Consider the following 126,149-nt stretch of genomic DNA (forward strand, 5'->3'; position numbering starts at 1 on the left):
TTTGGTTTTGGTACAATGATGACAGGGGCTGCCCACGGGCTGACGGATTTCCTAATGACATTAGAATTAATCATTTTATCCATTTCTTTATCGATTTCTTGCCGCTGTTTTGGGGATACTCTGTAGGCTTTTTTTCGAATGGGTGTAGCGCGTCCAATATTTATTAGGTAAGTATATCCTAACATATTTTGTGAATTTATAAATATATCACAGTGCCTTTCTACTAGTTCCGAAATATTTCTGAATTGTTTCTCAATTAAGGTTAAATGACCTGACCTGTGCAGTTGTAGGGAATAATTGTCTTGTAAGATAAAATTAATAAAATGATGTGGGTTTTTCTCTTCTACATTATGTTCATCTGAAGACACTATATATATTACCTAAAACTGTATCTGTTTCTAATTCAAAAGATTCGTTAGTGGGGTTTGAAACCATTGCAGTTACGGCTCTGTTGTCTCCTGATAATAGTGTGGGCTACAGCACTATGTTTTTTTTAAAGAAAAGTTCTTTATTTGGCTCAAAGCAGTAATCGTCATTCGTTGAAAAGTCATATGGAGCGTTTAGGATTGTTGTTGAAGGGGGTTGCAATAATTTCCTTTTGGTTGTAAGGATCTCGTTATATTCGTCCGTTTCTTCCTCACTACTGAGCTGATCTGTTTTATTCGAGCTTATGTTTTGTTCCAGTGTTAAATTTTTGTTTTTGAAATCAATTACCCCGTTATATTCGATGAGAAAAACTTTTCCTTTAAATTACATCACAGTTTAAATTATCTATAACATATGTTTTAAATGTGTAAACTATCTGTCGTATCTCAAAGTTAAGCGTTAGCATTCCTCGTATTAATAGTGTATCTCCGTTGGCGAATGTGACTTGTTGCAGGTCACTTGGGTGTAACGCGCGACATTTCTTCTTGTTTTGAAGTGAGTAGTGTAAAATAAAAGTTGTAGCTTGTGGCCTTTATTGCAGCGATCAGTGGAAGAAGTTACTAGTGGACACTGGTCCATTAGTAATTTCTTCCACTGATCGTCTACTTTTCCCCATATGCTTAAATTAGATGGCTGTGATATGTCTTGGTTGTCTTGTATTTGATTGATAATTTGATTCGATGCTGGAGCTTGAGGCAATTCTATGGGAATGAGGGGGTTTATCTATCATACTCTTGATAGAGTATGATAGATAAACCCCCTCATTCCCATAGAATAGTTTGGTTTATTTGAATATTTCCTTCTATTTGTATTGTAGTTGGTGAAGGCTCACTATTATTGCAAATTAAGACATTCCTCTTCTCAGGACCTAATGGGTGTCTATTTGTAACCATTTGTGAATCTTTTTGATCATTTCCAGGGAAGCTAATTGGGTTAGTTTTATTCTTTAGAAGTCCTTGGATTGGGTTTGAAGTTTTTATAGGAATATCGTTAGTTAACTTGCAATCATTATCGTGGACTGTTATAGAAACGACTTGTGAGTTTGGCATTGGGTTAGCATCCTTTTCTCTCAAGGTAAATGTGCTATCGGGGCAGCTGAAATTCATAGGTTTTTTTTAGGACTTATGATGTTTTGACTATCTAAATTTTCATCACATGAAGCGTTTTGGTTGAACTTTAATTCTAAAACGTTTGAAGGTGGGTGGTGTCTAGGATTTTTGTTAAACTGCTGGGTTTTGTTTGGGATCTGTCAATGTTGTTATTCGGGTTCTGGTCATATCTTCTATCATTATATCGTCTGTCATCATATTGCAAATTATTTTCCGCTAGGTGGTTCCGTGGGTTTCTATCGTAGTTTTTTTGAGGTGTGGACCTTTTGGAGTTATAGTTATTTTTGCTGTTTCTCCAAGAAGGCCCATGGTTAGAAAATTCACGCGGTAAGTTATTGGATAGAGGAATCCGGGGATCACGGAAGACTTGGTCGCAGGATCTGGCTATATGACCTACAATATGACACTTGTAGCAGGTGGGTTGGTTTTGTGGTTATGAGTAGTGGTTTTGTGGTTGTGAGTAGTGGTTTTGTGGCATTGCGTGGTTTTCAGTTTGTCGTTTTGAGAGCCGTAATTTTAATTGTTTTAGTTCTTGTCCTAATCTAGCGACTTCTCTAATTGCACTTTCAGGGTTTGCTAAGTTGGCGGGTGTCGTATTGTATGCGTTTAGTAGGGGTGTATCATTTTCCGCAAAAGTTACCGTGTTGGTTTTCGAGGGTTTAGTTTGTAGTTTGGTCATCGCTTTCACTATAGTTTCAACTATTCTCTTACCATCGCCGTTGATAACGGAGTTGTTGACTCGTGCTATCCTAACTGCTTTCGTGTAGGTTGCTAGTTGACTTAAGAGGAGTCTCTGTTTAAGGTTAGGATTCACGCCTTGTATAAATAAGTCTAATTTAGTCTCTTCATTAACGTTTAATTCTTGGCACAATTTCTCGATATTGGCTATGAACTTCTCTAGACCGCTATGCCCTTCTTTAAGGGTGTATAGCTGCGTCTTCTTTATCCACACACGCTCTGGGGGTTCATACTCATTTTGAAAAGCCTGTATGAGTGAGTCAATGTGCTGTTTTTTTTTTCTGGTAGGGACTCGTAGTATGTGGAAGCGGAAAACACGCAAAGTTGATCATGGCTATTCCAATTATTGAAGGTGGCTACTCTTTTAAACTGAAGGTATTTTGACGTCTTCGGGGGTTCCATTAAATTTTGGGAGGTTGGATCTATCTCTTGAGGGTCTCACAGAGAGTGTTAACTTTTCAAGCGGAGCTGTCAAAAGAGTATCATTATTGCGTTTCTCTGGGGTATTCTTTATTACTTGTCTGTCATTTGTTTCCGTAAGGCTTTCTAAAATTCTTTCTAGTCGTCTGTTTTTTAAATCGTCGCTTTCTATAGAGTCTCTATCATAGTTGTCTTGTGGAGGTATCTGAACTTCGGGGGAATTAACATTTATAGAAGCAGGTGTGGTAGAGAAAAATATTGGCACGGAGCACAGTGGAAAATTGTAGAGCAACAGCATATCATAAATGTTTTTTACTAATGTCGCTACTATCATTATATTTCAATTTTATTTAATAGTTTAATAGTCCATCATTACTATAATGCAGGAATTTCACATAATTTTATGTAAAAATAAAAGATTTGAAGCCCTACTGTTTATTACTTTTGCGGATGTTCATTTCAAACCTGTTCGCTTCATCACTTTAAAAGTTAATTTTCTATAAAACTTTCTAGGAATAAGTATAAAGTATTATACATTTTTGAAAAGCTCATGTTATGGAGATTTTAAGAAAATTATACATTTTTACTTATATGGTTCAGTTTAGGAGTAATTATTTGAACAATAAAATAAATGAAAAAAAATATTATTCTTCAAGTTCACTGAGACTTTTGGTAGTTACCCACGCTTCCCCACGCTTTACATTTAATGTAGTATTATAGCCTAGGTGTTTGTTAAAAACATGTATAAGAATGAGTTGCAGAAACGTGCGGTTTCCGAAATTATCGAGAAAAGAGTGATAAAAGTAAAAAAACAGAAAACCGCTTTTTATCGTGGTTTCAAATTTTGTTCATCTATAACAATAGCTTGGTATATGTTTTTTAATTTATTATCAATTTTTTATTGATACCATGGCATTCTTTTATTTTTGCTCTCCTTTTGTGGTGAATGTACACTCCCAATATATAAAGAGTTGAAACATTTATATCAGTATAAGAAACTCACAGTGGAAATTAAGCCGACTCGTTTGACTATTGAATATTACTTAAGTTACTTTTGTGACTTGTTAAAATGACAACTTTTAAGTGTTTGAAATGTAAATTATTGCTTTCCTATATTGATGGAGGAATGACAGTTGAGGCACTGTCAACAATTTTAAAAGAAAATTATCAACTTTCTGAGGACAACTTGTGTTTCATCATTAGTGGTATTTAAAGGCACATTATTCCGTCTTTTAATAAACGATGGAGCATATCTTTAATACATATCTTCAGGCGTTGCATTCAATAGGAGAAGAAGCAGAAGCAAAACTTGTGGAATTATTAAGGATTGCTGATAAAGACAAAAAAAAATTAATATCGAGTTTTATGGAAAACCAAGCCAGAAAAATATGCTAACTGATGAAGAAGCACTCAGCGTGTTTATTGATTTAGATTTAACAAAAGCACAATATTTGTACATGAGGAAGGTGACAAATGAACGAAACTGTTCCATATTTCCACCATATTGTAAAATTCAAGAAATTAAACAGACCTGCTATCCACCATCTTCTGCAATAGAAATTACGAACACACATCCAAAAATTCTGGAACTGCAAGATTTATTGGATCACACTGTAGCTAGAATTTTGACCATAGATTCCGTGTACAGTATTGAATTCAAGCATTTACTTTCATATAGTAAATGGGGCTGTGATGGTTCCTCTGGCCAAAGCCAATACAAGTAGAAACTTCCAGAGAAATCTGAACTTATTTCTTATGCAAATTTGTTTACTAGTTCTTTGGTGCCTATCAAACTAATTGATAAAGTAACTGTTGCAGTTGTTTGGCGAAATCCGGCACCTTCATATGTTCGTTTTTGTCGACCTATATGCATAGAATTCTGCAAAGAGACTTCCAAGAAAACTAAAGCCGTTGTAGATGAAGTAAAGAGCCAAATAAACTCTTTGCGTGAAATGTGCAAGAACTTGATGAAGATACTCTGCAGCTTTTGAAAGTCAACGAACTGATTTCAGGAACTGAAAGTCCCTATGTAGTTATGATATAGTACCTTTAAGGTGGTACCAGGGTAAAAAACGGCTATTTTTGATAAAATTTTGAAAAATACCAAAATTAATGTTTTGAATTCTTAAATCTACCTATTTCAATATGCGTTTTGCAAAAAGTAAAAAATCTTCTTAATTTTAATCAAATTTGGCCTTTTTTTAAAGAGCAGTTTGGTTCTTGCTTCATAACAACGACCTTAGAAACGCTTTTTTTCTCGCTAAATCTCAATTTTTCAGAAAAAATAACTTTTCATAGAAAATAGATAATTGGCTGAAATTTTGCAGGTTTAAAGATGAACATATTACGAAGGTTGTCTGTGAAGCAAATTTTTGTTATTTTTTATTTAAAACTCATTTTTATCATGCTTTGGTCCCAAACTACCCTTAATTTTATATCTTAAAGTTCAAATGTCAACCTGGTAAAGTTAAAAATGTTTTAAAAAATTCTGTTTCATAGACAACATTCTTAATACATTAAAAAATTCATGTTCAAATTTTCAAGCAGTTTTGACTCTTTTTGAGTTAGTTATATTAGATGAAAGAATAAGAAGGTTTGGGGGTAAAATAACACTAATTATGCGCATAATTAATGACGTTATCACTAAAATTTTTTTATTTGGCTACTGTTTTATATATTTTTTTTGTTCATTAATAGAAAAGAGCTAAAGTCGATTAATAGTTTTCAATTTCTTGTTAAAAAGTTACCTTTACCCTGGTACCTGATGATGTGTATACAGAGTATGAAAACGTGCACTTGAGGCGGTCCCTGCATTCTGATTGGTTCAAATTCATCACGTGATCATGACGTTCCAATCACAGCATTGATGACGTCATCATGTCGTCACGTGTCGTCATGAATTTCACCAATCACGTTGTGTCGTCGTGCAAGCACGACTTCTCACGACATTGCGCGTTTTGTCAAGTCGAAAAACAATGGAAAAAAGAAAAAAAAGAAACGCTTTTACAACTCGCAAACGATAAATTAAACGATTGGTTAGAAAATCACGAATGTTTTGCAGATTTTTACATTAAAAAGAAAACGTTCCTCGACGAATTGTTTGCTAAATACGACGTTTATGTTGTAGATAAAACGTCTTTATCTTATTGTAAAAATCACGCTCGTACAATAATTCAAAACGAAGAAGGAAAATCGATGATTATTGACGACAATCCTTGTTTGTGTAAATTTTTATCTTGATTTTATATTGTTTTGTTTGTTTGTTTTTTTAGCATCATAATAATAATGGTACGCATTCTTCATTTATCAAAAAGTGAGTTGTGAAAACCGAGGTTAACCAACGTGAGAAAAATACCAAAGATGGAAGAATATCTCGTTTTATCTCCTCATCATACCGCTTTATACGCAATCAAACCTTTTCCTTATCCGAGAAATGCTCACGTGAAAGAATATCCGCTCCTTAGATGGATCAGAGGAGATATTTACATTATTCAAAATGACGATGAAGGAAACACTGTCGATATCGATAACGATATTATAAAACGTTTGCCCGAAATAATGAAGAGCGATGAAAAGAAACGAAAAGAAATGTGCGACTCTTTGTTGAAAGAGGGTGTAAAATTAATTATATAAAAATATATATTGTTTTTTTTGTTTTTAATTTTTAGTTATTAAAAAAAATGAAATATCGAGAATTTGTTAATTTTGTATCGTTACGCATTGGAATTGATTGGAAAAAAATGGGAAGAGAATTGAACATTAGTCACTACAATTTGGACACGATCGATTACGATTACGATCGAGAAAAGTCATACGAAAAATCACACGAAACTGTACGAAGGTGGATGCGAATGAAAGGGTATTCCATGGAAGATGAAATATCAAAACATGAACGCCTTTATTGGAATCACATATTTACCACAATAGATCGAAAAGATTTAATGTTTATTTAATTTCTGTCATTTTTGTAATCTGTAATTTTTTTTAGATTAAAATATAATTACAATGGAACAAAAAACGTTGAGCAAGGAAATAAACGACGCCTTTGAAAAAGTTATGTTGTTTGGTCAACTAAAAATCGAAATCGATAAAAACGAAGAACATCAATCGTTGCGCTGTTGCAAATGTTGTTGCAACGAATTTTGGAAAATATATTGGAAAGAATATTTCGAAAAAATTATTTTTAACGTTGTTATGAAAAAATAACTTTTATTTTACAAATATATATATTCTCTTTTCTTTAGTACATACATAACAATGCAAAATACAAAAGAAGAAAAAATTCTTGATCTAATGTCAAACGTCGAATGTAAAATTAGACTTGTAACGGACGAAAACGAAGATGAAGATTATAAAACGAATGTCGAACAAAAATCAAAAATCGCACTTGATACGTTTTACAAATTAAGCAGAAAGATTCGTCACTATATCGAATCGCGAAAAAATGAAAACAATTTAAATGAATCATTACAGAAAAGCAACAAAATAGCCTTGATCTATTTAAAAAAATGGAAAAAAATGAAAAAAAGATTGCACGAATATTACGCTCACCAAAAAAGCGGTTTTACAATTTGTTTTGTTTGTGAAATATATATGGATAAAACTTCTATATACTCTACAAAATGCAAGACCTGTCATATCTCTTTATGCTTCAGTTGTCTACGCAAACATCGAGAAATTCACCAAAACAAAGATGCTGATGATCCGATGATCAATTTATCACAATTCAATTCGCATTTATTAAGCTCGTTTCATTGTTAAAACAACAACGTCGATAAAACACTGTTTTTTTTGTTGTAAATAATGTAGGTTTTACACGATTATTGTTATTGGTAAAATTAGGTGAGACTGTAGCAATCCAATCGATAGCTAATTGAAGCTGTTGCGCTTTTTCTTTTCCAAAATATAAAGCAAAAAATACAATAATAATTATCAAAATCAAACTTGATATTTTATTTTGTTTTATTATATCCATTATTTGCTTAATACAACTTTTTTTCTCGCTATTATTCTCCATTTTTTTATTATTAATTCCTTTTTTTAGCTTATACCAATATATATATTTGTTTTTATTCGTATTTAAACGGTTTTAATTATTATATTTAGATGAACTGTAATAAAAAATGCAACCACTGCTATGCTCGATTTAATCCTTACATTGTCAACGAATGGGAAGACATATGGAAATACAAGCATCATTATATGTTTCTCCTTTCGCTCGACAAAGAAAATCTAATACCGCTCAAGGAAATAACTAAACTTTTAGACGATACAAACAACGATCGAAACACAAACATCGGCGAAAGAGAAATCGAAAGCGCTATCGCTGTTTTTCTTCAAACAGCTGTAAACATTACCGATTTTGTCGATCGATTGAGATGTTGCGCATATCTATGGGGTGTATCAGAACAAATTGAAAATAAATTTAATTCTATCACAAATTCGACAGCATTTAAACGATAACAAAAAATACGATTTTAATATACATTGTAAATATTTATTCTTTTATAAACCAATATTCGTAATGAACAGGTTTTATTCTATTTATTCGTTTTTTCTCTTTCATCTTTTTCCACCATCTTCTTAATCTTTTAAATGGATTTTTAATCGTCATATCTCGATGTATTGATCGATGAAACGTTTGTTGATGTTGTAGAACTTGGTATCACTACAAACTTTTTTTTACTAGGTGATAATTTGTCTAAAGCTTTCTTCACCAAATATCTACTAGCACTTTCGGTAAACGCCAATGGAAGAGGAGATAATATTTCAACAGCTTTGTCGGTTAATTCACCTCCTCCTCTCTGTCTTTTTCTTTTTGTCGCTTTTTTTTTTAATCCGTTTCCACGATAAGGATAAGGAGGCATGTATCTTCTTCCGCTCATTTTTTTTTTTCAAAATTTATTCTATTAACTAATATATATTATAACTTTGTTTATTATTTAGCATCATTATTTTATCTATTTTAAACGGTGTTTTTTTTGTTCAATTAGAGCGCTCAAATTAATTTATTTAATACCTTCTTTTTATATATAGACTTTTTTTAAAAAAAAATAAAAATATGGTTCTTGTTATCTATTTCTCAAAAGATCGAACAAACTGCAAACCGACGATTCTCGATATTACTCGAATTCCAAATGAATATGAATTAGATCGGCATTGGTTAACAGATAATTACGCTATTTCGTTTTCACCCACCGCTTTAGTTGAAAACTATTACAGAGCCGATGGCAAACGAACCTTGTTTATCATTTGTTCAAGAAACGAACACGTTTATGTTACAAAACATAACAATCTTCATCACCTTATCCCTGTTGATGAAAAATATTTAGATAAAAGTTTTGAATTCAACGAATACGGAGCGGAAGAATATGTATTTATCTCTATGGACATATGTGTAACAATTGAATAATAATTTATTCATTACACCCGTCTTCTTTTCTATTTTACCCCCGGTTTTTCTTTTGTTTACTTTTCTCTGCAATCTGATTGGTCGATTTTTCTTTTGTTTACTTTTCTCTGCAATCTGATTGGTCGATTGGTTTTTTTGTTTACTTTTCTCTGCAATCTGATTGGTCGATTTGGGACCCCCCGCAACGTTTTGTTTACTTAAGGGCCGTCGTTTGTTTACTTAAGGGTCGTTTTCTCTATATATACCGGTGCGAACGTTAATCTGTCATTTGGGCGAAAGCCCCAAAGGAGATCGGACGGCGAAGCTCTACTCAAATTTTTTCCAAAATGGCGTCGAAGGAAGGTAACTTTGTTGTTCATTTTATTTTTTCTTTATTTGTAAAAATGCGCGGTTTAGTGTCTTTGGGGACTGGAAACTAGTAATTTCTCAGGGAATTTCCCTAGTAAAAGTGTGCATTTTTTAGTATATTTTAACGGTGTTTTTTTCATTATTTTACACGGTGTTTTTTACATTATTTTACACGGTATTTATTACGTTTTTAAACGGTGTTTTTTTATTATATATTTTATACATATATTTGTTAAATGCATATTTTATTCATTTTTTTTCATTTTTCTATAATGGAAGCTGTTTCTGATGTATTTTTATTTTTCAGCTATTCTCTATTCATACATTTGTATACAGAGGATGAAAATGTGCAGTTGAGGCGGTCCCTGCATTCTGATTGGTTCAAATTCATCACGTGATCATGACGTTCCAATCACAGCATCGATGACGTCATCATGTCGTCACGTTCATGAATTTCACCAATCACGTTGAGAAGTCGTGCTTGCACGACAACACCCAGTTCATTAATTTTTGATTATTTTTCCCACCCACCCCAAGCTTATTAAGACCCCCCCCCCCCCGTTTATTAATTTTTACTTATTATCAAAGTTAAATTTATATCTTAGATTTAAAAAAAAAACTCTGAAAATCGGCCTAAAAATTAAAAAATAATTATATCAGTCACAAATAAAAACAAAAAGTTCAGTGAAAACAAGCTTTAAAAATCGTTGAACTTAGTTTATTTCTCACCAAAGTAAAAGCAAATTAAATTGTATTGAAATTATAATGAAACGGCTTATAGAAAATGTGCATTTGACAGCAAGCCGCGCTAGAATTAAAAAGTTTTATTCGTGTTTTGTAAAAAACTTATTTATTTGAATTTATAAATTAAAATTTTTTAAAAAAAATCTCCCCCTCCCCCTTTTTATTAACCCCCCCCCCACCCCCAACCGAATAGTCGGTTAACCGCAAAATGATGGGAACTGTTATCCGGTTTTTGAAACGGTTAACCGGCGAAATCACTAATTTTGGGTGTTTTGATTGTTATGAATTTGGTTAATTAGATTTAGCTTCCTCACAATATGATGAGCTATTAATCTCTCATCATAATTTATAATGAACCATTAATAGATGATTATATACATGATAAACATTTATCTTTTATTAAGTTATAATGAAAGATAAATGGCTTATTATATTTATACATAGAAGTCATATTAAGCCATATTATTATGTCTTAATAATAATTTTTGTTGTCCACTATTGCTAGGGATTGCAATCCCGGGATCCCGGACGTTTTTGGGTCCCGAAAATCCCGGGATTCTAAACACAAAGTCCCGGGATTTTCGGGATTTAAGCAGGATTGAATTAATTAAATTATTTTGTAAAACAAAATGTTCAAAGTTGGTAACTATACTGAATTATAACGAGTTATATAATGCTGCTTTGCAGGTTAATCCTGTTTATGCTTTATCCTTACGATAAATGGAACAATTTTTTGAACAAACCATAGAGTTCGGGAGTTTATCATTGAAAAAAGTTTCACAAACACAAATTTAGGCAGGTTTGTTTGACTTAACGTATAAAAAACAATCGTTAAGTTTGTTGGCAAGACTTCAAGCGTTAAAAAGATAAGCTGTAAAGTTGTTGAGCGAATTTGTGGTTAAGTGATTGCTTGAGTTTATTAAGTCGCTTGAACGTTTTGAACTGATAACACTGTGAGCCAGAGAGACCGCCAGGTTTTATGTCGTGTCACTCAGCCAAAACCGTTTTTATTAGTTTAGTATTAGTTTATATTGATCATTAAAAATGTTTTTTAAATCAAAATCGCGTGTTAATATTGTAAAAATGATAATTAAAAGCCTTGAATAAATGCTTAAAAAAGCTACTAAAAAATCGGTTAAAAAAAGTCGTCGTAATGACGACATAAATTGTGGGTAATGAAAAGCGTAAATCTTATGCAAGAATTAAAAAAAAAAACGCGTGTCTTCTATCAAGCGATACAATTAACTTTTACATATACTCATTTAAGAATCAGATACTGTGAAATCAATTTAAAAAAAAAATCAAAAAAAAGTTTATAATAACTTTTTTCAAAAATTGCATTTTAAGTTACATTTTTCTCAAAATTACATATTTTTTATAAAACCATGTCATTTGAAACAAGACACCCGTGTTATTTTTTGGATTTAATGTTTTTAATCATTAGCTTGCAGCAGCCATTTTCATTTATTAAATTTTATTTAATAAACGAAAATTTTTAAAATTTAATAAACGAAAACATTTATTAAATTTTATTAAATAAACGAAAATGGCTGTTACTAGCTCATCGACTGCTGTCTTTGTACGAAATGACTTTTGCTGCTGCTGCTGGGAATTTCTTGGAGTGAGGACCAAGTCTTTATACCCTGTAAATTCAACAATAGAAGATCTGATGAAGCTGTATATATATCCTGGGTATTCCCTTGAGATTTGTAATTACCCAACTGTAGTATGCTCTAGTTGTAGAAGAAACCTTTACTTGATGAAGTCGGGAAATACACCCAAAGGCTCGTGGGGAGAGAGAGAATCAAAGGTAATTCTCATATTTAAAAAATAAAAATATTTTTTAAACTCATTAATTTTTTAAAGTGTTATTATAAAGTAAGCCTATTAATCTCTAAAAAGTTTCATGTTTTATTTAAAAAACCATACCACTATTTATATTAAATCATTCATTGTAATGAAGCATTTATCTTTATATAATAATTATGTATCTAAATACCACTTTTGAAGGTTGAGTGGAAAATGCTGACCAGGAATTCAGCTTCAATGTTCCAAAGTAGTGAAACAGAACCAATCATATCTTCTTCACTAGATAACTTAAAGCTCTGTGGAAAATGTTTCTCAATGTTATCACCTAAACACACCCACAACTGTTCTTCTTCAGTTGCTGTAACAAACTTGATCTCTCTTGCCAAGAGTTTGGGATGCATTCAAGCTGAACAAGTTGCTTCAGGCTTATTAAAAGTTAAGATGAAAGCTGACTGCATTCCAAAAGGAGCAACTTTTTCTTTATCAACTGGTGGAAACCCATTGGTTGTAACTGTTGGATGTCCTGCCAACAAGGTAAATCGAAGAACAGTAAAACAAGTATCTTTACAGGTTATAAAAGAACTTCAAGTAATATTGGAACTTTCTATTAACGACACCAAACAGTTAATATCTTCTCTTCGGAAAGGATTAGGGAATAAGACTGCTGTAGAACCTAATATTTTTGGCAAATTGAATGATCTTAAAGAATCCATATCACATTTTTATAATGTAGAAAAGGTAATTTATAAGTATTAATCACAAAAGTGCACTTTCAGAATGTTCTAACATTTTGTATGAATATGTTTTATATGTAGAGAGAAAGAGATCCTCCACCATGAATTTGTGATGGCTACACATACAAATATTGTAACTATATAATGTGTAACCATTATAATTTAAGTCGTTTTTTTTGTAAAATTAAGTGCAGCTAATATTAAATTGACTTATATATAAATTAGAAATTATTGTTTTCTTTTTTGTGTAATATACATTTAATTGTTTTATGTTAAAGCTTTAATCCCTAAATTTTCCCAATCTGGAGATGCTTCAACAAGTCGTTGAATGTGAAGGCTATTTTTTAGTGTATAAATAAATAATGACATTATTTAAATATTTTTACAGATAGGTTTTCCTAGACAGTGAAGATCGAAAAGTTTCAAAGGATCTTGTGTATGTTCAAGAGACATCATCTTTCATACTGGATTTGATAAATCAACGTGCTCTAGACCTTCATTCAGCATTTGTACGAATTTCTATGGATGGTGGAGGATCTTTTTTGAAAGTTATAATTAATGTCTTTGATGCAAATGAAAGAACAAAGTATGCAATTTACATGAATAGTGGTGTTCAGCGTTGTCTAATTCTTGCAATAGTTGAAGATATTCCTGATACAAACCATAACTTAAGAAAAATATTAGAAAAACTCAATTTGCAAGATTTTTGCAAGATCAAGTTTTTTGCAGCATTTGATTTAAAGTGTACCAATGCTGTGTTTGGTCTGTCAGGCCATACAGGAAAAAGAGCTTGCCTGTGGTGTGAAGGGTTGAGAAATGAAGAATGTGAAAAACTAAGAACTCTCGGAGTCTAGATTACTGGTTTGAAAAATATGTTGTGGAAAATAACTCCAAGAAATCTAACATGCAACATTATATGAATGTGATATATCCAAGGATTCTCTACCTAGAGGAGAATCCAGATACTCTAATTCAGCACTTAGTACCACCTCCTGAATTGCATCTTTTGATTGGAGTTGTATCTACTTTAGGATGTCTGCTTATGAATACCTGGCATGAATTTGATGACTGGGTGAAAACTAAAAATGTTCTTCAGAGAGGGTACCAAGGTAGAGGTTGGGATGGAAATAATTCCAACAAGATCTTGAAAAACCTGGATGTGTCAGATTATAAGTTAGCATTTGCTCATTTAAAAAACTCCTTCCTATCTACCCAAGATCTTGCACAGGTTCTATGGAAAAAAATTTCAGTAAGTTGGAAGTTTCACATTTTGCTGTGTCATGTTCAGCCCTTTGTTGAATACCGTAACTGTGGCCTATCCAAGTTTGCTGAACAGTGTGGAGAAGCCATTCATTCTAAATTTAAGCCTACATGGAGTAAATTTAAACGTAAAGAAGAGCATACTCGACATGGAGAGCAACTACTATCCTCTGTAGTTGATTTTAATGGAAGAAGAATTTAACATTAACTTTGATATGCAGCCCTAGAAACAAAAAAAAGTCAACAAGTCTAGGATAGTGACTATAATCCTGTCAAAACGGCTATTTTCATAGCCACAAAATTTGTTTAAAAACATTACAAATGGCTTGTTTTGTAATATCTCAAGAGCTCTAATTCACAAGAACTACTTTCATTTTAGGCATGTATGTTTTTATAGTGTGCCACAAGATTCAGCAAAAAGTTAGGGGAGCGGGGAAAAAAAAATTAATTTGCTCCTATTACATGTTTGAAAAGCTTTTTCAAATACAATTGAAAAGGTTGCTAATAGTAATACCTACAATAGAATCTTGAAATAGTTTAGGAATCAACAAATGATTTTAATGGAAGAAGTGTTTAACTTGGTTATGATAATTATACGTGATAAATACATGTAGAAACTTAAAAATTGATTTTTCCAACCTTGGCACGTAAACGAGATTTTAAAAATATTTTTAATTAACCATATACATTAATACTAAACTAATAAAAAAGATTTTGGTTGAGTGACACGACATAAAACCTGGCGGTCTCTTTGGCTCACAGTGATAACCTATTTAATACTTTTGTTGTTTACCGCAATAATACGTTGTTTACTAATGCTTGAGGCATGATTTTTTTGCAATGACTTTGGAATAACTGAAGAAATTAATTTTAATATAACGCTGCTTTGCAGAAATAATAGAAGTACTTGCACCTGTCAAATTAGCAGTAGATGCATTATGCAGACGAGATGCTAATATATGCACTGCAGATGCAGTACTCATATTTTTATTCCAGCAGATTGTTCAAAAACAATCTCTTTTTGCTAATAAAATATTCCAAGCTATAAAAACAAGAATGGAAAAAAGACGATGTGAAGAAATTTCTGGTATTTTAAAATACCTTCAAAATCCAAAATATGATGCTGTGAATGATGAAACAAAAGTCTGCAGAATTTTTGGAATTCCTCCTCAAACCCTTATTAGGAAGCAGATAAAAAAAACTTATTGAGAGACTAGCTGTTTTTAAAAATGATAATTTAGAAAAATCAAGTATTGATGTTGATGAAAATATAATGGCTGTCGTTAGAAATGAAGAATCGCAAGTTCCAGCCTCCTAGTCTTTAATAGAAAAGTTACAAGAACAAATTGCACAAAGCATGAAAGCCATTAAACCAGAAACACAAACTTCAAATTTAATGTCAATTATAAAGAAAGAAATGCATCTGTTTGAAAATGGTGGAAACCGGGGGCATAATTTGGAATTAGTATACCAGTATTTGTTATCTATTCCACCGACGAGCATCGAACTGAGCGAGCATTTTTTGCAGCTGGGTATTTGGGAAGTAAAATAAGGAGTAAGCTAAATGACCAAACCTTAAATGCTCTACTATTCCTCCGGGCATATTTTCAGACAAAAAAAGAAAGTTTGTAAATAAAATATGAGTTTAATATGAATTGTTTTTTTTGTTTTACATTTATTATTTAGCTAACATTTATTTATAAATATAAAAGAGAGATTTTCTTTAATTTTTGTTACTTAATATTAATAAACAACTTATTTTGTTATTTTTAACAAAGTAGCTTGTTGCTACAGCTGCTACATCGGTAGCCAAGTTTAAAAAAATTTATGTTCACAAATTTATTTTGAAATTTTGATTGTTTAGTGACTTTAGTCAAATACACTTTAAATGTTCAAATGTTGTTTACATATCCAATTATTTGATGAAGGTTATTCTGTAAAGTCTATAATCTTAAAACATAATATGGAAGGTACCGTATATATATTTCTGTTAATTTAAGTTATTAAGGCATAATGAAATTAAATAAAAAATTGATAACATCAAAAAGTATTTTCATTTAGGGTAAAGTGAGGTTAACTGGGTACAGGTGTTAACTGGGCCACTGGCTGTTCATACTTCTGCAGTTTGAATACACCGCTTTTATTGATGTTTCCCAAACGATCCACTAGGTGGCACTACTTGCTGCTGATTTTGAATGCAAATGGCAGCCATTTTAAAATTTTATTAAGCATTTGTTGTTCTTGGAAGTCACATGTATTGATTTACTGCAGCGTTAGAAAGTTGATAGAATCTGTGTTTATCAAGTTTTGTGAGTTTTAATAACTGATTTCTGAACTTTAATATAGTGCCTATTTGAATAATTATCACAAATTACGCAAATATTTAAAATACTGGTAAGTTTTTGTAAAAATATGAATTTTGATATAGTGGGGTTGAGTGGGCCGGCTATTCATGTGGTTATATGGGACGGCCCACTTAACCCCACCAATAAAAAATTAATTTAATATAATCATTTAATTAACATTTATATCAACTAATTATGTTTTTTTTTTATTCCAGTTTATAAATAAATTAAATTAAAATGCCCCGTCAACGTCAACGTACCACAACGCACAGATCGTATTCCATTGATGCTTTAAAAACGGCAACTGAAAAAATTATAAAAGGAGAACTATCGATAAGAAAAGCAGCGGCCAGTCATCAGATACCAAAAAATACATTAGCCAGGTATGTGCTCAAAGTTAAAAATACACCTGATGGAGTTAAGGTTAATTTTCGACCATCAAATGAACATTTACTCGTTTTCAACTCAAGTGAAGAATTGCTATTGAAAAAATATATTCAAGATGCAGTCAACATGCACCATGGACTTTCATTTACCCAAGTTCGTCGCTTAGCTTTTGAGTTTGCTATAGCAAATAACAAAAACGTGAAATGTAATTGGACAGAAGAAAAAATGGCTGGAATAGAATGGCTGCATTCATTTATGAGACGACAGAGTTTGGCGCTAAGAACCCCCGAACAAACTAGTCTTAGCCGTTGCACTAGTTTCAATAAAACTAATGTTGGAGCATTTTTTTCAAATTTAGAAGGTGTTATTAACCGATTTAATCTACAAGCACAAGACATTTTTAACTTAGATGAGACTGGTCTCACAAGTGTACATAAACCAGTAAAAGTTTTGGCTTTAAAGGGGCAAAAGCAAGTTGGCCAGGCATCATCAGCTGAACGAGGTGTCTTGGTTACAGCATGTTGTATTGTTGGAGCTACAGGAACTGCAATACCTCCATATTTGCTGTTTCCCAGAGTGTTTTTTAAGGAACACATGATTAAAGGCGCACCTGTTGGAACAAAAGGTGCAGCAACAAAATCTGGATGGATGATTTCAGATATTTTTATTGATGTCCTCAAACATTTTGTCGATCACGTAAGACCTACAACAGACAGTCCAAAGTTGATATTATTAGACAACCACGAGAGCCACTTAAGTATTGCTGCGTTAAATTATGCAAAGACTAATGGCATAATGTTGCTGACCTTCCCTCCGCACTGCAGCCATAAGTTGCAGCCTCTGGATGTGAGCGTATTCGGTCCCTTAAAAAAACACTACAACAGAGCCTGCAATGATTGGATGACAAACCATCCTGCGACTCTAATCACAATTTATGACATAGGAGAATTACTGGGGACTGCTTTTCCGTTAGCATTTACGCCAAGGAATATTTCCCAAGGGTTCAAAGCAGCAGGAATCTATCCATTTGATTCCCAAATATTTACAGAGGAAGATTTTTTAGCTGCAACAGTTACAGATAGACCAGATCCAACTGTTTCAGATACAACCATTGAATCGACAACATTACCCTCAACATCAGTATCAACCACTATAGAAATACCAACCTCACTAACTGACTGTCAACTTATTTCTCCGGAACAAATACGACCATTTCCTAAAGCCGGAATGCGTAAAAATAACAGAAAACCAAAGCAGAAAAGAAAGTCTGCTGTTTTAACGGATACTCCAGTCAAACGGCAATTGGAAGAAGCTGCACAAATGCGTGCAAATAAATCTAAGCCTAAGTCCATTGCCCCAAGAAAAGAAAAGCGTAAAATATTAATAGAGTCCAGTGATGAAGGATCATCAGAAGTAGAGTATGCCGATTCTTCATCGGATATTTCAGAATTATCTTCTGGAGAAGATACGGATGATTTTAACCAGCCCATAACCGTCGATGATTTCGTGCTTGCTATGGTGCACGGAGCTAAGAAAAAGTCTAGCAGGCACTATATTGCCAAAATAATTTCGAAAACGCAAGATGGTTTTAGCGTTAAGTGGCTGAAAAATCAAAATAGGACAACAAAATTTTATATTACAGATGAGGAGCTGACCTTCGTTCCTGCATCCGATATTGTTCGAAAATTGCCAACTCCTCTATTTCACGGAGAAACGGGACGATTCGCCAATTTATATTCCTTTCAATTCGATTTTTCCAATTATTCCATTGTTATGTAAACATAGTGTTTTATTAATGTTTAATAGTTGAAATATTCATACAATTTTTTCACATCGAAGGTGTATTTTTTCACTAATTTGTGTTTTTTTTATTGTATAATTTTATTGTTATCACGTTTATTTTGTTTATTAATTCTATCTTTCTTAACTAAATATATTATCAAAATAAAAACTAATATTATTGTAGTTTCACTAGTATGTACCCAGTCAACCCCATAGGGTGGCCCAGTTAAACCCGTCACTGTGGTTAACTGGGCCACGGGACACATGTCTAAAAAATGCAATATTTACAAGGCCACAGCATATATTAATTAATTCATTTGAATTTATTAGATGGAATATTAATATTCTCATAGTTATAAACAGAAAAAATATTGAAAAGCAGTAATTTGTTACAATTACATCACCCAAAAAAAAACTGCACCCAGTTAACCTCACTTTACCCTATGCAGTATTAACTTCTGTTTTTTAGCAAATACCTCACATTATATACAATCCCGGGATCCCGGGATTTTATTTCCCTCAATCCCTCAATCCCGGTATCGTAAATCAAGCCCGGGATTGCAGTCCCTAACTATTACTATTTTTATTTTGGATTTCTGCAATTTTGGCTAATATTGATTGATCCTAGCATATTTGATTTATGCTGATATTTGTTTAAAATGTTTTAATTGATATTTATATATAAATGTTATTTGTTATTTTAAACTTAAATGTTCTTTTTTCTTGATAAGAAAGTAAACATAATACTATATAGAATGTGTCATAGATTAGAACCACATCCATTATGTTTGCCATTATATTACTAAATGTTATTACTAATATGTTGCTATAAATCATTCTTTTGCTATATGTTACTTTTTGATAAACATGCAAAAAAAGTATTTTTATTTATCAACTATATTTTATCTTACAGATTTCCAAAAGACTTATTGTTACGAAATAAATGGATTGCTGTCATGGGTAGAGAAAATTTTATTCCAACAAAAAGTTCAAAAATTTGTTCTGAGCATTTTACACCGGATTCATATGTTGTTAGCGGTTCGAGTTCAAAAAAGCAACTTAAAAAGGAAGCTATACCAACTGTTTTTAATTTTCCAAGTAATTTGGTGAAGAAAATTCACCCTAGAAAACCTCCAGCTAAAAGAAAAATTTTAAATAAGAGTGAAATTAATATCAAAACAATAAAAGATGATACTTCATTTGAAACGACCCTTGAAACAGCCTCCTTAGACAGAGCTAAAAGACAGAGCTGCAATACCTTTAGCAATTTAAAAATAATAGCCTTAGAACCTCGTCCAAAAAGGAGAAAATGTTGCCTGAATGATTTTAAAAAACACCACTCTTTTAATATAACATTAAAACTAATTTAAAAGCAAGAAAAAAAAATTAAAACTTTGCAGCAACGAAATCGGCAACTTCACAAAAGAGTATCCAACTTACAATCTTTCCTTAAACATTTGAAGGAAATGCAAATGATTGACGAAGAATCCTCCCTTAAGCTTTCTGTAAGTGATAATTACTAAAAATATAAAGTAATAATCTATGTGAACTTTTAATTCAAACTTTTTAACTAGGTATAGGTAAAAATTTAATAGACATTTTAAAATTTTAATTTTTTGTAGAACACAATGCCTGCTTCTACAAAAACTTCTTGTAAACAATTACTAAAATCCAAATGCACTAAAGAATATCTAATGGAGTTGAAAAGCTTCGCTCTTACCCTAAATTTTTATTCTCCAGAGCTTATCCATATGTCACAAAAACATTTACTAAAATGCTTCCTCATCCAAGAATACTTCAAAAATGGTATCAAAAAGTCACATGCGAACCTGGATTTCAATCTGAATCAATTAAGGTACTAAAACTGAAAGTAGCAGAACTAAAAGAAAAAGGTAAATCATGTTTCTGCTCCCTTAATGATTGATGAAATGGCAATTCATAAAAAAAATAGAATGGGATGGTGAAAAGTTTTCAGGGTAGGTTGTGTTAATACAGTTATATATAACTGTATATAACAATTATATAAGTACACAATAGTGGAAAGTTTGTCTTTGTTTAATCAAAAAAAATTTAACTATAATTTTAGGTATGTTGATATTGGTTCTGAACTTCAAAGCAGTTCTGAAGTTGAAGCAAAAGAAGCAATTGTGTTTTTGATTAATAGCTTAAACATTTCGTGGAAGCTATCAATTGGCTACTTTTTAATAAATGGAATCTCAGAAGTTCAAAAAAGTAACTTAGTAAAAATGTGTTTAAAAATATTAGAAGAAACTGGCGTCACTATAACAAGTTTAACTTATGATGGTGCTTCGGCAAATATTAGTATGGCTAATCATCTTGGAGCTGATTTATCAAGTTAACTCTACTTTTACATACTTTCCACATCCAGTTTCAAAAAAAACAATTTTTTTTTTCATGGATCCTCCGCACATGTTAAAACTTATAAGAAATACATTAGGTTTGCACAAAATAATGTTCGGTAGCAATAATGAACCGATAAAATGGGATTTTATTGAAAAATTAGTAACTATTCAAGAAACGGAAGGCCTTCATTTAGCGACAAAAATTGCAAAGAGACATAAATTGGTTTTAGGAAAAAATGAAAGTCAAGCTAGCTGCACAGACATTCAGTCAAAAAGTTGCAAATCCAATAGAATATTTACAAGAAAGTCAGCACTTGAAGGATTTTGAAGACAGCAAAGCAACAGAAAGATTTATTATTGCTACCAATAACATTTTTGACTTCTTAAATAGCAGAAATTTGTTAGCAAAGAATTTCAAGTTAGTTTACAACATAATAAAGAAACTATTTTCAAAAATAAGAGTCAATAGATTATTTAATAACAATTAAACGTACTAAAAATGGAGAACCTCTGCATTTAAATCATAGTAAAACAGGTTTTATTGGGATGATTATAAGCCTGAAATCATATATGGGAATATGGAATTATTATGTTCAAAATGGTAATTATTGTCTTAGGAATATTTCAGCTTATAATCTCAAGACCATTTGGAAGTTTTTTTCAGTGCTATAAGGAGCCATGGAGCCATGGATATAACAGTAATCCCACAGCAAAACAGTTTCAAGTTGCCTACAAAAAATTGTTCATTCATAAAAGTGTTTCAAGTTCTTCTTAAAACAATTGTATTGAACAGGCACCATCAATAATTTTAGCAATGAGTTCTTCAAAAAATATTAAAATGAAAACAATTGATCATCAGCTTATTGAAGATTTTGATAAAGAAAAAATTTATGATGACCATGAGTATGCTGTAAATAGTTTAAGTTATTCAAGAAGTTTATCATTATATGTTAGTGGTGTTGTGGAATATATTGCTGGATTTATTGTTAAAAAAACTAAAAAAGTTTTAGATTGTGACATTTGATTAACCTTAATTCAATCACAAATCCCAACTTCAACATTAATTAAAAAAAGAATTACAGTGACATTAAACTATGCTTGGTTCAACCCTCCAAAGAGTTCAGATTTGAACATAATTGAGCATATTTGGGATTACCTGGACAGAAAGGTTGAACATGCTCCCCGAAATGCTGAAGAATGCTTTGAAGTACTTCAAAGAGAATGGCACAACATACCCCAGGATTTTATAACTAATTTGTATGAATCTATTCCCCTGCGAATATCGGCTGTGATTAAGGCAAAAGGAGGACAGTAGATATTAAGAGTTTTTTATGAAGTTTGACATTAAAAAGTTTGTTATTGTTCTATATTTTTGTGTGAAATACATGTGTTTTAATAAGTTTATAATATAGAACTACAAACTTAAATATTAAAAAAGAATTCTCCGGGATATTTTGAAAAATGTAAGTGGTCTAAAACCTATTCACAGTAATGTATATTACCAGAATTTCTTGCATACCCAGATCACCTTTCGATTTAAATAGTTTTATAAAAAATAATATAATATAAAATTGAATGATATACTGAGATGAAAAATAAAACAATAAGTAGTTAAGAAAGTAGGCTAAAGTTCAAAACTGTTTTAAGCCCATGTCTTCAAAGAAGATATTTTTACAAAATGTTAACATAAATACATTTTAAAGGCTTTTATATGAATGTTGTAGAAAATATTAGAGTTTTAGACACCTTTTTACCAAAGACTTTTTCAGAATAACATTGTGGCAATTTCATTTGTTTAAGGTAGAAATATTCATTTCGTTTCAGTGATTTTTTTTTTATTGTTAAGGTTTCTTTTATTATTTTTAAGCTTTCTTATTGTTATTGTTAAGCTTTTTTTATTAAACATTTATAAATTTATCTTTATATTAAATCCAATGTTACAATAACAATAATGAACTAGTTTTCTTATAAAAATATTTTTTATTGAAAACATTGCAATTGAAAAATATAATTGTATAACTATGTTTTTATGTTCATATCAGGTCTCAATCAACTGGAAACTGTCTGTACAGTTCTATCTCATTAGTTATCACTGGTAATAATTCTGTTGTAAATGATTTAAGATTAATGACATCAATCGAGCTTTTCTTAAATGTAGACTACAAACTCAAACCATCCAACTTTTCAATCTGTTTTTTGTAACAATAGAAAGGATTTTCCTTGTTTGAAAAACATACTGCCGTTGTCAATATCAAAAAATTCTTTAGATACAAGAAAGGAAGGCAAAGAGTAAGTACAAGAAGAAGCTGTTCATAATTGCAATGATAAGAACTGGTCCTCTTTCGTTTGTGTTCTTGGGTTATCAAGCATATGTGGAAAAAAATATAGATTGTCTTTACCCAGAAAATGGCCTTACTAAGTACAAACTATTATTTAGCAAAATTATTTATCCCCGTATGACCTCTTTTGAAAATTATTCTTTTTTGTTGTGAAAGGTTTTCAAATGATTTTTCTGTCCTCTTTCAAAACAATCATTAAGTTCCATTAGTACTAAGAAATAATTTGAAACGTAAAGCTTTCAATGAAAGTAGCAGGATGTTACAGACTAAAATTACTTTTCATAGCAAATCCAAAGATCATTATGACCTTATGGAACCTAATTTAAAAAATAAATCTTCGCATCTTTGCAACCAATTACCAATACCTAGTTTTAGTAAAGTAACTCAAAACACTCATTGGCAGAAAAGAAAATTGCTGCCACAAAGGGTTACTCTGGCAAGCTCCAGAATAACTCTTTGATGGGAGCAATTTTGACACTTTTTTGATCTCAAAACTATAAAAAATGAAATAACCCATCACCGTCCGGGGAAGAAAATTCATTTTTAAATTTTTGCTTTATAAAAAGCAGCATATGAAAGCATTAAAAGTTTTTGGTATTTTAACAGCAGCAGTAACCTTAAATTTTCATATTGTAAACAATGAAAAACATATAATCTGGTTCAGGGGCGGGTTTGGTCACTTACCAAGGAGGGGGGCTAAAGTTTAAAAGTTTACCTAGTCGTATTTTACGTCTATTTAGTCGTATTTGTCTCTAACATTTTAATTCACATAAAGGGTCGTCTTTAAACTACGGATCTTGTTACAAAAGCATTACGATGGGGGTAAAATTGGTCAAAGTTGGTTGACGTAAATTATGGACTACTCTTAATGATTCTACTCATTCTCTCGCGTGCTTAATATAGGGGAGAACCTAATGCGTGCTTAATAACTTTTCTTACCCACGCGAACCTTTTTAAAACCGCTTGTTTATTAATTTCTTATTTGTTACCAACAAAAGTTTAATTGATGTCAATTTTTACCGGAAACCATCTTTAAAAAAGAAACATAAGTAATAACTTGAATAGTATTACTTATATATGAAGCTTTAGCATGAGGTGTGTTAAGATGATTTTCTAATATCTTATCACCAGAATTTATTCGGAATCTTAAAAGTTCTCTAAAGTTCCCTTCATTGATAACGGATGTTTTTGAACTAGAATTAATTAATAATTCTCCATCATCCCTATGCCCTCTAAAAGAAATACTTTGTCTAGCTAAAAAAATTATTGACTCAATAATAGGAGTAATTCTTTCTCTATTTTCAACTATTTGCCTGTTTCTTTCACTGTCAATCAAGTTAAGAACTTCTCTTTCTGGCTGCTCATAACGGATTAAAAACTCATTAGCTTGTAAAATTGCATTTTTGTGATATAAATTATTTTGGTGGGATTCTAGATCGCCATCTTTTCCTAATAGTTTAGCAAATGTATTTAATGGTGCAGTGACTAATTTTTTTAAAAGTTCAGTATTTCTTAATCCTCCAGTATTGTTAACAAGGAAAAGTACACAAAATTTACAGAATAACCCAGATTTTAATGATGAATATACTAACGACGTCCATAAAGTACGTACGCAGTAAAACCAATGCTTTTGGACCCCCCTCCCCCTTTGTACGCACTTGTACGCTTTTTTTCCCCCTCTGCGTACGTACGCGTTATTTATTAAAAAAGTATGACCTCCCCCCCCACCCAAAAAAAAAAAAGTTTTCAAATCATTAAATACAAAAAAGATCAATTTAGCTATTTATATTTCCACAAATGGTGAATTAAATAAATTGAAAATGTTATGGAAAACAGGCATGAACTCTGCTTCTAATCTTTCATTAGTAATTTCCTCACTGACTTCTTCACTTTCACTTAAGTCACTCTTTATATCAATCTTTATTTTTTGTTTTTTATGTGCTTTCTTGTGCCGTTTCATTACTGCCTCGCTCGGCCAGTATTTATTGCATTTGTCGCAAATTCCGTTTAAAAGCTTTTTTTCCAATGAAGGACAATACAGATCAAATGGTATAATTTTGTACTTTAAGCCTTCTGTAGGTATATCTTGTAGCAAAAGCCTATGCGTCAGAGGTGCAAAGTTTGAATAGTTTGATATGTTTTCAAAATATCGAGACGGTTCCATCGCTTTGTAACCATTCTCGCAGTACTCGTAGATGGCCGGAAATGGAATGAAACGTTGGGGGATGGTATTCAGTCAATTTGTTTCAAACGATGAACAACATAATTTGTCCTGGCATTTCACAGTTTGTAGACAGTATCGCGATTGCTGGCAGTGTTTCTCTGCCCAAACAGGATCAGGATTCGGCGGTTTATATGCTTTTCCAACTGGTACTGCCCAGCAATTAACAAGGTAACCGTCGATGACGGTTTTCTCCCAAACTTTTGGTAAAACGTCAGCCGCTTTTTGGAAACTTTCTACCTCCAGTTCTTGGTTGATTGTCTTTCCAGAAGAATCAAGGTGATCGCCAAAATAATCATGGGGAAGAACTATTCCAGCCAAATCACGAGAAAGAGATGCCATTTTTCTTTCAATTGGGTTGAAGGCTGAAAGCCCAGCTGCATTCACACCGTGAAACAAGACATCTAAATCCAGCAAGCGGAAGAGCCTAACAGTAGTTGCTAACGTTTTAGGGAAGCGTGGTGCCTCATCTTGAGCTCCATCAGTCTCCATTAACATAATTGGTTTACGTCTAACCATCTTGGTTTCAAAAAGCTCTCTAACATCAAAAGCATGTGTAAAAGCATTCGATGTATCGTGTTTCCCACTTCTTATGCGTATGAAAGTGTCTCCACTGTAGGATACATTTCCATTATTGTTAACTTCGCATATGCCATACACCGATAGGATTAACTTGTGCTGTGGGCCAACGACAAAGTAATGATCCATAAGTTTGACCTTGTATTCCATATGCATCAGCAACGGCGCTTGAAGGCTTGCAGCAGTAAGACCCAACGGTACCCTGGCTTTATCATCATTGGACATGAAAAGCACAGCTTTTGGTCCAAACAAATTGCAAACTTCAAACATGTCATCAATAAAAGATTTGGCAAACATTCTATCATCATTTCTTTTTCGCAGTGAGTTTTCTGGACGTAGAAGCTTCACAGGAACTGTTTTTACATGCTTTTTTCCTTCATGAGTGTTTTCACGTCGTGGTAAAAGACGAAGGTACAAACTACTTCTACTCAAGTTGAAGCCTAATTTCGTCAGCTCTTTCTGAAGATCATTGAAGATCATTTCTGAAGATCAAAGTGGAGACACTGCGAAAACATTCTGTTCTTTAACGCTCATCTGCTGCTGATGAATTTTGCACAATTTTTATGATTGTTGATAAAAGTTCTGGTTGATCAATTTCGAGCCGTGGTCGTCCAGGATGGTTTCGCATAAACTGTTTCAAAGCACTTGATACTTTAGGGTTGTTTTGACAAACTGTTTCGATGCCCTCTTTAAGTTTTTGCCTCCGTTTTCTTTGTCGTGCCGATTCACGAATCAATCTGAAAATAAAATATTACACAAATCTTTGATTCCGTTATAAAACCTTCTATACTTAAGGTTTCCTGGATTCTGCGATCTTTGTAAATCCTCAATTAGAAGTTCTTATTGACAATTTGAAAAACAAAATTTTGAAAGTTACTGCCTGCTTAAAAGTTTGGTTTTTATGGCCAAGACGTCTGTCTATACTTCTTAGCTCTATTCGATATATCTCTTAACATTTACCTGTCCAAGTTTGTTTTTTCTCTTCTTATGCTTTCTTTCACATTGTCTAATTGTTTCCTCGTTACAGTAGACAAACCAGAATCGCGTAAGATTATCAAGGATGAAAGCTGTGATTCAAGATCTGAGATTTTCTTCCGACTTTTAACTTGCGCCGGATTTGCTCTTTCCTTCTCGTTTGATGTTAAATCTAAATTAGGAAATACCCAAAAATAAACTATTATAAATTCTTGACAGTTATAGAGATTGGATGTAGAGAAAATGGTCAAGTTGTCCAATTATGATGAATAAAACTATGCAATTGCAATATAGTCTTACAATGTAGTTTAATTACCAATTCGGTTGAATTCAATATATAGAAAATCACGAGAGAAAAATTTTGTAAATTATTACAAAAAATGGCTCACTAAGTTCAATCCTTTCAGGTTCTGTCGTAGTTGCGTTCGGATTACTTTGTATTTTATTTGACGAAGACGGCACTGGATGGATATCTTTTTTCTTTTTGCTAGGCGGTGATAAAGCATTTCCTCAGAATGACATGATTGATCCTTTAGACTTTTTTGCTTTCACTTTTAATTCGTTTACTTTTTTTTTTCATACAAAGAATGATCATATTTTACTATTTTCCACAACTCCTGTGCGTGCTGATACTGCTTTTGTTTTTCAAGTGTTGAATATGCTTTCTTATATAACTCAAGGAGTTGAAGATACTTTTTCTCGTTCCCAACAAATTCGTTCGACGTCTTGGGAGTAAGCAGTTTTTTTTTTGTTGCAACGTTTTCAATTATTCGATTAGAAAGATAAAAGTTTTTGTTTATTTTTGGAAATAAACGATTTCATCATAAGATTCAGTGTCGTTAAAGCGAAGAACGTAAAAAAATAACCCGACTCAAATTAATTGCAGTTACATTTCTCAATTAAAGGTGTTGTTCTCTATTAGCATTAAAACTGTTGTTTTTAAAAATAATTGTTTTTTAAAATCAGAAAAAATACATTTAAACTTTAATAATAATTTGAAGTTGTACATTGTTAATAAAAAGTTACTGGTGTTATAAGATCTAAATCTTTTAGTACTGCATTTGCTATTAAGCAAGCATCTCTCTTACTGATTTTACACCTATCCATGGCCTTACACAACTCAGGATATTGTTTAGTGTTGTAAACTTTGATCTCTTCATCACTTGACATCTTATTATCACTTGATATCACTTCATAACTTGACATGACTTTATCATCTGACATCTCAATTGGCAAAAATTCTTCATCTGACTTTGACTGTTCATTATCACTATAATATGTTTCATTTGGATCAATTTCTTTATCAAATTTCATTTTCTTATCTGTAATTGGTAAATTGCATGTTTTACTTCCTCTTTTTTCTCTCTTCTGCAGCTTAATTGTTTCTTCTTTGTCTACTTTTCCTATTACCATCTTCCGTACCGTTTTTTGATCTATCCAGAACTCCCATTCAAGTGTTGGAATTTTTTTTGGCAGTGGACATAAACAAGCTGACCTTTCTCGAACACCATTATCAAAACACTTACACAGACAAATATCGAATAGTTGGTCTAACATCTGCAAACTTGATTTAAATGTTGCAGAGGACTTCTTGCGATCAGAGTATTTACCAAGCTCATGTACTTTGTTGATTAGTCTCTTTATGCGAATAACTAAGCTGCTGACTGCAATGGTAGGAATACTTGCTTTGTTGTACAGTGCTTTAATTTCATTAGCTATGACTGTTGCTCTTTCAGTAACACTTGTGCAATTGTTATTTTTTAGTAAATAGTCATATGCTTTAAAAACATCAGCAGAAGTTGGCAGTTGATTTGTTTGAAATGGTCTTGGTTGTCCAAGTATACCATGTTCAGTTTCACTTCGTGTTTTAACAGTAGCCATTTTTATTTTCGATTTTAACTAATTAAACTAAAACAAAAAAAACAAACAGCGTAAGTATATATCTTATAACGAAGTGAAGGATCATGTTAATCGGAAGTCAACAAACAACACTAACAGCTTTTTGCTTTATATTTCGTAGGGTGCTCTAAACTTTTGCAAAGTTCTGTATACTATTAATATAATATTATTAACATGAATCATCAAAAAATCTAAATCTTAATGCTTTTATCCTGCAATTATACGACTGTTGTAAAATAGCATCATTTTGACCTTATATAGTAAAATTCAAGTTAAAGTTGGCAAAACGAAATAAAATTTTTATTACATTTCTTTTACATATCATTAATAGAGACAACGAAATGCAACTTTATTTCCATGTTTCATAAAAAAAAAAAAAATTGACCCACCCTAATATATATATATATATATATATATATATATATATATATATATATATATATATATATATATATATATATATATATATATATATATATGCCTATTAATTTATATTAAAATATACACAATATCAATATCAATATAAAATTATAATTTATTTATTAATAACTAAAGGAATGTTATACATTTACTATCACAACATTTTTTATCTGAAGAGTGTTGAGTAGAGAGTTTTACAATATATATTTAATGAATAAAACCAGGTGTGTTACCTATAAAATTTCAGACTAACAGTTAAATTTTATTTTTTACAGCTTATATTGAAACAATAAAAAGCTTCGAAACGAGAATAAAGCGATGGAAAAGCTTTCAATTCGCTAAATAACCAAGGAGAATCTTTAATCGCGTATCATCTGAAATCAGATGATACACGATTAAAGAATGGTTAAAAATTCTCTCAATTTTGACATTGTAATTTTAATTATCATTTTGTTTGAAACAAACAGTCAAATCATGTACAGTTTTATTTTGTAAATTATGAACGTAGTATTGCAAAATTTGCAATTGGCAAACTTTGTGGGACCCATACGGGATACCCAGCGGGCATACCCGTACCCAGGATACCGTTGGTCTTCCCATACGGGACTCAGTTACGGACCAGTATGGGCCCCGTACGGTATCTGTCTGTCAATGATGGCTGGGTATAATCTTGTTACAGAATGCTTGTCGCTTGTCTGGTTTCGCACCCCCCCCCCCCCCTATTTTTTTGGCAGATTCTGGAAGATCTTTGTCTGAAATGGAAAAAAATGGAATTCATTTTTATATTTGACAAAGAAAAAGTGCTGTAATTCACATTTGAATATTCCATTTTTCCGTTAAAAACGACGCTCCTTGTAACTCCATTTTGAAACTTTTTAATGATAGTTTTTAAACCATTAATTCAAACCGCTAAAAATATATACCTGGTTTTTACAAGCTTTAAGAAATACAAAGAACAAACAAACAATAGATATATACTAAATGTCTAACTTGCGGGATTTTATTGCACGAAAAGTGAAGCCGCTTTTTTTGTTTATAAATTTAATCCACCATTTGAAATAAGGGTAAGAGCTACATCCGACATGCAAAATAAAAGTAAAAATGAATGTTGAGAGCATCTAAATTTGACCGCGAAATGCCGATTCGCCGCCGTTCGCAGCAATTAGGCCTGTTACTCCACTACGTGAAAAATTTTGCGAAAGGATTTGAGTGTAAAACCTAATAAGATACAACTGGTGAAGAATTGAAGCCACACGACCTCCCACAATGTTTAACATTTCGTGAATGGGCGCTGACAAAGTTGGAGGAAGATCCACATTTTTATCGAAAAATTGTGTTCAGCGACGAAGCTCATTTCTGGTTGAATGGATACGTTAACAAGCAAAATTACCGCATCTGGAGTGAAGACCAGCCAGAAGCATTGCAAGAGCTACCAATGCATCCCAAAAAAGTTACAGTTTGATGTGGATTATGGGCCGGTGGCATTATCGGGCCGTACTTCTTTAAAGACGACAATGGCCGGAACGCTACTGTGAATGGCGAGCGCTACCGTGCGATGATTAGAAACTTTTTTTGCCCAAAATTGAAGAGCTGAACTTGGTTGACATGTGGTTTCAACGAGACGGTGCCACAAGCCACATAGCACACGAAAGAATGGCCCAATTAAGAGGTGAGTTTGGTGAATAGCTAATCTCACATTTGGGGCCCATCAATTGGCCGCCCAGATTGTGCAATTTAACGCCTTTTGACTATTTTTTTGTGGGGCCATGTTGAGGCTAATGTCTATAGGGATAAACCAGTAACGATTGACGCATTGGAAGCCAATATTAAACCATTTATTCGTGAGATACCGGCCGATATGTTGGAGAGGGTGCGCCAAAATTGGACCTTACGCATGGGCCATCTAAAGCGGAGCCGCGGCCAACATTTTCATGAAATAATCTTTAAACACAAAATTATTTCGACCGTTCTTTCGATTCAAGTAAAGACTTAATCTATTATTTCAAACTTTTAGAGTTTTTTTTTTTTGAAAATCAAATCCTATACCTCTTAAAATATCACCCTTAACTTCATTTAAACATGAATTTTATTTAAGCTTTGTGATTTTTATTTTAAAAACAAAATTTTACATTAACTTTAATAAATTGTTTACATAGAGGTACATGAGTGATATGTTAAATGTTAACAAAAAGTTTAGAAAAGGTTTTGTAAGTGAAATTTTATGATAAGTAGCCAAAAATTTTAAGCAATTGTTTTAAACAGATGAGAATTCGATGGTATAAGTGTTAACCATACAAACATACAAAACTGAGTTATTTTAAAGGAATTTATAAAAAACTTAATAACAGCTGGCTTGATTTGATTTGAATTGAATTGGTTTTTCTCACCGGTGCTAATTTTTTTATAATCAGAAAGAGAAAAATGATATCTTAAACAGGTAAATGCAGGTAAATGACTTAGTGAATTTTGACAGTATAATATTTAACTGAACCATTCTTTTTATTTTAATGAGTTAGTGTAAAACTGCCAAACAAGATAATAGTGATTTTATAATTAAAAAATAATTGTAAGTCGAGAGAGAATAGCAAAAAATGAAAAAACAAGATTAGGAAGTATGTCGACTGGATATATAAGAATAGAAAAGGTGTCTTCAGAAGAAAATGTATTATATGTGTTTGTGTTTTTCCTGCAATTGTTTTATTTCAAAATATATTTGTAAATCTTTTCATAGCTATTTTCTCAATGAAAAGAAACAAAAAAGAAAAAAGAACTTAGCCAATCTAGTATTAGTTGCAGACAACAAGTTACTTGCCCTATTCCAGGCTGTAATGATGTAATAATAAATTTACCAAAGCATTTACGTTCTAATAAGCATAAGTGGACAAAAGAAGATTCAAAGAAGAAAAGGCGGGTTTTTTGATTTAAGGAAAGAAAGATCATGAATAAACATTAAGGATATCTGCCCTTTATGTAATTTGTAACTTAATGAACTCATGTTCATTTATATAAAACACCACATCAACTAAAAAATATTCCGAAAAAGTACAATGATCTACTAAAAATTAAAAAACCTTTTGTGAAAAATGCTTTGTTTATATTTAAAATGTCCATCTGGTGGTTTGAAAGACGGGAAAGCAGCAATAAATGAGATGAATTAGGTTAGAAGGATAAGGGAGTTTTTATATTCTAGTCATCTTCAAGCTTCATACAATATGCTTTTTGATTTAAAAAACTTTCAAGAAGTTTGGCTTAAATGGTGAAAGAAAAAAAGGATTTGAGTCTGGAACAAAGCAATTTTATTTATTTTCTTTGGGCCACTTTATGGATTTTATTTTGAGATCTAAATTAACACCTATGGTAGCAAATATTTTACCTATTGATGAACGCATTTCAGCTCAACTAATTTCTTTCTGCTAAAAAGAGTGCTTCAGTGGCGGAGTTATCTCAAGTCTGAAAAAGGATAGAGAATATACTGTTTTGATTAAAGACGCAGATGTTATACCAAAGGAAGTATTTTTTGAAGTACAAAATAGTCCTTTTAACAGTCAGATCAATCAAAAGACCAAAGAAATCTATAAAAAGTAGGGATGGACCGAAGCATAGTCTTCGGTCGAAGCCAGGGTTTTTTTTGTCAAATCATTGGCTTCGGCGAAATTTTTTTAGGTTTCTAAGCTATAGCCTGGAATCTTTAATTATGTAAAAAATTTTTTTGGTATGTCACAGTATACTGTGACAAACCAAATATGATATAAATGAAACCATCTTCGGGTCTTGGGTTGTGGCAAGGTTGTGCGCAACACAAGGATGATAAGTTGTTTAGGGTGGCAAAAAATGGAACGAGAACAGTAAGAAAAAAAAGTTACTTTAGTTGAAACACATTGATCTTTTATTTTGAATTTTATATTCACTAAACAAAAACTGATTTAAACTGTTACGCTATAGTAAACTTTATTTCATTAAATTTAATAACCCTAATATTTTCTTCAGCTAAAATTTGTTGCTAATTTAAATCTTATTATATCTTTAGCACTTTTTGTCCGGCGATTGTACCATCTGATCGCCGTAAAAAGTGTAATTTCTGTACGTCGTGTAACTTCGCCGTAAAAAGTGTATTTTCTATACGTCGCCTTAGTAACTCTCAAGATGGCATCATAATTTCATGTGGGTGACCAATTTACTTCACTTAAAAGCTGCTTCAAAGAGCAAAGCTTGGTTTTGCAAAAGCTGTTTAAATAAGAAGTCTATGAATTTAATATCCAATCAAAGGTTATCAAGTTTTATGTAAATAAAACTGTTCAATATTGTGCAGTTAGATATTTCTTTTTCAACAAGTTTCCTATTTTGAAATTAAATGTTTACTTGCAAGTGTTACATCTATAATTTGATGTTGCATTTTTGTATTCTCAAAGTTTTTTAAGTTTTATCTTTTATCTAGCACTATCTATCCAACTGAACTTTCATTTAGTAATGAGGATCAATTTTTTACATAAAATTGTGACATCTTGTTAACATCTAAACATTCTGCAGCTGATTTGCAAGATATTTCAGCCAAAAAGATGTTATCAGACAACGTGATTCACACAGTTCAAAAAATGATGAAAAATGTTTGTGGGTTACAAGATCCGATTCTAGGACAAAATTACTCATTTAAAGTTGTTAATGAATCATTTATACAAGTTTTGCATGACGGTGCTTTACACTGGCTGACAATCAGCACTTTTAAATGTGCTAAAGATGAGGTATGTGTTTTAGATAGTATGTTTCATGGAAACATAAAAAAGCATGTTATCAGACAAATTTGTTCAATTGTGAACTGTTCCAAAGATATTTAAACGGTACGTGTTTTGCCAGTGCAGCAGCAAATAAATGGTATCGATTGTGGTTTATTTGCATTAGCTTTTGCACAGTACATTGCTTGCACTAGCTCAAATCCTTCTTTTGTTGCATTTGATTCATATATGATGAGAAAGCACTTCAAAACATTACAGAAAATCATTTATGTGATTTTCCTTAGACTACAAAATCAGTAAAGTTTTGCAAGGAAAAAGTTATTTCTTTACATTGTATTTGTAGGCAGTTGTGGGTGCCTTTAGACAAATTTGACAAAAAAAGGTAAGTCAGTTGGTAATTAATCTAAAGTCTATTTATTGGGTTGAGGAATAATTCATGAGCGTTTTTTTCAAATTTAAAAATGCACGCAGAAATAAAATGCATTGGCAAAATGTTTTATGTTGTTTGAAAGAGAATGTTTTGCTCTACAAGATAGTGTGTTTTGATTTGTTAGTTTTTTTTATTTTTGTGTATTTTCAGATCATTAAAATGGAATGTCAAGTGGACAAAACTAAGCATTTTCGACACCATTTGCTTTTTGCATTTAATCGAGGTGTTAAGGCCGCCGAAGCTGCTCGTGAGATTTGTGCTGTGTATGGAGAAGGAGCAATGTCTGAAAGTACCGCCCGCCGTTGGTTTTCGCGCTTAAAAAATGGGAATTTTGACCTCAAGGACGGCTCACACACCGGTCGACCAATTGAGTTCGACGAAGAGCGATTGAATCAACTTCTTCGCGAAAATCCACGTCAAACGACCAGAGAATTGGCGGAGCAGATGGATTGTGATCAAAAAACTGTGGTGAACCACCTTCACTCAATGGGCAAGGTTCAGAAACTCGGCGCTTGGGTGCCACACACTTTGAGCGAAAACAACAAAAATCAACGTTCCACAATCGCCGCCGGTTTGCTCGCTCGTCATCGCTCAACACATGGTCACAAACAGCGTTTTCTTTACCGCATTGTCACTGGCGATGAAAAATGGTGCCTTTACGTCAATATGAAGCAGCGAAAAGAATGGCTCAGCCCCAAAAAACAAGCGACTCCGCGAGCAAAAAAAGACCTTCATCCTCGAAAGATCATGTTGTGTGTATGGTGGGATTGGGAAGGCATAATTCATTACGAACTGCTTGAGCGCAACCAAACAGTCAATGCGGAGCTCTACGTTCAACAACTGCACCGACTCAACGAAGCAATTCAGCAAAAAAGACCAAATAGGCGAAATGGCGTTCTTATGCAACACGACAACGCCCGTCCTCACATCGCCAATATGACCAAAGCCGCGATTCAAGAACTGGAATGGGAAGTGCTGCCTCATCCTTCATACTCTCCAGACTTGGCGCCGTCAGATTTTCATCTGTTTCGATCGCTTTCGAACGCTTGGCGCCGTGTATCGTTCAATAATGACGTGGAATTGAGGGCTTGGTTGGACGAATTCTTTGAGTCAAGACCGGGAGATTTCTATCGCCGAGGCATCGAAAAACTTATTGAACGATGGGAGGAAGTCGTAAACAACAACGGAGAGTATATTATTGATTAAATCGTTGTAGTTTTTTTGTTTAAAATAAATTTGAAAAAAACGCTCATGAATTATTCCTCAACCCAATATTATTAAAGGTAAGAAACTAATTAAACATCATATTTCAATTTCCTGAATTGCTATTATAACTTTTACTTATCCATCAGCGCATTATGGCTAGCTCATCGCGACGCAAAAACCCCTTAAGGAATTATTTCAAAGTGAGTGATGAGGGTGTTGGCAAAGCAATTTGCATACTTTGCAAGAAGATTTTGTCTAGAGGAAGTAAAGACGCACACAACAACAAACATGTCAACAACAAATTTACAAAACCATCTGAAAAAATGCATTACAATATACATAGCATGATGCTTTCTCAGACGAAGACTGTTAACCACGAGTCTTCACCAGATCCAAATCAAAAGTCTGTAAAACAATTTTGCACTACTCAAACAATATAAAACATGTTCTGTTGAATCAGTGCAAATAATTACCAGCACAGCCACAGATGAAACGCAGGGATACTCACATGTTTCTAATAACTCAATACCTTCTTTTCAAAGAGCATCGAAACAGGTAACTTAGATAACTGTAACTAAATTCATTTACTATTCAGAATTCAAGATGTTGTGACGGGATGGGGGCAAGTCTTGTCAAAATGAGGGGGGAATGATACATACTTCTATCACTGAGATCCGCCACTGGTCATTGTTAGTTATTAAATAATATTTTTTATTCGTTGAATTTGTTTCAGGTCTCTCTGCGGGAGATTTTGCAAAGAAAAGAATTGTGGCAACTTGACAATCCCAAGGCTCAAGTTAATACCAAGCTTATTGGAGAAATGATATGTTTAGACTGCAGCCATACTGCATTGTTGAAGATAAAGGTTTTACCAGACTTTTAAAGAATTTAGCTCCAAAATATACAATACCTAGTCGAAAGCATTTCTCCACGAAAGTCATTCCACTGATGTATGAAAGTCATTCCACTGATGTATAACCATAAAAGCCAGAGTAAAACATGAGCTGGATCAAGCAGATTTTTAAAGTTTAACTAGTGATGGTTGGACCTGTCAGCACACAATTCAATCGTATTACAGCTTAATTGCTAGATTTGTGACCCACGAATTTATAGTTAACCATGTCATCTTACAAGTTACACACTTCCCTGAGTCGCACTAATGGCACAATATAAGCAAATTCATAAATGAAGCGCTTGCATTAGCAGGACATTTCCACCACTCATCCAGTGCTGTGACTAAACAAAAGAAAATTCCAAGTCAATTATATTGCCAGAGCACAAAATATTTCAAGATGTTTCCACAAGATGAAATTCAACATACTATATGCTTAAGAGGTTCATTGAGCAGAAAAAAGCTACTGCATTGTATTTCATTACCAGAACTCAAAAAAATGCAAAGAATCCTACGGATAATCAATGGCAACTTGCTGAAATGCTTGTATGCATATTAAAACACTTCGAAAGTACTACAAAAGAAATGAGTAAAGAAACTGCATGTACATCAGAGATTATACAATTTATCTATGCAATGGAAAAGTTCCTTGACTATGCTTGTGACACGGCAACTGAAATCAAAACTGTTGTTTATGAACTTAAGAAAGATTTTAACTCTCGTTTTCAAAAATACAAGGATAATGTTGATTTAAAAGTTGCAATGATGCTTGATCCTCGTTTCAAGTTAAAGTTTGTTGAAGAAACGAATCATAATGGGTTTAAAGAAATACTCTATCTAGAGTTCTACCAATTTTGCTCTGAGTCTCATTTAAAACAAGTAAAAGAAATTGACTTCAGTGTGGCAAGAGGTAGTGGATCAGACTTAGAAGGATCATTAAATTCATTTTCAGAATCTAAACTTCATGAGTCCGACTAAGATTTGGATGACCATGGTTCTCCATTAAAAAAAAAACAACTAATGAGCATGGACATATATAGCTTTTTCCACCAACTCTGTGCAAATGCCCTACAAAATTCAGAAAGTTCTGACGTACAGGGAAAGTTACTTTTTTTAATTTTATGAAACATTTTTTAATTTTATGAAACAAGTTACTTTTTTTAATTTTATGAAACATTTTTGATTGCCTATACCCAAAATTATTTATAATTTATCAATAAACAATTTTTTTTTTTATCTCCGTTCTTTAATCTTTACAGTTCAAAAGACGGATAAGAGTCTTCTTTTAATTTGTTTAGTTGTTTAAAGATTAATACTTTTAAAATATAAACCTAACATTATCACTTATATTTTATGCATCAGCAACGATGAAGTCAACTTCTACTTTAGCCTTCCAACACTGCCAATGAATGAATGCCCTTATAAGTGTTGGGGTGCATACCGTAACACTTGCTCTGATAAAGATACTTACATGTTGGATTTGTCAAGGATTTTAAAGAAAGTTTTGTGCGCGCCTCCTTCATCCGTAAAAAGTGAACGCTTATTTAGCACAACTGGAAACATTTGAAGCAAAAAGAAACCGACTATTACCAGAGCATGGAGAACAGATTGCATTTTTAAACTTTAATATGCCTACTTTCATTAAATAACTTATTATTAAGTGAATAAAAGACTTCGCAGTTCAACTAATTGATCTTTTTTAACAAAATTTAACACAAATACAAAATTTTCTGTTCAATTTAAAATGATATCTATTTTTACATATATTTACATTTTTGTGAATTCTTTGATAGTATTGACCCTACCCAGCCAACCAAAACATATGGGTACCGCATGGGACTTGTCTTTAAGTGATTTCCTATAACTTAAAAACTTATCATTCACATATAGTGCTACAATAAAAAAAATCAAAAATTTTGAAAGTTTGATTTACCCTACTGTGTAATTGACTATAACTTTTATCATTTAGAAATCTAAATTCAAAGTATATTTTTTTAGCTTATTTATTTGGAATCAGTTATTTTTATTCAAAACGTACAAAAAACCGCAAGATAGCTGTTGCGGTTTCAGAAATACTGGGTAGTGCATGTGTGAATATACCTAAATATCAACCTCACATGTTTCTCAAGCAAATAATGATAATTTGCGAATAAATATGGTAAAAATGTCAAGTTCAAAAGATCCAATCAATTTGCCCACAATTGATGTGATAAGTTCTTATGATTCAATAGTCAGCTTGATGATTTATATAACACTGAAGAATATAATAACTTTCCAGTGTGGGCAACTCAAATTAATTTATGATGACAGTGATGAGGAGAATATTGACTTCATTGAAGAACTCAATGTAAGTGAGACTTTAAAAGATAAGTTAGTTTCTTGGGCAGTAAAATTTAACATTTCCCAGACAGCATGTAGCAATTTGCTTGGGTTTTCAAACAAGCTTCATCCTGGTTTGCAAAGAGATGCAAGATCTTTGCTTTGTACTCGAGGAAGTGTAAACATTCGAAATGTTAATGGTGGGGAATATTTTTATTTTAGTCTACAGTATTGACTATGTATTTTTACCGAAAGGTATCCTCTTAATAATGATATCAATCAATAAGATTTGCATATTAATATAGATGGTGTGCCAATTTTCAAAAGCTCAACAAAAAGTTTGTGGCCTATACTTTGCTTGGTTAAAAATACTGGATGGTGTCCATTTCCGATTGCCGTATATTTTTGTAATGAATTATAAATCAATGGATGCACAGCTTGTCTGTTCATAGATTATCAAGGGCCGCAATAGATTAGATATGTGATAAACTTGTTGCAATTAAATATTAAACTTCTCGAGAGTTTGCACGAAAGCCTAGATAACTCTCTGAATGTAAACATTGGAAGGCTACAGAACTTAGGGAAATTCTATTATATTCTGGTGCTGTTGTTTTGAAAGGCATTTTGCCGAAAGAGTTGTATATTGATTTTCTGTGTCTATCAGTAGCCATTAGAATACTTATTAGCCATCCTTATGTAACATCTATGTATATTATTCTGAACACCTGTTTAAGTACTTTGTGTCAAATTTTTGCATGTTATATGGAAATGACCAGTGTGTATATAACGTTCAATCACTGATACACTTGCCAGATGATGCTAGACAATGTATCTTCGTTTCCTTTTGAAAGTTATTTAGGAAGACTTAAGAAGTTAATCCGTAGTCCACAGTCCCCTGTTACTCAAATTTTATGTAGATTGTCAGAGGGCCACGTACAATACTCTGAAACAAATGATCCTGATTTCACTTCAAAATTAAAAAAAAAAAAACATTTTGATGGTCCAGTTCCATTGCCATTACGCCACCTCTTACAATTTAATCAATATTTAGGATCTCAGTTTATAGTTTGTAATGAAAATGGACACAACTGCTTTGCAATAGACAACAAAGTTTGTTTAGTTAAAAATATTCTTGCTGGAAATGAATCAAATGACTCCGATGCTATTGTTGTTTGTGTAGAGTTTGATTGTCAGGATCCATTTTTTACAGTTCCACTTGACTCGTCTTAACTGTCTATTTTCGATGTTGAAAAACTTTCATACCTTGTAAAAGTTTATTCATTGAGAAAATTAAGAACGAAATATTTTTTGCTGCTACATAAAAATGGTTTTGTTGTAATCCCTCAAATCCACTTCAACTAAAGCTGATTTTGTCCATAAAAACTTAGTTTAAAATTACAAATGTCTGATGTATTAATGTAAACAGTTTTTGTAAATAGTGTTTTATAATAGTATTGTATTATTACATTTTCAATGGCATGTTTTATTTTTATTTTTTTGGGAATATTGTGCTTTACTTTTTCTATTATCAAGTTATCTGCGTGTTTTTTATACAAAAAATTCAAACTATTAAAAAAACTTAAAGTATTGATTAGTAAAAAGCTAAATTTTAAAAACTACTATTATTTCTATTTAATAAATAAAAAATTCATAATTATAATAATTAACAGTTTTTAAAACATTTCTTATGTTATATCTTATAAAATTTTATTTAGTTAAAATATGTTTGCAATTGTTGCTTTTGAAAACACTTGCTTGACAGACTATGTTCCATTGAAATGGCTTGATGGAGTGGATGCTTGTAATGTCCAGTTAATTATATCAAATCACACATTAGTTAAGTGCTGTTGGGCACCATTTAAGAATCCCAACAAAATTTCATAAGCTAAAAATAACAGCCATGATGCAGAGATAAATTGGTCAATTTACATGGCAAGGGTGCTGGGATTAGCTGGAAAATTTATTTTGCATATAGTTTATTTTCTTCATTTGTGTTACATTTGCATATGACCTTTTTTTTATATACCAGTTACTATTTTGAAACCAATTTTTAGACAGTTTAAACAATGCTTGTCAAAAAGCCACAATGGCAGAAGACACATCAAGTTTAGAAAATGCATTAGAGGAGATAGAAGAAAGTTCCGGAACTGTCAAGAAAAATAAAAAAAAGGCGGTAAGCATTTAATGACTTTTTGTTTATCTATAATTAAGAAAGCTTTTTATTTTATATAAGCACAATAATTTTACTTAAAAAATTTATTTTATTATTTTGAGATTTTGTCTTTTATTGTGTTGAAGTTAATAATGATAAAAAACGCTACGCTTTTTTTTTTTTTTTACAGAAGTCTTTTGTTTTTGTCATTTTTATATTGATGAAGAGTAGCTAAGATAAGTTACGAGAAAGAAACAGAAAATGAGGAGTCTGAAAATGATCAATTGTTTAATGTAGAACAAAAGTAGCACTGTCAAAACGCTTATTATTTACACAAAAAATAATTTTTTTTATGTTGTGGTAAAAATAGTGCAGAAACGGGTTAACAGTAACTTCTCGTTGAGTATCGCTTTTCCGATGATGCTATATTACTTAAGTACCACGATCGATACAATGTTCTTTCTTATTAGGCGCATTATAAAAGATAGCCATGTAGTAAAGAAATCCACGAGTTTTTATATTATTACTTGTGGTTCAAAATAAAACGTCGACACAACACTGTAACATTCAGAAAAAATTACGTGTATATTAAGTGTAAGAACTTGTAAGCAAAAATCTTTTCTTTCCTTAGGTATATATACTAAATATATCAGTCCGAACAATGATAATACAGTACAATCTCTCTAATTCGAATCTCCTTAATTCGAAAACCTCCGTAATTCGACTAAATGTAAAGTCACCGTGACATTCGCTTAAGAAACTCTTTTGTTTAACTTTCTATAATTCGAATCTCTATAATTCGAAAACCTCTGTAACTCGATTGGATTTTTTGACCCTTTAGTGAGAATCTCTCTGTAAATCGATTTTTTTTATTTTCTGACGTGTAAAAAGCTCGTTAACCGTTTAGTTCTTTTTTCAAATTTCGGATGTTTTGAGTTTTTGAAAAACGATTAACGTGAATTATTATCTTTTGTTTAAAAAACGTCATGGCATCAAAGAGACCGCATGAAGAAACCAATTTAAAGCGGAAACACGATGTTCTACTGGAATTGGAGAAAGGAAAAATAAATAGAGGTTTCGAAAATCTTTGATATTCCACCAAACATTCTTTTAACCTGGAAAAAGAATAAAGATAAATTCTTAGACGCTTTTCGTCAAGGAAATTTGGCTAAATGGGTGAAGGTTGATACGTATTATCATGTCAACAAAGCTCAGCTGTACAACGTCAAAATACAGTATCTGTATTTTTCATAACTTGATATGAAAATGATTTTGTAAAGTACGTTGGGCCGCCAACTTAACTTCATACTTATCACTTGAAACTTTATAATATGAAGATTCAAGTGATAAGTATGAAGTTAAGTTGGCGGCCCAACGTACTTTACAAAATCATTTTCATATTAAATTATGAAAAATACAGATACTGTGTTTTGACGTTGTACAGCTGAGCTGTACTTAAATGTTTCAAACAAATGAGCTTATATTCAAAAAAGGCGATCTACAATTACTGAGTTTTTTTTTTAAATAAAAAAGTTTACAACATAATCTCTATTACATTTATGCTTAAGAATCACTATTTGTTTGTTTTTTCATCTCTATTTGTAGTTTGACCAGAATATTTGAAAAAAAATCAACTTTCTATAATTCGAAAATCTCTCTAATTCGAACTTTTATTTTTCCCCATGAAGTTCGAATTAGAGAGATTGTACTGTATCACTTAGTAGCTTTCTCGTAACTTTTTATATGATAGCATAAATAAATAAATAGCATAAATAGATAATTAGTACAAATAAATACACAGCGTAAACGCACGACGGCAAAAATAATTAACTGTTAGGATGCGTCAATAATTTTTAGCTCAGTGTGAATAATTTACTGTCAGGAAGTACCATAGATTTTGAACTTAGTGAAACGTGAGACTTTTTTTCGGATAAACATTTCGGGCTTTTCCGTGGAACAACTTATAGGTTTTGAATTATTCAGCCAGTAATATAAATGGCTGGAAATGTTGTCTCTAAACACATCTCTGGCTGGTAAATCTGAAGTTAGACATATATGCTGCCAGAATACACCGATTGAGCGAATTTAAAACACGTCATTTTTAAGAGGTCTGAACTCCAATAGGAGGGGTAAAAAGATACTTCCGTTACAATATTTACTTGAGAAAACGAAGTATAAACATCTAACTAATACTGCTGAAACAAATATTTACTATAAAATCAATCATGGAGTACAATATGATTTCAAAGATGAAAGTTGAAGAGTTAAAAAACTATCTAAAGTTAAGAGGATTAAAGTTAAATGGTAAAAAGGAAGAGTTAGTCGCTCGTGTATTTGCTGCAATAGAAAACAATGTTCTACCAATAAAAACAGCAGTAGAAGTTGAGGCAGATTTAAAAAAAGAATATAATTTGAAACTTGAATTAGACAATATGCAAATACCTGATCCATTTAAAATTCTTGATGGCTGGATGGACGAACAAGAGGGTATGGCATTCTGGCTAATGTTGTTTTATCCAGATATATTTACCTATTTAATGTTTAATCCATCAGAACTAGGAAGTAAAGACTTAAGTGACTATAAAAACTCAAAAGCATACAGCTACTATAAATCTTCCTGGATTCAGCCTCTTATGTATCATAATTTAACAGGAAGTAATTATTGTATATTTAAATCAGAATGTCGAAGATCACAATCTATTAATGATACATATCATAAACTGTGGTTAGTATTAGAAAAAAGTGCTAAAATAAACGCCTGTCATTGCACATGCATGGCTGGCATGGGTCAAACTTGTAATCATGTTGCTTCAGCAATATATAGAGTTGAAGCTGCTGTAAGAAACGGATTAACAAACCCTGCATGTACAAGCACTTCAAATGAATGGCTGCCATCTCAAAAAGAAGTAGCACCTTCTAAAATCAAAGATCTTGACTTTAGTCGTGAAGATTTTGGCGAAAGAGGTAAAAAAAAGAGAAAGTTAGTAGATATACAAAAAGAAAAATATAATCCTCTATCAAATAATACAGTGCAGTTATTAAATATCAATGATGTAGCTTCTGCTCTTGAGAATATTGTGCCGACAAGCATTTTGTTTACTGCTGTTCCAAAGCCAAAAATAGACTTTATTCGTGAAGTTTTGACAAACGTTGATATGCCACAAGTTGATTTGCCAAGCATTGACAGTTTAATTTCTACCTCTTCGTGTTGTTCTGAATTTTTTACAAGTTTAAAAGTAAACATGTCAGCTGAAAATATAAAACGAATAGAGTTAGTAACACGAGGTCAAAATGAAAATGAAAATTGGTATCACTATCGAAAAAGTGTTATAACTGCCTCTAAAGCTCATGAGGTAGCAACGAATATGAATAAAGTTAAAAAAATTTTTCATCCTTGTAAATACAATTATGTTCCTTGTAGTTTTTGAGGGGAATCTTTGAAAAAATCAGCAATTTCACTCTGCTGATTCTCACTAAATATGGCAAAAAACGAGTAACGACTTCCAGGGAAGAAAAGCTCTAAAATAGATATTTCCAAATCGCACAAAAAAAAGTTCTAATAGTTGACCAGTAACGGAGGTACTCCATTTTGAAAATTTGTTTAGCTCTTAAGGGAATTCTACCTGTAGGCATAACTAATCAAATCATCTTCATACAACTTTAATACTTTTAAAAAATCAACCACTCTTTGAGATCTCAAATCCTCATTTTTTATCAAAATAACCAATTAAAAACTTGGCTCTAATTTTAGAAAATTTAGTATGGTGAACTTTTTTTGTGCCGCCTGAAAAATAGTTTGAATGTTCATTTGGATTTTCTGATACATAATTGATTGCTCTCCTACTAGTGTGACTACTTCTTTACAATGCATATCAGCTGCATTGTTTAAAATATCAGTTAATTTAACCTCCGCCTGTTTGTTAAAAGTAATTCTAAAAGATATATATAATCTTGCTGTTAGCCGTATACGTGCACGCATTAATCTTTTGGTCTCTGATATTTTATTTTTAATCTTTTTAAGTGCACTTTAAGATCTAGCATCAATCATTAAAATAATTTTGTCAGATTTAATGTAACTCCCAATATCATCTAGCTGAAATGAAATCACTTGGATACTTCTCAATATGTTAGCTTAAAGATATTGAAAGTGATAGTGCAAATAAGGGCTCTGGAATTTTACTGGCGCGGAGGCTTGTAACATCTTCAGAGCGGAGGTTGTCTTTATTTGACAAGGTAGCAACAACAGTTATTTATATATTGAAACACAGTATATAAATGTTTATTTCAGTTTTTTTCATATTAACTCTCATTATCAATCACGCACTAACTTTTAATCATTTATTTCCATATAAAGCTTTCTTTAATTTCAATTGCATTACGGACCATTGTCATACTTATTTAATATTTCAATATCTAATTACCTTTATTCCTTGAACTATCTAACAGTTTCTGTACTGTTTTTTATTAGGTTCAGCCAGATGTAGTTTGCACACTGGTAAATCTTAGGTATAGCTCACTTTACTGCAAAAAACCAAATGAGCTGGCGGCCAACTTCTCAAAGCTGATATTGTATTTTTTACCGTCATTCAGCTATTTGCCTTACTGACGTCCCGTGATTATACAATAAAAAGTAAAAAACAGAAATGTGTCTTAAGTACTCGTAAAAAATTTATGTAAACAAAATATAGAAACGTTTAAAAAACACAATAAAACAGACCAAAGGTCAAAAACAGAATAAAACAAAAGGTTCGTCTTAATAGGAAAAATAAATAACATTAATTCAAGTCTAGATAGTGCTGAGTGTTTGCAACTAGATTTAAGCATCCTTTTTTGTTAAAAATATTTCTTATCTCTTTTCTGTATTTAGCAATTGTGTTTTGAGATTTTATTACTTCGTATTATTGGTAGAGTAAGTTTTTAATTTTGCTTTCGTATTATTTTAGTAATGTTTGAACGAAAAGAGAGGTTTTGAGATAGAACTCTCTATCGCCCGCCTGCGCGCTCTAGCCGAAAAATAAAAGTTTAAGAGAGTTCTCCTGCGGATAGTTTTCTGGACAGACCTGGTCAAGAATATCGAGAGTGAATAAATTATTAGGTTGCGCTTTTTCGCAAATATACATCATATGTGCAACCGTTTCGTCAGGCTTTAAGCATAATGGGCATGTTGAACTTTTCCACATTTTGATTTTCGAAACTTTTTCAAAAATCAAAATGTGGAAAAGTTCAATCGTTGTCACTATGTATTAGTAGCTTTTACACTGTTACGGAAAAAGGTGTTCATGTAAAAGAAAAAAGGTGTTCATGCGTGATACTATATGAACACCTATTAGGTGTTGCCGTTAAAAGGTGTTGATGTAAAAAAAGGTGTTCTTGTTGCATTAACACCTAATAGGCGTTGCTGTTAAAAGGTGTCGATGCAAATAAAGGTGCTCATGTTTAATAGGTGTTCACGCAATTACAACGCGTTTATGACGCACATATTTAATTATTTAAAAGTAAACATGATCTTCTTAACCTTTCTGTTTACTCATAATTAGCATGTTTTAACAAAAAATTTTCCAATTTAGTTTTATGAAAAAAAAGTTCCATGAGCGCTAATAATATATGTTTTATAAAACAACCTATCATTTTATATTATATACACATTAAGACTATAAATATGCAAGCATATTTTATAACAAATAAAAATTATCAGTAAAAAAGAAATTCATATATTTGAAATAAAATTTTAATACAAGTTTTTTAAGTTGTTTTTTTTAACTTTTAAAATATACTTGACTTCACCAGTTTTTGCAACTAAACGGTTGTCATGCTGACTAACAGAACTTGCATTAAAATGGTATAATAGATATCTGCTCTCCAGACATTTGATGAATGATTATCTAAAAACGAGCAAAAATTTTTATAATTTAACATTGAAAAAATATAATAATAATAATTACTAAAACATATTCCTACTGCATTTCATTTTTAGTTCATTTCATAAAAGAAAAACTACATAATGTTACCTTTTCATTTACTTTACTTTTTCCATCTGCAGATGATGAGAAAGAATTCTCAATAGAGAGTTCTTTCTCTTAAATATTTTCAGTCGGAAGTTCAATCTTTTGTTCAACCCATTGTTGTTTTCTATTTATTGTACCCCTGAATAAACTAAACAAAAATTGTATGAGAACAAATAAGATCTCCATAAAACAATTAATATACAAAATAAAAAAATCACACAAATACATTTATATACAATGTATAATAATATCTAAAACTGCATTTATCAAATAGGTTCCTGAAAGGTTTTTGAAAACTTTTTCATATCATCATTTTAAATCAAAGATCCTTTAAATAGGCAAAAGTTTATACAAACAAAGTTTATTTTTTTATAATTTCTTTATTAGTTTTATTTTTCCTTAACTATATGGTGCCTTACAAGCAGTAGTATTATTTGTATGATGTATTAACTGATTTTAAGACTGACAAGTTGTAAAACAGCTGATTATACTCAGTTGAATTAGAACTAAGAATCGAAGCCTTATAATCAATTAAATATAATCAGCTATTTATTTTATAAATAATTTACAAACACAAAATATGTAAATGTGACAAAAAAAATTAAACTTAGAACAATTTATATAATAAAAAATGTTAAAAAAACATAAAACTATTAACATAAAATGTTAAAGATAAAACCAAAAATATATTTAAAGCATTTTAACAAAGTCATTATAAAAGTAACAAAATAGATTTTACAATTCTGATGTTACTCATTTTTCTAATTTGCATAATTATTTCTAATATTTCAAAAACCGCCTCTTGTTTTTTGCAATGTATTAAATTAAACGCTACACTCAAAGAAGTGCCGACAAGAAGAACTTCGATTAAGTTTGCACAGGGAATAGAAAATTTATCAACTGTAACTGCAAAATCTCCATTTTCATAGTGAAGACGAATCATATTCTATAAATAAATAAATAAATCAAATAGATCAAAATAAGTTATTTTTGATGTTAATCAAAAAAAAAAAGAAGACAAAACAATTTTCACTAGTATAGTTTCATAAAAGATATATGCATTTAAAAACAACTTATACTTTATATTAACTTGTTTATTAATTACGCAAATAATACACTAAAAACAATAAATAATACAATAAATTATGCAATAATAATTATGCAATAAAACAGTTATAGAATGGAGTTTCAAGGCATAACAATAACTTTAAACTAAATAATCATTATTATTAATTTTACATTAAATGATTTAAGAAATTTTGAAAAAATTAAAATTGCTGTTGTGTAGATTCATCATCATGTAGTACATCAAAGCTTGTGTTTTGGAGTTAGAGTTGAGAGAGGGTTGTAACAATAACTAAAAAATGTAGCTCCATAGGCCTTGTAAAGGGAATTCAAAAAAACTTTAACTTTAAAGTTAAACTTACCTTATCAGTAAATTCTACAAGTTTTTGATAACATCTAGCCACAATAAATTGAAATCCAATTGTATGTGAATCGGAAGAAGACATTGTAGGATTTACCATCTTTACCAGATTAAGAACAGATGAATATCTCTTTAAAAATGGGGCCCATTTCATACAAATATTTCTTAGCGAATCTTTCATCAAAACTTGAACCTCTTCAAAGTCTAGTCCATTATCCTTGTACGGTGAGCTCTCATTTAACTGATACACTTGGAGCATTCTCTTGCTTTCATTATATACCTAAAAAAATATAATTTTTCACAGTTACCACTAATAAAATGAGGATACCAATAAGGATTTTAAGGAGATTTAAGGTGAAATTTCCCCAATTTTTAAGAAGATTTAACCCTGAACAGGAAAGTTTTCATTAAAAGATAAGGACAACTAAGGAGAAAGTCATTACTTTTTACACATTATCTTTGTTTTCAAATAGATAGAAAAACGTCAAAAACAAATTAGGTAAAGAAATTCTTACATTTTTAGCTGATAAAAAGTAGGACTTAAATAATTCTAACTCTGTCAAAAATCCAACAGTTTCTCTTGCATTATTACGTTGCATGAAAGTTGTTTCCATTACAACCTCTTGTTCAAGTGAGGTTTGAACATTGTTTGAAATTGTAACAAGCTAAAGTGTTTTATTAAAATATGTAATAAACATTTATACAATCAAAAATATGATAATTTATAAAACAGATATAAAGCTAATATGTGGTACCCAATTTTTTGTGACAATCTAGGAATTGCAATTTAAAAAGGTTGGAGCAAATAGATAATTGTAAACTTACATATGCCTCATTTACAATGTCTGATACTTCATTAATATTGGTTATAAGTCTTAATGGTTCATTGATATCACTGTCACTTACTGCTCTAAAATAGATTAGGACACAATAGAAATATATAATATGATCATAAAATAAAAAAAAACTATTAAATTGAACAAGCATTGATCATCCATATCACATTTTAAAAATCCGGAAAACTGACTGCGTAATATATCTGGAAAAATCCGGAATATATTTTCCATTATTTTCTTCTTAATCTTGCTTTGAAAGTAAACAAAGAAAATCAGGAGAAATTAATGAAAACTGACTAACTTTTCATCTTTTTATAGATATTTAGTTTAATACATAATAATCAAGTATATTTATATAAAAAAAACCTCTTCATTGCCTTTGACACAGTAGCTTTTGCATATTTCTTTCGCTTTTCAATGACAGAAGCACAATTCATTTTTCTTCTATAACTTTTGAACCTGTCAATAATTCTTTGGTGGAAGCATTTCTAGTAGTAAAAAAAATAAATTAACGTTTTTCTTTTCTAGTCAATTTAATCATGTATTGCTTTGTGTAGTTTCCATTATTACTTAAAATGATATTAAAATATAAAAAACTTTATTATTTATAATTCAATTTATAATTTATAATTTTATTAAAATTTTATTCATAATAAATTAAAAATCACATGTTAAGTTTTTTAGATTTAATCAATTTATTTAAAAGTCATAACACAACTGTAATAAAATGTTTTTATAATAGTTATAATAAAACTTTACATTTTTTCAGCAAGGATAAAATATTTTTAAACAACAAAATATTATAATTTAATTTATTGAATTCAACCACTACACCACAGATTAACTCACTGAATATTGAACAGCTTTGAACTCTGGATACTTTTCTTGAATAACCATCACCAGCTCATTTAATTGATTTCCATTTATATATCTATGATATTGAAACAAACTAATTTAGTTTAAGAACTTAGAGTTAAAATATTTAGATAAAAAATCTATATAATACAACTAAAAACACACGGATTTTGTTGATCAACATATTCCAATACTTTATGAAAAATGATCCCAACCCAGTGGTTCATAAATTGACCATCTGCTACAATTGATTTGGCATCAAGTATCCCACATGTAAGCCTTGCTTCCACAATTGCATCTGTTGGGATTTCAAATTTCAAACCTGGCCATTGTTTTAAAGAAATACTTTCATTTCCCACAACTTCTTCTGATGATTTATTTAATGCTAAACTTGACACTTGACGTTCCAAAAAAACTAGTTTCAAATTATTATTTTTAACTAAAAAATCGAGGGTTTCTCCATCATCTATTTCTGCACCAGAACCATCATACAATTGTAGCAAATTACTGGACGAACATGGGAACTTATTGCCACATTTTGACAGCAAATCAGAATATGATGTGTATAGAATAACTTTAATTGTGTCACCTTTTTGTACATTAATTGATTGCATCTGCAAATATCGATGATAATATATAACGCAAAAAGTAAATTATTTTGTTATTGTATATAATTAACTAATTAGTATTAAATTAGTATATAATTAATACTATCATTAATATTAATTATCATTAATATTAATTATCATTAATATAAGATATAAACATCATGACCTACCTGCTGGCTTTATAAGAGGGTAATAGGGAGGACGCAGAAGTTTGCCAGGGCCCTGGGTTTTTTCAAGGGCCCAAAGAAAAAAAGTGACATTACATAGTTACTAGTTTTGTTTAATTTTGAATAAAATAAATTATAAACATAAAAGGCAGAAATAACAACTCATGAAAAATATTCATATGATAAATAATCGGACAATAAACTCTTTTTCTTTTATTTCAACAGATTTAGATGCACTTGATTTAAGAGAAAAAATGTCAAGTAAAGAAAATGAGTTTTTATGATGCTCTACAACATATGAGTTAACCAAAGGAAAAAATGATATTGCTATTTCTTGGCACATTGCATACCAAACATTGTTAATAGACATCAAATAATTTATTTTAACAGCTTTTTCTTCGCTTAGAATCAAATAAGAAGATACTGTCAACTGTTTTCCCTGGACTGTTAACTTTTCTGTATGAAAAATTGTGTTCAAATATGGTTTAAACGGTTCAAGAAGTACTTCTTGAGCATGACGAAGAGATATCTTTGCATATGAGATAGATCCTGAAAAATAAAATATTTGTATAATATTGCATGAAAATAAACAAATATGTGATTATTCAATTACTATGATTGCAGCTTACCTGGAACAATATCATTAGTCCTTTCAAGTAGACGTCTACAAGTTTCATGCATTTGAAACCTTTTTGAAAATGATTATATAGGGTTTTTGAATTGATGACTAACTCTGACTAGCTTTTTAAAAATCTGATGCCGTTGTTCAAAACGCATGCACCAGAAAGTTTTCATTGTTCCCATGTAGCTTGAAAGGTCAGGATAGTGAGTGATGAAATGAAGCTTTGCTGCTACTCTTGTGCCATTATATAATGTTTTGATATAGTTAATAAGTTGTGGAATAAGAAAATACAACGATTCAATATGTTCATTACAACGGCTATTTAAAATCAATAAAATTTCACAATGGATAATCATCATATCCCAATAAGGTGCATCTTCATCATAGAAATTATCAAAAAGAAACAATGGCAAACACAATGAAATGGTTAGCATTTCACTAGCAGTAAGTGCCAGCTTTGATGTCATATAAGTTGACGTCAATATTAAATTCACTGGCAATTTTACATCTCTTAGCAATAAATTCATACCAATCAATGTTAGTTTTCGCTTGGCCATGTAGTGATTCAAAAATGTTGAAACTACAACATGGCTTATTCCTTCTAAAAAATCATGCATGAAATCACTTGGGAAAAATGCAGGTAAAAATACATACGGTAAGTGTAAAAACGGAGATAACTCCAAACATCCATGTTGTTGTTTTGTACTATCAACAATATAAGATTCGTGAGTTCTTTGAAATACATTTGTGTTTTCCTGTCTAACACAAAAGTAACAATGTCTACATATGTATCCACTATGAAAATGTGATTGCAAACCAAGAAGCGGATGAGCTGTTAAATTGTCAGCAGCCATAAAACATGCAATAACATGATATTCTTCATCATTTACAAAAAATGTATTAAATAATAAGTTGAACAAGTCATCAATAATTGGCTTAAAAAACTCATTGAGTGTAATTTTTTTAACCACTTTAAAATTGCACAATGAAGCTAAATGATAGTTGCTCATTTTAGATCCATTATTGTTTTGGTTTAAAATAGAAAAATAAATGGCTGATATTTTATGTATACCCCTACTGGTACCTATTGGGTTACATACCTCTAACTCATCAGAATACAAACCAATGTATACTGTTTTGGCTGGATCTGAAAATGGCAGGATAGAACTTTGAAAGTAGTTTGATTTTGAAAAAGATAAAGAGTCCGGGTGCAAAATTATTTGACCCTTAAGAATACTTTTTAGGTTTTCTCCTAGTGGCACATGATAAAAAAAATCCTCACCAACAGTAACTTTCACTGCTTTTACATGACCCAATTCACCTAAATAACTATCAAACTTATCTGGACTCGTGCAATGTGATAAACACAAATCAATACTGTTGTCTCTTTGAAGTTTACACAAGAAAGATTGGGCATATGGGTTGTGAATTGATATGCCAGCCTGTTGCAAAAAACTTTTAAATGAGCTACATACGTCACCCAATATAGCTTTAACTGAATCACCGTGTAGCAAAAGTAACTTTTTTGATGTATTTTCAGAAAGCAAATGATAATTCATAGTTATCATAAAAAACTTTTTTATCTCATCAAACATGTCAAATATATCAGTGGACTGGTCTGCATTTTTGTCACATAACTTTGTCTCAATACAAACTGGCAAATCCAATTGAATAGGTGATTCAATCTGATTCTGTAAAATATTATGTTGTCGTTCATCTTGATGCCTTCTATAAACATGATTTTTAGCAACTACATAGTTTTTAAATTTAGCAGAACAAAAATGGCACGGTATTCTAAAAAAAATTACAAAAATTAAAATGTTATAACTAATGTTTGACAATTGAATGTATAAAAGTTTGTAACTTATATATATATATATAATATATATATATAACTTTCAATTGAAAGCTATATATATGTATATATATATATATATATATATATATATATATATATATATATATATATATATATATATATATATATATATATATATATATATATATATATATAGCTTTCAATTAGATAATAACTTTTTAATTTTTACATGTATGTGCATGTGTGTATATTTTTTATGTAAATGATGAAAAGTTAAAGTACTTTTGTCCATAATGGATTCGATGATAGTGAGATAGCAAATTGCCAACGGATTTGCATCTAAATGAACACTTGACACAAGGAAAAGCCATTGCAAATATTTTTCGCGCCAAATGACAAATATTTTATTCCAAAATAAGCTTTTTCTTCGTTCGCCCTAAGAATTTACTTTTAAAGCTTTATGTTTAAAAAGGTGTCAACGTCGACACCTTTTTACGTGGACACCTTTTTTTTTAACGCTAACACCTACTTTCTAAACAGTTTGTAATTTTTTGTCTTCAACACCTATTACGTTAACATAAACACCAATATAGGTGTTCGCGTTCATATTATCAACACCTTTTTACACTAACACCTTTTTTTTCAGACACGGACACCTTTTTCCGTAACAGTGTAGTGAAAACTTCAGTCTCCCAAATCAAACTCTAAGGTAAAGAAGGTGGTTTTAGACAATATCTATATAATAGAATTTTTCCTGCATTATATTATAATGTTCCGAATATAAATAGTTTTAAATTTAAATCACTCACAAAACAATGGTTTCGATTAAAAATATATCTAATAGAATAAGGAAGATACAGATTTTTTGTGACCATTTTAATTCAGATAATAGTTCTAAATTGAGTTGAAAAGAACAAAAACGTGATGACAGTTGTAATACTTGTTACATGTTCTGTAGGTACGTCTTGGATACTTGCTGTCTGTTTTTATGGACAATCTAGAAGATAATAAATAAAATTAATAAGGCAGGTTATTTTATAAAATAGTTAAATATTCCAAGCAATAAAACTCCTATTATTTGAAATTAATGCCTTAGTTTATTTTAAAAAATGACAGAAGTATTTTAAAAAGTTTTGCAGACATTATTGTATAGCATGCGCGTACAATGGGTGGGGTAAGAGGTTGTTAGGTGCAATTGACTTTTTTTGTTATTAAAAATGAGCATGATATGTGTTTGCTATTCTAAATTGCCTAATTTTTCAAAAACGTCCCCCTCCCCCTAACAATTTACATGCTACAGGTTTGTATAATAATGTTTAGTAATTACCTGAAGAGTATCCTGAAGTCTATCCTCGTTATGTGTCCTTCCAATAAAGTCTTGGATCAACTTTATGTGACGTTCTACCCTATCATTTACCACTGCAAACTAATTTGCACAAGCAGAGAACTTGACAAATGAGTTAGGGGCTCTCTCACTTTCGCGAGCAGCTATAACTTTCTCCCTCAACAGCAAAAGCTCTTCCTTAGTGATTTCCACAAGAAAAAAGAGAAGATAACTTTGCTCAGTGACAAAATCATCAAGAGATGACATTAGAACAACAGTTGCTGGATTCCTGGTTTCTCAAGCACCATATATTTTTTTTCTGGAACGGCAAAATACAACAATTTGTTAATTTGTTAAGGATGTTGTTCTTAACTTCAGCATCTAGATCCCTGTCAGCAAGAGACAAAACTACAAGGTGGGAAGCTAGATACCAAGAGTGCCGTAGAAGGCTTTTGTTGAGAACTTTCCCAATCTCTGCATAGGCTTTGTAATTACCTGGCATTTGGAGCTATCTTAAAAGCTCTAAGGTCATTTGAAGGAGCTTGAGTTGCCATAGGACTCTTCAGAAAGTATTGATCTTGAAAAAACACAATATAATTTGTAGCAGTGTGTAAGTTCTTGAAAGTAGCAGGCTCTACTGTTTTTGAATCATTTGGGTGATAGTTCTGTGTCATCTGCAGAGCGAGAAGGTAAAGACAGTCACTCGTAAACCTGGCTCATGGTGAGCTCCCGGCAGCTTAAAGAAGAAATTAGGTATATCTGCACCCAGGAAGTAAGTCAGTAGCTGGCAAAGGTACTTGTAGTCTCCTCTTTGTAAAGTGTTTCTCTGAAGTGCATTGGTGCAAAAATCTTTTGTTTCAACTTCAAGTTGGTGCAAAAGAGTATCTGGTCTAAATGCAACCTGAGACCATTCAAATTTGACAATTCTTTCAAGTTTATTAACTTCTCTATGTACTTGCGGCCGTAGCTTCTGGAGTAAAACATAGAGGTGTTTGCTTGAACTTTTTATTGTACCAAAACAAGTTCCGTGACATATATGTGATGTCTACATATTAGCCAAAGAACAGGCCTTCAACTCCTCAATTTTAATACCGCCAGCTTTATAAAGAGTTGTCAATAAGAAAGTTTCATCCATACTTAGCTGAAGACTAACTTTTACTTCCCCTGAAATCTTTTGGGTCTTTGTAGGAGGCATAAAAGCTTTGTATGAGTTTGGAAGGCTATCACTGTCTGTGTACCAGGAAACTTGAGACTCTCTTTGCTCTAGTTCTTCTACCTTCCTTTTATTTTTTTCTTCTTGATTTCTGAGCTTTTCATCTGGTGAGCATACTTTTTCTTCCATTATTCTTATTTTCTCCACTGCCAAACAAGCATTTTTTTGAAATGTATTATCAATAGAAGCAAGCTTGACCATGCGTCTTTTGAGACAGTGCTTTAGAATTTCAGGGTGGAATGCAAGAACCGAACTAAAGTCAAGTTCGACTTTGTCAAGTCAGACTTGAAAAATTGACTTGAGCGAATGCGTAAACGAGACTTGAAAGTTTCAAGTTCGTGCTTGAGAAAGTCGAACTTAAAAATAGTCGAGGCGTTGAATTCAGGGCGCTTATCGGAAAATGCACTTCGCAACCAATAGCGGTAATGCAATTTTTTTACGAGAAAAACATTTTACTGAAACAAATTCGTGTAATGATATTTGTATAATATAAGATTAAATAAAAAGTTAATAACAGTAAAAAAAAAAAAAAAAAAAAAAAAAAAGCGGTCTTGTTATGTATTTTTCATTACAAAAATAAATTTATCTTGGCACTTTCAGTTCCAAATCCTAAGTTTTAGGTAGGGTTGGGAATCCCGGGATTCCGCGGTTTTTAACAATCCCAAATCCCGGGATTAAGCATTTAATCCCGGGATTAAGCATTTAATCCCGGGATTTTTTTTGAAATCTTTTTCAGTTGAATATTTTTAAATTAAATTATTTTTTTCGTTCGATTGCAATCAAGTTCGAACTTTACAATTTCGAAATTCTTGCAGTTATGTTTTTGAATAATTGGATTAAAGTTGTTATAACAATTGAAATTGGATTGCAATTACATTCTTAAAAGTGTTTGGTGCTAAGTCGCATTTATTCAAGTTTCTGACACTTTTTATCTCAAATAGACGTTATCTGTTTGTGACTATTTTAAAGTACAAGTTTTAATAAAAAATAAAATTGCTGGTTGTTTGAACAGTAAAGTTTCTAAAATTATAATGGCTTCGTACATGGAATATGACAAAAAAAGTAATTCTGCTGTTTGGAAACATTTTTTAAGAGAAGAAAAAGGGCAAACAGCAATGTGTAAGTCTACTGACTGCAAAAAAATTTTAAAAATTGGAGGTGGTTCAACGAAAGGTCTCCATACGCACTTACTTTCCGTCCATAAAATTAACCTCACACCAACTACTATTTCAATAAACACTGTGGTCCAGTGATCAAAAAGGTACGAAAAGTAATAGTAATGTTCAGACGATCACCAAAAAAAAACGATATATTGCAGAAGTATATTGCGGCTGAATTTGGGAAACAAATCTAATTAAAGACTGCAAGACAAGATGGAACAGTCTTTTGTCAATGCTTCAACGCGCCTATTTACTAAAAAATTGTATACAAAAGGCATTAATAGACATAAGTCTACCGGAAGGTGAATCTTTGGCTTTATCTAATATTGAGATTAAAACTGTATCTGCTATCATTAATGCGCTACTTCCAGTAAAAGCAACAGTGGAGGCCCTTTGCCGTCGGGATGCTAATTTGTTTACAGCAGATGTTGCCATAACTTTCATGCTAAAAAAACTTAAAGATGCTAAAAACGTTATAAGTCAAAAGTTGAACTCATCTCTCGTTCTTCGAATGCAACAAAGGCGTACCGATGCAAGTGGATCCTTCAGTATCTGCACAATGATAGAAACAACATTCAGTCCGAATCTGAAATAGAGCTAGTAACAGTTCCGACTTAAAAAAAATGTCGCAAATTAATAGAGTTACTTGAAAGACTATACGCTACAAATCCAGCTACATCATTAACAGCTAATGAGTCTGAATCAGAAGTTGAACTTTCTGTTTCAAATGAGGCACTACTCGAAATTGTTTCTGATTCTTCTGACTCTTCATCTGAATCTATTTCTTTTGCTCTTAAAAACAGCAAAAGAATCACAGACGAACTTAATAAAGCTATAAAAAAAAGCACATTTGCCCAGCATACCAACTCGATGTGAGACGTTATCGATGAAAATTCAAAAGGAAATGGTGTTGTTTGAAAATGGAGGAACACATGGTGATTTTTTGCAAAGAGCGTATGATTTTTTAATGACTATTAAGCCTACCAGTGTGGCATCAGAACGTGCTTTTTCTGCGGCCGGACTTTTTGCAACAAAAATAAGAAGTCGTCTGGCCGATGAAACTTTGGATGTACTCTGCTTCCTCAAAACGTATTTTAAGAATAATCAAAAATAATTACATACGTATATTATATCTACAAAAACAACGAAGTCTTTATAATTTAATAATTAAGTATGTGTAATATTAACAAACCATAGAATTTCCTTGTAATTTGAAAGCTTTTTCTAAACATACTTTAAATGTCTTATTATTTTCCTTAATATCTTTCTAAAATAATATGTTAAAATCTTTTAAACACAGGTATTTCAAAATCCCGGGATCCCGGGAATATGCAAATGTAATCCCGAAATCCCGGGATTTTAAATATAGCACGGTATTACAAACCCTAGTTGTAGGTAAACAACGGTTGGTCGTATGTACCACTTAAGTGATGAAAACAATATCTCTTGATTTCTCGATTTTGACACATGCCATTTGAATTAAAATACATGGAAATGTTCTAGAAAATACAGAAAATAATGTTGTTGCTTTTTTACAAATACAGATAGACTGGCCCCTAAAACTCATGGACCCCAAAACCACACGCTCACATTATTACCTGTAACTCATAGATCAAGCCTTATCAAGCAGCAAAATAGATATTTTTTATTTGACAAGATAGTTTTTGAAAAGAAACTGTTAAAAATAACCAAATTAGCAAAAGTTTTTGAAAATTATACTGAAAACTATAGATTTTTTTTTTTTCAATTTTATAACATTTTGACATTATAGTTCATAAATACTAGAAATTTTCTATTAAGTTTGCGAAGTAGTGTTTTTTGTAATGATTTAAGTCATACCTCTACAAAAAAATCAACAGAAAATAAATGAAAAAGACAGTTGCCAAAATATTTTACCTTAACCAAAGTAGTGTTTCTGTGTGGTCTTTGGGGTCCCTTACAAAAAAATATATATACATGGATCAAAAACAATATTAAAGTGTAGTTTTGCTTTTTTCTAGTAACATTTATATTCTATTAACAATCAAATAAAATTACTTTTTTACTAGTTAATTTGTGTAAAAAAAGTTGAAATGTTGTTCTATTAGTTTTTAAGACAATTTAAAAGTGTTTTTATACATCTTTGAAACTATTAGCTTTTTAAAAAGTTGATCAACTAATTGACTAAGAATAATGGAATTATCTCCTTTTCACTGTAAGGTCACTTTCATGGTGTATCCTTCTAACTGCTTGTATCTTCATCACTTTCATGCTCAATAACCTTTTGTTTGAGTGAGTTGTTGGTTACTACAGCAGCTAAAAACATTGGTTTCTTTCAATCTGCTTAACAAGATATCTTTCCACAGACAGATTTTTGTACATTGTGGCAAGCAGAGCATTGCTGTAGCTTTATGGCATGACACACACCTTCTTCACAGTTGCATTCATTTTTACACCGTAAAAATTCTTCTTTTTGGTTTTCTTTTTTCCATCTTTTTTCTTCCTTACCTTTTATTTCTTGATTTTTTTTTATCTTGAATTACCTTCACTAAGTCCAACACATTTTTTCCTTTCATTGATCCGTGAAACTGCGTAACCCTCATAGTAAGTTTGGAAACTTTCGGCTTAACTTTCTGTACTGTCAGTAAGCCAAGAACTTCTTCAAGTTGAATGCTTTTTTCGCTTAGATCTTGAATTAGCTCTTGCAAATGCTGAAATTTTTCTTTCCAATACTGAGCTGAATTTTTTCTTTTATCAGGAGATTTAATAGTATATCTTTCAGGAGTTGTTGTACTGGGTGTAAAACTTTTAGGAAAGTCAATACATAAAACAGCTCGTGTAAACTTGTCCTGTTGTATGTCATTGATGTTTAATGATTTTGAAGTTACTCCTACACATCTTGCAACTTTTGATTATAGATTGCCTTGGGGCCAGTTGTTCCAAATACGTCCTAAAATCATCATAAAATCTTATTTAGTGAATTGAAATCATTAAAAAAGGTTTTCTTTCATACCACGATACTTATGATGAAGGTCTTTGTTGAGTTGCACTAAAAGCTGTGTCACACCAGTGGTATCTGGTGGGGTTAAGAACATATGTATGTTTTTTGATTGTAAAAACTTTAAGACATCAAAATTAAAGCGTAAACAATGCCCATAAGAAAGCACAACTACTGGTCATGCCACTTTTTTTTCTGTAAGATATTCATCAAACTCTTTGCACATATCTAATAACGAATTGTGATCAGATACACCATAATTACAAGTTGTTATCACAAGATGCAGAATATTTGCCACAGCTTCCTTTGGAGCTATTTGATTAGTTATTCCAACGGTACCAAAGAGTACTTGACAGACACAAAGGTCTCCTACATCTAAAGAAAGATGATACATATTATCTTTTCAATCTAGATTATAAATATTTATCAAAAAAAGTGGTAAGGCAAAAACGGTTCACGGTTCTCTCTAATCATTTTACAACATGTTTTCCCTTTTGCAGTAAAAACAAGACCAGAAAGAATACCATCAACACTAAAATTGATGAACTGTGGTGTTTCGTCGTGATTAAATATTCTGCATGTATTAATATTTCCAGAACAAACTCCTGTCCCCTTTAGTGCTGTTTCAGTCATAATGCCAGCCTCAATCAATTCTTCTATAAGAGCGTCTAAAGGCAACCATGAAAATCAATTAGTAACTCAGTTTTGATAGAACTATTTTTCATGAATGTAAATTACAGTAGCAATACATAAACTAATAAAAAGGTGAAGCTCTGGGTTAATTTTAAATGAAGCTAGTGTATAGTATGAAATAAAATAAAAAACTCAATATTTACTCAAACCAAGGTGGGAACATGCAATTTTCCTCGAGGAATTGAGAGCTCTATTTATCGACACATTTCCACATACAGCTTTTCTTTTAATAAGTGCTTCAGCATAAGAACTTGGATTTAGTGACTTCATTTGCAAGCGAGTTTTGAATTTTTTGTTGCTGTTATTCATGTTTATTTATTTGCTTACAAAATAAAATAATATCGCAAATCACATACTGTAAACTGAACTAAAACTATCCTCTAAGCAGGAGCGTAAAATAAAACTCTATATAAATTCATTATCATTAAAAAGATAGTTATAACTACTACAAATCTACTTTAAATCATGAATTTTTGTAATATAATTTTTTTTACAAATAAAATAATTAATGTGGTTTTTGGGGTCCCGAGCATGTGGTTTTTGTAGCGCCTTAGATACTTTCCTATAATATAAGTTTGCAATCAAAGTATTATATAAAGGGGATTTTAATATAACAAGCTGTTCCAAAAAATGGGAAAGTTGCAACTGATTTAAAAAAAGTTATAAACAATTTATGCCATGCGGTTTTTGAGGTCCCTTACTAAAATATAGTGAAACTTTACTGAAAAAAAAAAAATAATAAAAAAACCAAAATACTTCTAAACCCCTGGGAAGAACTTTTATCATATAAAAACATATAAGAAAGCAAAATAAAACTAAATTATTTGTACAAAAGATACGACAAGAAAAAATTATGTGGTTTTTGGGGCCCGTCTATTTTAAACAAAATTAGTTTTCTCAATGCTAATACTACATAATACTTATATATGTAGGTATTCCAAAGGAGTCTATGGAGACCATATGTAAGGATAGGCTTGTGGAATTATTGGGCTACTTATAAAAACAGAAAAGAAAACCTTTACGAAACAATTATAGCATTTTGCTCATTAACACATGAAAAAGAACAATTTTTATCGTTAAACAAAAAATCTCTTAATAAAAAAAAAATGCAAAAAAGTATTATAATGAAATTATGATCTTGATAAAGAACTAATGCAAAAACAAATAGAAATAGCTAATATAAAAAAAAAAAAAACTTACTCCAGAAAAAGCAGCAATACAAAAAAAAAAAAATGAACATGAAATTAAAATGGAAATTTACCCAAAAAAAAAATTCACAGCTTTAAGTTTAAAAAAAAAAACACAACAAAATTATTCTATTTGAGGATTATTATTTTCAATCAATATCAGATCTAGTTTTTTTTAGAATGTTTTAATTTATCACTTTATTTTTTAGGGAAATTGTTTTCTTTTTTATACGTAATACTATTTTTAAATATAAAATTTAACTTTTTTGAAATAATATGCAGTATAAATATTTGTAAATAATGCTTTTGTTATTAGACTTTTATCCATAATCAGACACACAAAAGTTTTTTTAAAAAAACTTGGTCCACAATTTGGTTTCTTTTTGTTTCTATAAAAATATCCTTTGTGAATGCCTCAGCGCCATCTTCTTGATTGCTATTTTGTGTTTCATTGTCTTCCCAGTGATAACTTTCTAGAAGGGCAATGTTGTGAAGCACAAAACAGGATATCATTATGGGTATGGAATTTTGTAGTTTAATTCGTAAGGGAATGTTGAGACAAGGAAATCGTTTTTTTAATATACCGAAACAACGTTCGACTGCCATACGTTTACTTCTCAAGCTGTAATTGTATCTAATTTCACTTTCATTTTTTGGATTAGAGAAAGGTGTTATTAAATGTTGTTTACAAGGATAACCAGAATCATCTAAAACATGATCACGCTGGCAAGCTTCTAAAACTTGTCTAATAGCTGAGTTAGTGAAAACACATAAATCCTGAAAACTTCCGGGGTATTAAACACAAGCAAATAAAAATTTTTTTGAAGCATCTGCAATGACTTGGCAATTCAAAAAAAAATCCCTTTCTGTTTCGATATATTTCTGCGCTTTCTCCACCAGGATTTATTATAGGAGTATGTGTTCGATCAATTGACTCTTTGAATTAGGTAAGTTCTAAATAATGGTTTGATAAATATATATATTTTCTTTATCAAAGAAAATTTCAAAGTTTTTAGGAAATATCAAGTTCAGATGTCCAAAAAAACTTATAATCACCTTTGCGAAATTGTCATAGAATCAGCTTCTGTTGGAAAGTTTATGTACTTATATCTTTTGTTAGCCATTTGAACTGAAATATTCTTAACCACTTGAGAAACAGTTGACTGATTAAGTCTCAGCTTCTCCAAATCTCCTATTACTCTCTAAAAGAGTTCATTAATTGTTACTTGAGTATATTATCATTTGTTGGTATAAAATGATGTTATTTAAAAACATAGTATGAAACCTACAGTAAGAAGGATAATTGTCTGATACCATTTTTTGAATATTTACTCACTTAGAATGAACCAGTGGCATAAAACCGAAATGCAATAGCCAGTTGTTGTACAGATGAAAGAGGGCACCCTCGATTGTTAACATTGTTGTTAATGTCATTAGCTAATATTAAAAAGGTTTCTTTGGAAAAACTGTATCGCCTTTTTAGTTAGTTTTTTTTAAAAACCTGTATCGCCTTCATCGCAAACTTCTTAAGGATTTGCTCTGTCAATAATAAACCTTGGTATGTGATTTGGCATATTTCTTCTTCTTCTAAAATTCAGCTCCTACCGATTCATTTTTAAACGTTTTAAAACAAGTTTTTTTTTAATACTTCATATTATTGTAACTGCTGCTCATGAACTCTCTTTTACTCCTTTTACACATATCACTTCTTTGTATAACTGGAACTGTTTATTGCTAAAAGGAATTTACTTTTATACTGTATCACATAAACATGCCTTAATCAACAGCCTTGTGGAATTGGCATATTAGAATACAATTAGGCAACAAGAGGGTTTATTATCTTAAAAGCGTAAGATCTTCATTGGTTGTTAGGATTTTATAATGACATTTCAAAATGCTAATAAGCATTTCTAAGGACATCATAATATGACATGTTGGATCATTACATATATGTTACAAGATTTTTTTCGCAATGATGGTATTCAGTTTTCTGTAATGAATTCATTGACAAATATACTTTCACAATGTAACCTTCTAAATTAGTTAAGTCAATATACCCAAGTAACTACTTTTGCTTGGTAAAAACTCATTTTTATATTTGCAAAGGTTGTAATAAGTTATATAGTAATAGCAAAGTTTTGTTATGCATCAGCAAAATGAAAATGGCGGTTTGTTTGTTTTTTCTCAAGTTTGGTTTCAAGATTGGTCTAGAGCAGACTTAAAAAATGACTTCAATATTCAAAAATTCTCGTTTTTCAAGTCTGATTTCAGTTCAAGTTCGCTTCTTGCATTCCTTTCAAGTCAGACTTGAGATTTGAAGTCTGACTTGAAATTTCAAGTCGGCTTCTTGCATTCGGAAAGAACTTTTTCTCTCTCAAGTCTGGTTTGAAGTTAGACTTGAAAACAGTCTATTTTTGGCGGTTTTCAAGTCTGACTTGAGTTGAAGTTTGCTTATGCATTCGCTCAAGTCGGACTTAAGGTTTGAAGTTCGACTTCAAATTTGAAATTTGGTTCTTGCATTCCAACCTCAATGTCCTCTTTTCGAGCCACTCTGTTCCTCATTGGATCACTCTTTATCAGGTTAAAGATGCTGGCCTTATGAATAGGGAATAAAAAGCTATTTTCATTTAGAAAGTTATTTACTTTCTTGCAGTAGCTTCCTTTTGGTAGACTTAGAGTCTTGAATCATTTTGTATGTTTGACACATTTTTCTAATTGGAAATTTTGCGCATGATCTTCACGATAATCGAGGATGCTAATACAGCACTCTAAGGTAAGTATTGTTTTATTTCGTAGTGTTTTTTTTTTTTTAATATATTATTTTAAGCAAATTATGTTAAACGTTTATTGAAAATCATTTTAGGCATGCAGCTTAATTTTTGCAAAGCAAGAAATTCTATCAACACGCTTAAGGTGTTAAAAGAAGCCCGGGGTGATACTCGCTTCAAAGTCTTATGGGATGCAGCCGTTGTAGCAGCAGAATGTAGTTTACTTAACAAACCAAAGATGCCATGGAAACGTAAAATTACATCAAAATTTACTTGAAGTGGAGTTCCATTATCTGCTCTAAATGCATTATGAACTATATGCAGGGGGCATGTGCCTACTGATGTCATGTTTGTATTCAAACTTTTGATTTTCTCAGACAAATTTAAAAGTCTCTCAAACTTAATATTTACATTAGGACCATCCATACCAATATTAAGCATAAACTTTATGTTAAGCTTAACTTTCTCTACAAACTCTAGGAAATGTTCTAACAACTTCTCAGCAGTTCAATGGTCTACTATGAGAGTTCCACAGTATGCAATTTTAATGCGTTTGTGCTTTTTAGACCAATATTGTACATAACCATCAAACTGTGTATTAACTTGTTGATTAGTAGAATCATCAAATTTAAATGTAAAAACAGTTTCATGTAAGTCCCCCAATAAAAATGTTTTAAAATATGAAAAAACACTATACTGAATAGTGTATTTAGACTTTGTTTCGCTTTGTCTGTATCCTTTGGCAAGTTTTGAATCTGGGAACATTGCTTCAAACATTTTACCATCTTCATTGGTTGAGGCAAAAGAATAGTTAGACTCAATACACTTTAAACTATGAACAATTTCAGCTTTTAAATTCTCTCAACAGTGTAACAAATCTTTGAAACATTTAATTCAAGTGTTTTATCTTTATTTTTACTAAATTCTGATTGTCCTTCTCTTTCTTTAAACCTTAATGAGTGAAGTTAGCTAATTGCATGGCTTCTTACTTGTCCAGCTCCACTCCCACTGGCTAAAAAGGTTTTCTGGTATAATTTGCAACTTGAAGAATAGTGATCACCAGGACAAACTTGGACCCAGTTAAACTGATACTCCCACAATTTATTATATTTTGTTTTTCTCTTAGACATCTTATAAATATAAATAAACAATCTATAATTTAACAAAAAAATCTAATTGCCTTTTACAACTTTTTCTAATTTATAAATCTAAAATTAACATTAAATTTGACAGTTTATAATAATGAAATATTGATAATTATTGATAATTACATATTCAATAGATATAAAGAATCTTTACTGGTTAACAATTACTTTCTATTATATAAATAAATGATTTTTTATGTACATAACTTTACTATAAATATATTAGTGTATAAAAACGTTTATTTAAAAAAATCTTTTAAAATTTTAGGACAATTTAGGACATAACCCTATAAGTTATGACATTTTACGACAAAAATAAAATTTTGAAAATTTGGGACAGTCTGGAATTTTGGGACAGACTGGGAGGCCTGTATGGATCATTAGAGACTTTGACAGAACTAATAAAAGAATAGTTGTGTCAAGGCAAATTTTGTTAGTCATAAAAAGGAATACTTACGCCTGAGATCCATAGTCTTAAATTTAGCTGGAGTTTCACCATAGTTTCCATGAAGATAGTTTGTATTTCTCTGCAAGCCATCAACATTCCATTGACTAGGGGGCAGTCTAAATGGCGTCGTGTTTTTTCTTGGTGATCTTTTAGGTTGTTTTGAACATTTCGGTAATTCTCTTGACAACAAACTTAAGTTTCCCGTTGACTGCCCATGCTGTGATGAGTTCAATTTTGAAGATTCTAACTGATAAGTTAAGCTACTTGAAGAACATTGTGTTTTTCTTTGTAAAATCGGCTCTTCATAATCAACAAAGGCAGCATTTATTGTTAAAACTAGTTTTTACATGTTATTTTGTAGTAGAATCATAATACAAAACTAGTTAATACCATAAAAAATAATAAACTTTTTAATTTCAAAAAGGAATTTTTTACTTCTAAGCTTATTTGCATTTCTTATTTGACTATTCACTTTTGGCACATAATGATAGTTCTACGTGTTTTTACATCGTAAATACTGAGTGCGGAAACTTTTTACGGACCCTGTACAAAAAGCCACAAAAAAATTTTTTAAGAAAAAATGGTCTGTATTCTCTACTATTTGAAAAATTGGTTTTTACAATCTTATATGAACCACATATTCTAATATTACAACCAATGTGTTTTAAAGTATTTCTTGTCTATTTGAAGTTACTGAATTTATTTTCTTCGACCATTTGATCAATAAAGAACTAAAAACCTTTTATCGCTTTATAAAATCTTACTTCACTTTTGGCCAAAGACTGTTCAAAGTTTTCTTTAAAAAATTCTTGTCTTGCTTTCAAGTTCCTTTTTTAAAAAACTTACCTACCCAGCAAACATGGTTTGGAGGACCTATAGAGATCCAGTAGAGGCAACGCTACTGGTCCATTAGCGGCGCGCCGCTTATGGACCAGTTGAGTTTTGCTCATCGGTTACTGAGCGGACCAATAGTGGCACAACTCTTGGGCGGTCAGTCAATGGTCCTATAGCGGCATGTGCTGTGAATGGTCAGCTAGTGGACCTATAGTGGCACGTACTGTTAACGGTCAGCCAGTGTATTCATATTAGCAATTTTTTAAAAAATATAGGCTATATATAGGGCTCTCTATATATAGGACTTAATTCTTTATATCTAATATTAAAACGACAGACAAATCTTCAAGTTTATTATTTAGTTAAGCAGTTGTTTGGCGTGTCACCAATTTGAGGAGTTTAACTTATTTACTGGTTTTGACAATTAGAAAGACTAGTTAGATATCCGCCAGGTGTGCTTCTAATAGTATGACTTCCACTGGATATTTATCTCTATAGCAAACTAAATAGTCTCCAAATAACAAAAACTATTTGGGCAATTTTTGTTTATGCAAAATGAGCGGCGCGATTATTAACAACAACATTTTAACGTCACTAAACAAGAGAACTTTTTCAAATACAATTGTACTGTGTTTATTTCATATTTTAATTGTAAAATTCTCCAAATTTTATTCTTCATTTGAAGATGATTCTCTATCGGGAATATCATTAATCGTTGTAGTTTGTTATTTACTTTCTTTTCGTTCTTTACGACCGCCATCTCTATCGTTCGACCCATGTATATAACGAACAAATTCTTTTTGAACATCACATTCAGTACAGTTTCGATTGGAGAACGTCCACGATTCCGCAACTCGACCTATTGTTTCATCGACCCTAACCATATTAAAAGAAGTCATCCAAAAGAATATCATAAAGAGAGAAATAAAAGTGAACAGAAAAGAACAGCTCAGCTCACATCGGCAGTTTTCTCAACTGGTACAACAGAAAGTGAGGAAATCGCTTGTGAAACTTCTAAGCAGACTTCAATAGATGAGTATTTAAAGTCAAAAAAAGTATGAAACATTAATGATTCTAGATCCCAAGCTATTCATCGTAAAATTGGGTTAATGATGGCCTTAGACAACCAGCCGTTTACTTTAGTTGATATAGGTTTCAATAATTTAATAAATCATCTAGAACCTAGATATTCCTTACCAATTAGAATATATTTTTCCCAAACAATAACTCCTCAACTTTACATGGAATTAAAGAATAAAATTTCTATTAAGTTAAAAAAGCAAACCACATAAGCTTTGGACATGCCCGATATCTCACAAATCATTTATTTCATTGTCAGGCCACTGTATTGATAAAGATTTTAACTGAATTGATGTGGTAATACATGCTTCTCATTTTTCTGAAAGCCATACAGGAGTAAACATATCTGAAAAGTTAGAAAGTATGTGGGATAGCTGGAAAATTCAAGTTGAAAGAAGACACCTTCTTGTAAAAGATGGTGCTAGCAATATGATTAAAGGGAGTAATCTAGCCTAAATTCCATCAATCCATTGTACCATTCATTTACTTCAATTAGTTATTTCAGATACAATCATGAGTGAAAATATTGTAATTGATGTCCTTGCAAAATGTCGTCGACTTGTAACTCATTTCAATCATTCGTCCCTAGCATGTAGCTATTTTAAGAAAATTTAACAACAACAAAATCTTGACAATCTTTGTCTTGTTCAAGATGTCCCAACAAGATGGAACAGCACTTATTTGATGCTTGAAAGATTAAACAAATTAAAAATCCCAGTTCAACTATACTTAGCTGTTTTGGACGAAATTTGGCGCTGCGAATAACCTTCTTCGTGAAGTACAATAATTTTTTGCCTCTCTCTTAAAGATATTTTACCCATTTAAATAATCGAAAAATGCAAACTAAACATTTAAAAATGAAAACAAACATTTAATTTATCTAAAAATGCTAACTAATAACTTTGTTCAATTATTTTTAAAAATGTACCAAAACCCATAATTGTTGTACTAAATTCATTCTATGACTGCACTTTTATACTGTCAAATTCAAAACATGAAGTAGTATGAACCCAAATCAGTTTAAACCAGTTTATTTTTATTTCTTATTTAGATGAACGCTTGGTTGGTAGTTATTATGACACATGGTTTTAATAAATAAACAAACAAATCCGCCATGCTCCCTCATCAATTTTGTTTATTTATTCAAAATAATATACTCTTTTAACTTTTCGTATATATTTTTAAACTGAAGTACGCTTTAAAAAAATTACAAACGTCTAATTATACAAGTAGTATAAAACACACTTGCAGTACTACAGTATCGGACAAAACATGGTGGACAAACTCAAATTTAGAACAAAAGTTGATCAAAAACTAAAAAAAACTAGTAAAACAATTGAACATATTATTTTTTATGTAGTTTATTATGTTGTTAACAAAACTTTAAACTTTTGAATCATACTAAAAATCACTAAAAAAGTTTTAAAACACATTTTCCCTAACAAACTACATTTTTCTTTGGACAAAACAAGGTGGACATTCAAAAAATCGACTGAAAATTCAAAAAAATTCAAAAATTAACTTATTATTTTTCAAAAAACTTCAAAAGTTGACTTAATATTTGGTAGGACCTCCTTTACTTTTAATTACTTCTTTCATTCTTCGGGGCATAGACGCAATTAATGAGTCAACAATTCTCATATCAATCTCTCGCCAGGCCTTCTCGATTTGTTCAAATAATTCCTCACTGGTCTTCACATTTGCACGCTCAATCTTATTGTCAATTATTTCCCACAAATTTTCTATGGGATTCAAGTCAGGGCTTTGTGCAGGCCACTCCATTATGGTGATATTCTTGTCCTTGAACCATTGTTTTACAATTTTTGACGTATGTTTGGGATCATTATCCTGTTGAAAAATCCATTTTAGGGGCATCTCCCATTCAGCATGTGGTAACATAACATCTTCCATTATATCTTTGTAAACAAAGCGGTCCATAATTCCATTAATTTTGTGAATAGGACCAGTTCCTAGTGCTGAGAAACATCCCCAAACCATAGCAGACGTTCCATGCTTAACACTCTTCTTGGTATATTTAGTATTGAATCTGGTGTTCTTTGGTCTCCAGACTCGCTTCTTGCCGTCGCTTCCAAAAAGGTTATATTTTGATTCATCACTAAAAAGTATGTTTTTCCACTGGTCTACAGTCCAATTTTGGTGTGCTTTGGCAAACGCAAGTTTTAGCTTTCTATTTTTAAAGGAAGTTAGCGGTTTCTTGGCAGGCATTCGAGAAAACAATTTTGCTTCGTTAGCTCTTCGTCGCACAGTGCGATTAGAGATTTGTAGTTCAAGTTTTTCGGTTAATTTTGTGGATGACAAAAATGGATCTTTTTTAAGCTCTTTAACAATTATTCGATCTAGTCTTTGTGTTGTTTTTCTTGGACGTCCGCCCCGATGGTTTGTTTTATAGCAGTCACGAGATCCAAATGATTTGACAGTTTTGCTTACAGTCGATTTAGCTATATTATATTTTCTACAAATTTCAGCTTGACGTTTTCCGCTTTTAAAATCTTTAATAATATTTTCACGTAAAACACTTCCTAATTTGTCGTAAGCCATTTTAAGTTGCAATTTTTGCAAAATTTACCCCATATATCACGAGTTAAATCTATTTTTAGTTTAATTGAAAAAATAATTGGCCAGACGTTCCAAAATCTATTTATTATTTTAGAGTAATGTTAGGATAAAAGTGAAAACAAAAGAATGCGGTAAATTGAATAAAGACAATGAAATCTTATAAAAAAAAGCTTCGTTTTGATTTGTCCACCTTGTTTTGTCCAAGGAAAAATGTAGTTTGTTGAGAAAAATGTGTTATAAATTTTTTTTGTGATTCTTAGTATGATTCAAACGTTTTAAATTTTGTTAAGAACATAATAAACTATTTAAAAATTAATATGTACAATTGTTTTACTAGTTCTTTTTAGTTTTTGATTAACTTTTGTTCTAAATTTGAGTTTGTCCACCATGTTTTGTCCGATACTGTATATATATATACATAGCTTCTTTAATATTCATAATTGAGAATATTAAATATATGAATATTTTGAATAATTATGAATATTAAAGAAGCAAGAACAGTCACAAGGAAATGATCACAACCCAATACAAGGTAAGTTTGATGAGAATGAGAAAACAGTTTTAAAATAAATACTTCGTTATAAATGTTACTAGTAAATTTTTTTCACATTTTATTATATATTACCTATTTATTTATATTAACTGTAATAATAAACAATCTTGTATGTTAACATCAGAAAATCTATGGGATCATTTTTTCATTTACTTTGTTTTTGATTTTAGTCCAACAAAGAGGCTTTATTCCTTAGTGACTAACATTGAAGACAGGTATTTTGTAAATTTAACACACATGCTTTTAAACTTTAAAATGTTTTTTTAAAATTAGTTTTGTTAGTTTTCTTTATTTAAGTACTTTATTACAAGTTGCTTGTTAAAATAATAGTCTTGTTTTTTAATTTTTAATACCAATTTTAGAATGTAATAATGAAACATGGCATTTTTCTTTGCATTAGAGAAAGTAGTCCTGACATTGCAGTTGAAAAGGTTGCTGATTCGCTATTATTTTCTTAAATATCATTTTGTAAATCTCCTAGCAAACACCCTAAGATAGTATCTACTCAGAAATATCAAGAAGAGAACGTTTTGAATTTAGAATTTTCAAAATCATAATAAATCAGTAAAAGTCAATATACCCAGCTAACACAAAACGTTCAAGTACGTTCGAAGAACGTTGGAAACGTTCTTAGAACGTTCTTAGAACGTGCCCGACCGTTTCTAACGTTCTACGACCGTTTCTAACGTTCTACGACCGTTTCTAACGTTCTACGAACGTTTCTTGAACGTTTTGTGTTAGCTGGGTAGTTTGTCATCTGTTTGTCAACATGATTTTTTTTTGGAACCAGTTCAAAAAACCATTCCAAGAGGAATTAGTGGTACTTTTTTTATGATGAACCACCAGCTAGCTTAAACCAATGGATGAAAGGCGAATGTTAATAACTATTGAACCTTGTATTGAAATTATGATTATATGGAGTTTATATAAAATTTTCATTAAATTAGTTCTAACTTATTTATATTAGGTTTTTAATATGCAAATTTTATGGAGTTAGCAAATTTAAAATCTGAAATACAATATCTTTATACTCAGTGGAAAAGCTGGGAAGGAGAACTGAGCCTGAAGATTACTTATTTTGTATTTATAAATTAAATGATATAAGAGAGTTTGAAGAAAGAGAAACATTTTTAGATAATAAAGAAAAGTTTGATTTGTTGGTATGTTTTTTGTTTATAATAATATATGGTGTTTTTCTAAATAAATCTAATAGAATGGCATTGTTAAATTTATAATTTTTTTTGTTAATTAAAAAAATAGTAGTAATTTTGATAATGATGTTCTATAACTTTTGTAGGTCCGTCAGCTTAAACAACTAGGTGGTAGTTCAATTTCAGCCTCAGTTAATAAAGTTTTAGATGTTAAATCGTTGCATAAAAAAGCAGGGAACCATGGCAAAAGATCATTTAGAAAAACATTAACGTTTAGAAAAACATACGTTTTAATAGGAACTTTTTTTTCATTAGATTTATTATTTTGCAAGTTCTTTAAGAAATGTTTTTTTAAAGAGTGGAGTGTTTTCACGTTTTACCACGACTATTTTTTTACAAAAAAAATTTACTTAAAAAGACAAAAATTTTACGTGCACACAAAAATATATCCCAAATAATCTGTTTGTCCCAGAGGTATAACATATTTTGGAAATTTGTAATATATATATATATATATATATATATATATATATATATATATATATATATACACTGTGTGACAAAAGTTATCGTACACTTTAAAAAAATTACTAACTCTTAATTTAGAATAAAGGAAATGCAAGGAACAAGTTAAAAACTGAATAAAAACTATTTGATTTATAATTATTTCAACAAAAATTGAAAAAACAGAACAAGAAAAATAAATTTTATTTTAATATCTTGATGAAAAAGCAAGAAAAGTAACAAAAAGAAGGTGACAAAAGTTATCGTACGCTTTCAAAATAGTACACTTTGATAAATATTATGGGAACTAAACTTACATTTTAGTATCGTGAATTTTGACCTTTAGCTTTTACAAATGCAGCAAGACGTCTTGGCATCGATTCAACGAGTTTTTTTGTAATAGAAAACCCGTGGAATCGATGCCAATAATTCCTTACAATTTGGACTTTAAATTGTTCAATGGTGTTTACACCTGTTCTATCTATTCGTCTATCGATTTCATCCGATAAATGTTCTATTACATTCAAATCAGGGCTTTGAGGTGGATGATTTTGTATGTCCCAACCTTTTTTTTCCATAAATTCCATCACATCTTTGGCCTTATGTTTGGGATCGTTATCTTGAAGAAAAACGAAGTCATCACCAATACCAAGATTACGTGCTGATTGTTCAACATTTTCTTTAATAATACGTTTATAGTAATGTTTATCCATATTTCCTTTAATAAATACTAACTTTCCAACACCTGCTGCCGACATACATCCCCAAACCATTACTGATCCATTTCCGTGTTAAAATGTTCGGACTGTAGTTCCATTTTCTAAGCAATTTTTTGATGAACGCCATACACGAATTCTACCATCAGATCTTTTTTTATTAAATTTAGACTCATCTGTCCATAAGACTTTATTCCAGAAGGAGTCTGGCATATCAATGTACGTTTTAGCATAGTTTAATCGAAGCTTACAATTTTTATCACTAATACAAGGAACCTTTCTTGGAACGCCACTCACTATTCCTTGTCTTTTAAGACTTCGAATGACTGTTTTTGGACTAATTTTAACCCCCAAATCGTTTTCTATTTTGCAAGCTAAAGTTTTGGCACTTACAAAACGATTTTTCTTGATTGTGGAAGCTAAGCTTTGTTTAGCACGCTCATTCAGTTTTTTAAACATATATATATATATATATATATATATATATATATATATATATATATATATATATATATATTATATATATATTAGGGCCCTGCGAATCGCTTCGATTCGATTCGCGAATCAAATGTCGCTTCGATTCGAGATTCGATTCGAAAAAAATGATTCGAAATTTTCGAATCATTTTTTTATTTAAATTACTTTTCAAAATATCAATATTTATGTTATCAGAAAATTCAGCGGTAGAGTAATTTTGGAACGTAAACATACTTTTCATTAAAATTAATTGTCGATTAGGTATTTAAACAGAGCGTAACGCAAATTAGTAACGCAAACGTTAGGTTTTATTTTTTGCGTCGTTAATGTTTAACTTCGCTTTCACTAAAGTAATTTTAAATTCGATACTTTTTGTTTGTGCTACATCAAGCTATTTTCGCATCAAGCTATAAAATGACTTCTAAAAAATCGACAGTTAAAGAATTCTTTGAAAAAAAAGGAGTATTCTGGCAATGCAAACAAGAAAATTGCAACAAAAAGTATTCTGTTCAGAAAACTGGAACTTTATCTCATCTATGGAACCATTTAAAACGTGACCATAAAAAACTACACGTAGAAGCAACAAAAAAGCGCACATCTGCTATTAAAAGAAAAAAGAATTCTGATAACACAATCGAGCAATCATCAAGTTCCTCGTTAAATTCGTATTTTATTCGACCTCCAATAGATACAGTTATTAAAAAAAACTACGACCGTGCAGTGCTTAGATTTGTAATTGAAGATGGAAGATCATTTGAGACAACTTCTGGATCTGACTTTATTAATCTGTGCTCGGTGCTTACTCAAGGGCAATATCATCCACCACACCCGACCACTTTATCTCGAAATTTAGGTGACATGGTCGATGATTTATATATTAATTTCCAACAAAGTATAAAAAGCCAATTAATCTCCAAACCTAGCATCACTTTTGATCACTTTAAAGCCGACAATGGCGATAACTTTTTTGTTTCTACTTGCCACTTTATTTCATCCTCTTGGGTTTTAGAATCATGCTGTTTATCAGTTGTAAATCTGGAACTATTAAATGCTTGTCACAAAGCTACTTCCACTGAAGAAATTTTAAGAAACGTGCTGTCAAAATTTGACTTGACTTCAGATAATATTTTCCGAGCTACAACCGATACTACTCCTAGTATGCCATGCACACTTAAACTTCTTGGGATTGATTGGCTAGGCTGTTGTGCTCATAAACTCCAACTTTGTGTGAAATCAGCTATACACAACCAACCAGTTCTTGTTACATTAATTAGCAAGGCTCATAAAATAGTAGGATTTTTTCACTCATCCTCAGTTGGACAGGCAGCTCTCAAAAAGTATCAGATTTCTCAAGGAAAACATGAGTCAAAGCCTCCAATGGATGTGGAAACGCGCTTTAACAGCACTTCTAACTTATTGGAATGGATTTAAAAAAATAATGATTCTATAGAGATTGCTCTAGTTGAGTGTTCACAAAAAAAAAACTGTATGAAAGTGCCACCGACTTGTCTAACTGAAACACAAGTGCAATTATTAACAGCAGTCGCTCCTATTTTTAATGCAGTATCTGAAGCCACCACTTTACTAAGTGCGGAAAAAAGCGTAAGCATTAGTTTAGTTTATCCGTGCATTACAACTTTGAAAAATTATCTTCGCTCGATGGATAAAAGAGGGATGGGTAAATTTGTTGACGATCTTATTACGCAGTTGGAAATGAGGTTTGATTTAAGTGAAGACGTTTTTCTTACCGCTACTTTCTTAGACCCTCGATTTAAATCAGATATGTTTACTTTGGTAGAGAAACAAATCGTAAAATCTTATCTAATGACATCTGAAAAAAAACACGATTTAAATATCACTATGATTCCCGCTGAAATTCAACTCGAAGTAGCAAATTTGTCATCTGAAGCAAATGGAATTTTTGATAAAATGTTTGAACATATCTCTAAAAATCGTACTCTACCAGAGAAAAGAACTTTAGATGAGCAATTAAATTTTGAAACTTCTGCATACATCGAAGAGAAAACGTTGGGACGTTCAGATTGTTCTATTCTCTACTGGAAAAACAAACGGAACATTTTCCCTTTATTATCAAAAGTTGCAACTGATTTTCTTGCTGTTCAAGCTACAAATTGTTCGTCTGAAAGAGTTAACTCTGTGGGAGGAGGAGTGATCGACATTAAACGCAATAGTCTTTCCAAGCAAAATGCGGAACGGTTAATTTGGGCTAGAAGTAACAAAAAGAGTTTGTTCAAATAACATATATATATATATATATATATATATATATATATATATATATATATATATATATATATATATATATATATATATATATATATATATATATATATATATATATATATATATATATATATATATATATATATGTATACTATATATATACAGTTGCGGACAAAATAATAGTAGTGGCTAGTAAAGCAATGATTTGTGATAATAGTTTTATGTAAATTTAAATATTAATTAACAAATTTAGGCATAACAATAATACAAACACTGAATAATGAAATGGGAGTAAAAAATGTTGGTAACATTGTTCAAATTACTTTAGGGAAGTCCCGAATTTTATATACGAACATATCTAGATTTGTTGGTTAAAATAACATATCTGTTGTTTCCTATCAATTTATTTATATTAGCTTTTTGTTTAATTTGGTTTTAGTAAGACTAATTCAAGGTAAGATTAATTTTAGTGTTAATTTAATGAAATATATATAATAATCGTATATATTTATTTTATAAATAGAAATTATGGGTCGTGCAAAGCATCGTGGTGCAGAAAAGAGACAACTAATTATTAAATTAAAACAAGAAGGGAAAACATACAAATTTATTCAAGAGACATAAAGTTGTTCTCCTCTGATGATTAGAAATGCTCTAAAATGGAAAAATGTAGGCGAAACAAGGGGCCGAAAACAAAAAACGACTAAACATGAAGATAGGTTGATAAAACGTGATGCTGTTGCCGATCCTTTAGTAACTTCCCGCCATATTAAAGATTTAAATTTAAGCGTTTCTTCGAGAACAGTACGTAGGCGGTTATTACAAAGTAAGTTAGTCGCCAGAAGCCCAAGAAAAGTTCCCCTTTTGAAAAAAAGGCATATGATAGCAAGATTACATTTTGCAAAATCGCATGCAGATTGGCCTGTTTCAAAATTGCGCAATATTTTGTGGTTTGATGAAAGCAAAATTGTTTTATTTTAGTCAAGTGGACGCAAGTGTATGTAAGGAGGCCACCTAACTCTGCATACAAACCGCAATACACCATAAAAACTGTAAAACATGGCGGAGCAAAAATAAATATTTGGGGTTGTTTTTCTTATTATGGCGTAGGACCAATCTATAAAATTGATGGTATTATGGACCAAGATGTATTCCTTCAAATATTACAAAATACCATGTTGCCCTATGCAGAAGAAGATATGCCCCTAAGATGGGTTTATATGCAGGACAACGATCCAAAGCATACAAGTCGCAGGGTAAAAAGTTGGTTCATCGAGAATAGGGTTGCAGTTAAGGATTGGCCTGCACAGTCACCAGATCTCAATCCGATCGAAAACCTTTGGACGGATGTAAAAGAGGCAGTTTATAGTCAAAAACCAAAAAATCAGCAGGAGTTAGGGCAAGTTGTCCAGAATGCTTGGAACAAAATTCCTTTAGAACGTTGTCAAAATTTGATTAACTCAATGCCGAATAGATGCAAAGCTGTGATAAAAAACCAGGGGCATGCGATTAAATATTAACTTTTTACTATTGTTTAATTAAATTTATATCATTTTCTTTGTTAATAAAATAAATTATTTGCTATAAAACATTAAATAAATTACTACTACTATCATTATGTCCAACCTATTTTTTAAACTTATATAATTATTATAAATAAGAGCAAAAATTTAAAATTTTCTACTAATTAGTTTATCATCTCACACCTATTTAATTAATAATCCAGTATTACAATTTCATTTTCAGTAACTGTTTAAAGATAATAATATTAATTCGTTAATTTTAATCACAGTACTATTATTTTGTCCACAACTGTATATATTGCATGTGATTTTTTTTTTAAGATTTCATTTTAAGTATTTAAAAACGCGACCACCTACAAAAAAAGACGTCATTGTAGAGACTTAATACAGCTTTTTAAAATTGAATCTAGTAAAGAAACTGTTAACTAGCACCACACTCCAATGCGTTCTGCATCTCGCCACGGTCATAGAAGTCGACTTTTTAAAGATATAGCTTTATCCAATAATAACAGAAACAACTTCATCACAAATCGAGTTGTCGACAGCTGAAATCGCCTTTCAGGTGAGATGGTAAATTCCGAAAGTTTAAATGCCTTTAAGAATCAGTTTGACTTGTTCCAAAAACTTCGCCACTGTGCCGCTAAGGCGCTCTATGCTACACAAAAATGTTGCATTGTGGTTAACTAACAATTTATTCATTTTTAAATATACTAAAAAAGTAAAATTACCATTCGCAATTATGAGTATAAAAGGTGCTGACATAGTTACAATAAACGAATGCAAGGTATGTTTGAGTTAAAAATATTATATAAACTAGCAACCAGTAATACGGGTTATGGTCGGTCTGTTAATTTATAGTGGCTGTTTTCCACAATTTAAAGTTGCAAAACCATAACTATTACCCTTTTAGAAAAACGCCTTCAAATTAATAAATATGCGGAGGTAAAATAATTTACCAATTATTTAACATTTGAGTAATTTACAACTGAAAAAGGTCATATCAGTGTAAGGCAGAACCATTTTCCTCGACATTACTAAGTTCAAAACAATACGTTTTTAGTTACTGACACAAAATATTACTTTCTCATGCTTTAAATTGACGAAAAAGTAAAGCTAAATTCGTGTTATTTTTATAACGTGAACTTTAATTAATAAGATTAATATAAAGCGAACGTAAATTTTACATGAATTAATAATTCTTTGGCATCCCCTTGATACATGTTTCTTTAACAAATGAAATTGTCTTTAAAAATGCACACAACTAAATAAGTTTATTCAAAATATCTGACCATTTGACTATTGCTATTTATGGCACTAATCTGACCATTTTTATATATGACCTCTTTGTTTCAATAATTTTTAGTAAACGGTTATTTGCTACCATTTATTAAAAATTCCTTTTGATACTCGAAATTTAATTCTCTTTAATAATTTGACACTAATAAAGGACCTCCCTTCCCCGTTTTGGCCTTAATGGTGGTAAGGAGAATAGATTTATCTTTATTAAGAGTTATAAAGTTTTTGATGAAGACCTTCTACCAAAATAATAAAATGTAAAACAATGATTTTCATGTATAACAATTTTTTCTTTTTAATATATATAACAATTTTTTCTTTCCTCAAAAGTGTTGCAAATGCAAACTAAGATAATTAATTAGTTTAACACCTTATAAAATTTAAGTAACTCAATATTTGACAAATGCGCAAAACTACAATTATAACCCAAAGATCCCCAAAGTTACGTACAACAAATAATTAGGAGTAAAATAGAGAAGATTTTTAAAAATTGAACTAATTGCATATATTTATATCATTTTAACTGACAAAAATTTACAATAAAAGGTAATCAGGTTTTTTTTTATAAATCGCATAAATGCGTCAATCGTAAATCTTAGAGAAAAAAAAAAAAAAGGAATTATAATACCATAACAAAAAAAAAAAAAAACCAAAAAAACCAAAAAAAAAAGACCACATAAAAACCGAAAATCGATTTACCTATTTATAGTAACCTATTTTGACATGGCAGTTAATATAAACATTTATCGAAAATTTAACTATAAAATCTATTTCGAAGTACAAAAGGATTAACATAACTAATATATATATATATATATATATATATACACTGTTCTCCAAAACATTAGCAACCAAATAAAAAAATGCTTTTTTTCTACTTTGAATACTAATTACAGCAATTTTATTTTTTTAATAACGCTTTGAATACAAAAAATGCTTAATATTACATATAAGAAAAAAGATTTGTACATAATAAGACCACTTGAAAAGGAATAAACTTGTTTTTTTGTTTTTATTGGTATTTTAACGCAAAAACGTGGTCCTCCAAAACATTAGCAACTTTTTATAATTACTCACAAATACTCACGGAAAATCAGCAGCACAAGTGTGAAAATAATGCCCAAGGGAACTGTTGTGTTGTAATTATTAGTACTTAACCAATGAGAATCAACTAATTGTTAATTTTTGTCCAGAGATGAATACGGAGTGTTGCAATTATTACAATATTAATTTAAGATCGCGTATGTATGCTGTTTTGGATTATAATGGCAGGAAACAAGTACAATTTAGCTTTTCGAGAACGTATCATAAAAGATTACAAGAAAGGAGTCAAACAAAAGGAAATCGCAACGAAATACTCCATTAACAAGTCAATTGTATGTCGAATAATTAAACGATTTAATAAAGGTAGTCCTTTAGAAACAGAACATAAGGGCGGAAGACCACTCAAAACATGTCGTTTCACCAATCGAAAAATTATTCGTCATGTTAAAAAAAATCTTTTTGACAGCGCTAATGATACTATTAAAAAACTGAAACTTTCCGTGTCTCAAAATACAGTTTGTAGACGGTTACAACTTTCAGGACTTTTGAGCTTTAGAGCAGCAAAAAAACCTTTCATTTCTCAGAAGAATAGAAAAGCTAGAATTGAGTTTGCAAATTCTCATAGAGACTGGACTATAAATGATTGGAATAGAGTACTCTGGAGCGATGAATCAAAGTACAATTTGAAAGGTCCTGATGGAAATTTAAAGGTACGTAGACCTAAAGGTAAACGCTTAGACCCTAAATACACAAGAGGAACAATCAAGCACGGTGGTGGAAAAAGTGCAATGGTTTGGGGTTGTTTTTCTGGTTTTAGTGGAGTTGGACCTATTTACTGAATAAATGGCATTATGGATCAGTATGTTTATCGTGATATCCTCAAGGAAAAAGTGGTTCCTCATACTGATAATAATATGCCTCTTTTATGGACATTTCAACAAGACGACGACTCCAAACACACCTCTAAACTCGTTAAAGAATGGTTTGAAACAAATCAAATTAAAGTAATGAAATGGCCAGCTCAATCACCTGATCTCAACCCGATTGAAAATTTATGGTACCAAGTTGAACTCTCCCTAAAACACAAAGGACCCTTCAAAAACGCCGATGAGCTATATAAAGCTATTGAAACCACGTGGAATGAGATTACACAAGAAAAAATTAATAAACTCGTAGAGTCTATGCCGAGAAGATGTTCCTTGATACTAAAAAGTAAAGGATATGCCATTAACTATTGATATTAACATTTTTTAGGGTAGTTTTAAAAAAGTTGCTAATGTTTTGGAGGACCACATTTTTGCGTTAAAATACCAATACAAACAAAAATTCACGTTTATTTTTTTTCAAGTTATCTTGTTATGTTAAAATCTTTTTTCTTATATGTAACATTAACCATTTTTTTCATTTAAAGCGTAATTAAAAAAACAAAATTGCTGTAATAAGTAATCAAAGTAGAAAATGTTTTTATTTTATTTGGTTGCTAATGTTTTGGAGGACGGTGTATATATATCTTAATATAATTATATTAAGATTAATATATATATATATCTTAATATAATTATATTAAGATTAATATATATATATATCTTAATATAATTATATTAAGATATATATATATATCTTAATATAATTATATTAAGATATATATATATATATCTTAATATAATTATATTAAGATATATATATATATATATATATATATATATATATATATATATATATATATATATATATATATATCTTAATATAATTAGTACAGAAACATCGCTTGGCTGGCAAGGTTATCAATCTTGCTCAACATAATCCCAAGTCACACCACTTTGAAAACACAATATAATTTAAACATATATACAACTATAAACAAATAACAGAGTCACGACAATTTCTTATAAAGCACCTTAAATACGCTGGGTATGAAAATATGTTATCACGTATACTATTGCAACTTTGTTCTTTGAATTTTATTGAAAACGTTTCTTCGATAGAAAGATCTCTTTTTTCTTACAATTCTTGAAATTAAAAAAACTTTTATAATACTATTGCAATTGGTTCAATGTTCATAAAATCTCTCGATTGTTCATAACTCCGTTCTACGCAAAAAGAAAAGTATTGGTATTAAATACAAAATATTATGATTTATTATATTTATAACAAATAATAAAATTTTATTTTTTATATAAAATCAAGAACTACTGGAGTAACATAATATTGTTTAAGTTCGGTCACATAGCCTTTGAACATTCATATCTCAGGAATAAAAAATCTTTTTTTAATTTTTTCGGAAAGATATAGCCCATTGGATTCTTAAATAAATTTGTTTTAAATTTGAAAAAAATTGAGTGAAAGTAGATAAAAAAAAGTAGGAAACAACATGGCCAACTATATTCACGGCCGTATATCTCACATTTTTGAGGGGGAAATTAAGAGGCCGGTTTCTAATGTTTTTAACACAAAAAATTGCTCAAGTTTTATTTTAAAATCTTTTCTTCTTGAAGAATTTACTAGTTTAAAGAAATTATATTTAAAATGATCAACAAATGTGCTGCACCAAAATGTTCCTCCGGATATTTAAGCAACAAACATAAGCAAATTGCTTTATTTCATTTTCCATCAGACCAAAACTTAAATAAACTTTGGATACGATTTGTTAATCGTTCAGATTGGATTCCAACAAAGCATTCTGTTTTATGTGAACTTCATTTTGAAGATAAATATATAACTAGAGGTGATAAATGCACCCTGAATTGGCTAATGAAACCTGTTCCTTCCAAGTATTCATGTGAACTTTTGCAAAAAAAATCATCTTTACCAGTTTCAAAGACTTCTCAAAATCCTCCTAAAAAGAGAATATTCCAAGAAGATCAGTTAGATACATTCGAGAAAAATGATACATTTACAAGTTTAGATGGCTTGAATGAAGCAGTAGCACCACCTGGGTTTCAATTTAAACGATTTGAAAAAGTTGTTGTATTTTATAATATTGCATTTAATGAACAGACATTTTCCAACTATATTAGAATCAATAACAGTTGATGCAGACCTGAATGTGCATTTGCACTGCAAGGGCACATCACTTCCATTACCAAGCTGGTTGTTAAAGGACTTAATGCAAAACTTGATAAAATTAGTATGCTAGAAAATTTTCCTTCTTATATTAGAAACTTTATAAGCCAAAAGGTAGGCCACCATATTCTGAAGAGATGATTCAGTATGCATTACTTCTAAGATATACTTCTTTGCAGGCATACAAACTGTTACTTAAACAGTTCCCTTTACCAACAATATCTTTGTTAAATAAGGTTTAACAAGGAGGTGTTGATTCTTTAAAGGCTTTAAAACTTCTACTTGGAAAAGGAAAAATTTCTTGTGATTGTATTATCATGGTAGATGAAATGTATTTACAAAAAGAAGCACAATATCAGGGAGAAGAGTATGTTGGTGCTGATGAAGAAGGCAACTTGTACAAAGGAATAGTTGCATTCATGATAATTGAACTAAAAGAATCAATTCCTTATATTGTTCAAGCAATTCCAGAAGTTACATTTTCTGGACAATGGCTATCACAAAAAATAGGTGAAAACCTTGAAAGCCTAATAGCTGCTGGATTTACTGTGCGTGGTATAGTGCCAGACAATCGTTCCACTAATGTTAATGCATTCTCATCATTAGTTACAATGTTCAATTCTGAATCAAAATATTTTATGTGGACAATTACTAATTCTAAACTAAGACTTTCACCTAATATTATTGGCAATGCTATTGTATCAGACATGAAAATGACATTTTACCAAGCTCTGGCTGATTGGATATCAGTGGTCTCTTTCACCTGCATTCACCATCACAAATCAAACTGCATCAGCATCTGTAGTCACTCTATATGCTCAAGCAGTGCTTGTTGAGGAACTCTTGAATGATGGATATGATTATGTGATGACATCTCATTTACAAAGTGACCCAATTGAGAGACGTTTCTCACAATACAGGCAAATGAGTGGGGGCAGATTTCTTGTAAGTTTAAGAAAAGTTATAAATTCAGAAAGAATTTTTTCATGTCATTCCTTAATTAAAGAGTATATAAACTTTTGGGAAGAAAATCTACTACCAGATGCTCATCCTTCATTAACTATACTTGATGAACTGTTTAATAATCGAATTGAGGAAATTATAGAAAGTTCTCTTGATTGTAATAGTCAAGAAGTTGCAATAACTATAGCAGGCTATGTTGCAAAAAAATATCAAAAAAGGTCTAAATGTGAAAACTGCAAAGCATATTTGAAAACTGGGGACTGCGGTCTTGAAAATAACTCTTATCTATCTCTGTTATCACGTGGTGGACTATTTGTTCCATTCAAACAGCTTGCAGAATTTGTTTGTAGTGTGTTTGCCATTTTGGATTTAATTGAGAATGAAATCTCATCTTTATCAATTCCTGTCATTAAGTCATCAACATACATGGTACATAAACATGCACCAAAAAGTAAATTTGTTTGTGAGAATCATGGAAGTTGGGGAATTATGTATTCAACAAAAATTCTTGTTAATGTTTTTTTTTAACAACAAACATAAAATATCAAAGGATTTCCTTTCCAATGATACCTTAAAAACATTTAAAAAGAGACAAAGAAAAAAATAAAGTTAAAATTAGAAATATAAACTATATGTTATGCAAGTTGTATAGCATTTGTTTTTATACTTTATTAAAATTTACCTTCTATTTGAGTTCTTTGAATTATTTCTTAAAATTTTTCTTATAGTTTAAGAATATACATGAATATAGATATATATTATAGATAAATATAATATACATAAATATAAATGTACTTTGATTTGAATAATTTTTGTGACAATCAGTTAACTTTGGTATTTTAGCGATGACTACAAATCTCCAACAAATATTACACAAATGTCTTCAAATCTTTGATAACTAATATATCTTGAATAAATACATAATGATAAACAGCGATTGCCACTTTTATATTGAAGAAATATAAGTAAATAGTTAAGGTTTGAACTGCTTTTTAATAATTAGATATTTTGTGCAGCCATTTTTTCTAACAGAAATCGGCCTCTTAATTTCCCCCTCAAAAATGTGAGATAAACGGCCGTGAATATAGTTAGCCATAGATACAATACTCAACGCAATGATATATTAAGAATAACTAGATGTCTAACTGCCGTAAATCGGCATAAGAAAAAGTGAAGCAAAAATCGGCCATTATAGGGGGCAAAATCTTTACGCTATTTATCAAAACAAAACAAATACGAAGCTTTTTATTTGTTAAATTTGCCCCCCCCCCCCCCCATAATGGCCGATTTTTGCTTAAAAAAATACGCGAAAGTTAGACATTTAGTTATTTTTAATATATCATTGACTCAACGTCGTTAATGCATGTTCTCAAACTTTTTTGTCTTGCTTGCAAACATATTTTTTTTCCGGTCTGCAACATTTGTTTATAAACAATATGATATGTTAAGTTTTAAACAATATCTATAGATATTGTTTAAAACTTAACATAACTTTTGCGATGGAGTAAGAAAATATGTATACATATTTTCTACAAGAAAATAGTAAGTAAATTTATATTCTGCCGCTATTTTACATGTTTACTTTAATCTTTGGTAATTTAAAGACCGAAAGTTTTATGGCATTGTGAAAAAGGGGTGGTTCATATCACAGTAATGTTTAAATTTTGAGCTTAGACTTTTAAATAAATCTAAAAAGAAAGGGGGGGGGGGGAGAAACTGCAGTAGCGCCTATATATATATATATATATATATATATATATATATATATATATATATATATATATATATGATAACTTTTTAAAATGGATGACAGATAATGCATATATATGACAGCTAATGCAATTACATAATAGTTTCTTTGATGAAAATATTTTGTTATTAATCGTTATGTTTTTTTAAATGATCTTAGTTTTTCAATACTTATAAATTATGTAAATACATATACAAGAAAAGTTTCATACAAAATGTTTGATGCAGCAGTTTCCAATATACTTATAATGAAGGTACACTGCTATCTGATTCCTTTACTTTAAATGACCAGCCCGTAATAAAGCAGACATACATTGGTGATAACATAAGTATAAATGGCAATTACACCATACCATTACTTGATGATGCAAGCATTTATGACCATAATCTGAGCTCAAATCAACTTTTATTGGGTTTATGTAATAATAATTTTGTCAGGGATGATGAAAATGTTTTTGACCTTACAAGTGATGACCAGGGATACTATCCAACTTTTTCAAGTAGTGATGATGACAGAGAAGAAGTAGTTTCGTTAAGGGAATTACTTGTAAAATGGTCAATAAGACATAACATAACACATAGTTCATTTTCAGACTTACTTAAAATACTATCGAAGTATCATGAAGATTTACCTAAAGATGCAAGAACATTACTCAAAAGTAAAAGTTCTAGTATCATAGTTATGAGAGATATGTATGAACAAGAAGCAGAGTATGTTTATCTTGGAATAAAAAGTAAATTAGTGAGTTTACTTGCAGTAACATGCAATGATAACTGGATAAATAATGATGTTTATTTAGTATTTAGCATTGATGGCTTGCCTATTTAAGAGCTCTGCAAAACAGTTTTGGCCATTGCTTTGTTCGGTTCAACTGGGAAAAAATTTATACAAGCCATTTATAATATCAATATTTTGTGGAAGGAGTAAACCGAAAAGTGCTGAAATATTTTTAGCTGATTTTGTTACCGAATTTAGCTTTTTGAAAAAATATGGTTTGTTTTTAAATGGTAATCACTTTAACATACATGCTAAAGCTTTTGTTTGTGATGCACAAGCACGTGCATTTGTAAAAGGTATCAAAGGACACAATGCTTATTACGGATGTGAAAGGTGCATTCAAAAGGGAGAACGTGTTGACAATAGGACTGTATTTCTTGAGGTAAATTCAATTGGGAGAACAGATGCTTCATTTGCATGTTATGAACAAGAAGAACACCATAAACCTGAAGTTGTTCCAGCATTATTAAAACTAAATATTGGTCACGTTTCACAATTTCCCCTAGAGTATATGCATCTTGTCTGTCTTGGTGCAACACGCAGATTATTACTGCATTGGCTACGAGGTAATGGACTTGTTAAAATAAGCATGCAAATTGCTGATTTAATATCAAGTGAGATGAAAGCCCTTGCACCACATGTCACTGTTGAATTTTCCCGCAAACCGCGAACATTGAAAGATATTGACCGATGGAAGGCTACTGAGTTTAGGCCGTTTTTGTGCTATGTAGGACCTGTAGTGTTGCGAAGTAATCTTGAAGATAAATTATACAGTCATTTTATGCTTTTGCATGTAGCGATCACCATTTTAATTATTCCTGCTATTTATTTGACATATATTGACTATGCAGAAAAGCTCATTAATGAGTTTGTTAAACAAATGCCAATTTTATATGGTAAATATTCTTTAAATTATACAATGCACAGCATTTCTCATACTTGCGATGATGTACGAAAATTTGGTTTTTTGGATGAATATAGTGCATTTCCCTTTGAAAATACTTTAGGCACAATTAAAAGAATGTTAAAATCTGGTCGAATGCCACTCCAGCAGTTGTGTAGGCGTTTATCGGAAAGAGATGAAATAGACAACAATCTTATCACTCATTCTTCCGATTTTCAAACACTTCTTAAAAACTCACACAATGAAGGTCCAACATTAGGACATTGTGGAAAAGAATACAGTGGAGTTCTCTATGCTGGGTTTAATTATTCCACATTAAATTGCAACAATTGTGCTTTACTTAAAAATGAAAATATTGTTGTAATTGTTAACATTATTGAAAGTGATGAAGTTATAATTGTTGCAAAAGTATTTGGCATTAAAAAAGGATTTTACAAATACCCTTGCAATTCTGCTCAGCTAAATGTGTTTCGAGTAACAAAATTGTCAGACCAATTGTTTGCATTTCCTTTAACAACAATAATAACAAAGTGTTTATTATTTCCAAGAGGAAAATATTTTGTTGCATTTCCATTGTTGCATCATAAATGTTCAGAAATTTAATATTATATCAAGATGTTTCAGCTTTTTCCTTTATATTTATATACTTTTTCCTATATATATATATATATATATATATATATATATATATATATATATATATATATATATATATATATATATATATATATATATATATCAGGGTGTTAGATAACTCATTGGCACTGTGTATACAACAAAATTCCCAACTGATTTAAAATTCAATGATTTTTGTAGTAGTAGTAGTAGTAGTAGTAGTAGTAGTAGTAGTAGTAGTAGTAGTAGTAGTAGTAGGACAATTTCAATAAAAATTTAATATTATATCAAGATAGTTAAACTTTTTCTTTATATATATATATATATATATATATATATATATATATATATATATATATATATATATATATATATACTTATTAAATATTTATCTACGAAACATTTTTATGACTTAATTCAAATATTTTACTTCAATTATTTAGAGGTGTCAAATTGTCAAAATTATTTAATGGCAAATAATGATGAATTTCCTGTGTCAAAACAGTTCAAAAAATTTGTTGTTGTAGAGTTTATAGAAGAAAAAAAACATGGAGTATGTGCTATGGAGATTATATGCTCATCTTGGCTGATAAACAACCATATTACTTACTGGCCGAGCAACCTTCAATCATCATCAAGGATAATTAAAGCAGTGCAAGATAATGTAACACCAAACGGGAGCTGGAAGCAGCTGAACATACGTATTCTTTATGAAACCGGTATTGGTTGTCTTATATAAAAAATTAGTGAGTTTAGGGTTAGCAGTAGTAGATTGGTGATCAAAAAGTTGAATATTTCTTCCGTTTCTTAAAGCTTGATTTATTTTTTATTTAAATAAAATTTCTTTTGATTAAGGTAAACAAAAATGTATGTGAGAACAACTGAGAGTTTTTAAATAACAATTTAAAAAAAATAAATTTATAAAAGAAACAAATATCTATATGTTTTTTGGATTATAGTAAGATTAAGATTAAGTACTAAATGAAAGAAATAATTGTAAGTTTTTTGGATTATAGGATTAAGTACTAAATCTATTTAATGTATTAAAGACTTAATCCTATAATTTTAGTATCAAAGGTAGTAAATGAAATAATTATATTTCATATTTTTTACAGACAGTTATGAAGCAGCCTTTCAGAAAGTTGAAATACTGACATATACTTCAAATGCCGAAACAAATGAAGATAGCCTAGACGAAGCTCCATTAAAAAAATCTAGAGAAAAGCAACTTGGATTTCTATCTAAAAAAAAAAAAGCGTTCAGTAAGCACTGATGAAGAGCAAGATAATGAAGATTACTTATTCAACCAAACAGAAATTCCACTCTTTTCATCTCAGTCAGTTATTAGAGATGAAAATAATTTATCAACATCTATCGCTGCTATTGAGAAAAGATTTGCTGGTGATTTAATTTGTCATTTATTTTTGTTTTGCTGATACTTGACAAGTTTTTAAGTATTTTTTATAATGTTCAATAAAATAAAGTTTTATTTATGTTTCTTGGAAATTATAATCATAATTTACTAATTTGAATTATAGTGTTTGAAAAAAAGAATTTCGAGCTTTTAACAAGCATCCAGTATGACATAAAGAAAATCAACTTAAAGATGAGTAATATAGAGAAGCTTTTGAATTCTAATTTGCTTCATGCAGTTTCTGTGACACAGAACACAATTCCATTTCTAGAATGGAATTGTTTGCCGATTCAAACTGAGGAGGAACTAGTGATCTTGGAACATAAACTTCAAGATAAGGATAACTTAGAATCTTTGGTATATAGATTGCAATTTAGTCCAATTTCGTAAAAAAAATTGGAGCTTTATAAGTTATGAGCTGGTTATAACATTACTAGAGTAATTTGTGTGATTTTATTTAGATAAACTATTTAACAGCTGTAGGAGGAGAAGATTTTAAAAAAATGACAAGTGCTATCATGGGCAAGCTGCTCTCCCCAAAAACCTCATTGTTATATTCAACCTATGGCAAAAAAGGGAAAAAGTCCTTTGCTGCACTTACATCCTGCCAGGTCGTAATTGGTAAAGCATAATGGGATTAAATTTAGTGAAATGTTATGTTAATTACTAAATATTAATATATATATACTAAATATTAATTATATATATATATATATATATATATATATATATATATATATATATATATATATATATATATATATTATTATTACAAATAATTAATTTTGTAATCACCATATATAGTACTAATCACTATAGCGATTAAAATTGTATCAGTTTAAATATGAAACAAAATTTGAGTGCTTGTATTTATATTTTTTTTTGTATTTGTAGCTGCGGTAACAAGAAAATACCCGGACTCAAACGAGAAGTCAATAAAAGTGCGTATTGGTAGCTTTTTAGCACAATCCAGTGATCGAGATGGAGGTCGTAAACGGCGACACGAAAAAGACGATTTTCGAAATGAAAATTCACAATCCATGGATAACACTTTCTCTGAAATAAATAAAACATTCTAAAATATAGTATTTTATATTTTTATTTATATACATATTACTTGTTTTATATTATATTACTTTTTATTCAGTTCATTACAGTTTTTTTATTATTTGCAGAAAACAAATTTCATTCAGTTTTCGTGAAATTTGTATAATCTTGATTTTTTATATAAGAAAAAATTGGTCTAGATATAAGTTGACCATAAAATAATATATTTAATTATAATAATTAAAATATCTGCTCCCATTATACAATTTAAAGTATATATACTCTATAAAGTAAATAATATAATACAATAAAACGCAAACATTTTAACGATGTTAACCTATTTTATAATATATTATCTAATGTTCACCCCGTATAAAGACCAATATTTCGCTAATAACGCTAAAATCGCTAAAAAAATTAAGATTAGACCAATTTTACAAAAAGTATAAATATATACTCTTTGTAAAATTGGTCAATTGTGCCAATATATAAAATTATTATTGGCCATATATCACGTAAACAATGTAGGCCGATATCGTTAAAATGTTCACATTTTTATATTGCGCCAATATTACCACCAATATTGCGCCGATGTTACATTTAAATATTGCGCCAATATATAAAATTATTATTGGACCGATTTCACGAAAACAATATAGGCCAATATCATTAAAATGTTCACATTGTTATATTGGGCCAATATGTTTTCCAATATTGTGCCAATATTGACACCAATATCGCGCCAATATTGCGCCAATATTGCTTGCTACATGGGTGATTTATATATATAACAATTTTTTCTTATCTCAAAAGTGCTGCAAGTGCTAACTAAGCTAATTAATTAGTTAAACACCTTGTAAGATTTAAGTAACTCGATATTTGACAAACGCGCAAAACTACAATATTCACCCCCGTTTAAAAAGATCCCCTAAGTTACCTATAACAAATTATTAGGCAAAAAATAGAGAAAATTTAAAAAAAAAGTAACTAATTGCTTATATTTATATCATTTTAACTGACAAAAATTTACATAAAAGGCAATCAGTCAGTTTTTTTTCTTCTATAAATCGTTTAAATGCGTCATTCGTAAATCTTAAAGAAAAAATATAAAATGGAGTTATGATACTTTGATACCATAATTACGACAAAAAAAAAAAAAAATGTCTTACTGAAAGTTTATAATTGTAATACTGAGATAATGTAACATGATTTCTAACAAATGTACGACGTTCAGGGTTGTGAACAAATTCACTATGCCAACCAGCGTTACAACTTATTTATTTTTTTATTTATTTTACTGTTATCGTTTATTATTTTTAGTATAAAAATTTATCATAACATAAAATATGTTGTTCCAAGACTTTTGGCCACCACTGTACATACATACATAGGAACATATATCGTTAAGCGCGACCACCTCTTTATCCATTACAAACGGATCCAATTTAAAATTTTTTTTTGTTCACTAAAAGAGTTTTAATTTCCCTAATCTTGAATTAAAATGTATAATTATACTTAAATACACTCGAATGAGGGATTTCTAAGGACTTTATTTGAAATTTGCCCGGAAGCGTTTAAACAGTGAAATCAAATATTTGTATATATCGAAAAGTTAGTATAAGCGGATCCAACTTTACACGATACTGATTTGAAAGCTTCTATTATATTATATACTGAATACTGAGAAAACCATATCCACATCTTCATCATTGTTGTTGATTTATGCCGCGGTTTGTAGTTTTACAGCTAAGCGCGTCTGGATGCGATTAGTGGAGGTTTTTAAAAGAAAACATTTCTTTTACTTATAAAAGAAGAGAGAAAAACTGTATATAAACAGAAAGAACGAGGAAAGTGCGAAAATTATTATTTACAAATTGGTTTTTCTTTTTCTTGTTTAATTGACCTTAAAAAAAATTGTGACTTTAAAATATTGAAAAACATAAAAGAAACATCTTGGAGTAATAATTGATAATGCGAAATACATCACAGCATACAACTAAACTAAAAAGAAATGAAGACTTGTTGCCTTCATCATAATCCGTAAGAATAAAGCTCAAAGTCTTTAAATGAGAATTACTCTACTATTATTTTTTTTTTGTTCTCTCGAGAACTTTTATACCTTTTTTTGAAAGTTTAACCCCACTTTTTTTTCTTGTTTCTGTGTAAAACATCAATTTGCGTTGCAAACTTTGTTTCAAGTCAAAGAACTAATTCCGTTAAAAAATTGGCGAGTGCAAAGAGTTATTATAGATGGAGTGAGAACGAAGCCGAAAATTATTTCACATCCCGATATGGTCTTTGTAGTATAATTATTCCAGCGGCAAGTCAAAATGGCGCTTTTTGCAAAAATATGAAAAAATTTGAAATGTAATTTGTAAGCTTTAAAAGCTGTAATCAAAGTGGATTAACCTCTTAAAATTTTATGGGATAGATTTTAAAAAACTATTGAATCAATGAAGAAGTTAATTACAACAAAAATTACGATTAAGGTGAAGTAATTGTTTCTTGCACACCTCAATTATAGGTATAAATATCAAAGTTTAAAACAATCTCTACTACATGTTTGAACCTTATTTTTTGTTTGCCTGTTCAGCTATAGGCTTGTTACGTTCTTTAAGAATGTTCTTTAGACCAGGCACTCATTACATCCTCCAGGCACTCAATAAGTCCCTTGACGATTTTATTTTGTGTTGGAATATTTTTGCCGTATTTGCAACCTAAAATCCGTAAATATGTTGTAAATATTTATTGGTAAATAAAGGTATCTATTGTACAAACAGATATTTGACAATACTAATTAAAATTGAAGCAACTTATGTTAATTTTTTACCTGTTGTATTGTAATTTTTTTTAAAATAATAATAGTCAGGTATTGCCTAAGGTAATAAATATTATTACAGTTAGTAAAATTTTTTTATTATTAATATTAATAATGAATGTCCAGATTTTAATTGAGTTAATAATGAGAAAAGTTTTTTGTTGAACTGAATGCTATATTATGTCAATGTTTCACTTATACTTGGCAATTTTTACTCTTTTTTAATTTTTACTAAATTTTACTTTAAATTTTAGAAGCTTAAATATCTAGTTTAAATCAGTTTTTCAAATATTGTTTTATTATAACAAAAAAAAAAAATGTATAAATGTTTTTATGTTACTGTTTTGCTAATATTTATTCTATTAAGTTTTATTCTATTTTAAATAGAATAAATTTTATTTTTTATTTTAAACAGTATTTTAAAATAAATAAATAAATTGTATTAAAATAATAAAAATATTTAATTACCTTTTTTTATATAAAATTGAAAATTATTTTATTATTTTAATAGCTAGAATATGAATGAAATTGAAATACATATTAAAAAATTATCCAACATTTGCCGTTTATGTAAGCAAAAAATAATAATAGACCAATATTATGGTTGTAAAAAGACTGCTCTGGAATTCAGTAAGGAAATATTTGATATTTTTGGTCACCATCTCAATGATGATTGTGAAAATGTCCACCCAAAATTTTTATGTAAGAAATGTCTAAGAAAACTCCAGCGTTACCAGAAAAGTCCATTTAATGTGTTTCTTGTAGATGTTGCTGATTTTACCAAACATGAAACAGTAACATGTTTAGTATGCTGTGGACATTTAAACAAGCATATTTATAAAATTAAGTTTTCTGGTGTTTTAAAAAATGACCTAAGTAAATCGAATAATACTTCACTATCACCTATACCTTCACCTATTACTTCATTTCACAAGTTTCTTGAAATCGCTAGCATGTACGAATTTATGAAAACAAGTGAAAGTGAAAATTGTTATTATCTTAGCAAAATTCATGAAATAAGTGGAATTCCAGTTATTGAAAAAAGTTTAAAAATTTATAAAAACTTTTCTTGGGACATAATTGCCTACAATTTGCTTGTATCTAAAGTAAATCCTTATCTTGCATTAATACCAGAAATAATATATGAAGAAAACATTCATGAGTTTTTTATAGCTATTAGCGAATTGAAGATTTGTCCAGCCAATGATGAATTTAAGGATCTAATTTCTCATAAACTGTCATATGGCTCCCAATTGCATTTCTTGAACAAAGATAAAATCATTAAAGCAACAATTGAAAATAAACAATTTTCATCTGAAGCAGATCTTAAAGTTATAAGGTCAAGTAAATGTGATAAACTAATTTCAAATTATGTAAGTAGATGCGATCATTGCACTGCATTGAGAAAAGATCTTATTTTGTATTCTCATAGATATGAAACAGGCACAATTGGAAGTAAAGAAAAATCTCCTAATATTTACAAAAATAGGGAACAACTATTACAAAAATGCGAAGGTCAACATAATTGTTTACAATATTTGAAGAATGTTCTAAAAAGAAAAGAAAAGAGAATAAAAAAACTTTTTGAAAAAGAAAGCATTGTTTTGCCTGACGAACTAAATGATGTTGTTAGTGGTGTTTTAAAAAACAATGATAACCTTAGCTTTCCAAGAGACTCTCCAAAGTATTTATTATGGCAAGAACAACTTAAAAATTTTGGATTAAAGAATAAAAAGTCTGCTCGATGGCACCCCTTGTTTGTAAGGTTTTGTCTCAGCATATACTTAAAATCTCCAGGTATAATTCTTAACAAGTATATAAGGTTATTCTAATTTGTTTACAAAATGTTTGTTTCAGTTGTTTTTTTTATATATTAAATGAAGTCATTAAATTCTCTTGTAACTGAAAGTCAATAGAGAGAGATGCCTAAGAATCTTCGAGGTACCTAACGTACCTATCTCTTAACTTGTTAACCTTATTATTTTTTAAGCTTTGCTGACAAAATTTGAAACCTATAAAATAAGCTCAATTAATTCCTTATTAAAAGTCAACTTTTCCATTTTAAAATATAATATTTTTTTGAAATAATTTTTTTTTCTTTTGTTTATTTTAATTCTTTTAATTTTAAAAGCATTTTACAGTATTATTATTTTTATAATTTATTTAATTTTTAGCTGCATATGAGCACATTCGAAACTCAGGTTTTATTGAATTGCCGCATAGAACAACGCTTAACCAATACACTGACTTTGCTTCAAGTAACTCAGGATTTGTAGCAGAAATAGTTTCAAGATTATGTTTAGATTTAAAAATAGAAACACTAAAAGATCATGAAAGGCAAACAATGATAATGTTTGATGAGATGAAGATTAAACAAAATCTTGTCTTTTGTTCTGCATCTGGGGAGCTAAGAGGCTTTACAGAATTAGGAGACATTAACGAAGAACTTAATGAATTTGACAGGTGTTTTAGCCTGGTAACACACAAAACTAAGGATCTTGCATCACATATATTTTGTGTAATGGTTGGTGGTCTTTTAAAGCGTTTCACATATCCGTTAGCTTACTTTTGTACACTAGGGTTATCAAGTGATTAATTGTTTCCAATTATTTGGAAAGCAGTTAGAATATCAGAGAGTATTGGTTTAGAGGTTGTCGCTTTTGTTTCCGATGGGGCGTCTTCAAACAGAAGTTTCTTCAAACTGCATGAATTAGCTGATGGCTCAAATGTGTCAGTTGATGGGGTTGTTTATTGGGTTTATAATCGATATGACATAGATAGAAAAATATTTTTTTTCAGTGACCCACCACATTTATTGAAGACATTGAGGAATAACTTAGAAAATTCTGGTAGTAATAATTTTACCAGAAATTTAACGGTAAATTTCCTATTCAAATTATGTAATTATTGTCAGATTTATTTTTTTATTTTTACTATATTTTATGAAACTTTTTATTGATAATTGATTTGTTTTTTTATATTTTTGGCTAAATACCTATTTTATAATTTATTTACACAATTTATTATAAATTTATAAGAAAAACTATTTAAGCAAATGAATACTTTTTTGTTGAAGTTGTTCTTTAGGGTTATTAAACTTAGTATGTAATTTTAAGACCATATTTCAGTTTCATCTTTATTTAGTGCAATGAAAAATCTTTAAACTGGCAGCAATTAATTGACCTCTACGATTGTGATCTTGGCAGGTTTCGCTTAGCTCCTGGACTGCGAAAGTTACACAAATTGACGCATGACCATATGTTTTTAACACCTAGATTGCGGATGAGAGTAAATTTAGCTGCTCAGGTAACACAATTTCATTTTATATAAGTAAATGTAAATTTCTTTCAGGAGATGACGCATGTTATGTATAATTGAACTTTCAAGAAATGATGAGTAGTGGTTTCAGAACATTAGTAGAAGTTACACTATACTGAATAATATGTTAGTAAAAGTTGTTACAAATTCTTTAAGGTTTTGAGCAGCACTGTAGCTGATGCAATCGCTAATTGTAACAATGAACAATTATCAGAATTGGAAAAATTCATTCGTTTAACAGATATGTTTTTTGATATGCTGAATGTAAACAATAAATTTCAAGGTCAAAAGAATAGGAAGCCTGCTCTATACCCCTATCGTGCGGTGGATGATTGGAGATTTGAGGTATTGTTATCTTTAATTAATATACCTTTCTTAATGTTGAAATTTGTCATCATTGTGTTCTGGTTTTTGCACTTGACTAGTTTGGTTTAGGGTTGAGTTTCCCAAAAAAATGAGAATGAGTGTTATTTAATATTAGCCAATGAGTTTAACTTTGAAAAAGAAAAGCCAATATTAAGATTCCTTAATAAATAAAAAATTATCCTCTAAAATCTTTATTTTTCTATTTTCCTAATGCCATTTTTTCTACTATTTTAGTGGTTGCAAAGCACATACCTAAAATATATTAATGAGTGGAAAGCACAAGCTGAATCGAATGAAAGGATACCTAAGGCAATGAAAACCAAACTTTGTTTGAGTTCTCAGACTATCCAAGGAATCAGGATTACTGGTATTGGTATTTTGAGTTTTTTTGTTCATTGAAAGTATACTCACAAAAAATGTGTTACTCAAAAAAAAAAAAAAAACTTTTGAATGCTAAGAGATTATTTCATGAAATTTGAAATCTATCGATGAATTCTAATTGAGTTGAGAATAGTAAAAAAATATGTTGCAAACTAGTTTGCCTCAAATTTGGTGTAGAGGGGGATAATTTTGGGGGGGCATTGTTATACCCAGGACCCAATCATCGCAATTTTTTGCAAAGCATCATTATTATAACATAATGGCATAAGTATATACAGCGCCTGGCTCTTGGGAGCATAGGCGCGTGGCCCACAATAATTATGGCTCCAGCTGGGGCCCCGATTTTTAAAGTATATACTTTATATATTTATATATATATATATATTTTATTTTTTTTTATTTTGTCTTATAGTGCATTCGTTTGTTGAGCTAGTCCCATATTTATTAAGCAGAGTAACTGATGGACAAGAGCTTTATTTTTTATCCGATAAATTAAACCAGGATTCAGTTGAAGAACACTTTGGACGAATACGTAGTCGAGGAGGAGCAAACGAAAATCCAACTGCTCACGAATATGGCCTTCTAAATCGAAAGGTTATTGTGGTCAAATCTGACCTGCTGAAAGTTATGCGTGGTAATACTAGAGGCTGTATACGCGAAAAATTAATTATCGACGTCAATGATAACAGAGAACTGCCCAAACGCTCTAAAAGGAAATAAATTTTGTTGAATGATTAATTAGGCGTATTTCTCTATGGGAAAAAAAAGAAAACTTAAATAAAGAAATCCGTATAAGCATGGATTAGAACCCTGAACTAAATTTGGGGCTCTTGAACCCCAACGAGAGCGGGTTCTGGAAACCTTTGGGGTTCTAGAAAATAGTAATTTTTATATTAAAGTACCTTACTTCGCTAACATTTTCAAGTAACAAAGAAAAATTTAAAATATAAAGAAATAGTAAATGGTCACAAGTGACAATATTCTGCTACAAATGAATTTAATGTAATACTTATAAATACGTTTTCGACATTAATACAAAATAATAATAAAAAATCTACTATTTTGAAATGATCTAAAAAAGTAAAAAGTACTGTTACAAAGAAAAAACAATACCAAAACATACTTGATTGGTACAGGCCATCTGTAACCCTAAAAAAATGAAGTTCAAAAAAGGTTTTCTAAAACCCTTTGAGAAAATAGTGTTTTGGAATCAGGGTTCTGATAAAGGAATTCCAGAATCAACCGTGGCGCATTAGACTTGTAATCCAAGGGTTGCGAGTTCGATACCCGCTCGTAGCACATAAACGTTTATGGTAAGTTTGTAAACGGACAGCCAACTCGTCTTCTGTGACAAGACCATTAGGACTTCTTAGAGCACCTTTTAAAAAATAAAAGATTCCTTATGTTCAAAAAGGGTTTTAGAACTCATTAATTTTTTAGAAACTCATTAAAATCTTAGAAATCATTTTAAGGTTCTTTGACTTTTTCTACTTTAAAAAAAAGTTCTGAGCATCAGCTCGAAATGCCATTACAATTTGTGGCGGACTTAACGGCAGCAAAGTATTCTTTCCTTTTTTTTAAAAAAAGTAGTCGAGAGGGAACTGGCCGTATTTATCCTCGAGGGCCCTAGGCCTTATTTTAGAATCAATTCTAAAATAAGCCCCCTCAAATAGTGGGGCCAAAAGCAACAGCCTAATCTGCATTTTAATAAATATTAAAAATTAATCTGTAAAAAAATAATTTATTCAAATAAATTTTTGATGAAGCCTTAATTTGGATTTCCTTAAATTGCTGATTGAATTCTTAAAGATCTGTTTCGATTCAAGATTCGAAACAATAAAATGCTTATACGCAGAGCAAGAATTTAAATATATATATAAATTCTTTACTATATTTTTACTATATTGAGCACTTTGGCATCACACAAATCTTTTTAATTACTTTAAAACAGTTCTCTAGTTTAATTGCTAAGATTTTCCCTCAAAAAATTATTACATAACTGAAGAATTCTAAAGGACTAAACGATATTCTGTTGGTTATTTACAGCATTAAACGCAAGTGATGACATCATACTGATTTAGGTATAGACAAGGCTTCAGTACATACATCGATTGATTTAGGGAGAACTCACAAGAGAATTGATAACACATAGGCTTAGACAGGGATTAATATTATTCGTTTTTACTTTCTTCGTTTTACTTTGTTTTTGAAGAAATAAAGCGCTTTTTTTAGCATTAAAGTGCACAAAATGTATCAGGGAACTGTGACCTTATATAGAATTTGTAAATATATATGGAACATGGGAGAACAATTTCCACTTCAGACTTAAGTATGGGGAATAAGTAAAAAAGTATGGGGTATAAAATCTTAAACTAATTAACATCAATATTTGAATATAAAAAAATACATCTGTTTAATTACTTCAATTTTAGGAAAATATTACATGAAACGCAATGATGTAAAAACACTCAATTACATATAATACTTTTTATAGTTTAATAACTATACGATTCTTTTTATTCTTAATTAAAAATAGAGCTTACAAATAAAATATGTTACTTTTGATAAAAAAATATGATTCAGAAACATGAAAAAACATATTTAAAAAAGGTTAAAAAATCTGCTACTAATAGAATACACCCTACTTTAAACTTTTACGTAGTGAAACTTCTCCTTTACGGGAAATTTTATGCCCTATTTCACTTCTTCTCATAATCTGAATCCACGTTTTAACAAAGGCCCTAATTCTGATATTAATCCACCTTTTAATAATTTTCTCATATAATACATTTTTTATACTGTCATTTTCAAGGTCCATTGTTAGCATCTCCCATTTTTCTATGACTAATTCACTTTTAATTATATTGTTATAAACTAAAGTACTTAAATTTTCCCCGCAATAAGTGATTAGCAAATTTTTGTTTATAATTTTACAAGCATCTATTTCAATTTGACGAACAAAAAGCAAAAATCTGTCATTTACTATTATGAGCCCTCCTCTATTAACTCTTTCAACCCAGTGTATTGTATATTTATTTATATCTGCACATTCATCTTTTGGCTCTGTCTTTGATCCCCATAATGATAATAAATCAATTAATGCTTTACCCTGAGGTGATCGTTTATCCTTTATATTTTCTTTAAGAACATATATTATATAACCAGCAATATATCTAATAGTCTCTTCTTCAGAAATATCAAGAGGCTTATAAACTTCCTTGACATTTACATCTAAATTTATACATTTAACACGATACTCTAAACTCCATTGCAATAACCTATCAAATATATATTGGAGTAATAGACTGTTTGCTTTTTTCGATGTAGAAATATTGCTAAGGGATAGGAAATCATTCCAAATATCTTTTGCTTTTTTTAAATAGCATAAATGCAGAAATTTTTTGAACATTTCTTCTCTGTTATGGCACATGGTTCCATTAAGTTTTATAATTGTAAAAATTTCAGCTTTAGCAAGACTGTCAAACTCCTTAAGCTTTGATGTATCTTTTGATAACACTTGCATTACTTCTTCCGCCAACAACTTGACTTCTACACCTGGTCCAGTAATGTTATGCATAGGATCTTCAGATGCTTCCTTTAAAGATCGAGTAATAAAGTTCTCAGAGTGTGTGTTGAACTCTGATTCTATCAGCTTAGGAGCTATAAAGAAATGAATAGATATTGGTAATAAACATGACATGACGTAAAATATAATTAAATGTATATAAAAAGTATACATGCAGGGTGTTCGCCAGAATTATATTTTATAAAGCCAGAATTATATTTTATAAAGTGTTTTTAAAATATTGGGAATATTTGTAGTTATTGTTCTACAAAATATTGGCAATTTTTGTTAAAATTGATTATACTAAAAATAGTCATTGAATTTTGGGAATTTTAAACCCATTGGGAATTCAACGGTATATGCAGTGCCATCTGGCTGGCTAACATCCAGACATGTTACATTAATATTTTAATATAAAATTAATTATATTTAATATGCAATTATAATAGCATAATTGTATATTGTAAAATAAATGCAATTATAACTCACTAATATACATTATTTTTAAACTGTTTAAAATTCTTAGTCATGATTTTTTTGTATTCATTTTGTGTAGCTTTAATTACATCTTTTAATCATTGACAGATGTGTTAAAGCTACAAAAAAAATATTAACTTAATGTAATGTTTTAATTACATTAAAATATGTAACAAAAGCTACAAAAAATGAATAAAAAACAATCATGAAATGATTTTTAAACAGTTTAAAATAACACTGAAATACTAAAATCAGCAACTTTTTTCATTAACAACTTACTTTCTCCATGCATATCTTTTCTACACTTTTCTTCGTGAATTTTTAAAAAATTTTGATTTTTATACTTTTTACTACAAAAACTGCAACAAACTGGAAGTGTAGTAAGGGTGGACGAAGATTTATTTCTAAAGTAGACCTCTTCGAAAACAAATTGAGAAATATTATCATCGCTTACAAACACAAGCTTTGGAATATGAGGAAGTTCCTCCACTATAAAATCTATAGCAATATCATCCTCGTTGATTAAATCCTCAGAATTCACGATTTCTGGATTGAATAAAAATGAATCTATCTCCAGTTTCTTCGTCAATGTCTATATTCTTTAAAGCAAATTCCAGTTCAATATCAGCCATTTTCCATGTAAACTTTTTATCTTATTTTTTAATTTATTTTTTAAAACGTTCATAACATTTTTTTAAAGAAATATCATTGGATATATACTTTTTAATGTGGAATGTGATTGGATAACCTTAAGTTATGATAATTACGCGAAAAGTCATTGAAAATTATGTTACAACTAAGACTGTTCCGTGAAAAATGACATAATTTAACTTCGTTCTCACTCCATCTATAATAACTCTTTGGCGAGTGTAATCATTTTGATGGGATTTTTAAATTTTTCAACTTTAAATAAGACTACTTTATGTTGGTCAAAAATTAATATTGATTGATTTTCTTTCATTTTCAACAACGATCTTTCTCATGTTGCAATAAAGGGAAAAAAGACGGGAGGGGGTGTGAATATGCAGTAGCGCGTCATCAAATAGAAAGGTTAGCTAGAGATGGCGAAAGAAAAGTTTTTAAAATAAAATTTTTACAGCAATTGTAAATGTAAACGTTAAAATATATAAAAAATAAATCTAGTAAATATTTAAAAGAATTATGCTCCAGTTTCTTCATATTCTGTAATTTTACTTTTTCTAAAGGAAAAGTATCTCTTATTTTTTAAACATTATATATATATATATATATATATATATATATATATATATATATATATATATATATATATATATATATATATATATATATATATGATTATCATATAATCATTCAAATCACATATGCAGGTTATATGAATTAAATTTTATTGAGGAAACAGAACTTTACCTAGAATTCTTTATCTTCTTAAATTCACTGTTGAATTTATCCCTAACTTTTTTAATCCTCTCAACTTAAGATGAGGAAATTTGCTTAAAACATTCAAGAAATCGTGATGCTGGGGTCTTTTATTAGAAATAAAGTATGCTTTGAATGCTAATTTCACTTCTTTTATTTCTTCTGTTGACCACTTACTCCATGTTTTTTTCTAAATAAAATTTAGTAAATAATTTTCTTTTCTTTTTTGAAAAATGTGTGTGTGTGTGTGTGTGCACATATATATTTTTATACTGATATATACTATAAAGAAAAATGCACAAAAACTAATATTTTAGTTTGTAATTTTCTCTGTAATTTAATATTTTGTTACCCTTTTACTAGAAACACCATTTTCATCATCTGCAATGGCAATATCAGAATTTTCTTTCTGTTTACGTTTGATTTCTTTGGTTTGCTTTGTTCTTTCATCTGAAATAAAGTTTGCAATCACAGCTACAGATACAGGTACTGAGTTTATTTATTTTCAAAATTAGTTAATCTGGTTAAGTATTAGTGTTTGCCATATAAGATTTTAGTATAAATTTTGTGTTGTAATTCTTAAAATGATTAATGCATTGATTAAAGTTTGATTTCAATGTTACTCGTTAAATCCTAGTGTAGTTATAATCTCAGTTTTTTCGTTTAAAAACTTCATTCGTTATAAATTACTAACCTTCAGTTGGTTTATCTACTGTTACAGAATTGATACCTTCAACTTCATAATCACTTTTGTCATCATCTAAAACATTGTCTATTTTTTTGTTTTTTAATTTCTTTCCCTTACATACTGCTGTCAAAATTTTTGCCACTTTTGTCAATTCTATATGACTATCTTCTTTGCGGTACCATGCAAAATGAACATTATAAGTATGCCCCATATGGTTTGTAAGCCATGTTAGTTCAGCCTGTGACATGTCTAGGAGCTGCAGCATAGTTGCAAGGAGCTTACGAGTTCTAGTAGGCGTGATTAGTTTTGGTTGCTTTAATAATGGTATCTTCTTTGTTAAAGCTTGTAAGGTGTCCCATCCCCGGTAATAAAGATCGCTTAAGCCACTTGCAAATACATATAAATTGTTGCTCAATATGTTTGCAGCTGTGCGATATTTAACTAACAGTCTTATTGCTGAAACTGACTCATCTGTAAATAGAATTGGTACTAAAGCAGATTTGCCTTTTTTTTTCTTTCCTTCAACGTAGCACAATTTAAGGCGACATGCTAGTTTCCGCTCTACCTAGATTATCAGATTATACTAGTTTAAACCAAAATTAAATAATTTTACATCAGTTAGCCCATAAAGTTTTAAAATAAAAAGTAATTTAAAAATACTACCTAATCTTCAATTTGGTCAATATCATTTCGACGTTTCCATTTGTCATCTTCTACTCCTTCCCAATCTGAAAGTTTTAGTTTAGAAACCTCCCCTCCTCGTCGTGTATTGAAACTCATCAAGCGTGCAAGTGTGATTTTTGTAAATATCTGTATTCTTTAACAACAAATTTTTCACAAATTTTTTCTATTTCATTGACTAGAAAGGATCTGAAGATAACAACATCATCTTCAAGAGGAAGTTTCTCAGGTGCTTAAGTCTTTTTACACTCATAGGTTGCCCTTGCATTATTTGCAAGTATGAGCCATTCTGATTCATATAGTTCTAAAAAATTTCTACACTTTTCTGTCCTTATGCTATTATTTTCTTTTAGCGACACAGCACGGACAATTAAAACTAGGTTGTGAAGTGAAAAACCAAACTTGCAAAAAGTATTAGGATTGTCAATATCTCTTGGGCCTCTGTACCCTGTTAAAAATTTTGCTGAACTTACTATTTTGTCAAAGTTTTCACTCAACACCATATCTTCAGCTCTAGCATTGGAATTATTTGATTGTTTTCTAAATTCAATCAAAAGTTTTGCCAAGCAACGAAGGGAACCTCGAATATCATGGTATCTGTTTTTTTCTTTCTTTTGAAGCTCTACAGCACCATATAAAAGTAAATTTTTGTCATTCCTTATAATAAGGTGTAATTCATCACGTTTCATAGATGACAGAAGATTTTCATGCACCTAACAACAAAACAAGTTTCTTTAATGACTTGACCACAATCAGTGTTAGGAACATTTTTTTTTTCTATAGAGGTTTATGAAAGTTATTTAATATTGAAACATTTTGCTTATTCATTCTGAATGAAATAAGCAAAAATAGTAAAATATTGTGTTAAATTTCTATATTGGTATTTAATATTTGGTGTGAGATTTTTTTTAAAATGTAAAAACTTTGCAATAAGCAATAAAAGAAATAAAATTGCAGAAATTTCAAAAAAATTTTATCATTAAAAGGAAACCTAACATTTATTAATGCTAGTGACTAATAGGTTTACCTCTTGAAATTGCCCTTCACTAGATGCAGTACTTAACAGAACTCGCCCTGCTTTCAGAGAGTTTTTAATTTTATTATATGTCCCTCCCAAGTAGCACGTTTTTACATGCTTACTTATACTTGCTGGCTTCATAAAGAGAAAACAATGAGGGCATGGAATGTGATTTGACAAGTCTTCAGATATTCTTTTTCGAGCAACAATGATGTTACTCGAATGGTTTTTCAGAGCTTTGATGTTAGCATTGTCATCTCCTTTTCTCATTATGCCTGATAATAGGTTTCTCCTTTCTTTACTTTTGGTGTGGTATTGAAGAAATTCTTTGACTTCTGTTTCATCTTCATGTTTTCTTTTTAAGTGACGAGGTAGCATCCAGTGCAATTTTTCACAAAACAGACAGTAATGTTGGTGATGCCCACCTGATTCCCTTTTCTTACCTGTAATATATAAATAGATTTACTTCTGACTAGAAATAAATTACCAATCATGATATTTGAATAATAGCGAGTGCATTTTATGTGTAAAAACAGTATATAATTGAATTTTTTAGTATAAGTAATGAAGCAGTATATATTTATATTTTAATTATTTAAAAAATTTTAATATTAATTGTTTTTAGTATTTTATTTAATGTTTTTATACATTTGCTGAATTTGATACATACTACTTCAAAGATGTTTTCTTACCTGAATCATCAATAACTTTATTATTCTCTGCACCATTATCTAATTCACTTTCAAGTAAATCATCCTCAACATTCGGTAACCCAATAGTTTCACTTTTTTTATGTTCTAGTTCATCAGTTGTATCATTATCTGATTTGTGTTGATCAAAAGATATATTATCAGGCAATACTAACCCTAAACGTTTTTTGTTTTCGTTCAAAGTTTTTTCTATTACAAAATCAATAGTATTAAAATCTAAATCATCATCATTTTCTTTTTCTTCAACATTTTCACTTTCATCATCATCATTTTCACTTTCATCATTGAAGCTTGAACCGCATATCTCCTGAACAAAGTAAAGTTATTTTGTGTAAAGAAAAATATTTGTTGGATATTGGTTAGATCTACAAACCAGTTATGATTGTAGACTCTTAAAAGTATAGCACGTGCAAACATTCCCACAGAAAATTGTTTTTGTGACAAATACCTCTTCATCTTCTTCATTGCAAGAAAAAGGCTCAAAATCTTCATCATCATTATCCTAAACAGGGATAAATGAGATCTCTTAGTAACTTGTTGAAATATTCTCAAAAAATTGTACACTTAAATAAATTAGACACTTATATTGGAAAGAAAGCTAGAGCACTCTAACTGTAGAAAGTTTTAAAATAACCTGTACCTCTTCTGATATCTCTGATGATAAATCTGTTATGATCTGTGAAAAGGTTATTACATCTTTAAAGTGGAATAAAAGCACTAATAAATATTTAAAACAGAATAAAAAGTAATTTTTACAGTTTTTATCCACAAAAAAACTAAAATAATAATAGTATTTACTTCAGATGTTTTTTCAAAACCACTGTCATTAGCATGATCATTATCACCATCCATGATCTATTTAAAATATAAGTTTATATTGGTAAAATTTTGACAACAATTTAATTTTATGATTTTTTCAAATTTAGAATTCTTGAATGTAAGACTTACTTCATTTCTGATTTCATCTTCCTCAGGCAAAGGGCTTTTATTCTAAAGTAATATATGTATAAGTGAGGATGCATGTAATTTTTGTTAACTTTTTTTTAAGTATTTTTGGTTATTATATTTAAGAAAAGACTAATAAAATAAACAAGTATTTTTAAATAATGTGTGATTTTAGCCAGTTTAATTATGGAAGTAGCTTCCCTTTGTTGTAACTGAAAAGTCATTCACATTTTATGTATAAAATAAATTTTTAAAAGAAAAACTATTAAATTTACATTGCTTTCATCTTCATTTTCAAAATCAAAAAAGGTTTGTTGAATCAATCTAAAAAAATAATGATTTTTTAGAGTTCTAAGTGAATTCTTTGAATGAAGTATCAAAAAACTGCATTAAACTTTAGTTTTATTCAAATGCAGATTGAAGATAATCTTAAAGATATCTTATTTAAAAGATTTTGAGTTTTTGCTGATTTAGATTGAAAGTAAAATATTTTATGAAATCACAATATTTTCAGTAAAAAAGAGTTAGTTTTAATTCCTCATAAATTGTAGATTTTCATTAAAACTTTATTTACATTCAATTATTAGAAGTCATAAAATTAATGATTACTTGTGAATTAAAAAACCAACCTCTTTTTTTTCCCTTCCATTGTCTTCAGAGATTTTCTAGAATTGAAATCAAAATTTTTTTACAATATGGAATATTATTAGCAAATCATTTATTTATTCATTAGGTAAAATAAATACTTTAAAAGAGTTATGAAATATTCATATTGGATGATGTAAAGAAAAAAAAAGAAGTCATGCTAGGTAACTAATTTGCTTTATATAAAATATCAACCAAGTTTCTATATAATGATAAATAAACAAATAACTGAACCTTTTTTAAAACTGTTTCAATGTCCAGGGGTATTTTGTATTCTTTCTAAAAATAATTATAACTCATCAAATCTTAATCAGCTTTATCCAAATGTTTTGCTGTGTGTGCTTCCCAGTCAGAGAAAAAAGCTATCTATTTTTTTAGTATCAAATATACCTTTCCTCTCCACCATAATCCTGTGACTCCATAGTTGTATCTGAGCTCTTTCCCTTTTTCTATATTATGCAGAGCCTGAAGGCACAAATGAGGAACACTGTTAATTTCAACTATCTTCATTGCAGTTTGGTGTTGACGAATCGTTTATTAGTTTCCATAATCGGTTGTTAAATGTAGCATCGATTCTATGAATAATAATTAAAATTATTAGATGTTAATAAAAGAGTTCTAAAAACACACTAATAAATTATTAGATGAAATTATTAGTGTGGTTTTACAACTCCAGATGAACTTATCAGAAATAAACACTTGAAATTATCCACTCATAAACTCTGTTGTGAGTTTATGAGTGAATAATTTCTAGTTCTTGTTTCAATTACTTTTTAGTGAGTTTCTAAACAGTTAAACAATTTCTTGTTAACTTTTCATTATGTATGTTTCACTAAAAGTTTTTTTTTTAAATATGTGAACTAATTACCAGAGTTCTTTTCCTTCATCATACTTTTCCTCTCTGTTACAACCTGCTTTTTCTGTCAGATCACCTATTTTATTTGAATTATTTGAATAATGTAAAAGTTATAAAATCATCATTTTAAATTAAACAATTCATTAGAAAACTAATTTATTTTTTTATTTAAAAAATGTTATTTAAAAAATATTCAAAAGAATTATTGAACTAAATATATCCAAATCTGTTGAAAATATTTTTAAATTCACCATCATATTCCACAATAAATTCTCCTTTACTGATAGGCACAGTTGTGAAAACTCCCCATCCTATGAAGGAAAACAGAAGCAAATAAGATTAGCAATAACAAATTGTTTTTTATTAGATGTATTTGAGTTTGATGTTTTAAGCAAGTTTTAAAATATTGTGAAATTTGAATGTTTTTTTTTGAAAGAAAAATTGTAAAATATTAAGAGAATTACCAATATCATTGTTAATAAACAATTTTGTCAAATTTGGTTTGTCTGATTTTTTGGCAATCAAAATCTTAGCTTCCTCCTCAAAAGATATCCCTCTTTGAACATTAGAGCGTGTTCGTTTCTCAGCTGTTGTACTCAGTTTAATCTATAAGGATTTTGATAAAAATTGCAATAAAAATTTTTTTTAGTTGATTGTCAGATTAATAGTTTGGTAAAAGTATGTGAGTAAAAAGAAAAATTTTACAACAAATGTAAAGAAAAACTATTAGTATATACCTTGTTGTTCAAATTTAACCTTAAAACCTGGGCATTCTCTTGATTTTCTGTGTTATTGGGATAACATTGTCCCATAACCAGACTTTCAAGGAGAAGGTCCTGGGAATAAGATTCATTTAACCATTGTGAGTTTTCTTTAAAACCTATACTATTTTCTTCAGGTTGGGTTTCTTTGATTTTACAAGAAAACTTATTAACTGTGAAGTCCATAAATTCAATATTCTAGCAAGATATAAGCAATATACCATTAAAAACTGTATAAAATGTGAAAACTTTACAAATCATAAAAAATAAAAATGCAAATTTGATAGTTTAATAACTTTAAAAAGTTTAAGAAAATGTAAAAAGTTGTTAGTTTTTTTTTTTCTTTAACTTCTTGAGCTCACTACATGATTGCAAACTAGTCCCTAGAACATTGTCCTTGTTAAAGTTATCAATTAAATTATCTTTTAAAAAAACACTTTCAAGGAGCTTGTCCTAGGAACTAGTTGCTAGGTCAAGTTTCTTATTATGTGTTTCTGATTCTTCAAATGAGGTTATTTTGTTTTTCTCAGCCTCTTCACTTGTAAAAGAATTCTTGCAATTTAATGTCATCTTGGATACTCCATCATTGGATACTCCATCATACATTAACAATTCTTGGTTCTAATAAGAACGAAATTTTTAAAAAGGTTTTTTGGAGTCTCACTATTGTCTTAGTAAATAGTTACACGTTTTTCAAATGTATGACAGTAATTCAAAACTTTGAAAACACAAAATTGTTTTTAGTAATAAGAAACGTTTAGAAATTTTGGATTTAACTTATTTTACCTGAGAATTTGGTTGCAGTTTTTCAATTTCCAATATCACAGCTTCCTTTTGCTTGGATGACAAGGTGTTCTCCATTGATTCAATAAACTGCAAATAAAACATTGCTTAGGAGTTAAAACCGAAAAAATTTGCACAAAAAACTTTTTTTTTAACTTTATTAAGAATAAATTTAAAAAATGTATTTTCATTTTATTCGGAATAAATTTACTTTTACGGACATATGTTACGTTAATAATTAGTATATTGTTCAGTTACCCTTTCTAATTCAGGTCGTTCCGATGGTTCTCCGCTCCATGCAGAATGAATAAATGAAATTGTAATTGTTGCATCTATTGATTTTGTTTGGTAGAGATTTTTTACATCATACAATATTGGTCTGATGCCTTTGCATAAAGCTTCAGTTAGTAAGTGATCCTTTAAAAATGGAAGTACGTTTTGCCAAGGTGATGACAGATCTGATAAAACTTCGTAAGCAGAAATAGCCCAAGAAAATATATTGGTTTTCTTCGATGGAGTTTTTACGTACCAGAACAGATTTCTGGTGCAGTATACGATTAAGTCATTCCTTTTGTCGGAAAAGAAGTTGCAGTTTCTTTTAGGAGCAACATTCCATCAAAATCAGCTACCTTAACTGATATTTCATTTAAACTTCCGGATACAAGTAAGTTGCTCGGTTTAAAGTCACGATGGACAACTCCATTGTTGTGTAAATAAATCAATCCTTTGGTGGCTTGGAATATATAGTTTGATCTCTCTTTAAAGTTAAAATAAGTATTGTCATTAAATATTGATAAAAGTGATGACAGGTTGTGTACTTTTTCCCCGTCGACATTAACGCGGCAATATTCAAAGAGTAGCGCTGACGGTTTTGTACTAAAACCGCAAAACTTTACTACGTTATCATTTTCCAGTTTTCTTAATACATGAGCGATATCCATGATCTTTTTTTTCGAAACTTGCCTCTTAAACGCTTTCACAGCAACTGTATTTTTTCTTATATTGTGAATGTATACGATTGCGGATGTGCCTTCGCCTACTATCATTGATGGATTTAATGGCAAATCGTATACATTAAGATGAGCTATTTCTTCTTCCAGTTTTTTTATTGACAAGGGTAAAAATGATGCCATGTTTAGCTGTAAATTAGAGTAAAGTGATATTATAAGTTCTTAAAAATCTTAAATTTTTTTAAAATCTCGAAAATATGTTCAGAAACTATTATCGTTTAGAAAATATAGTTATTTTTAAAAACGAGTTTCGTGTAGAAATTATTAATACATAGTAAATTAAAATATCTAAAAACTCCTCAACTCTATCTTTTTACTATTTTTACGAATCTGTATAAAATGAATGTGGGCAACTATTTATTTATGCTCTATGACGATTTATATTGTTTTGTAAAGTTCGTTTTAAAAAACCACCGCTAAAATGACATGTTTCTGCTTCTTTATAGGTTCGCCCAAAAATAACTAAATCAAGAATACGGTTGTGATAAAGTCGATAATTACTTCGATGAGTGGCAAAGCCAAAAAGCATAATTATCAAATTTCGCTAAAACTTTACTCGTTGTTAACTAACTTAAAAATAACAAAACTGTACTGTAATGAATTCGTGAAATTATCAATATATTAAGAACTGTAATATTTGTAACAAAATGAGCTTACAGAAATTCTAAAGTTTCCTTATATTTGTGAAACATTTTTCAATTAATGCCTGTAATCAATAATGGTATAATATCTTACCTGGGTAATATTTTCGTCTTTGATTTAAAAATAATGGAGATTCAATTTCATAGGATTACAAACCAATAAAAGAAGAAAAAAATTTTTTTTTTTTTTTTATATATTGTTTTTCGTTTTGAAACGGTTTTAAAACGCTTAGTATGTCACGTTTCGAATTTTTTAATCTTATGAATAAAATAGCTTGCATTGCGTTTTTAAACCCGTTTGCAACGCGTTGGAAACCCATTTTATATAATTCGTAAATTTAGATTATAACAATAATGATAAATAGATAATATATAATAATAATAAAATAGATAATATATAATAGTTAGATAGCAACGATAAAGATGGCAATAAATCGTAATTTAGATAATAACGGATAATTTGGATAAAACAAAATAAAAATTCTTATAAAGAATGTTACAATACTCAGTTCACAGCAAATAATGATTTACTAATAAAATACAAGAATATCATTAGAAATAAATTAATCACAATATAAAATTAGAGTTTCACAAAGTTTATATTGTAACAGTTAAATCAGAATTTTTATTTTAAAAATTTTTAGGTAAAATAAATAATATATTCACAAAGAAAAATATATAGAGGTTAAAGAATGATATTAACCAGAACTATTCAGGAAGAAATGGTGAAGTCCCTTAAAAACAGATTCTTGGACTTACGGATAAAACCTGTTGTTAGGACGTTCGGGAGGGTATTCCAAAAAATGTAGTTATAAGTGACTGACCTTAGGTTATCTCGACACGTTGTCATATTATTAAAACAGTTCTGAAAAAAGGTTGGAAGGATATCGTATATTTGTTCACAGCTAAATGGACAATTTAAAAACTGATTTAAGTTAAAAAGGGAAAAACTTAGGATGTCATTACGAAAATTATTGTGCATAAATTCGTACTGCCCTATTTTGAAATGCAACGGTTTTAGAAAAACATGCGGTTTTAGATGTCCCCAAACTTGACAAACATATTGTAAATGGGATGAGTGTTATATGAATAGTAAAGATTTATATTTAACTTTAAGTCGATCTTATACTAACATTCCGTTGGCTTAATTTGAGAATAAGATCATTTAAGTGTGTTTTGAATGAAAATTTCTCACCTATCACAACACCGAGTTATATCACTAGATAAAGTTTTTCAGCCATTTATTCTAAAGTTCATGTTTTTAGGAGAAATAAAATATAGTTTTCGTAATAAAGTTAGTATGTTACATTTTAAATATTAAATTTCCATAAAAAAAGATCAGTAATAAAGTTAGTTAATCTTTGGTATTAAGAGAAAAAAATCCTATAAAGAACAGCTAGTATAGGCCAAGGACGGGCACACATGAGAGCTCCATTCCTTTTTTTCATGTTACAATTAGTCGCACCATAATTACAAATAATTGCATCAAGTCACTCATATTTAAGAAAATATAGTTAAGAGAAAGAATGTTACTATAAAATTTAGAAAATTGTATTTGATAAAAAATATAACATTTATTTGCTGATGGTGCCCAGCAGTGTAAATGTGCGCGGACTTTTTATTTTATTTAATAATTTTTTTGTTTTAACCTAAATTAAAATAACAAAATATCAAGATTTTATGAAATGTTAATATCCCAAGATTGAGTGAAAAATGTTCTTAAATGTGAATTAAAAATACGGATGTAAATTTTCAATCGCAGCCAGAAGAGGATCCACATATCCCCATCGTTAATATTGGCGAATGATAATAAACAATCAAAATCAGTCCTAAAAATGAAAAAATTAGTAAAATTCAGTATACGTATTTTCTCCTTTTTTCTAGTTTATTCTCTGTTATCAAAAAATCATGAAAAAATGAACAATTGTAAATTAAAAACAAAATATCATCAAGTTAGCGCAAAAATCAAAAATCGAGTTTTCATGTTTTTCTATGGCCGATGATATTGACACCCTAGACATAAATTCCAAAATGGAGTTAATTTTCTTGGGATAGAGGGGGAAATTATCCCAGAGAAAATAACCCTTTTTGGACATTGAGGCCAGGAATTAATTCATTCCTCAAAAATTGGGGATGATTGTCCAGGGGATAATGATATAAATTCCTCGATTTACGGAGGAGAAGCAACAAAAAAACATTTAAAATAAAAAAATTAATCTATTTTGCACAGTTTTCAAATTCAATACAGAGTAAGAGAGATCTCTAAATATATAAAAATCGATTTTATATAAATTATGCAGGCATTAGGTGACTTCTGCATTGGAACTTTTAATGAAGTAACATTTTGTGGGAATAAACTCGCAAGCAAAAAAAAAGTTGTTTTTTTAAGAGTCTGTTTATAACTACACATGAACAAAAAGTAGTTACAAAAGGCCGGGTGAATAAAAATGAGCAATTGCTTTTACTCAGTAATTGGTCAGCTTTACGTGAATAAAAACTTCAACCAATTTTTTAAAGTTTTTATTCACGTAAAATTGAGCAATTACTGAGTGAATTGCTTACATTTACGTGAATAAAAGTATCAGAAAAACTGCTGAAGTTTTTGTTCACGTAAAGCTGACCAATTACTGAGTAAAAGCAACTGCTCATTTTTATTCACACGGGCTAAAGTTTTATCATAACTGAGTAAAACCATCATAAATTTGTTTCTAGATTTAAGAAATTTTAAGAAAATAGAAATTTGTGACTTAAAAACAAAGAACTTTCAGCTAATTCTAAATCTTTTATTGTCCCGAGTTTTGCTTGCAGTAAGATTGAACAATATCTTACTTAAGAAAGTTTTTCATAATATGATTACTCCATTTCTTTTAAACTTATTTCACTTAAAAAGTGAAATAAGTTTAAAATCACAAGGTTACACACCACTAGATTGTAAAGAAAACTTTATACAATAAAGTTACACGTTGTTTTTTTTTAATAAGAAACTAAGCAAATGGGTTAGTACTAGCAAGTTTCTTATTTTAAGGGTACTTTTTTTCAATTCTATTACTAAAAGTTTAATAAGAGTTTCTTAAGGGTTTCAAAACTTTTTCTTTTTTCTTTAATTTCGAGTTTTTCGATTGCGCGTAAAAATTAATTACCAATTGAATTGTTGTTCTCCATTGTAGATAATATTTGTTTTAACTTCGTGTTATGTTGATATTTGGGTAAAAAATTATGAAAATTCCTCTTAACAAAATAAGGTTATTATCGAAAAGTAACTCAGTACTAATAAGTTTTTTAAGATTTTTGGATTTCTAGTACTAGTTTCTTTTAAACATGTTTCTTATAAAAAAAACGTGTAAACTAAGTAAATTAATGCAGCTGTAATTAATAAAATGCGCTTTCTACTTTACTTTAAATTTAAAAAGACTTAGAAAACTTGTAGATATTTTCATTTTGAAGTTTAGTTGATAATAAGTTGGGGATTTATGGACTCTACTTATATATTGTCTACTTTTAACAACTCTCGATTAACTTTATCAATATGTATTTCGTGTTAATATGAATGTTACAAAAACACATTTTAGACAAAACTATTTTCTCTCCAATAAAAGGTTTGGTGTGACAAAACACTTCGATAGCGACGAAAAAGACGTTTTTTTCACGTTTGGTGTTTCATTTATCAATCAACCAGTTTCATATCTAAAAAAAATTATTTTTCTGTGATACTTATGAGTTGCTCAAAAATATATTTTCTACTTTAACAGTGGAATGTTTTCATTGCGAGCCGTTGTGAAACGGATTTGAAACGCGTTGCAAACCAGTTTCAAGCGATAAGCAAATATTATTACGTTTTTAAATTTAGCAAAATTCGAAATTCAATTGAGCGTTTCAAAACCGTTTCAAAACGAAAAATAGGAATATAAAAGTTATTTTCGCTCAAACTTTTTTAAATCAACTTTACCAGGTATTTCATTTACTATCCCGACTGAAATGAATAACGAATTTAAACAATTTTCTTTGAAAATGACTTAGGAATAATTATGTTACGAACATGAATCATTTCACATCAAAACGACTAAACTTTTATAATAAAGAAACTACCCAGTAAACACGCTTTAGTTGGTCCAACTGACGGGCCAGTATTGGCTACAGTTGGCTAACTGTTGGCATTTCTTGCCAACCATTAACCGACTGTATACCGCGTGTTTTTGAATCGTAAAAGTTTCCCGTAAGTTTGTAAATGTATATTATAAATATATTCACTTAGACCATGCGACTAATTATTAAAATTATTCAAATAGATTCATTCAATGATTAAAACTATTCAATAGAGTTAGTTTAGTTTGAAGCTTTTTATCATTTTTTTTTCTTTCAAACGCTTTTTCTACCCTTTAATTAAACTTTTAAATTCAAACTCTCGTACACCTCTTAATATAACCGTTACGCTGGTAAGTAGAAATATTTTACATTTATCCATTAGTGACACATTCAGATATAATTTTTGACATTGGTTGAGTTTTTAATTTATTTTTATGATGACACCATTGTTGTATTTGTATAAGATATTTTAGCTCTATTTTAACTATTATCAAAAGTTTAAATACAGCTAAAATGTATATGTGCGTGTATAGTAGTATGTTTATGTGTGTATTTCTGTATGTATATGTATGTATGTTTGTGTGTATATATATATATATATATATATATATATATATATATATATATATATATATATATATATATATATATATATATATACAGAGTGTCTGCCAGATCAGGGGAATTCAGGGAAAAGTCAGGGAAATCAGATATCTGCAAAAAATCTAGGATAATCAAGGAAATTAGGTTGAATTTTAAAAAAATCAGGGAGAAATCAGGGAAAATGGCTCTTCATCAAACTTACATAACTTAAATAAGTTGTACATAGTACATGTAATATAAAAGTTTATTTGGCAGATAGTTTTATGAACTTCACTTGCATCAAGCGAATCTTGAATCTTCACTTGCAAAAATGTAAACAATTATACAACCCATTAAATGTATCAATACTTGATACATTTAGTGTGGGTTGTATTATTGTTTACATTTTTGCAGTTGAAGAGCATTTTTCTAAACGAATCTAGGTCAATTTTTGTGAAGTTGAATTTGGGTAACTTTAAATTAAATCAAGGAAAACAGGTAGAAGATCAGGAAAGTATCAGGGAAAAGTCAGAGAAATCCACCTAAAAATATTGGCAGACATCCCTATGTATTTTGTATATATTGCATATAATATATGCCATATACAATATTGACATAATATATGCAGTATATAAATAAATGGTATATGCAATTGCATATACAATATGACATATACATTTCATATTAAGCATATATCACATTTATATTATATTATATATATATATGTATATATATATATATATATATATATATATATATATATATATATATATATATATATATATATATATATATATATATATATATATATATTCATATAATGCATATAATTATAGCATTTTATTAAAAGGGACTTCGACTTCTGAAAACTATGAGAAAACTGTTCAAAATTTTGGGGATCAGGAAAGTAAGGTTTTGGATAAACTATTTGTTTTTTTGTTTTTTTTTTGTTTGTTTTACTACTTGTTATACATTGTATATGTGTTACGCATACATACATTGATTAAGATGCTGATATATTGACAAAGGAAAACTATTTATATTTTTTGTAAAAAAAATTAACTTGTGTTTTAATTAAAGTCATAAATGGATGAAGGCTTTAAAAAAATACATATTTCATGTTACAAAAATACACATTTCTACTTTTTTATGCAGATAAAGGTTTTAAATAACGCTCTTTTCCATGGCCTTAATAACACAGCACAAAAATGTGCTAGAATACCATTTTTACAGCAATCAATTCACCTACAGGGATAAATAACATGAATGTTTAAAATTGTAACTCCAAATATTTGAGTTCCATAACACCTTTATCCATGTATGTCTTCAATTTAAAAACTAGATTGTGTTTTTGAAACCAGTTTTCCAATAAGATTCAAATGCAATCAAATATTATTTAATTATTTATGTATGTTTATAGAGAAGTTAGCAGCTTTGGAGTTAAGATTAACAGAACTGGAGCAAAAAAATAAGCTTTTAGAAGTTCAAAGTTTTTTGGATAATGAAGATATTGTTGTTCCCCTGGCCTTCCAATGGAAAGTAAGGAAGATTTGGAGAGGTTTAACCTTATGATACAGATGAAATCTGAGATGGCTCTCTATAAAGTTTGAAATTATTTTTTGTATTATAATGTTTCTAGCAGTCTTCAGGTTGCGTTTAAACTAGTAACTATTATTTTATAAGATCAAAGATAAGCTTTTTTATAAGTCTTATAATTGTAATTTATCAAAGGTAATTTAATAATACCTTAGTTATATTATACCGCATTACATTTTCATTTACCTTTGAAAAAATAGTTTAAATAAAAAAGTTGTAATATGTAGCATTATTTGTTTTTAGGTCAAATATCTGCGTTCTATTGGCGGTAAAGTTGAACGTCCAAAATACATATGATGTGTGTTGGGAGCCATGTTTTTCAAAAATTTTAGCGTTTTATGTAATTTAAACGGATCTTCAAGTAAGATGATAGCTACTGGAATGGGCAAGGTTAAGTTGCGATGTTATCATTTTGTGTTAAAGTGCTTTCTATGTAAGTATTACTAGTTATGTAAATTTTTAGTCTATTAAAGTCAACTGTATTTTTATATTTACAAAAATATGTTTACAACACTAAGAAAGAATATAATATGTTAGTACTTATGACAATTACCAGTGTTGTCATTAGTTGTAAATTTGTAAGATATTATATTCTCCCTTGGTGACTTGAACTTATTATCATATGCACATATTTTTAAAACTGCTAACCAGTTAATGTAATTTTTGATTTGCAAAGTATACGTATAAGAGCTTAAAAATAACTTAAAAATAATTTATATTTAAACAAAAAATAAATTGAGTTTTTAAATTTATTTTCATTTTATTCTTTTAGCAGCAGTAAGAATTCAGTATCTTAATTCCAAGGATAAAGATATTTACCCGATGGTTTCAAGATGGTTTCAGGGTGCAAATGATCAAGGAGATGGGCGAATAAATAGACAGACGAAAAGCAAGGTTATAAAAAATCAGTTGCAGTTAATCAATGAAAAGAATATTTAGCTATTATTTTCTTTTGAAAATTTATAAAAGCTTATTTTTCTTGATTTTATTTATAAATCTAATTTTTCTTAATTATTATTAATAATTATCTAATAAATCGCCACGTTTTTAAATATTAGCGTTTTACAATATTGTTTTTAATTAAAGTTGCCAATATTAGTTTCAAACCTTTAATAATATTAACTACAATAATAGAATATTTTTAGTTCTTTATTTGTAAATATTTTTCTTTAATGGTCTGGAAATAAAAGTGTAATGATAAAAAATTTGTTCTTTTTTTTGTATTCAACTAAGTTATCTATAAATAATACAATATTTTGTGTCGACAGTAGTACTGTTTGGTAAAGTCTGATATACAAACAATCACTATTAGATAGAAAATTAAATATGAAAAAGTAAAGTTATACTTTGTTATTAAGCAATATTCAAAACATGATTTATAACTTTTGCACTTTCAATTTAAACGCAAAAGTGAATTTAAGAAATCGCGAAAAAAAATCATATAGTTGGGCCGGTAATGGTACCAACTGTTAGCCAACTGTTTTATTACTGTTGGGCCGTTAATGGCAAACAATTGTTTAAAAACAGTTGGCTAAGTGTTGGTAAAAGTGTTACGTTTTTTTCACGGTACCAACTAAATAGCCGACTGTTGGCCCAACTGTAGCTAATAGTTGGTTATTAGGATCGGGCCAACTACTTACCAACTGTTCGATGTTTACTGGGTATATGTCACACTATTTTTAATATTGGTACCAGTCGCTCAAACATTTGAGTTAGAACTACTCAAAAAATTTCTCTCAACTCCCAATACCTTCGGAAATATCTTTTGTCAAAGATTAAACTTCTTTAGGATCATTCTTAAAATTGGTATCGTGGACTTTCAATATTGTTAATAAAATGGGTTCTATTGAAAAACAAATACTCTAGGAATGTAAGTAAGGGTTTTGTGATACAAGGAAATCCTTAAAATTCTTTTCAAATGAAATTCTCAGCAAAGTTACCAAGAATAATGCATTCATTATTCTCAAGCGCGTTCTTTAAATCTTTCAAATAACTTGCATGACTTTTGGCTATATAGAAATGAGAAGTTAATCCATAGATAGCTGTTATGAGACTTTTATATTCATCTTATTCATTTAATTTATTTTTCCATCATTCTAAATTGTAGGACATGGGAAGGCGGAGAGGGATGTTACCACCTTCAAAATGCAGTGTTATTATTTTTTTAAATGAATATAGTCATTTAAGTGAGATGAAAAGTTAGTTGCTATATCAGTTGCCACCCACTCACTGATTATTCTTTTTATGAGTAAGTGTGTGGCAACTGCTTTAAGTTAGTTAATTGGGCTTCTACACAGTTCTCCAATTCCTTAATACCTGTGCATATTTAAAATATCAGATAGAAAAAGTTAAGAGATTTTTTTTAAATAATATTCATGAACAACTACAAAATTTTTATAAAAGGGCGGATGCATAACGTAACAGTTGAAAAAATTGAAAATGCAAAGGAGTTTTCTCAATGGGGGAAGGGAAGTTCCCCATCCATATCCCTCTCATTTTGACCTAATGCAAATGTTTTTTGTAAAAATACACCTCGAATAGGAAAGTGCTCCATCTTCCCATGGACTACTTTAAAATTTGATTAGTGGTGATAAGTACAGATGCACACTCAATATGTCCCCCCAGTATCAAAGTTAACTAGCCACTTAGAACTAAGATCCCAAAAGTAATATCCTAAGAATAGCAGTGATCAGCTGAAAAATTATTTCTTTTCAAGTGTTTCTTTTAATGAATATTTTCTGATTCTTTTTACAAAAAAATAGCTAAAACCATTTTCTTGACAAACTTTGATTCTTTACGACAATCTTTTCATCTTACTTTCTTTTTATTACTAAATAAGGAGAAGCGTGTTTTATTAAGGATGGAAAATGGGATGGAAAGTAAATAACATTTCACTTTCATTGTTCATAAACAGAATGTCCATACATTGCAGTAGTACAACACATTCAAAAAAAGTACTAAAACATGAAAATACTTGAGCAGTGATATGGGACGTATTGATGATTCTTCGCTTCAGCATGTATTGATGAAGCAAGTTTTTAATGTCTGAAACGTTTCAATACTTAAAAAATACCTTAAGTGCATGTTACATGCATGGAAAAATTTAAAGATAGCATGGGTGCCTATTCGGAAAAATGGTGTTTGTTGCATTATTTATTAATGCAACGAACTATTTGTAGAAGCTTCTTGTTTTATAGGATGCGTTTCTCGCAACAGCTTCTTGTTTTTAAAGTATGCGATTTTTGTAACTTCTTCCCTTAATAAATATTCACTTCTTGATTTAAAGCAAACTGTTTTACTTGTATTACTTTAGTTAACTATTTGAGATTAAAAAGTAGTTAAACAGTAGTAAACATTTTTATCAAGATGTATTGAACGTCATTATCAGGTATAATACACTGAGAGCAAGGTGGGAGACTATACTTGGAGGATAATACTTGAAAGCCCATACAATTACAGGGAAAATAAAAAAAAAACATAAATTTCTGAACTTTTTTACATATATTTATTTTTTTTACAACAATTGTTTGTGTTAAATAGTACTCTTGTAAAAAAAACTTTAAGTTTATAATCAAGAAATAAAAGTTTCAGTATTACATTCTTTGGAGGGTATAAAAAAAACTTGGGTGTGAACTTTCTTTTTTAAGTTTGTAATGTGGAAGAAAAAACAATCAGATATGCTAAACTTTGACTCAAAATTCCTGTTGACCAGCGTAATAGGCAATTTAGAACTGTCAAGTAGGTCAATTTACTTTAAATATTTAGGAAAACTTTAAAAACTTAAGAAGCAGGACATATCGAAAACCGAAAGTCAATAAGTGACAATACCTGTAATCTTCAAAAATGGTTAACTTATTTGTAGGCTTTTTGAGACGTGTGCTCAATAGTTTCTACATAACAGTTCTGCGATTGACTAGTAAACATTTTTAGAAATTAAGCTGCGATTTCACAGCTTAAAGCTTTAGTCGTGAACAGTTAGGTACAGAGTGACAAGGCACAAAATGTTTACTATATCAGAGCTTAATCACACGGATAGGCACAGTCCTGAAGAAACCTTAGCGATTCTGGGTTTTTTAATACTTCAATGTCTTTTTTAGAATTTTCAACCAAAACTCAATGATTTAACAATAGTATTTTATTTGAAATAGTTGAAGTCCACTTTGGCGGTTTTCAACAGCTTTCCAAAACGCCCAAGCTTTGACAAGGAATATTTACGGAATATATACAATTTTCAACAGTTTTCCAAAACGCCCAAGTTTTGGCAAGGAATATTTTAGGAAATGTGTTAAGTTGCGAGCTGAAAGTTAAACCTAATTTAAGTAGGAAAAAAATAATCTAATACAGGGTCGATTTTAAAAATATTTAACCACTTGCTGTTTCGTAATTAAAGAAAACAAAATTATTAGGCACAATTTTTTTTGAAGCAGGGAATAGAGAATAGGGGGTTTACCACGGCGATCTTTACTTTAGGCCTAGGCACCGTGCAAACAATATCTGATTAAATTCGTTTTAAAACTCTTGTACGCAGCTATATAATTTCGATGTTTTGGATTATTTTCACGTATTAAACGTACACTTTAAAATTATAAGATGAGATTACAATGGCATTAACTTGCTACATAAGTTTTATTGCTACATAAATTTTATTGTTCGAATCTTCGAATTTGGCCACACCGCAAAAATTACATGCAACTTGATGTGGTTTCTATTCTCTCAAGATTATGGATTATATATAACGCTATATAAAACAATTGAAGTGGTACTTCAAAAAACTGTATTTAAATAATATACAATATAAACTAATGATTTTTTAAAAAAAGCTACGAACAATTAGCAAACAACTGAGAGATTTTTTTCTTTTACATTTGTATTAAACTTGTATGTGGAAACCACCGTAAGAAACAAATTCACGTGAAGTTTCGAGTTTGTCATAGTATAAAAGCTACAATGAATTTGAAATAATTTCACTCATAGTTACTTCGCAAAAAAAAGCTGCAATAAAAATTTCTAAAAACTCAAGGTTGGTAATTACTTTTCATTTAATGTAATTTTCATAAAACAACATAATAGTGCTTGTAAAGTAAATTGAAGTCATCTTTTACTATCTCCATCTTTTAGAATGAATGGTAGTCATAAAACACCTGTCAAAAGAATATTCTCCTCAACTAACACAGGTATTTAGTAAAATAATTAAGTAAAAAAACACAATTCTTATATTTGAATTAAATTTAAAATTTTTCTAATACTAAAATACAATACAGTATAATTTTATGCAACAACAAGTATACAGATCTGTTGGAATCTCCAGACGAACAGAGCCTCACTTTTCCTTTGTCCCCTTCATTTCATTCTTCTTTCATACAAACACCAAAACAGAATTCTCTTTGTAAGTCCTCAACCACAGCTGCTGAGGTAAATAAAATGTACCCATACAATTGTTATTTTAAACCAATTTTTCAAACTGGTTCTTCTTTCTTTTACACTTTTAAAGATTAAATCACTTTGGTTTTTATAGAAGTGCTTTTGCTCCCAAAAGATGGATGATGCCACGAAAAAACCTGAGGATGCCACCAAAAAGTTGGAGGAGGCAAACAACAAAATAACAAGTCTTGAGAAAAAACTTAACGTGTAAGCATTCTAAAAATTATTTGCTTTTTACATTTTTTCAATTTTTCAAACAAAAAAATTTTGGCTTGAAAAATTACTAGATTTAAAAATCAAAAAACCTAGATTTCATTTTTTAAAAAACAAAAACTTAAAAAAAATAATTTGCATTAACTTTAAGAGAGAGACAGAGAGAGAGAAACTTACCTTATTACAGCTTTACTTAACAGATTTTTTTGTTTGTTTAGATTAATTTCACAGTTGACGAAAACTAATGAAAATGTAGCTGCAAGCAGTTTGCTTGATGAGTATATAAAAGATTACCCAGACAAAATAAAAGATGAGATTTTGGGGCAAGCTGCAAAAGCAGCTTCAAGACATGTACTTGAACTGGCATTGCTAAATATATTTTTTACAAATGAAGAAATGTCACAGATTTGTTATAACAAAAAAAGTGCTGCATTTAAACCTTTAGACGACAATAAAATTAATCAACTCAAAGAGGTTGTTTTCATCATCAAACCGCCAATTGAAAATGAAAATAAAACAAAACTTTGGAAAGAAATTTTTCAAAAAATCATAACTAAGTGCAGGTTTGTTCGGTTTAAGAACGCAACAGCCTGCACTAAGTTTGGTGTATTTTTAATTTTATTTAAATACTTTACATTTATAGAAATCTTTCTTTCCGAAGTACTGTAAACCTTTTTGAATTAGTTCTAGTATTTCGTCTTAGTTTTTAAATGCAGCAGACTGTTAATAAACACTTAATTAAATAAAGACAAGTCTTTAAATTGTCTTCATTTAAAAAAGTATATTTTGCAATGCCTAATGATTTACTTATTTACTTTAATAAAATGTTACATAAACTTAGTTTCTTTCTCTTTTTTGAATCTACCCAATACTTCGGGAATATGCAGGAAACTTATTTAGTAGATTTAAATAAACGTTCAATAAATGTCGGCAAGTCATTAGGATACAACTTATTTTGCTTAAACATTTCAATTTTAATGTAAAAGTAACTAGACGATTACTTTTTAAATATTAAAAAAAAATTCATCTTTACCCTACCGTTCTTTTACTTGGTGATAAGAACTAAGAAACATAAAACTTGTTACTAAATATTCAAATTCAGAAAAAAAAAAAAATGATCGTTAGGTTCCGAATGTTCTTCGCTATCCCAACGTTTTATAAGTAATGTAAGTAATTGCAACTTAAAACAGAAAATGTGATTTTGTTTTATTAACTTGAACATTTATAAAAGCATTATTAATATTGAAAAGGAGCAACAAAACTACGTATTCATTAAGCTTGCGATAATGTTACAGTTATATGGCAATGGTGTCATAAAGAAATTACAGACCAAAAGTCAAGTCAGTAAAAAATTTATACCAATATATTATAGCTAGCATTTCGCACAGCATAGAACTGATAACCTTTTGCACCGATAGGAGATTTTCAAAATAAAATCTTTCAGAGATTTTCTAAATTTTTTTTTTTTTATGATGGCTAAATGGTATAAATTTTAATATTGAACGTTTCTAAGTTTCTTAAAATTGAGTAGTACGATGTTGAATTACAGGAGTTCGGCCACGAGAAAAGAAATGGTACACTATATTAGATGCTTATTTTATTAGCTTAAAAAAACAACTACCATACCAATAAAAGTGCGTCACATTTGTCTGATTTACGATATAAAAGTGCCTCACATTTGTCTGATTAGTTGTTCACTTCTGTGAGCAAATTACGAGGAAAATTTTTCTTAAATTATGAAGATTTAAACTATAGAATATTAGAAATTAACAAAAATATCGTGCTTGATTAACATACTTCAACAGTCTTGAGTTTCTTTGGAACAAACTCGCATGGTTTACCATTTAAGCTTTTACGTTGCGTAATGACGTAACTTACACAGCTGCAACTTCTGTAATTAAAGTAAGTTGTAAATCTGGAGTAAATCTATCAAAATACAAATCAGAATTGAAAAAAAAACTATAACAAGATAAAAAAGAAAAATTAGAAAAAAAAAAAAAAAACCCGGATCCGGATAAGAAAAATTTCCGAACAACATAATTTAAGTAAAATAGCTGTGTAAACAGTTAACCGGATCCACTCTCAGCAGTTGTTATATCATGATTAAAATGCGTTATTTGCATTTTAAAAGGTATAAGTTTATACGGATCCACTTCTGGATGCGCTTAAATTTTTGGTCGCGCTTAGCTACTGTGTAAGTATAAAATGGTTGCGCTTATCGTAAAATGTGAATCGTATATATATATATATATATATATATATATATATATATATATATATATATATATATATATATATATATATATATATATATTATAAATAGTTGAATCCAAATTTATAGCTAGTAACCAGACTAGTCTATGGATAGA

At 29.9% G+C, this 126,149-nt stretch overlaps 10 protein-coding genes, 2 long non-coding RNA genes and 11 pseudogenes across 15 annotated transcripts; 12 read left to right on the plus strand and 11 right to left on the minus strand.

Annotated features, from left to right (window-relative positions):
• Window positions 1–11,743: 11,743 nt before the first annotated feature.
• LOC145187742 (uncharacterized) lies at window positions 11,744–15,415 on the plus strand (annotated as a pseudogene). The gene is made up of 3 exons (XR_016444749.1): window positions 11,744–12,007; window positions 12,208–12,744; window positions 13,133–15,415. The product of XR_016444749.1 is annotated as an uncharacterized LOC145187742 (transcript).
• Window positions 15,416–21,691: 6,276 nt separating this feature from the next.
• Window positions 21,692–23,676, plus strand: LOC149894320 (uncharacterized; annotated as a pseudogene).
• Window positions 23,677–26,105: 2,429 nt separating this feature from the next.
• Window positions 26,106–28,872, minus strand: LOC149894321 (uncharacterized; annotated as a pseudogene).
• Window positions 28,873–35,828: 6,956 nt separating this feature from the next.
• LOC145180739 (zinc finger BED domain-containing protein 4-like) lies at window positions 35,829–36,865 on the plus strand (annotated as a pseudogene).
• A 135-nt stretch (window positions 36,866–37,000) lies between these two features.
• LOC145202098 (zinc finger BED domain-containing protein 4-like) lies at window positions 37,001–38,217 on the plus strand (annotated as a pseudogene).
• A 173-nt stretch (window positions 38,218–38,390) lies between these two features.
• LOC149894322 (uncharacterized) lies at window positions 38,391–39,308 on the plus strand (annotated as a pseudogene).
• Window positions 39,308–40,249, plus strand: LOC149894323 (uncharacterized; annotated as a pseudogene).
• Window positions 40,250–46,734: 6,485 nt separating this feature from the next.
• Window positions 46,735–47,639, minus strand: LOC149894324 (uncharacterized). Its single transcript, XR_016444751.1, has 2 exons — window positions 47,048–47,639; window positions 46,735–46,921 (listed from the first exon to the last, which is right to left on the minus strand). It is a non-coding gene; the product is annotated as an uncharacterized LOC149894324 (long non-coding RNA).
• A 94-nt stretch (window positions 47,640–47,733) lies between these two features.
• Window positions 47,734–50,903, minus strand: LOC149894325 (uncharacterized). Of its 2 annotated transcripts, none has more exons than XM_090065751.1 (7): window positions 50,327–50,903; window positions 50,156–50,237; window positions 49,673–49,794; window positions 49,296–49,380; window positions 48,986–49,135; window positions 48,472–48,750; window positions 47,734–47,990 (listed from the first exon to the last, which is right to left on the minus strand). In XM_090065751.1, the coding sequence occupies exons 1-7, from the start codon at window positions 50,773–50,775 to the stop codon at window positions 47,757–47,759; spliced, it is 1,401 nt and encodes a 466-aa protein (XP_089921877.1). In that variant the 5' UTR covers window positions 50,776–50,903; the 3' UTR covers window positions 47,734–47,756. The 2 variants fall into 2 exon arrangements, with proteins under 2 accessions (XP_089921877.1, XP_089921881.1); XM_090065755.1 differs by having other exon boundaries at window positions 50,356–50,504.
• A 130-nt stretch (window positions 50,904–51,033) lies between these two features.
• On the minus strand, window positions 51,034–54,062 carry LOC149894326 (uncharacterized). Its single transcript, XM_090065728.1, has 3 exons — window positions 53,660–54,062; window positions 51,566–53,352; window positions 51,034–51,485 (listed from the first exon to the last, which is right to left on the minus strand). The coding sequence occupies exons 1-2, from the start codon at window positions 53,746–53,748 to the stop codon at window positions 51,639–51,641; spliced, it is 1,803 nt and encodes a 600-aa protein (XP_089921854.1). The 5' UTR covers window positions 53,749–54,062; the 3' UTR covers window positions 51,034–51,485; window positions 51,566–51,638.
• On the minus strand, window positions 54,062–56,043 carry LOC149894327 (uncharacterized; annotated as a pseudogene).
• Window positions 56,044–59,295: 3,252 nt separating this feature from the next.
• LOC149894328 (uncharacterized) lies at window positions 59,296–61,014 on the minus strand (annotated as a pseudogene).
• A 78-nt stretch (window positions 61,015–61,092) lies between these two features.
• Window positions 61,093–65,047, minus strand: LOC149894329 (uncharacterized). The gene is made up of 4 exons (XM_090077971.1): window positions 64,973–65,047; window positions 62,988–63,133; window positions 62,292–62,676; window positions 61,093–61,149 (listed from the first exon to the last, which is right to left on the minus strand). Exons 1-4 carry the CDS (start codon window positions 65,045–65,047, stop codon window positions 61,093–61,095), a joined length of 663 nt encoding a protein of 220 aa, XP_089934097.1.
• A 7,276-nt stretch (window positions 65,048–72,323) lies between these two features.
• LOC149894330 (uncharacterized) lies at window positions 72,324–73,132 on the plus strand (annotated as a pseudogene).
• A 1,466-nt stretch (window positions 73,133–74,598) lies between these two features.
• Window positions 74,599–75,615, plus strand: LOC149894331 (uncharacterized). Its single transcript, XM_090078004.1, has one exon. The coding sequence runs from the start codon at window positions 74,599–74,601 to the stop codon at window positions 75,613–75,615; it is 1,017 nt and encodes a 338-aa protein (XP_089934130.1).
• A 7,202-nt stretch (window positions 75,616–82,817) lies between these two features.
• On the plus strand, window positions 82,818–88,357 carry LOC149894332 (uncharacterized; annotated as a pseudogene).
• A 469-nt stretch (window positions 88,358–88,826) lies between these two features.
• On the plus strand, window positions 88,827–90,860 carry LOC149894333 (uncharacterized). The gene is made up of 5 exons (XM_090067089.1): window positions 88,827–89,082; window positions 89,479–89,764; window positions 89,902–90,134; window positions 90,239–90,398; window positions 90,672–90,860. The coding sequence occupies exons 3-5, from the start codon at window positions 89,970–89,972 to the stop codon at window positions 90,854–90,856; spliced, it is 510 nt and encodes a 169-aa protein (XP_089923215.1). The 5' UTR covers window positions 88,827–89,082; window positions 89,479–89,764; window positions 89,902–89,969; the 3' UTR covers window positions 90,857–90,860.
• Window positions 90,861–93,079: 2,219 nt separating this feature from the next.
• LOC149894334 (uncharacterized) lies at window positions 93,080–98,469 on the plus strand. Its single transcript, XM_090068750.1, has 6 exons — window positions 93,080–95,439; window positions 95,817–96,520; window positions 96,787–96,948; window positions 97,117–97,305; window positions 97,561–97,693; window positions 98,120–98,469. Exons 1-2 carry the CDS (start codon window positions 94,161–94,163, stop codon window positions 96,236–96,238), a joined length of 1,701 nt encoding a protein of 566 aa, XP_089924876.1. The 5' UTR covers window positions 93,080–94,160; the 3' UTR covers window positions 96,239–96,520; window positions 96,787–96,948; window positions 97,117–97,305; window positions 97,561–97,693; window positions 98,120–98,469.
• A 905-nt stretch (window positions 98,470–99,374) lies between these two features.
• On the minus strand, window positions 99,375–102,389 carry LOC149894335 (uncharacterized). 2 transcript variants are annotated; one of them, XM_090068763.1, is made up of 2 exons: window positions 102,204–102,389; window positions 99,375–101,367 (listed from the first exon to the last, which is right to left on the minus strand). In XM_090068763.1, exon 2 carries the CDS (start codon window positions 101,282–101,284, stop codon window positions 100,349–100,351), a length of 936 nt encoding a protein of 311 aa, XP_089924889.1. In that variant the 5' UTR covers window positions 101,285–101,367; window positions 102,204–102,389; the 3' UTR covers window positions 99,375–100,348. The 2 variants fall into 2 exon arrangements, with proteins under 2 accessions (XP_089924889.1, XP_089924884.1); XM_090068758.1 differs by having other exon boundaries at window positions 102,029–102,389.
• Window positions 102,390–103,138: 749 nt separating this feature from the next.
• Window positions 103,139–105,205, minus strand: LOC149894336 (uncharacterized). Its single transcript, XM_090078031.1, has 4 exons — window positions 104,777–105,205; window positions 103,842–104,400; window positions 103,500–103,597; window positions 103,139–103,337 (listed from the first exon to the last, which is right to left on the minus strand). The coding sequence occupies exons 1-4, from the start codon at window positions 105,203–105,205 to the stop codon at window positions 103,149–103,151; spliced, it is 1,275 nt and encodes a 424-aa protein (XP_089934157.1). The 3' UTR covers window positions 103,139–103,148.
• A 223-nt stretch (window positions 105,206–105,428) lies between these two features.
• LOC149894337 (uncharacterized) lies at window positions 105,429–108,767 on the minus strand. Its single transcript, XM_090075096.1, has 11 exons — window positions 108,703–108,767; window positions 108,225–108,409; window positions 108,069–108,113; window positions 107,819–107,854; window positions 107,465–107,513; window positions 107,193–107,234; window positions 107,043–107,099; window positions 106,885–106,920; window positions 106,693–106,746; window positions 106,227–106,551; window positions 105,429–105,977 (listed from the first exon to the last, which is right to left on the minus strand). Exons 4-11 carry the CDS (start codon window positions 107,836–107,838, stop codon window positions 105,508–105,510), a joined length of 1,053 nt encoding a protein of 350 aa, XP_089931222.1. The 5' UTR covers window positions 107,839–107,854; window positions 108,069–108,113; window positions 108,225–108,409; window positions 108,703–108,767; the 3' UTR covers window positions 105,429–105,507.
• A 2,024-nt stretch (window positions 108,768–110,791) lies between these two features.
• LOC149894338 (putative cyclin-dependent kinase 8) lies at window positions 110,792–125,667 on the minus strand. Its single transcript, XM_090078036.1, has 2 exons — window positions 125,578–125,667; window positions 110,792–111,373 (listed from the first exon to the last, which is right to left on the minus strand). Exon 2 carries the CDS (start codon window positions 111,365–111,367, stop codon window positions 110,792–110,794), a length of 576 nt encoding a protein of 191 aa, XP_089934162.1. The 5' UTR covers window positions 111,368–111,373; window positions 125,578–125,667.
• Window positions 116,106–118,071, plus strand: LOC149894339 (uncharacterized). The gene is made up of 3 exons (XR_016449351.1): window positions 116,106–116,318; window positions 117,387–117,457; window positions 117,971–118,071. It is a non-coding gene; the product is annotated as an uncharacterized LOC149894339 (long non-coding RNA).
• Window positions 125,668–126,149: the final 482 nt, after the last annotated feature.

Source organism: Hydra viridissima, unplaced genomic scaffold, assembly GCF_058129835.1.
Source record: "Hydra viridissima isolate aposymbiotic clone 2 unplaced genomic scaffold, HvirCarnegie_v1 scaffold_1, whole genome shotgun sequence".
NCBI classification, from domain to species: Eukaryota; Metazoa; Cnidaria; class Hydrozoa; order Anthoathecata; family Hydridae; genus Hydra; species Hydra viridissima.

What these genes read in the sequence shown, in the direction of transcription:
- LOC149894329 (XM_090077971.1), bottom strand. Translation starts at nt 65,047, where the DNA reads ATGACATCAGTAGGCACATGCCCCCTGCATATAGTTCATAATGCATTT. An exon ending in ATAATGGAACTCCACTTCAA is followed by an intron (nt 63,134 to 64,972) that starts GTAAATTTTGAT and finishes GAACTCTTTTAG; the next exon opens with AGAGTAATAGGAGATTTGGA. An exon ending in TCTATGACAATTTCGCAAAG is followed by an intron (nt 62,677 to 62,987) that starts GTGATTATAAGT and finishes CTCAGCTATTAG; the next exon opens with ACAAGTTTTAGAAGCTTGCC.
- LOC149894331 (XM_090078004.1), top strand. Translation starts at nt 74,599, where the DNA reads ATGACTTCTAAAAAATCGACAGTTAAAGAATTCTTTGAAAAAAAAGGA.
- LOC149894326 (XM_090065728.1), bottom strand. Translation starts at nt 53,748, where the DNA reads ATGGCTTTTCCTTGTGTCAAGTGTTCATTTAGATGCAAATCCGTTGGC. An exon ending in CGAATCCATTATGGACAAAA is followed by an intron (nt 53,353 to 53,659) that starts GTACTTTAACTT and finishes AATTTTTTTTAG; the next exon opens with AATACCGTGCCATTTTTGTT.
- LOC149894337 (XM_090075096.1), bottom strand. Translation starts at nt 107,838, where the DNA reads ATGGAAGGGAAAAAAAAGAG. An exon ending in CATCAGAGATATCAGAAGAG is followed by an intron (nt 106,747 to 106,884) that starts GTACAGGTTATT and finishes ATCCCTGTTTAG; the next exon opens with GATAATGATGATGAAGATTT. An exon ending in TAAAGTTATTGATGATTCAG is followed by an intron (nt 105,978 to 106,226) that starts GTAAGAAAACAT and finishes TATATATTACAG; the next exon opens with GTAAGAAAAGGGAATCAGGT.
- LOC149894334 (XM_090068750.1), top strand. Translation starts at nt 94,161, where the DNA reads ATGAATGAAATTGAAATACATATTAAAAAATTATCCAACATTTGCCGT. An exon ending in CATATACTTAAAATCTCCAG is followed by an intron (nt 95,440 to 95,816) that starts GTATAATTCTTA and finishes TTTAATTTTTAG; the next exon opens with CTGCATATGAGCACATTCGA.
- LOC149894333 (XM_090067089.1), top strand. Translation starts at nt 89,970, where the DNA reads ATGAGTAATATAGAGAAGCTTTTGAATTCTAATTTGCTTCATGCAGTT. An exon ending in AGGATAACTTAGAATCTTTG is followed by an intron (nt 90,135 to 90,238) that starts GTATATAGATTG and finishes GATTTTATTTAG; the next exon opens with ATAAACTATTTAACAGCTGT. An exon ending in ATCCTGCCAGGTCGTAATTG is followed by an intron (nt 90,399 to 90,671) that starts GTAAAGCATAAT and finishes TTGTATTTGTAG; the next exon opens with CTGCGGTAACAAGAAAATAC.
- LOC149894325 (XM_090065751.1), bottom strand. Translation starts at nt 50,775, where the DNA reads ATGCAATCAATTAATGTACAAAAAGGTGACACAATTAAAGTTATTCTA. An exon ending in TCAAAGCTGTTCAATATTCA is followed by an intron (nt 49,795 to 50,155) that starts GTGAGTTAATCT and finishes TTTTACTACTAG; the next exon opens with AAATGCTTCCACCAAAGAAT. An exon ending in ACATTGTAAATGAGGCATAT is followed by an intron (nt 49,136 to 49,295) that starts GTAAGTTTACAA and finishes AAAACACTTTAG; the next exon opens with CTTGTTACAATTTCAAACAA.
- LOC149894336 (XM_090078031.1), bottom strand. Translation starts at nt 105,205, where the DNA reads ATGAAACGTGATGAATTACACCTTATTATAAGGAATGACAAAAATTTA. An exon ending in TACTTGCAAATAATGCAAGG is followed by an intron (nt 104,401 to 104,776) that starts GCAACCTATGAG and finishes CTGATAATCTAG; the next exon opens with GTAGAGCGGAAACTAGCATG. An exon ending in ATGGTGTTTCTAGTAAAAGG is followed by an intron (nt 103,338 to 103,499) that starts GTAACAAAATAT and finishes AATTTTATTTAG; the next exon opens with AAAAAAACATGGAGTAAGTG.
- LOC149894338 (XM_090078036.1), bottom strand. Translation starts at nt 111,367, where the DNA reads ATGGCATCATTTTTACCCTTGTCAATAAAAAAACTGGAAGAAGAAATA.